Below are 144,179 nucleotides of genomic sequence, written 5' to 3'. Positions count from 1 at the left end.
ACACACAAACACATACTATACTTGTTGTATCTCTATTGTTTGGAAGTGAATTGCAAACTTTTTGCCACTTTTCCCTTAAACAGTTCACTATATAACATTTTCTAAGAACAAGAGTATTCTCTTAATTCATAATACAGTAATTAAGAAACTATAACAGTTTGATAATAGTGTTACATATCTCCAAACTCTATATTTGAGTTATCCACTCATCCCAGTAATGTCCTTTACAGCAGTTTACTCTCTTCTATGTACCACTCCTATTCCTGTTTAGCATCACACATTGAATTCATTTACCATATATCTAACATTTTTCAACCGGAAGAATTGTTGTCTTTCTTTTTCTTTCATTAACTGGATAAGCCAGTTAACTTTGATTTGCCTTGTGATTCTCTACACTACATTCAGGTTGTGATTTTTGTGGCAGAACCACCCCAGAAGTGATATTGTGTCCTTCTCAGCACATTGGGTCAGGAGATACATGATGCTGACTTGCTCTATCTTTGGAGATGTTAATTTCATAATTTCTTAAGGTGATATCTACCATGTTTCTCTACTGTGAAATTGGTAGTTGTCTATTTGTAATAAATTGTGGTGAGATACTTTGAAATGGTAATTAAATTAGGAAAATTTCATCCACCCATTTTAGTATTTATTGATAATTATTGTCTGGCTCTGTTATTACTCAGATGTTTTCTAAATGGTTGTTTTTACAATTGCCATTATTTTGTTTTAATTAGTTGTTATTTTAATTTATTTTTTAATTTTATTTTTTAAAAGATTGATTTACTTTATCCAAAAGGCACAGTTACAGAGAGAGAGATAGGGGGAGAGTAAGAGGAGTCTTCCAACTGCTGGTTCACTCTTCAAATGGCCACAAAAGCCAGAGCTGAGTGAGGCCATAACCAGAAGCCAGGAGCCTCATGTGGGTCTGTCACATGAGTGCAGGGGCCCAGGTACATGGCCATTCCACTGCATTCCTAGGCACATCATTAGGGAGTTTGATTAGAAGTGGAGCAGCCAAGATTCTCATCTGTACCCATATGGGATGCTGGCATTGCAGACAGCAGTTTCACCTGAAAACAGTGGTAGTCCTACTTTAATAAAAGTGTTCACTTCTCCCACACCTATTTATCCACTTTTATAACAAGAGGAGCTCATAGAATTTTATTTTACTTAACAAATTAAAATGTGCTACTATTTAGATACTCAACCCCTGTATTTGACCTGTGGTAGCCATTCAAGCTGCTTTCTGTATCCTTTTGAATTCTCTCCATTAATCTAATCATTTCCATTTTATTGGCATGATGAAATGTTCCAATGTCATTTCTAAATACTAGTCTCTTTCTTCAGTCTGGAAGAAACCATTGCACTATAAACCTGTTTCCTTGCAATGAATAATACCCAGAAAATAATATGTAAGTGAAAGGATTACAGCACTTATTTAGTTTAAATCATATTTTAATCTTAATCTTATAATTCCATCAATTCTAGCATATATAAACATGTAGTTTTAGGATGCTAATCCATACTGCAGTAAAAATCAACCATAGTAGAACTCATTATCTATTCACAGTTTTATCTGTCTTTAAACTGAGGTATCATAATAAAAATAATGTATACAAGTTTACTTGGATATGTTTTACCCCATTCAGTATGGTGGTTTTTCATTGAAGTTCATTTAAGTTTGTTCCTGTTTTATACTCTCTGACATTATCACTCGATTCCTGTTTGATTGCGTGTGTAATACAGCAAGACGTTTGTAAAAGTTAAATAGTACAAAAATGTCAATTATAACAGTTATCACTCTACTCCCACAGTTCTTGTTGGTGTGTGTTAGGGGAGAAGATGTGTACCCTAAAAATTCATAATTTGAAGAAGCTGAACCCTAGTACCTTAGAATATAAATTTATTTGGAAATTGGACCATTAAAGAAATAACTGATATACAGTGAGCCTTTTGGGATGAACTCTTATCCAAGGACTGATGTTCTTACAAAAGAAAGATATTTGGACAAAAGGAACAGGTATGTTCACACACAAAGGAAAGAACAGGTGAACATACAGCAAGAATGTGACCATCTTCAAATCAAAGAAGGAGGCATTGGAAGGAACCATACCTGTTGATACTTTCATCTTGGAATTCTAACTTCCAGTGCTATGAACAAACAGATTTATATTATGTAAGCCAGCCAGTGTGCACTTTTATGATTTGCCTATACAACAACAGTAAAGATGTTACTTCTTCCTGGGTCACAATATGTGCTTGCAACCAAGTACATCTAGTTGCAACAGAACAGTTCTAGTGGGCCAGGAAGTGAATGATCATCCCTTTTTGAAGATTCCACTCCATATGATGCTTGGGTTTTCAGAGGAAAGCTAGTCTCTTGGACACTGGACTGTAAATTACTTCTGGTAAGAGGATCCCAAAATGACTAAATGGTTTCATATGGTGAGTTTCATTGGGGTCCAAATAAGATGTGCTGATTCCAAATGTCAGTATCTCACTCGTTACCAATAATCCCCATAAATTTCACATGAAAAAACATAGAAGGTTGAGAATTCAACTGGCATCCTAATTCAGCAACCTGAATAATTGTGTGTGTGTGTTTAGCAATTTCAATCCAGTGACTACAGGAAATGGGAGACTCTTCTAGAATTTTCAAGAAAATGTTCTGTTTCTCAAACTGTGGCTTGAGCTGAGTTTAGAGTATGAAATTGTCAATGTTTGTTTTATATTTTAAAGATTTGTTTATTTATTTGAAAGAGTTAGAGAGAGGCAGAGGCAGAGAGAGAGAGAGAGAGAGAGAGAAGGTCTTCCCTCTCCTGGTTCACTCCCAAATGGTCACAATAGCAGGAGCAGAGCCAATCCAAAGACAGGAGCCAAGGGCTTCTTCCAGGTCTCCCATGCGGGTAAAGGGACTTGGTCCATCTTCTACAGATTTCCCAGCCTATAGCAGAGAGCTGGATTGGAAGTAGAGCAGCTGGGACTCGAACTGACACCCATGCGGGACGCTGGCACTACAGGCAGTGACTTTACTCGCGGTGCCATAGCCCCAGCCCCTGTCAATATTTTTTGTATGTCCTCAAGAGGCAAATGAATCCACCCATACAATAGTCCATATGAATGATCATTATGGCCATAATCAAACATAGCAACTATTTGGCTCCCAAGTCATGTGTTTTACTTGCCACTACATCATAACTTGTTTTACTTTTATGTCACTACAGGTCACAGACTTCTAATAACAATATCTCATTGTCACAGACTCTGCACTATAGTTAAATCCAAAGGATTAGTAAAAAGAATAGAAAAGGTCTTTGCAACAAAGAATTAACAGATGGCTAAAATGCAGGGCCAAACTAATCCCCATACTCCATCTATACAGGCCTATTTCCTTGGATGAATTCTGTCACAATCAGTAACTATTGAAGAGAGAGAAAACACTAGTAATTTGAACTGAGAAAGTATAATATAAAAATTATCTGTAATACAAATACAGTTACAAACAATTGGTAACTAATAAAGACAGGGCATTTAAATGTCATTAGTATAGCAGATATAAGGATGACTGAGGTAGAATACCCAAGAAAGAGTCTTCCCCAGGGTCAAGGTTCCTATTTGTTCATATCTGTTGGTTAGGGCATAGCTGTGACTCACTGGCAGAATTGTTATGATGAAGGCTCAGACTAACATGAGCCAAGTAAGGCATGTAGGGTACAAAACAGGAAGAGGCCCTCATTCTTATATGTCAACTCTACCACTTCTGTGAGAATGAATGCCTTAGATTTTACATCTAAGTCTGGCATTATCTTTATATTCTCTTTAAGTGAAAATTACATGGACTCTTTTTCACTGGAAACCTATATTTGTGCTTCTCACTTTATAAATGATTATGGCAAATCACTCATTCATTTTAATCAAAATACAGTGGCTAGTGCTGTGGGGCAGAAGGTTAAACTGCTCTCTGTGATGCCAGTATCCCAACTGAGCTCAGGCTGAGTCTTGGCTGTTCCACTTCCAATCCATTTCACTCCTATGGAAGGTGGCCCAAGTACTTGGGACCCTGCCATCCATGTGGGAAATTCAGATAGAGTTCCAGGCTCTTGATTTCACCCTGACCCAGTAGAGGCTTTGTGGTCATTCGGGGAGTGAAGCAACAAATTGAAGATCACTCTCCCTCTTCCTCCTTATTTTCAAGAAAATAAAATGAATCTTTAAAAAAGACAATTAAAATAAATACCTTAATGAGTTCATCCCTTTTCAAATTTCAGTGACTTGATCAGCTCTTGTCCTGATGGTTGATGTACAATGTAATACTTTATCCATTTTAGTATTTTTTGTTCTAGTACCATTGGTTGAACTCTGTAATTAACACACAATTATTCTTAGGTGTTTAAATTTTAACTGAAAAGTGATCCCTGTTAGGAATTTGGAAAACATTATGCTGAGTGTAATAAGCCAATCCCAAAGGGACAAATACCACTTGTTCTCCTTGATAGGTGACAACTAACTGAGCACCAAAAGGAAACCTGTTAAAGTGAAATGAACACTAGGAGAAATGGTGACTTGATCAGCCCTCACCCTGACTGTTGATGAGCAACTTGATATGTTATCCCTCTTAGTATTTTTTTTTGTTTGTTCTACTTAATACTTTTGGTTGAATACTGTAATCAATACACAATTCTTCTTAAGTGCTGAAACTTAACTGAAAAGTGATCACTGTTAAATGTAAGAGTGGGGATAAGAGAGGGAAGAGATGTGCAATTTGGGACATGCTCAAGCTGACTTACCTCAAACGGTAGAGTTAGAAACATACCAGGGGATTCCAATTCAATCCCATCAAGGTGGCATGTACCAATGCCATCTCACTAGTCCCAGTGATCAATTTCTGTTCACAATTGATCATAACAATAGGACTAAGAACCAAAGGGATCACAGAAACAAGACTAGTGTCTGCAAATACTAGCTGATAGAATAAAAAAAGGGAGAGAATGATCCAACATGGGAAGTGAGATACACAGCAGACCCATAGAATGGCAGATGTCCTAAACAACACTCTGGCCTCAGAATCAGCCCTTAAGGCATTTGGATCTGGCTGAAAAGCCCATGAGAGTATTTCAGGCATGGAAAGCCAAGACACTCTGGGGAAAAAAAAACCTAAATGAAAGATCTCTGTGAGTGAGATCCCAGTGGAAAGAATGGGTCATCAAAGAAGGAGGTACCTTTCTCTGAAGGGAGGAGAGAACTTCCACTTTGACCATGGCCTTGTCTAAATATGATCAGAGTCAGTGAACTCAGGGGCTTCCATAGCCTTGGCAGCTCATCACAAGAGCCTAGGGTGATTACTGAGGCAATAAACAAGAGTGTCAATCTGTTAAGTCAACAACAGGAGTCACTGTGCACTTACTCCTCATGTAGGATCTTTGTCCTTAGTGTGCTGTACATTGAGATTTAATGCTATAACTAGTACTCAAACAGTATTTTTCACTTTATGTTTCTGTGTGGGAACAAACTGTTGAAATCTTTACTTAATGTATGCTAAACTGATCTTCTGTATATAAAGAGAATTGAAAATAAATCTTGATGTGAATGGAAGGGGAGAGGGAGTGGGAAAGGAGAGGGTGGGAGGGACGTTATGGGGGGGGGAGCCATTGTAATCCATAAGCTGTACTTTGGAAGTTTATATTCATTAAATAAAAGTTTGAAAGAAAAAAAAATAAAAAAAAATAAAAAAATAAACTTGAAATATAAAAAAAAATTTCATTTTGTCTGAATTATTACTGTCACCTAGCTATATCATCACTAACCTAGTTTATGCCACACTAGAAGTAACCTGTTGATTTATTGGTAGGCTCTATCATTGTGACATAATCAAGTAACTCAAAATTCTTAGAGTTGCTATAGTGATTTTATTGTACACAGCTGCCTAAAACTAGGTATATGGGGATCTTTTTATATTCACATATTTATTGCACTTTATTCTTATGTTATTCAAAATTAATCATTGACTTGAAATTTTCTATTATTTAGATTGAAACACTGGTATCATCTTTTACATTATTCTAGTAATAGCCATAATATTTTCATTTAGTTCCTCACCATTACCATTTTCCTGTGTGTTAGTGCCAGTAATGTTAGGCATACTTTTCAAATATTTCCATGTATATTTGTGTCTTTTAATATTGATACCATATTATTCATCGTTACCTATGGTAATCAAACTATAATTTGAATCATGAAATTAACATCCCTTACTTATTTTCCATTTTGATTCTGGTTTTGTCACTATCATCTGTGTATATCATTAGTAATCTTTCTTTTCTTAATATCCTACCATGGGTAAACTGTGACCATCCTGGTTTGCATTTTGTTGTTGTTGTTGCGCAGTCATCAATCTCCTGTATATTCTGGTGGGATACCTTTTGTCTTGTATTTTTAACTGTTTTAAAATGCATATTGTATACATATATGCAAACAAGAGAATGTTTACCTTTAAACTTTGTGGACATATTTGTCATTATTGCAGACTCATCTTATTCAGAGTAACTTTGATGTACATATATTTCTCAAAATCATGTTGATGTCAAAATTTTCCATACATTAGATTGAAACTCTGATAATACTGTTTTAAAGTTTTTCTACAAATAGCTTGAACTTGTGTAGACTTAAGATACTGCAATATTTATGAATTGTATTGGAATAGATTATTTAGAATTATTTTTCAAACATATGCTCTGTATCTTCTTGGAACTCTATAATCAAAACAACTAAGTTACCAATTTCTTTTTTAATTTTTAATTTATTTTGTTTGAGGAATAAAATTTAATGCATTTAATATATACAGATTTGGGAATATGATGCTTCCCCCACACCACCCATACTCCTGCCTTTCTTCCTTTACCCTCTTCCTTTCCTGTTCTTATTTTTTAACGAAATAAATTTTCAGTTAATTCTTATACTCATAAGATTAACCCTACACCAAGTAGAGAGTTTACTGAATAGTATGAAGAAAAAAAAAAGAAGTAAAGAACAAAAACAAAAAAGAAAACCATTGTTCTCTAACAATCAAGGGCTAAGTTACCCATTTCTACCCTTAATAATCATAATATAATATATAGCATTATACTTAAACTAATTTTACTTTGTTTTATCTTGTCATTGATTATTGTCATATTTATATTTTCAATAATGTATACCAAATCTCCTATGAGGAATCTGGATGTATTGTGGTTTACTTTTTTTTTTTTTACATTCATCAAAATTTCATTTTTTTTTATTTCAAAGAACACTTTAAAAACAAAGACAAGTTGCAGGGAACAGGTTGCACTTTTATGTTCTTGCATTGCAACGCCTTCCTTCTTCATCCATGCTTCAGACAGCAGCCAGAAAGGTAGTATCACCTGAGGACATTTCACCTGCTACTTCTCCCCCCCAGGTGCTGTTTTGCATTGCTGCTGAGTAAGCTATCAGACCCTGATGGCATAGCTAACACACTGCCCAAGAACCTCCAGCTCTGGTGGCAGGGCCACATGAAGCAAAGTATCATGGAGGCTTCAAAGGGGGAGCGAGCAACCCAATGCAAAGGCGGTTGATGCAGGTGCTAACTCCATGAAGATGTTCAATGGAAAGTGGATCCCTAAGGTCAAAGAGAAGCATAGCAAGAATGTCATCAAGAGTAGCAGCTTTGCCAAGACCTCAAAAATGAGCTCAAAGAGAAGGAGTCTGTAGCACTGGTTATTGGTGCTCTTCATTTTCTTGTTTGTTGCTGTGCAACTCTCCAAACTATTCAAGTATCTTGATGGGCATGTGAAGTGACTACCCTTTTAGATGTTCCCATTCTCCAGTGAATTTTAACTTGAACTCATCCCTGATGTTTGATACCCTTGTTAAAACAATTCAGTAAGCCTCCTCCTGCAGTGCCAGAATCCAATATTGATGATGGTTCAAGTCCTGCTGCTCCTCTTCTGATCTAGCTCTCTTCTATGGCCTGGGAAAGCAGTCAAAGATGGACCAAGTGCTTGGGCCCCTGCATCTGCATGGGAGACCCAGAAGAAACTCCTGGATCCTGACTTCAGATTGGCCCAACTTCAGCTGTTACAACCATTTGGCGAGTGAATTGGAAGACCTTTCTTCCTCTCTCTATGCCTCTAACTCTGTAACTCTGCCTTTCAAATCAATTAATAAAATTTTAAAAATAATTTTTTAAGATTTGTTTATTGCTCTCTTCTCCCTTCTCTCTCTCTCACTCTTTCCTCTCCTTCTCTCTCTCTCTCTCTCTCTCTCTCTCTCTCAGCTCCTCTCATCCTCGCTGTCTCTCTCCTTCTCTCTCTCCTCTCTCCTGCTCCCCTCTATTCTCTCTATTACTTTCTTTGTCCTTCTTCGCCCCTTCCCTTTAGTCTCCTGGGTTTTCCCCAATAAACCCTTTACCTTACAAAAAAAAAAAAAAAGATTTGTTTATTTATTTGAAAGACAGAGTTACACAGAGAGAAAAGGAGAGGCAGAGAGTGGGGTCTGCAATTCTGCTGGTTCGCTCCCCAGCTGGCTGCAATGTCAATCCAAAGCCAGGATCCCTGAGCTTCTTCTGGGTCTCCCATGTGGGTGCAGGAGCCCAAGGATTTGGGCCATCTTCTACTGCTTTCCCAGGCCATAGCAGAGAGCTGCATCAGAAGTAAAACAGCCAGGATTTAAACTGGTGCCCAAATGGGATTCCAGTGCTGCAGGCAGAGGCTTAGCCCACTATGCGACAGCACCAGCCTCTAAAAAATAATTTTTAAGTTACAATAACTGACCCTACTTAGTAAAGAGTAGTTTTTTTTAACGTGGCTATTAAAGCAATATGCAGTATGGATAATTAGATTAAATCTATGCAGACAGGGACTAGATATCATTAACCCTGATGTATAAATGCAATTAGCCACAATGTAAAATTTGGGCTTTTCTGGATTTTTAAACAGCTATTCACTTTATTAATCTCTTTAATTAAAAGCACACTCCTGAAAAGGCATGTAACTATCTTGTAATAAGGGCTTTTTCAATGGTTCAACTACAAAGTTTGCCTAGTTTTGCCACAACTGCTAGTACCTAAGATTTTTTACCAGTTTCTAAATGCATAGTATAAAGGGAGATGCATACAGCCACAATGTTTAACTAGTGTTTCTATTACACTATCTTGAATTTTTGCATGAGTGAATATGCGAACATAATTCTCATAAAAACAACTTGGTTGAACATTTTGTAACTTGGTCACTGCAGTTTCACTAAAATCTATCACAGTGGAGCAAGGTCAGAGAAGTTTTGTTATATTACATTATTTTCAGCAGAATTATTTTAATGTCTCAAAATAATTTACTATGCTAGACAAAACTTTAAAGAAAAATAGCATCAAAAATGGCAGCCTAATCAGAATATACTGTTCAATCCAATGTGCTAAAGACAGCATGTTAATAGCATGTTTAATACCAAAACAATGTAAAATTTTACACTTAGTTTGGAGAAGGCTTTTCTATGGGACTGGCGCTGTGGCTCACTCGGTTAATTCTCTGCCTGTGGCACTGGCATCCCTTATAGGTGCCAGATTCTAGTCCAGATTGCTCCTCTTCCAGTCCAGCTCCCTGCTGTGGCCCAGGAGGGCAGTGGGGCCCTGCACCTGCATGGGAGACCAGGACGAAGCGCCTGGCTCCTGGCTTCAGATCAGCAGAGCTCCGGCCGTAACAGCCATTTGGGGGGTGAACCAATGGAAGTAAGGCCTTTCTCTCTGTCTCTCTCTCTCTCTCTCTCTCATGGTCTAACTTTGTCAAATAAAATAATAATAATAATAAAAGGAAATGGGTTTTCTAGATCTGTGATTGAAATACTCTTAGAACACCAGGTACATCAAACTAGGATGGCATCTGGAATTAAATTGATTTATCGATCAGGGTCAATCTTTACTCTTCCCCTTATTGTTTGATTTTATAGGTTATGATTGCTGAAATTTTATTTTTACTAATGTTAAGAGTGTGCCGGGAGGCCAATGCCATGGCTCACTTGGTTAATCCTCGCCTGTGGTGCCGGCATCGCATATGGGCACTGGGTTCCAGTCCCTGTAGCTCCTCATCCAGTCTAACTGTCTGCTGTGGCCCTGGAGGGCAGTGGAGGATGGCCCAAGTGCTTGGGCCCCTGCACCCCCATAGGAGAACAGGAAGAAGCATCTGGCTCCTGGCTTCGGACTGGTGCAGCACTGGCCATTGTGGCCACTTGGTGGTGAACCAATGGAAGGAAGACCTCTCTCTCTCTCTCTCTCTCTGTCTATAACTCTACCTGTCAAATCAATTAAAAGAGTGTGCCATAAGGCACATTGTTGAGATTTTTATTACTGTTGAAAATTGAATATATTGGCTACTTATGCACTTAACCATAATTTGGTTACAAAAGTGTGAGCAGTGTCTAAGTGTTAATGGATTGGATAAAAACTGCTTATGTTTGCTTTGTTAATTGCCTCAGGTTATCTTTTTAAATAAGCTATTTTAAGAGGAACAGAAGGAAAATTTCCTACCTAGTCTATACAAAGTGCAAAACTCATAACCTCAAATATGAAGGAAAGGAGAAGAGAAAACTGCAGTGGTTAAGGATATATAGGCATTAACTATCCTGGAGTCAGAAAGGAATCAGCTGATATTAGATCAGATTTTTAATTGAATTGTTATGTTACTTTCTCACCCAGTAAATCAATTCCTGTATTTGTTTCCTCTTTGAAACAAGTCATGGTTAACTAATTCTATTTTATTGTTCCATTTAAAATCAAAGTTATTTTGCTAAATTCATAGAAGGTGCTTTTTCTTTGAATCAAATCATTCCATTTCAAAATTTCTTTTGGTTTACTATAGATAATTAGCTTTGAGTTTTTTGTTTTCTTAATGTACATTGTCTTGATAACTATTACTGCTGAATTGCTGTAGCAAGAGCCAGGAAATATTTCAGATGAAAATTGTTTTCCCTTTGTCATCTCTGTGATTTACCAATTGAGTGCATTTTATATTCATGTGTGGGTAAATGAAAACTATGTCTATTTGATTTCACAATAAAGTTTCCTGAATATTTGATGCTTTTCTTCTAAAATAAAATGATAAAGAATTCTTAATTGAGTATATTCTTTATAGTTAATAGAAAAATTTTTAAAGACTGCCTAATGTTTTGTGTTAATTGAACTATAGTATACAAGGGAATAGATATGAAGTTTATTACAGGAAATTGAAAGAGAGGAAAATATATAAAAAACACAATGAACCAAACACTTCTCTACTTAGAATTTACCATCTTATTATTACTCATGTTTGATTCAAAGAGAAAGCACAGTTCTTTGATATCCCTTTCTCAGTTGCATTTTACATATCATCTAATGTTGAGCACAACATAATAAATATTTTTTAGGAAAAAACAGACAAGTCACACAGAGTAGAAATTTGTAATGCATACATTTTCATACAACTTATATACAGATGTTTATAACTCAACAATAAAACAAACCAATAAAAAAGAAAAATTATTTGAACACACTTCATAAAAGAACACATATAAATAAGAGCACAAGAGGGGCCAGCATTGTGACATAGCAGGTCATTACTTGCCAGTAATGGAGCATCTCATATGAGCACCAATTCATGACCTGGCTGCTCCACTTCCAATGCAGCTCCCTACTAATGGCTTGGGAAAAGCAGCTAAAATAAGTCCAAGTCCTTTCACTCTGCCACCTACATGGGAATCCCAGATAAGGTTCCTGGCTCCTGGCTCCTGGCTCCTAGTTTTGACCTAGACCAGCCCTGGGAACCTCCACTTTGCTTATGGCCCTGTCTAAATACTGATCATATTCTTAGAATTGTATGTTTTAACTATATGGCATCTGTTCTTTTTATATTAATAAAATAAATTATTAAAAATATATAATCCATTCTGTTGGGTGTGACTAGGTATCTCACTGAGGTTTTAATTTGCATTTCACGGATGACCAATTATGGTGAGCGTTTTTATGTGTTTTTATTTTTTTAAATGTTTGTTGTTATTTATTTGAAAGCAAGAATTACAGAGAGAGGTTTTCCATCTGCTGATTCAGTCCCCAGATGGCCACAATGACCAGGCTGGTCTAGGTCAAAACTAGGATCCAGGAACCAGGAGTGGAGGAGCCAGGAACCTTATCTGCGATTCCCATGTAGGTGGCAGAGTGACTTGATCAGCCCTTGCCCTGACTGTTGATGAACAACTTAATACGTTATCCCTCTTAGTATTTTTGTTTGTTTGTTCTACTTAATACTTTTGGTTGAATACTGTAATCAATACACAGTTATTCTCAAGTGTTGAAACAATATAAGAGTGGGAATAAGAGAGGGAAGAGATGTGCAATTTGGGACATGCTCAACCTGACTTGCCACAAACGGTAGAGTTAGAAACATACCAGGGGATTCCAATTCAATCCCATCAAGGTGGCATGTACCAATGCCATCTCACTAGTCCTGGTGATCAATTTCTGTTCACAATTGATCATAATGATAGAACTAAGAGCCAAAGGGAGCACATAAACAAGACTAGTGTCTGCAAATACTAGCTGATAGAATCAAAAAGGGAGAGAACGATCCAACATGAGAAGCAAGATACACAGCAGACCCATAGAATGACAGATGTCCTAAACAGCACTCTGGCCTCAGAATCAGCCCTTAAGGCATGTGGATCTGGCTGAAAAGCCCATGAGAGTATTACAGGCATGGAAAGCCAAGACACTCTGGCAAAAAAAAAAAAAAAAAAAAACACCTAAATGAAATATCTCCACGAGTGAGATCCCAGTGAAAAGAACAGGTCATCAAAGAAGGAGGTACCTTTCTCTGAAGGGAGGAGAGAACTTCCACTTTGACTACAACCCTGTCTAAATATGATTAGAGTTGGTGAACTCAAAAGACTTCCATAGCCTTGGCAACTCATGACAAGAGCCTAGGGTGATTACTGAGGCCATAAACAAGAGTGTCAATTTGTTAAGTCAACAACAGGAGTCACTGTGCACTTACACCTCATGTGGGATCTCTGTCCTTAATGTGCTGTACATTGTGATTTAATGCTATAACTAGTACTCAAACAGTATTTTTCACTTTGTGTTTCTATGTGGGTGCAAACTGTTGAAATCTTTACTTAATATAGGCTAAACTGATCTTCTGTATATAAAGAGAATTGAAAATGAATCTTGATGTGAATGGAAGGGGGGAGGGAGAGGGAAAGGGGAGGGTTGCGAGGGGGAGGGAAGTTATGGGGGGGAAGCCATTGTAATCCATAAGCTGTACTTTGGAAATTTATATTCATTAAATAAAAGTTAAAAAAAAGAATAAAAAAGATGATATCAATTAAAAAAATAAAGACTATCTATAACCTTTACATCTCTTTGTGATTCTATTTCTTCTTCTACTGAAATTTCCATTGATATACACAATCATCAAAATACAATGTGTGTTGAAAGTACATTTGTCTATTTTTCAATTATATTTGAATTTGTTACTACTACCTGAGTAAATTGTCAGTAAACTAATTTATGTCAGTTCTTGCACAGAAAACTTCAGACTACCTTAGTTTTCCTTATCAGTTTTAGGCCACCAATTCTCTAAATTCAGAAGGTGTCCAATCAAATATCATGGTCACAGTATCTGAGCACAGTCTATGGCCAATTTCATCTCTCTCATTAGGAGATTGCATTTTGGCCTTATGGACATTCATGTATACTGAAATACCATTTCAATTTTGAAATGTAAGAGTTTGGTCTTTGAAATCATTGAGCTCACTTTTTTTTTTTCAAAATATTCTAGTCTAGACCAATTCCAGCCCTGTGAACCTGTGGGCATGATAACATACACTTTCATTGTGAGAGCATCATCAGCTCCAATATTCTATGAGCTGTCCTGGAAACCTTCAGATTCACAGTGCCTCTGAGCCATCTTAGTCAATGGTAACAATTCTCCACATGTGTATGTATATAGATATATGATTCTGGTATTTATAGAGCTCTGGATTATTACTTGATTATTCTAGTTTTTCAGCTATTCAAATTATCTAACGTGGATCTAGATACTGGTACATGTACTGGCAATTATGTTGGTAAGTATCAGGATCTTGATGTGAACTTGGATCTCAGAATTATATTTAGTTGATAGTTCCTTTAATTTTAGAGGTTAGCAGAGAGGGGGACACAGAGAGACAGAGTGTGTGCTACAATGTGGTTGTTCACTCCACATTGCTTTAATGACAAGGAACTGGATTATTATGGAACTCTGAAATATCCTTTTCTGATGTTGAATAAATAATATATATACATATATTTATATGTGTATATATATATATAAAATTATTAACCAAACAAAAGTCAATCTTAGAACTACACCTGCTGTGATTTTGCTTGGCTCTATATGGCAAGATTATCAACATACACAAAATCTTGTTAATTTTCTTTTCCACTTTTATGTATAAAATTAATCAGAAGGGTTTTGGGCACATATTATCATTCTCCTTTTTGAGGTGATATACTTTTGCCTTTTTCCGGTGGGTTATATGAGTCTAAATAAACCTTTTATTTTTTATTGTTTTTTAAGCTTTATTTTATTTATAAGAAAGACAGAGTTACCGAGAGGTTAGAGACAGAGAGAGAGGTCTTCCATCCTCTGGCTCAATCCTCAAATGGTCACAATGACCAGAGCTGAGCCAGGAGCTACTTCCAGGTCTGCCACATGGGTGCAGGGGGCCCAAGGACTTGGGCCATCCTCTTCTGCTTTCCCAGACCATAGCAGAGAGCTAGATCAGAAATGGATTAGTTGGGACTTCAACCAGTGCCCATATGGGATGCTGGCACTGCAGGCTGGGGCTTTAACTCACTGTACCCTGTTGATATTTTTACAGTATAGCTGTAGATGCCAGTGTCTTTCATTTAAGAGATTTTTTTGGTAACTGGCATGATATTTTCTTTACTTATTGTTGATTTTTTCAGTTATTTCTGGTTTTGTGTACATCTAATACATACTGCTTCACCCAATTCTCTTGTGTTTGTCATGGTATTATTGCTCCTACATTGTTGCTTACTGTTGTTTCCAGTCATCAGAACATAGGTTATGTACTGACATGTGCATTCCTTTTTAATTTTTATCTGTTATATTAATATAAGAAAATAGATTTAATGTATTTCATAGATACAGTTCTAAGAAGACAACCATACTTCCAGCCTCCCTCCCTTAATCCCCTCTTTCTTTAATTCTTTTTTCTTTAACTTTTGCAATAACATACTCTCGATTTACTATATAATTACAAGTGTAATGTACCACTATCATAATTTTCAACAAATAAAAAGTAGAAAGATTACTGTTTCATTTCTATAATATGTATACATCAATGATGTGTATGTAGTATAAGCCAATCCGAGTACATGGAACTATAGATAATCATGGTTACCTTTTATTGTTGGTTTAATAAGTTCCACAAAAACTTAAGTTTAGAACAATCCATGATTTTAAAAATTTTCTGGGAATAAAATAATTTATTGGACTCTTATTCAACAAATATCTTTACATCTGCTGATCACACTATTATTTAACCTATATTATCAGGCAATTTATATATATATATATATATAACCTATATAATCAGTCCATTATGATTACCAAAACATAGTATATATTATCAAATATGCAATGTTTTAGTTATCATTGTTTTAATGCACTTGTGTGATCCATTTTTATCATTAATATCCTACTGTGAATTAGTCCTGCTATTATTAATCCCAGGCCTTACGTGGCTTTGCATTTGTGACATGGACTTGATGAAAATAATCTAAAGTGTCTTTGCAACTATTTCATGTCCCCAGATTCTTAGAGTCATCTTAACCCATTCAATATTTCTCAGTTCCCAAGGGATATATTATTTTAATTTGGCTGGAATTCTATAGGATTATAAGTTGACTGTCATTTTGAATTTTCAAAGTGTATCTGTAAATACAAATATCTTTCTTGATGATATTCCTGGTAATTTCCAAGATCTTTGCTTTATTTCCATTCACTTTTTCTCCTTATTTTGCACTTTAAATGTAATTGAATGAACTTTTTCAACAAATACGTGCTTATCACTGTATTATTATAAAATAACAGTTCTACCCTCAGTAATGACAGCGTAATTTATATACTAATAAGCAAAAAGTTTTTAATCTTTACTTTCTATTTGTATTGCCCAATTACATCATCAAATCATAACATTTACCAATGCTAGCATAGTGAACATGTGACCATGTTTGCTAGGTTTTTCATTTTTCTGTCAATTCACTCAAAATTCTGGAAGAAAATAAGCAATTTTTATCTTCAAAACTTCTCAGAGACATCTAAGGCCAAACTCTTTGACTGTTTCAAGGATGTTTTTCACACTTTATGGATTTTTTATGGGACTACATTCTTATTGATGTTGAAATTTTCAATAGCCTAGTTCTCGGTGCTCATGTTGTTCCTTTAAGATCACTCTGGAAGGGACAAGACCTGTTCTGGATTTTATTTCCTGCAAATTTTTATATGATTTGATCATATTTTATTGGAATTCATTGTTCCTTCCAAAATACTTTATTCACTCATGGTTATGACAATATCATTTTTATCATAACAATTACATACATTATTGTCTTTGAATTCAATGATATTACCCACATGTAATTTCATTTTCTTGGTGTATCTTGATCCAGCATCAAGAATCTGTAGATGTCTTCATTGACTTTTTCACTGTAACATTATTAGCCCTCTGAAAAATGTCTAAGTTGTCTTGGACTCCTTCATGTATATAGTGTCTCTGAATGTTCTAACATCAATGTATTTGCCATCAGATTCCCACTTCTTTTTAAGATTCATCTATTTATTTGAAAGTCAGAATAGAGAAATATTGTTTTTTTCCAGTGGGAGATAATGAACTCAATGAAAATTCTGTAGTTTGTCCTGGTATTGTTCACAAACACAGTTGCTCAAAGATGTCTAGTTCTGGAGTAGTGATTAATCCTATGAAACTCATATAATTTTTACACTCTATTTTAATCGTATGCTAAACTGACCATTTTGTTTGAAAGTATTCATGAACTGTATCTAGATATTTTAACTATGTTTAAGAATCTTCTGTTGAGTGCATGATCTTCTCTGGATTTAATTTCTTTCATTTTTCAATATTATGTTTAAATACTTTTTTAAAAGTTTTATACATATTAGATTTTCCTTTATAACTACTTATCACTACTATTGTTACCATTTCACTTACAATTTACAGTTTTCAAAATATTTTGTTATAACATTACCATTTTATTTTTGTCATTCAAAATAATACTATTGCCATGTCTTATCAATATTCTAATGTCTATCAATACTAGCATAGTGAAGCTCTGACCATCTTGGATGAACAATCCTTGTGATATCCAAACTCGATGATATTTATGTACATTCTCCTGACAATGTACATATTCATGATTATTTTTATTATTTTTTAAAACTTAGAGAGTGATACAAGGAGGTGGAGAAAGATACAGAGAGAGTGAGAGAAAAGTGAGAGACACAGATATTCCATCTAATGGTTTATCCCCAGATTGCTGCACCATCCAGGGCTGGACAAGACCCAACCCAGTTGCCATGAAATTAATTCAAGAAGCCTCCCATGTGGGTGGTGGCAAGCACTCAAGAACTTTAGGTAACATCTGCTCCCTCCCAGGAACATTAGAAATGACCTGTATCTAAAGCTGTGTAGCTAGGACTCAAATGGTCACTCTGATATGGGATGTAGTCATTGTAGATAGTGGCTTACCCCCACTGAATTGGGACACCTACACTGTATACAATTTCTCAGATCAATGCAACCCTCAACTTTTTCTCTTTTTAAAGATTTATTTATTTATTTGAAAGGCAGAGTTGAGAGAGAGAGAATCTTCCATCCACTGGTTTACTTTTCCTATGTCTGCAACTGTAGGAGCTGGACCAGTCCAAAGTCAGGAGCCATGAGCTTCTTTCAGGTCTGCCACATGGGTGCAGGGGCCTAAACACTTGGGCCATCCTTTCCTGCTTTCCCAGGCCATTAGCAGGGAGCTGTATTGGAAGTGGAGTAGTCAGGACTTGAACAAGTACCCATATGGAATGTTTGTGCTGCATGCATAAGCTTCACTTTCTATGCCATGCACCAGTCCCAACCCTCCTCCCTTTCAAATGATGTGTTCTTTACCTTATGTTGTGAAATCAGCAAGTACAGTTGTTGGTGCACATATTTTTTAAAATATTATCCTGCTAAGTGCACTGATGTTTACTTGATTTAACTACTTTAGCCTTTTTGTAATTATCTAATTATTATTCAATTGTAATGGAACATTGTTTAACAAATTGCTTTTATTGGCTCTTACTCTACCATTGCTCAGTACTACTTCCAGTAATTAGCATATAATTTGTAACAGCTGTATTTTTTTTTTTTTTTTTGCCAGGCAGAGTTAGACAGAGAGAGACAGAGAGAACGGTCTTCCTTTTTCTGTTGGTTCACCCCCCAAGTGGCCGCTAAGGCCAGCGCATTGCAGCCGGTGTGCTGCACCGATCCGAAGCCAGGAGCCAGGTGCTTCCTCCTGGTCTCCCATGCTGGTGCAGGGCCCAAGGACTTGGGCCATCCTCCACTGCACTCCTGGGCCACAGCAGAGAACAGCTGTGTTCATTTTGTTTTAATTTACTATTATCACCCATATGAATCATCAATACCATAGTGAAAGCAAATTACAACAATATGATATCATCAACAAAATGAAAATTTCTGTTTCCTTAACAATTTTATGTACCCAGTTTTTAAAATCTTGTCCAGTATAATCACTTTCACATTCTAGGTGGTATTTTTAAAATTTTTCTTTAGTTCTGAAAATCTAAAAATTATCCTAGTGCTTTGAACTCAGTAATGTAGTGCTGCTTAGAAGTATGTTTCCTCCAAGATTCATTGGATATCCTGCAAAATTTCACTTTATGTTTCATTCATTTCTGTTTTCCTTTGAATTTTGATGTGAATATAATTAAAATTTTTAGCAAATAGTCATTATAACTGTTGTCAGTTTCTCAATTCTTCCACCTATAAATTGAGTTTTTACTTACAATAAACAATATATATTAACAAATGCACCCCTTTTGTAATTTTGTTTATCTTTGAATTCATTTCCAACAGATGTGTACATCATCTATATTCTGTCAGCCACTCCTCCCACTGTGCACCTCAGGACATCTTGCTCACATTTTAATTGTGAGACCACTGACAGTCTCTCCTAGCCACTGAATTACACACATTTTTCAGAACCAGAACCAGCATAGTCTAATGGAACAATGTTCTCATTATAGGTTATGTATGTTTTGTCTATTCCTGAGTTCTATGTAACAGTACCTTCTGTTATTACATTTTAAAGAGTATCTGTAGGTGTTATTGTTTGGGCATAGCAAGTAAAGCTGCAAACTGCAGCACTGGCATCCCTTATGGGCACCAGTTCATGTCCCAAGTGGTCCACTCCTGATATAGCTTCCTACAATTGGCCCGGGAAAGCACAAGATGATGGTCCAGCTCTCTGGGCCCCTGCCACCCATGTGAGAGATCTGGAAGAAGTTCCTGGAATTGGCTGGAACCAGTGCTGGCCATTGTGTCCATCTAGGGGCTTAACAAGCAGATAGAAATTCTCTTTCTCTACTTCTCTGTAACTCTTTCAAAGTAAATAACTAAATATTGAAAAATAAAGAATATCTCTAGATATAATTGCCTTCCTTGACACTTTTCCCAATTATTGTCATGATCTTTATTTTAAATACATACAGGAGCCAGTGCTATGGAGCAATGGGTTAAAGCACCAGCCTGCAACACTGGCATCCCATATGGTACCCGGGTCAAGTCTCAGCTGCTCCACTTCTGATCCAGCTCTCTGCTATGACCTGGGAAAGCAGTAGAAGATGGCCCAGGTCTTTGGGCCCCTGCACCCATGTGGTAGACCTTTCCAGACCTCTCTCTGGTTCTACCTCTCTCTCTGTAACTCTTTCAAATAAATAAAATAAATCCTTAAAAATATGCTCTTCTTTTCTTTTTTGTCATTGTAATGAAGTATTTTTCACCAAGTCCCCCCACTTTTTTAAAAGATTTATATTTATTTGAAAGACAGAGTTACAGAGAGAGAGAGAGATAGAGTGCCAGAGAGAGAGGGGGGAGAGAGAGAGAGAGAGAGAGGGAGAAAGAGAGAGATGTCTTCCATTCTGCTGGTTCACTCCCCAAATGACTGCAATGGACAGAGCTGAGTTGATCTGAAGAAAGGAGCCAGGAGCCAGGAGCTTCTTCCAAGTCTCCCACGTGGGTGCAGGGTCCCAAGGACTTGGGTCATCTACTGCTGCTTTCCCAAGCCATAGCAAAGAGCTGGATCAGAAGAGGAGCAGCCAGGACATGAACCGGCACCCATATGGGATGCCAGCCCTTCAGGCTGGGGCTTTAACCCACTGCCTCATGGTGCCAGCCCCATCCCCCTTTTTTATATCTGCTTTTCATATCATTATTGCTCCTACCAAGAAATAAGATCTATTTATGGAAACGCAATATCATTTATAAGCACTGTCTGTCTTTTGTATATTTGTTCATCTCTGAATTTACTGCTACCACTTGGATATATAATCATTCATGATGTTTTGGATAAAGGGGTTGTCTTTCCCTGATTTATGTTCATTAAGCTTTTAGTTATCATTTTAATGTAATTATAATGAACTCATATTCACCAGATGCATGAGCATGTTATTGTCATTAGAAGATTGCTCATATAATATTACTCAGTACTAATTCTGGTAATCAAAATATAAATTATATTATCTGTATTGGAATTTACCTCTACCAACAGCATATATCATAATTAACCTAGGTAAGACAATCCTAGCACTGAGAAACTTAGTCCATCTTGCTTGTTTTTTTTTGTTGTGGGATGAACAAAACCAAAAATTTTGCTAAGGGTTCTTGGCCTGTTCTATATGTACCCACCCTCCTCCATGAAAAATGCCTTTTACCAATATAGTAAATCTATCTTTTGAGGTGATATAGATTTTAACTTTTCTGGTGGTCTAGAACACTGTAAATAAATCTATGATTATTGATATTTTAGAAAGTATAGATTTAGATGCTGATGCATTTCAGTTATGATTTTAATAGTAAATGTCATTAAATATCCTTGATTTTCTGAAATTTATTATTTTCTCAAATTTAAAGTAATTGTTAGCCCTTTTAGTTCACCAAGTTACCTCACATCTGCTTGCCACTATATTTTTGCTCTTCAACTTACTGCTTTGTGCTACTTCCAGTAATCAATGTATAACTTATATGGTAACATGTGTATACCATTATTTGGTTTAGATGTTCTTTTACTTGAGAATATCAATTTTATCCTCCAGTCAGCCTACCTACCAGAGAAGCTGAGATCATCCTGCTTGTAGGTTTCATTGTGACATCATGAAATCAATGAAAATTCCCTAAGCTTTATTGAAGTATTCACATACTCTTTTTCAGAACTGTCTCATGCCACTTTACTCATTCTCCATTCCCAGGTGATATTTGGTCAGTACTTTTGGTGTTCTAAGTGACTAAATAGTTAGTTTTGCATTGTGAATATTAGGTAAATAAATACCTAAAAATGTCTTCACATTAAAATTATCCTGGTTATTTGGATGACCTATGATTTATATCTTCATTTTTTAATTGTAATTTGTAAATGTTTTGGAATATTTGGAATAATAATGATGAAAAAATTATATGCCCTGGAAATCTATTGTGGCTCCTGTATTATAATGCTAAATACTATTAGCAGTCATGTAATATAATTTATATTATGAGGTGTACATGCCTTTTATTTCATTTGAACTGTGATTATCACCTTTATATATTGTTGATATCTTATACAGGCCAGTCCTAGTACTGTGAACATCACATTATCTTGGTTGGGTTGTTCACTGTCTCCTAGTAACTTCCCTATTTACCATTTCTTAGAACCAGCTTAATCCAACAAATTCCGTTCCCTCCTCTGGTAACATATTTTTGCCTTTTCTTGAGCTTCATGGTATTTTAAGTTTACACTTAATTATGAATTTCAAAAGTGTAGCTCCAGATATGGTATCTTTCTTTTTTCATTGTTCTTTTATAATTTTTTTTTAATTTTCAATTTTCATGTAACTGAATTGAACAATATTTTTTTCAAAAATCCATTACATATACTTGTCACTTTATTAATGTGCCTATCAAGCACTTGGGCCATCCTCCACTGCCCTCCTGGGCCACAGCAGAGAGCTGGACTGGAAGAGGAGCAACTGGGACTAGAACCTGGTATCCATATGGGATGCCGGCACCACAGGCAGAGGATTAACCAAGTGAGCCATGGCACCAGCCCTCCAACTCCATTTTTTGTACACTTTATTTTCCATATAAAGAGTCCATAGCAATTCTTAAGCAAATTATGGTAATCTTTAATATCAAAAAAGTACAGTTTGGATTATCGATATGAAAGAATCTGCTATCAGTATGAAGATAAGAGAAACATAAATGAATACTTTTATATAAAGAGATGTTAATTTTCCCATTAACTGTACAAATATATACTGAGACTATAAATATATTTTGAAATATATTGAGAATCCACACTATGTAAGATATTATACTGGGCTCTGAAGATAAAACAGACAAAATTGCTGTTCTTATTCAGGTTAGAATCTAGTGAAGAAGAAATGAAACTAAAATTACAACTCTAAATTTATGTAGATTTATTAAGATAACAGAGTTTAATATGATCACATCGGAGAATTCAATCTGCACTAGAACCAGGGGAGATTTTCGTGAAGGTAGGATAAGTAGACTGAAAAATAAAAGATAGGCACAAAGCAGTTAAAAAAAGGGAGAAGATTATCTTGGCCAATCTACAACACATGCTGAAGCTCAAATGCAGTTTGCTTGTGACCAAGATAAAGTAAGGGCTGTTTATCTTCCTACATGAAACAATAAAAAATATCTGCATTATGCACAATGTTCATAATAATGGGCCTCGAGAAATGAAGCCAATACCGGAAAGCCAGAAAAGAAATGAAGTAGGCCTCACACACTCCACAGCTCCTTCTAGAGAGAGATTCTAGACCAAATCACAGGAGAAGGAACTGGGGCAGTGTCTGCCCGACTCCCTGAGCAGATGTGATGAAGCCGAGCATCTGGGAACACAAAGGCAGTCCCATATCACAGGGCAGAATAGGGGGGAGGAAAAGGCAGGAATGAGGAAGAACCAGGACTTGTTGATTCCGGGAGCGCGAGCCTCACGGCCAGACCATGGCCCGCACGCCTTCTCACTGGGGCCTCGGAGCCCCCGGAGCCTCCTGTACCTCAGGCGGCCAGGACCCGCGGTCCTCAGTTTCTTCGTCGACCCCCACTGCGGCGGGAGAGGACACCACCGCCCAACACTGCATCAGAGAAGGAACCCGACATGCCCGCCCAAGAGAGGAGAGTGAAGAGGAGGAGGAGAAAGATGATGAAGAGGAGGATGAAGGGGAGGAGAAAGAGTCTCACGGTGGAAGGCAAGAGGGAAAAAAACAAAGTAGAGAGGTTGACAGTGCAAGTCTCTTCCTTACAAAGGGAGCCATTTACAGTTGCACAAGGACGGGGCAGGCACTTTGTGAAACTGAAAGGATGTATTTGTTTCTGAGTAAGAAAAAAGCAGATAAAATTAGAAATCTACAAAAACTGCTTTACAATAGACCAGACACAGTGTCCTCATTGAAGAAGAATGTGGGTCAGTTCAGAGGTTTTCCACTTGAAAATGAAAGTATTCAGTATAAAAAGAAGGAAGAAATGTTGAAAAAGTTTAGAAATGCCGTATTAAAGAGCATCTGCGTGGTTCTTGATTAGGAGAGGTCAGGTGTAAATAGTGAACGAGTGAAGAGGATCTTGAATTTCTTATTGCATCCAAAGCCTTCTGGCAAACCATTGCCAAATTCTAGAAAGACTTCTAGCAAAGGCAGGAAGAAGGTGCGCAACAGCTCTGGAACAACAAGGAAGGCGAAGCAAACCTAATATCCTGAAATTCTGTTAGATGAGTCTAGTAGTGATGATGAAAAGAAAAACAAGAGTCTTCAGAGGATGAAGGTAAAGAAAGTGAAGAGGAGCCATCAAAAAAGACTTCTAATAGAGAAAAACCTAAACAGAAAGCTACTGCAAAAGTAAAATGTCTGTAAAAAGTGCTAATGTTAAGAAAACAGACAGCAGCACCGCCAAGAAGAATCAAGACAGTTCAAGGAAGAAAGTGAATCTGAGGATAGTTCAGATGATGAACCTTTAATTAAAAAAATTGAAGAAACCACCTACAGAAGAAGAGTTAAAGGAAACAGTAAAGAAATTATTGGCCAAATCTAACTTGGAGGAAGTCACAATGAAGCAGATTTGTAAAGAGGTATAGGAAAATTATCCTGCTTATGAGTTAACTGAAAGAAAAGATTTCATTAAAACAACTGTTAAAGAATTAATTCTTGAGACTGAGATGACTTGTTTCCATAGATTCGAAGATCTGATTTATACCATTGTACTAGCAAAGAGAATGTATTTCCTTTTCTAAATCCTTGTTAAGCATTGTGGTAGGACAAACCTGCTGACCCTTTATTATCTTGAGTGTAATGTAAAATTGAGTTTGCCATTTTAAATTGCATTTCTATTCAGTTTTTAGTTAAAATTCTTGCATGGCAGCAATTATTTCTTTCTTTTATAGTTGTATTTTGTACAATTTTGATTTATATAAGGATATAGATCCTTGAGTTGTGGTTTCTAGTGCACTTCATATTAGCTTGCTTAAGACATTCTTTTAATCAGGTAGAACAAAAGCTATTATAACCGGCATTCATACACAGACTATTTCAGCATTTAGTACATGAACTATTTTGAATCCACATCTCTTCTGTCAGAGGGAAAGCTTCAGTGATGGTGTGTTCATCATGTAACAATACACATGCTACAGTTGTCCAGGACTAGATTGGAACTTCTCTCCTGCACGTGTCTATTTGCCAAGTTGTCAGCATCACAGAAGTGACAGATGTTATTTCTGTATTTTTAAAGACCAATTTGTTGTATATAAGGTTTTTAATTTCTTTTGTGAAGATCAATTTTTAAACTCACACAGGTAGGTTTCTTTCCACTTGTAAATGATAAAATGTCAGTGTTGAGGCAGATAGTGTGACAGCAGTGAAAGAATTCAGTGACAGGACACTAAAGGGACAAACTGTGCTCCTGCTTTGCCTTTAAAGTGTCATCAATTTGTAGTTTTAGTGTTAACTCTGCAAAAATGTTTGTTGATACATTTTATATTAAGGACAGACCAAAATCAATACATCAAAATTTCAAAAACTTTGGGAAGAGGGGTTATATACAAGCACATTTGGCTTATTAGTAAATGAAATAATTCTTATTAACTGCTTTGCCCATATAAAATGTTCATATTTACAGAAAACTTGACCACCCTCATAATGATGATAAAGGTACCAGGTAATGGTGCCAGAAATGTTAGGCGATAGTGGCTATCTCTGACAAAGTATTTCGCAGAAGTGATAATATGCTTATCTTTGCCATTAAAGAAATTCAGTGTATTTGTGTATTTGTGGCTGTGGGGTTTGAAATTTTGGCCAATCAGGATTCTAGGTGATCAGTATATGGACCACTCTTTTTTTTTGCTATGAATATAAAAATAAATAAGAATGTTCATATTTTGTGTCTTTTTTCTCACTGTAGATACCCACTTTTTCCTGTGTATTATCCCTCAAATGCCTTTACATCTACATGTTCTTTTATTTATTTTGACAGGCAGAGTTAGACAGTGAGAGAGAGAGACAGAGAGAAAGGTCTTCCTTCCATTGGTTCACCCCCCAAATGTCCGTTATGGCCGGTGCACTGCGCCAATCTGAAGCCAGGAGTCAGGTGCTTCCTCCTGGTCTCTCATGCGGGTGCAGGGCCCAAGGACCTGGGCCATCCTCCACTGCCTTCCTGGGCCACAGCAGAGAGCTGGACTGGAAGAGGAGCAACTGGGACAGAACCAGTGCCCCAACTGGGACTAGAACCTGGTGCCAGCACCGCAGGTGGAGGATTAGCCTAGTGAGCCACAACGCTGGCCTACATGTTCTTTTTTTTTTTTACTTTTATTTAGTAAATATAAATTTCCAAAGTACGGTTTATGGATTACAATGGCTTCCCCCGCCCCAACTTCCCTCCCACCTGCACCCCTCCCATCTCCCACTCCCTCTCCCATTCCATTCACATCAAGATTCATTTTCAATTATCTTTATATACAGATTGATTTAGTATATATTGAGTAAAGATTTCATCAGTTTGCACCCACACAGAACATAAAGTGTAAAATACTGTTTGCCTTAAGTGTGTGAAATTATTCATAGGCTAAGCATGGTTCTGATCCACATAACAAATCATAAAACAAGACTGGCAAAGATGAACCTGTTTATAAGGAACTTAACTGCATCAAAAAATCAGTCTGGAAACAGGTAAGTGGAAGCATAAAAATTGTTTTAAAAACTAACCTACAGTTATAAATATATAAATAACAGTGCCAGTGATTGTCACTATACTAGATGGAAATTAACATATATTACACATCATAAAAATATGTGCATCTTTGAGACAGTGCTAATCTAGGATAAAACTTTAAGTGAATAATATTAGCCCCTGGGGCAAGTGCCGTGGAACAGTAGGTTAATCCTCCACCTGAGGCTCCGGGATCCCATAAGGGCACCAGTTCTAGTCCCAGCTGCTGCTCTTCCAATCCAGCTCTCTGCTATGGCCTGGGAAAGCAGCAGAGGATGGACCAAGTGCTTGGGTCCCTGCACCCATGTGAAAGACTGGGAAAAAGCACCTGGCTCCTGGCTTCAGGTGGGTGCAGCTCCAGCCATTGTGGCCATTTGGGGAGTGAACCAACAGAAGGAAAACCTTTTTCTTTCTCTCTCTCTCACTGTCTATAACTCTACCTGTCAAATAAAAATAAACAAATAAATGAAAAATAATATATATATATATATATAAGCCCCAAAAGATGGAGAGGAAAAAATCTGAAAGGAAAAATAGCAATTTTTTTCTAAGTTTAATGAGAATTATAATCTTACACTAGAGGGAAGGGTGTAACAGGACAATGAGAAATTATTGTATTTTTATTATATATAATGTGCTAGGGTGTTACTTCCAATTGGACTATGATAAATTGAAATCTATGTTATCAGTGGTAAAGCAGCTACTAAGGTATCAAAACAAAGGATTTTAATTAATAATTCCTCCTAAAATAGAAATATAACCAAATCATAAAATAGTAACTGGGGCTGGCAGTGTGGCTCAGGCAGATAAAGCCCTAACCTGCAGCACTGGCATCACATATGGTCATTGGTTCGAGTCCTGTCTGCTCTAATTCTGATCCAGCTCCCTGCTAATGGCCTGGGAAAGCAGCAGAAGATGGCACAAGTGCTTGGGCTCCTGCCCCTGTGTGGGAGACCTGGAAGAAGTTCCTGGCTCCTGGTCTCAGATCAGCTGATTTCTGGCCATTGTGATCATTCAGGGAGTGAACCAGCAGATGGAAGACCTCTCTCTCTCTCCCTCTCTTTCCCCCTGCCCCATAACTACATCTTTCAAATGAATAAAAATAAATAAAATAGTAATCTAAAATAAAGCAGAATTGTGTAACAACATATGGAATTAAAAGAAAGCAATATTATGACAGATAAGTTGAATTATATAAATATTCATTTTAAAAGAAAGTAGTCTAAAATCTCAATAAAAAGTCAAATGATTAGACAGTACAGAGAAAATAAGATGAATTGTATACTCCCTAGCAGATATATACATTAAATGTAAAAACACAAATTCATTTAAAAATGGAAAATATTTGCCACATTAACATTTGACAAATGAAAACTGAGGAATATGAGCTTTAGCAAGGTGTATTTTATTACCAAAACTACCATGAGCAATAAAAATGCCATTTCATAATCACAAGAAGTTCAATTAATCAAGACAATGCAATAATCCTAAAATTTATGCATCTAATAAAGTTTCAAAATGCATGTTTTAAAATAAGGTAGAGTTTTGGGGCCGGCGCTGTGGCACAGCAGGTTAACACTCTGGCCTGAAGCGCCAGCATCCCTATGGGCACCGGTTTTAGTCCTAGCTGTTCCACTTCTGATTCAGCTCTCTGCTATGGCCTGGGAAAGCAGTGGAAGATGGCCCAAGTCCTTGGGCCCCTGCACCTGTGTGGGAGGCCCAGAAGTTCCTGGCTCCTGGCTCCTGGCTCCTGGCTCCTGGCTCCTGGCTCCTGGCTCCTGGCTTTGGATCAGCAAAGCTCAGGCCATTGCGGCCAATTGGGAAGTGAACCATTGGATGGAAGACCTGTCACTATCTCTGCTTCTCCTCTCCGTAACTCTGACTTTCAAATAAATAAATACACCTTTAAAAATTAGTTTTTAAATAGAAAAAAAATTTCAAGTATCATCTGATATCCCAGTACCTTTTATAAAGCAAATGGTAGAACAAGTAGGAAGAAAATCTGCAAAAGTATACAGGACTCTCAAGTATCCATAGGACATTTACCAAAATAGATGTTGTAGACCATAAAACAAATATTAATTACAGGTTAATATGAAAGTGATAGTATACAAATTATGTTCTATGACCACAAACCAACCAAATCCAAAAGAACTATCACATTGAAGTATCAGGAAAACACTGAAGTACTTAGCAACTCAGTAGAACACATTGCAGTAAAACTGAGTCCAAGAGGTAATAAAGAGAGACATTAGAAGGTATAAACGCTGAATGAAAATACAGCATAGGGGAATCTGTGTAATGTATCTTTAGAGACACTAAAGAAAAAAATAGCAGTAAATGTCTCTAAGGGGTTTTCAGAAGTTCTTTATAAAAACACACCTTGGGGACAGAGCTGTGGTGTAGCTGGTAAAGCTGCCGCCTGCAGTGCCGGCATGCCATATGGGTGTTGGTTCAAGTCCCTGCTGCTCCACTTCTGGTCTAGCTCACTGCTGTGGCCTGGGAAAGCAGTGGAAGATGGCCCAAGTCCTTGGGCCCCTGCCCACATGAAGGAGACCCGGAAGAAGCTCCCTGGGTCCTCAATTCTGATCTATGCAGCTCCAGCCATTGTGGCCAACTGGAGAGTGAACCATCGGATGGAAGACCTCTCTCTCTTCCTCTGCTCTTTCCATTTAACTCTTTCAAATAAAAAAAAATCTAAAAAAAAAACACCACACATTTAAAAGAGAATTGAATGTTCTCTGAAATTTTTGAAGCCCCCTCATATAAGGATTGTCTCAAATCAATTACCTTGATTTGTACCTAAGGAAACTAGAAAAAGAGCAAAGTAAACCCCAAACAACAGGTAGAACACAAAGATAAACGTCTGCTGTGGTCTGATCAGAGCACTAAATGTTGACAGGTGATCAAGAGGGAACCAGGTTATCACCGGGTGAGGCTGTGAGGTGGCCAGGTGCATTCAGAAACCTCACAACACAGATCCAGTGTGTGTTTTTTCATTTATCCCCTTGAAGATTCTGGGAATGTCCATCTAGACACCAGAAACCAGACCTCTGACTCACCCCAACTTGCCAGGGCCATGATCTGAGACCCCCACTTTCACATCCACTGTGAGTCCGTTTCTGTGGTTTGTAAACTACTAGGGCTATGATAGCTCCCCAGAGCAGTTCAGGTAAACTGCATCATCAAGGATAAATCCAATGATGCAGTCCCGGAAGTGGCGTCCCCAGCACGGAGAACAAGGTCAGCCCCATGGGGACTGCAGCCTGTCCCTGGGTGGCTCTGGTGCCTGTGGAGAGTACACCCCCTAGTGGTCGTGCACTACAGAGTATAAAACGGAGACAGGAAGTCGGGGGCGCCCTTGAGCCTCTGCGTCACTTGTCCTATGGCGGGAGAATGAACCACTTGTGATGCCCACATAGCGACTCCTTATGACATGTACAGTTCTGGCTTTGAGGCCTCTGCCCCACACATTTCTCGGGTCATCCTTTGGCTGTTAATAATTCACCTCAGACACAGGCAAGGATGCCCCACAGCACTGCACCATGCAGCACACAGTCTGTCAGTGAGCAGGGCATCACCATAAAGAATCAGCACCAGTGCCTCTCAGCCACACAATCCACGCAAACGTGCCTGTCTGTCCCCATGAATGCACATGAGCCAGTGCATACCCACTTTTATTGTGAAACGCGAAAAAAGTCAATAAAACTTGAAAAACATAGGAGAAAAAAATCAATGTAACAAACCCTGTGTGGAAACTAAAATCAACATCTATCCTATTCAGTTTGGTTGATCAGAATTAAACAAAAAGACATATTATTAACAGAAAAAATTACCAATAAATATATAAATCCTTTAAAAAAGATTTGAGAGGATACAAATGTTGTACATAGAGAAGATAATTCAGCAACGGTGTCAACACAGAAGCAAGCTGAAGCAATGGAACAGAACACATGCTGAAAATCTAGAGCTTTTAAGTGCAAAATATACTTGAACATATATGCTTATGCAGTGCAAATGTGTTTAAAAAATCACCCTGTAACATTCTAAACTTAGACATTTTCTTATAAAATTACTGAAAGTATAAAGCAAAGGAAGATATTATGGGTATCTAGAAAGCTAGGCACTGATGAGGAAAATGAATGGCAATGAGGGGTTTCAAATTATCTGAAACTATAGAAAGAAAAATGTGAAACCATAAAACTCCTCTTACACAGATGTGCCTAATAGGAATCTTCTTAAAACTTCCACTTGACATAGGCATTTACAAACTTTATTATTTTTTTTGTAACATAAAAGCCATGTCTCTCACCTGGTATCAAGGACACAATGTCCTTAAGGATTAGGATTAATTTAATTTTTTATTTATTGAAAGAGAGAGAGAGAGTAGAGACAGAGAGAGAAAGCTTTATCTCCCATCCACTAGTTGACTATCCCAATGACCACAATGGCCAGCACTGCCCCAGGTCAACACCAGGAATGTGGAACTCCACCCAGGTTCCCACATGGGTAGCAGAAGCCCAACCACGTGGACCACCTACTACCATCCCAGGCACATTGCTAGGGAGTTGTAATGGAAGCAGAGAATCTAGGACTCAAATTGGAACTTAGATATGCAATGCCTGCATTGCATGCATTGGCTTAACCCAGTACAACACAACACCAGCCCCAGATTATTTTGATTTTACATCTGGATCATTCAATGATCTTCCACCTATGAAATTCTACAATAGAAAAATATTTATCTTCCAGACTATTTGGATCAAAACCCTTATAGCATATTATTAGAGAATTGGGTGTCAGATTTTTTAAAATGTCAGTGCCCTGAAAGCCACTCTATAAATAATGGTATTTAGGTACAAGGCCATATTATGTTACTTTAGGTGTAATTTTTATTGAACTACTTTCAATTTAAAAGTTCCCTATCACTGAAGAAAGAACCCAGGCTAAAAAAAATTAGCTCTCTGGAAAAATCAGGTTTTTTTTTTTTTAATTTAAGGTATGCAAGTTTCATGTATTTCATATATACAGATTTTGGAACATATTTTAATTCAATACAGTGAGGCTGTCAGTCATTCATGAGGCTATTTCCATGGCTTAAAGCCCCAAACACAAACCACCTCTCTACCATTCACAATCTTTTCAATAACTGTTATCCATAGTTTTCATTTAAAAATAAAGGACAAAAGCAGTAGGATGCATAAATACTCCTTGAAAATATAAACAATTCATTAGGAAAAGTGGCTTATGATGCAAAACCTCTAAACATGATAGGATAATGAATTTGGATTCTGTGTAAACTTAATCATAGGATAATGGAAAGTCAGTAAAACAGGATGCTTCAAATATAAATAGTCACAAAATATTGTTTGTAAAGGTTAGATTTGTCTCTATGACATTGGTTTTAAGGATTATAATGATGATTATAATAGAGAATATAAAAACTGGTTTTTAAAACTTTAATAATTTCTGTATTAATACAATATATTTTTCTATTCAATAAAAAAGAAACATAGCAAAAAATATGGAGGTCCATAAAGAAATTATGCAAAGTCATTCCAGTTAAGAATACACAATATCAAACACCAGCATTGTGGCACTGTTGGTTAAGCTACCACCTGGGATGCTGGCCTCCTCTATGAGAGCTGGTTTGGGTGCCTAAAGCTTCACTCCTAATACAGTTTCCTGATAATGTTAATTATAATGCTTCCAGCCACAGAGGATGGTCCAAGTACATGGGCCCCTGCCACCCCAATGGGAGACTCAAATGGGGTTCCAGGCTCCCAGCTTCAGCCTGGTCCAGCTGCAGCCATTGAGGTCATTTGGGGCAATAAATCAGAAGTTGGAAGGGATCTCAATCTCTCTCTCTAACTCTGCTTTTCAAATAAAATACATTGGTAACAAAAAAGAAAAAGCGACATCAAAAAATGTGAAAATCATTTGTGGCCTTTCAAAAATATTTATTTGTAAGTCAGAGTTGCAGAGAGAGAGAGAGAGAGAGAGAGAGAGAGAGAGAGACTCTTCTATGCACTAGTTCACTCCCCAAATGGCTGCAACAGCTGAGTTTGGGCCAGGCTGAAGCCAGGAGCCAGGAGTTTCTTTCAGGTTGCCCAAGGGAGGTAGGGGCCCAAGGACCCAGACCATTCTCCTCTACTTTCCCAGGTGCATCACCAGGGTGCTGGATCAAACTCAAACTGGCACCCATGCGGGATGTAGGCACTGCAGATGGTGACTTAACCTGCTGCATCAAGCACTTCCCCATGTTTATTTTAGAGGCAGAGTTGCAGAGAGAGAAAGATAGACAGATCTTGCATTCTCTGGTTCACCCCCAAATGGCTGCAGTATCTGAGGTGGACAAGGCCAGCCAAAAGCCAGGAGCCAATGGTTTCATCGTGGTCTCCCACATAGGTGCAGGGTTTCAAGCACTTGTGTCATCCTCTAATGATTTCCTTGGTGCATTAGCATCAGCTGGATTGGATTTGGGGAGTGAACCACTGGATGGAATACTGTCTCTCTGTTTCTCTGTCTCTCCCTCTGTCTGTCTGGAACTTGGCCTCTCAAATAAATTAATTAATTAATCCCAATTCATGTGAACTATTTAAACCAACTGAAAGGACTGGATTCCTCCCAAACTCCTGTTAAGCAGTTAGCATGATCTTCATCAGAAAATCAGAAAAAGATACAAAGAGAATGAACTATAGACCAATATCTCTGATGAGCATAGATGCAGAAATCCTCAACAAATTACTATCTAATAGAATCCATCACCACATCAGAAAGATCACTCACCCAGACCAAGTGAGATTTTTCCATCATATGCAGGGATTGTTCAATATGTACAAATCAATAAATGTGATACATCATATCAGCTAATTGAAGAATGAAGGCTGTATGTATGATTATCTCAATAGATGCAGAGAAAGCATTTGATAAAACACAAAATTCTTTCATGATAAAATTTTAAGCAAATTGGGTATACAGGGAGCATTTCTCAACACAATCAAGATAATATATGACAAACCAACAGTCACCATGATATTTTTGGGTGAGAAGTCAGAAGCATTTTCACTGAGATTCAGAACTAGACTAGGATGTGCTGCTCCTCCGCACGCGGAGGAGCCGCACCGGACCGGGCGCTTGTTGTTCCCTTTTTTTACAAGTCCTTTCTATAGTAAAGTAAGAATAAGTAAACAGCAAACTCCCAAAGCAAGAATGAGTAGAGAGAAATGAGAAAGAACGAAGTAACGAACTTCCCCGCGAACTCTCCAACGCACTCTCCAACCAACCCACACCACCATGCCGTCTCTCTCCTCCTATATAGTCCTCTCCACCAATCCCAACTCGGCTGCCCACACGCCGAGCACGCCGCTCTCCTCCAATCAGGAGCAGCTCCTGCAGCTTGTCAAGTTGGTGAGAGGCAGCTGGGTAGAAGCTGTTTACTTCTCTCCCAGCGCCATATTGTGGGAGAGCAGATGCATAGAATAAATCTTAATTCCAGTAACAGTATAGTCCGAATTGCTCCCCACAGATCCCCCTTTCTTTTTATTTTTTGGCGTTGATACGCGCCTGTGTAAAGTTCAGTGTGATCTTCATGCTATTGACTCTTGTTTGTCGTGCTACTTCAGAGTTTGTTGAAAAATGTCCCGTATTCCAAAGATCCCAGGGATTGGTTATTCATTGTTTTCTTCCTCAAATGGAGTTTTCTTCTTCTAGATCTTCTGCTGGCAGGTTTATCAACCGAATTCTTCTCTCAGGGGTCCATATTGGTTGTGCCGCACCCTGTGGAAAAAAACAAACGGCGCCTCGTACTCTTCTGAGTAAGGGGAACGGGCCTTTCCATTGGTTGTCCTGTAAATCCTTCCACATTACCCACTGTATTGATTCCTTATCAACTGATTGAGTATGCATTTCTGCAGGTGTTTTACCGTTCTTTTTCTTGTTCAAAAAATTAATTGTATAAAGAGCTAGGGCCAAGACATCCTTGTTGGATGTGGCCATTTCCCCTATTCCCCCTTTTTGTTTAATTATTAAATTTTTTAAATATAAGTGAGCGCGTTCTACCACAGCTTGCCCTTGTGGATTGTATGGAATACCGGTAATATGGGAGATTCCAAATTCTTTCAAAAATGCAGCAAAACGCTTTGATGTATACGCTGGGCCGTTATCCGTTTTGATCACATGAGGAACTCCCCAGGCTGCAAAAGCCTGCAAGCAGTGTTGGATTACTTGTTGTACTCCTTCTTTATTCATGGCTGTGGCCATAATTACACCTGAGTATGTATCTACAGTGACATGAACACAGCTTTGTCGCCCAAAAGAGGGGATATGTGTAACGTCCATCTGCCAGATATGTCCTGGTTTAAGGCCACGGGGATTGGCTCCCGCAGGAATCTTTGGAACTATGGTAACAACGCACTTTTCACAGGATCTAATGATATCTTCTGCTTGCTTGCGGGGAATATTAAATTTAAAACTTAAAGTGTGGGTGTTAACATGCCATTTAGAGTGATATTCTTTAGCTTGTTCCAAAGCGGTGCATGCAAGCAAGAATCTTGAATAGTGATCTGCCATCATGTTTCCTCGAGTAAGTGGGCCAGGTAAATTAGAATGAGCTCTTATGTGGCCTATGTAAATAGCATGCTCTCTTTGATTTAATAACCCCTGAATTTCACTTAGATAAGAATAGACTGAGGAGGATTTAAGAATAAGGCACTGTGTAGCGAGCATCTGAACTGCATTCACCACATATGCACTATCAGACAAAATATTCATGGGTGCGCTCTCTCTGCGTAATACTGTTGCGATAATAGCTAATTCTGCATGTTGTGGAGAAGGGGATGCTGTTAAAACGAAATATCGTTGATTGTTAAATATAGCTGCTCCTGTTCCGCCTTTAGCTCCATCCGTAAATACGGTAACTGCCCCTTGAATTGGATCCCTTCGCACCTTCTGCACCCGTTTTATTGAAACCTGTGTGCAGAAGTTAACAAATGGATGGCGAGGGTAGTGATTGTCAATCTCTATTTGTAGAATGAGAACTATGTATGCCCATTGCCAGCATTCCCTTGTAAAGGCTTCTACTGCCTCTTGAGCAAAGGGAACTACACATCGCTTTGGAGTCTTCCCCGCCATTTCTGTCGCCTTTTTTATTGCTGTTAATATTAAATCGGCCACCGCAATGCCTTGGGTGTATAGTACACGCGGTGCATGTGAATGTGGGTATACAAACAACAAGGGTCCTCCTTGCCAAATGACTGCGAAGGGATACAGCTGTTCCATAAAAATTAATATTTCTAGGGCTTGTTGTGGATCACATCTTTCCATCTGCATTGCTTTAATTTGTTTTTCAATTTTCTGTAACGCCAAGCGGGCTTCTATTGTCAATCTACGAGGGGAATCAAGCTGGGCATCTCCTTCTAAAATATTGAATAATGGCATCATATCTTCGGTAGTTAATTTACAATAGGGCCTCAACCAATTTAAATTGCCACATAATTTTTGGAAGTCATTAAGGGTCTGTAACCCATCTATTGCAATTTCAAATTCTAATGGGGTTACCTTTTCAGAAGTTACTTTAAGTCCTAAGTACTGTACTACTTCCCCTTTTTGTATCTTCTCTGGCGCTACTTGTAACCCAACTTTTTCCAAATATAATAGCAGCAGCTTATATGCTTCCATTAGGTGACTTTTACTTTCAGCCGTTATTAACAAGTCATCCATGTAGTGTAAAATTTGTACTTTTGGGCACTGTTGTCGAACCGGCTCTACTGCCTGGTCAATATATAGCTGGCATATGGCAGGACTGTTAGTCATTCCTTGGGGAAGCACCTTCCATTCATATCTTTTGTCGGGACCTTGATGATTAATGGAAGGTACGGTGAAAGCAAACCTCTGAGTGTCTTGTTCATGTAGAGGTATGCTAAAAAAGCAGTCCTTTAGATCGAGTACTATTAGTGGCCAATGCTTTGGGATCATAGTAGGAACCGGGAGTCCGGGTTGCAATGCCCCCATGGGTTGCATCTGCTGATTAACAGCCCGTAAATCATGCAACAACCGGTATTTCCCTGATTTTTTCTTTATCACGAATATTGGCGTATTCCATGGGGAGGTTGATGGTTGCAAATGGCCTGCCTCTAATTGTTGTGATACTATATCATTTACCGCAGCCAACTTTTCCTGGGTAAGGGGCCACTGTGGTATCCACTTTGGCTTGTTGTCCAGCCATGACAATGGCAGCGGCTGCATCTCAGTGGCCCCCACGAAAAACCCGTGTCCTGTCTTTTAAAATCGCCTATGGGCTGGGCTAGGTCCCTTCTGCCTTCTCTGGAGCCTAATCCTCTCTCCTGATATCCCTTTTTATACATAATACGCCGTCCTGTAGAACTCTCCAATTGATCCTCATTTGTTAACGTCAGTCCCAATTGTTCTAAAATGTCTCTTCCCCATAATGTGATGGGGAGTGCACTAACATAAGGTTGCACATTTCCCTTGTTCCCTTCTTGATCCTGCCAATGAAGCACCTGAGCACTCCTTGATGGTGTCATGGCCGCACCTAGGCCTACTAAAGTATTATCTCCTGGCTGAAGGGGCCATGACTTCGGCCAATCATTTTCCGAAATTATACTTACATCCGCACCTGTGTCTAGCAGGCCCTGAATTGACTTTCCTCTAATGGTTAAGGTCCACAGAGGTCGATCTGCTAGAGATAGGGACAAGGCTGCAAATTTCTCCCCTTGGGGTCCATTAACATCCTGCGCTCCAATCATGATCAGTATTTGAGCCACAGGTTCTTCTGGTTTGATTTGAATAATACCCTTTGTAGATTGTATTAGCACTTTTAACTTATCACAAGGTAATTGAATGACTCCGGTGATGACCATTAGGCCTCTCAAAGCATTTGTTTCTTTTCCTACGATTATTCCAAGTCCGTTATGCTCCGCTGAAATTGTTTCTGCCCTCACCTCTATGGCTTGTGGCCCCATTTGAGGTGTCAGTACCGAATATTCGGTGGCTCGTAACTCTGCGCGGTAAATATTTGGTTTTGGGACCGTGGCACCCACCGATTGTTTTGGCCCCGGGGTGCAGGGGCCCACATTCCGTTTTTTTGCTGTTGACCATATACACCTGATCTTCTTATGGGGCCCGGCTCATTTGGCATCCTCTGGGGATTGCCTGCGCTGTTTATTTTAAAGTAACATTCACTGACCCAATGATTTCCTCTTCTACAGCGTGGGCAAAGGCCTGGTCTTCTCGAGTTCTCTATGCCCTGCCGATCTCGGGCTGGAAATCTGGCCCTACATTCTCTCATTAGATGCCCTTCTCGACCACATTTAAAGCATATACGTCCCCTCATGTTCTGTCTAAATTGTCGGGTTACTGCTACTGCAGCATGTGATCCAGAAACTACATCATCCATGACATCCCTACAGATTTTCAAAAAGGTAGGGATGTCCTTATGCTGCCATGGTCTAAGAGCTTCCCGACATGTTTTATTGGCCTGCTCATACGCCAATCTTTTGACTAAGGGCATTGCTTCTTCCACGGTTTCGAAAATGTTTCCTGCTGCTTCCATTAATCGGTTCACGAAATCAGCGTAAGGCTCAGTAGGGCCCTGTACTATCTTAGTTAGGCTGTGTCTTACTTCTCCTTTTCTGGGTATCACCTTCCAGGCTCTCCTTACTATTTCTCGCACCTGTAAGAGGACAGCTGTTGGTAATCGGGCCTGCTCATCGGGACTGGCAAATCGCCCTTCTCCATTTAACATTTCCTCATCCCATGCTTGATTCCCTGTTTGATAGTTCTGCTTTGAATATTCTCGCGCAAATTCTTTATAGGCAGCTAGCCACAAGAGGAAGTCACCCCCGCCTAACACCGCCTTTACTAAGTTTCTCCAATCCTCAGGTATTAGGCCTTGCTGCCCGATGTTATCAAGGATTGCCTGAGTGTAACTTGCATGGGGCCCATACAATTGTACTGATTGCTGCAACTCTTTAAGTAATTTATGGTCAAGAGGCGTCCATCCCCTGTTTCCCTGTGGATCCTGAATTACAGGAAACACCTGGCCTGGTTCCTGGTACTGCTCCCAAGCAGGTTTTCTATAAACAGCTCCCCTTTGCTTGTTTTCGGTTCTTGGCCTTTCTAGCTCCTCCTGCATACCTACTCCCTCCATCACTCCTTCTTCCTCCCACTCTTCTTCAATCTCATGGGGAAAAAAGGGGCTTTTCTTTACAGGAGGAAACTTTGGTAGTACCAATGGGCGATACCGGGGTGGTGATTCATCCTTTATGGTTGAATTTGCCAGCCTTGTATGGCCAGGCATCTCTCTTGGGGGCGAGGTTCCCTCCTCAGCTTCCTTCTCCCCCCCATAAGCTTCCTGGCTCTCTAAATCCTTCTTTGATTTTCTTCTCACTTGTTCGTTACAATAGTTGCTCGCCTGGCTGCCCTGCCATAATTCTTCCTGCATTTCACTCCCCTCATTAAGCAACAACTCGATCCCTTCCGTGGGGTTCTGAAGCACCTGATCAACGAGTTGCCACAGCTTCAGCACTTCTATCGGTTCCCCAGCCTCGCGCATTTTCCGTCCCACCTGCCTCCACTGCTGTGGAAACCAGGGGGACGTCTCTACGATTGCTCTTACGAATGCATGAATTTTCCTCCCCCCTCGTTTCCCTTGCTTAGAGGAAAAGCTGCGACGAGGTGGGGAGTAGGAAGAGAGAGAGAGAGAAACCATATTTAGCCCATAAATGATCTTTAGGGAGAAACAGAGGATGGTGCCCAGGAGGAGGAAGAGGTAGCCAGTGGGCAAAGAGTAGCCAAAGAACTCCATTGTCTGTACCGTCTGTGACATGTTGGAGCAGTGAGCGTAATGGAAGACTGAGTCTCCCAGACGTTCCCAGTTAATACCTCCTTCCTAGCTTCTAATTTTCTTCCCCCGCGGCTTTTTTCCTAGGTTCTGACTAGCTTTTCACCGGCACTCTTTCCGTCCGGCCTTCCCCTAGGCTCTTTGCTAGTCTCTCTCTCCAGTAATTTCCCACTTCTTCCCGGTCTTTCCCTCCTAGGTTTCCTATCCGAGTCACGGCACCACTTGCTGCTCCTCCGCACGCGGAGGAGCCGCACCGGACCGGGCGCTTGTTGTTCCCTTTTTTTACAAGTCCTTTCTATAGTAAAGTAAGAATAAGTAAACAGCAAACTCCCAAAGCAAGAATGAGTAGAGAGAAATGAGAAAGAACGAAGTAACGAACTTCCCCGCGAACTCTCCAACGCACTCTCCAACCAACCCACACCACCATGCCGTCTCTCTCCTCCTATATAGTCCTCTCCACCAATCCCAACTCGGCTGCCCACACGCCGAGCACGCCGCTCTCCTCCAATCAGGAGCAGCTCCTGCAGCTTGTCAAGTTGGTGAGAGGCAGCTGGGTAGAAGCTGTTTACTTCTCTCCCAGCGCCATATTGTGGGAGAGCAGATGCATAGAATAAATCTTAATTCCAGTAACAGTATAGTCCGAATTGCTCCCCACAGGATGTCCACTTTTACTACTACTATTCTGAAAGTTTTAGCCAGAGCAGTTAGACAAAAAGAAAGAAAAGGTATAAAATTGGGAAAGGAGGACATCAAAGTGTCTTTGTAGAGTATATGATCTGATACATGGGGAACCAAAAGACTCCACTAAGAGATTATAGGAATTCATAAGAGAAATTTGAAAAGTTACAAAATATAAAATCGACACAAATATCAAAAGTTTTTATATACACAGTGTCATATCTGAGAAAGAACTTTTAAGATAATTGCCATTCACAATAGCTACAAAGAATTAAATTTGTTGGGATAAATTTAACCAAGAATCCAATCAAAAATTTCTCCAGTGAATGTAACATTGAGGAAATAAATAGGAAAAGACACAAAATTGGAAAAATCTTTCATGTTCATGCATTGGAAGAAATAATTTATCAAAATCTTCATACCACCTAAAACAATTTACAGATTCAATGCAATCCCAATGAAAATACTGAAACATTTTTCTCAGATGTGGATGAAATTAATGGAAAATTCATATGAAAACATGAGACCAAAATAACGAAGCCAATCATAAGCATTAAAAGTAAACCTGGATGCGGGCCAGCACTGTGGCTCACTTGGTTAATCCTCCACCTGTGGTGCCAGCATCCCATATGGGTACCAGGTTCTAGACCCAGTTGCTCCTCTTCCAGTCCAGCTCTCTGCTGTGGCCCAGGAAGGCAGTGGAGGATGGCCCAAGTGCTTGGGCCCCTACACCTGCATGGGAGACCAGGATGAAGCACCTGGCTCCTGGCTTCAGATCAATGAAGCTCCAGCCATAGCAGCCATTTGAGGGGTGTACCAATGGAAGGAAGACCTTTCTCTCTGTCTCTCTCTCAATGTCTAACTCTGTCAAAAAAAAAAAAAAAAGGAAAGCTGGAGGCATCACAATACCAGTTAGTTAAATTTGGTAGTTAGCTAAATTACTGCTGTCTTTTCTGTAGGGAATTTTATCATTATTTATCATAGTCCTTAAAATGTCCCTACTCTGGTACCCAGAAATTTCTCTTGGGGCTAGTAATTCAACTTATACAAAGCAGTCTAAACTTAAAAATCTGACATATGCATAATGACTTATATGAAGAGTGTTTATTATAATTTTTCATCATAGAAAATTGTTACAACTTAAGTGGTCAAAAGGAGAGGTTAATATTTTCAGCCAATTAAAATCACAACCTTTATAAAGAATAGTTAACAACATGAAGGGAAAATTACACACTGTTGAGTAGGAAAAGTAGACTACAAAATAGCATGTCCATTTTGGTCATGGTTTTGTTTGTAAAAGTATACACGTATATGCATGTATCTGTGTGTAAATATTACATGACTGAATATAGAAGGAGAGTTGATCTCTTCCCATAGCCTATATTAAGCTTTCCAAATGTCCTGTGATGCACATATAATGCATACATGTAAACAGACACACTTTTAGAATGAAGTTAAGGAAGATTTTCAAACTATGTATATACTTTGAAGGCAGTTATACAGACAGTGAGGGAGGGAGCTCTTCCATCTGATGGTCCACTCTCCAAATGGCCACGATGGCCAGGACTGCGCCATGCTGAAGCCAGGAGCCAGAACTGTAATCACTCTAATATATTAGGATATTATAACATGAGAAAATAGGATTTCTTTCCGATCTCCTAGATAAGAATGATAATCAAAATGAAGGTATCTACAATGTCTCATTTTGTTTTAAATGTTTGTCTAATTGTATATTTAAATATTTATAAAATTGGTGGGGTTTTTTAAACAGATGCAATATCATTTGTATACACAATTCTAAAAGCATAATGATATATCCTTCTCTCTCTCACACTCTTCTTCCTTGTATTTTTCTTTAGTTTTTGAGATAACATTTTAAATACACGTTACAGCCAAAAAAAGTCTTAATACTTAACCAAAAAAAAGTTTAACAAGTAAAATGCAAAAAGACCCCAGTTTAGTGGGAATATAGTGAATGGCTATGAACAATGTTTAAAAATGAAGACATCAAATGAGAAACTAATGTGTCCTAATTCCTTTACAAAAAGTCTCATGGGAAATCTGTCATTATTTACCAAATATCAGTGCAAAAACATCTATTTATATGATCTCTAAAAATGGATTGTGTGTAATAAAGTAGAACTTTTCTCAAGTCTTCTTGACAGTCTCACATAGAAACTGCTTAATAAATTTAAACAGTTTCAACCTCCTTGTAAATTTTAGAAATCGTTAGGCAGTCTACACTGTTTCTAGTTAATAATTGCACATACTAGAACTACTGAGGTATTTCCTAGAAAGCTACTCAGAAAGGCCAGGTCCTGGAACTGAGACCCTGTTTCCCGCATGGGAAGAAAGGAGAACTGAGGACCCCATAGACGACAACTCGTCATGTGCATGAACCTCATACACACAGCACTGCTGCTCCCTAGTGACCACTCTGTCCACACTGCACAATTGGGGAGATGCAGGGATGCTGCCACTCAGCTCCCCACAGATGGCTCTGGGGCCCAGACTTCTCTGCTAACAGGGAAGGGGCAGGGTGCCTGGGTCCTGGGTGCCAGTCCAGACCCCACCCTGTAGACCACAGGGAACCCAGGGAAGTGCTGTGCTGACAGCAAGATGGGGCCCAAGGTTCCAGAGACGCCCTCTGGGAGCCAGCGTCCTGCCAGCAGGTACCACCAGCTTCCCCTTCCCCCACTCTGGACACCTGGCCCCACACACTCACCATTCCCGGGCGTCCAAGATGGGCTGTGTTGCAGCAGAAAAGGTCAGAGAACAGCAGATGCCGCACTAGCTCCAGAGTCTCCCAGTGGCAGAGGCTCCTCCTTGGACCTCTCTCCTCCAGGAATTTGGAACTCTGTGGTGTCACAATCCAGTGTGATTACGTGGCAGTGATGTCACCGTGCCTGACTGGACAGCTCACATAGCTGTCAGCACACAGGACCCAGAAGACACAACAAACCAGCATCGTTTACACAGGGACGGGAACTCCAGGCCGCTCCAGATGGTAGAGAGGTGAGGTCTGGGTTCAGGGGCCAAGGGCCTCCTTCAGGGCTGCACCCTTTCACCAGCAGGATCCTGCCACCTGCTGGGACCCTCCTGCCTCCCCACTGGTCTTCCTGGGAGAATCCCACCTGGAGGCTGCAGCCACCTGCTTAGGTGAGTTAGAGAGTATTGGCTGTTTATTGGCTTTGGTCTTTTCGTTTTCTTCATATTGCTGACTCATTTCTCTGTGGGGTTTTTAATATTGAGAATATTTACAGATATTACAAATTCAATCCTTTTTTTTCATCTCTCCTAGATATTTGTTTTCTAGTCTGCCTCTTGCCCTTTAATATTATTTTCTGTTTGTTTTAGCTGGTACTTAGTAATTAGTGGATTTTATGCATTAATCTTTCCAGTAATATTGTTAAATCTATGTATCAGTTGTATTTATTATTAGATTTTATGAATTATCTAGGTACTTAAGTGTCATTCTATATAATTCTTTGTGTGTGTGTGTGTGTGTGTGTGTGTGTGTATATATATATATACTGTTTCATTCCTTATAAATTAAACTTCACACATTTTTTGCCATTTTATTTCCCTGATTAGCCTTACAATAGAAAGTTGAAAAGAAACACTGGTGGCATCTAGGTGTAAGCTTACGTCCAGGGAAAAGCTTTCAATGGTTCTGTATTAGTTGTGTTGGTTTTTGTAGGTTTCTTTTAATCTTGATCAGACTGAAGAAGTTACTTTCTGCTTGTTTTCACTGATAGTAAGGTTTTTTTTCATTAGATGCTGAGTTTTATTAAGTGTTTTCAACATGAAATCTAAACAATCATGTGGTTGTCTTTTTGCATTTTTCACCTATTTGGATGGCTTTTTTGGGAATCTTGACAATTCTTGTATTTTTTATTATCTTTTGCATGTAATTGACCTATTATGTTTTCCTATATCATTTCATTTATTATAATACTTTGCGGTCCCTGTGAGTCGTGGGCTGGCTGTTGTGATTCGCTGGGACCAGGAGGCCAGGGCGTGGCCACAGCCTGGCTTCCCTGACCTCTTGCAGTCAGGGCAGGGCAGGCTCCCCAGGTGCGCACAGCCTCGCTGGGCAGTGGCCGTGACGGGGACGTGCCTTGTGATGGCTTCATCTGCCACCTGCAGGCATGCGCTCCAAGGCCAAGAAGCCTGTGGTGCTGCCCATGGTGGAGCAGATCCTGGAGGATGTGTGTGGGGCACCGGCCCAAGACCCTGTGTTCACCACACTGGCCCCGGAAGGTAGGGGGCTCAGGCCGGGTCAGGGCAGGGGGTGGACCCGAGGCCCCAGGAGAGGTGGCTGGGGCAGGACTTTGGGTCCTGTGCTCGGCCTGGGGCTGAGGAAGGAGTTGGCGCCATTAATGGAGGGGGAGCCTGCCACTGGACAGGGGCTGTGGTGGGGGTTGCAGGGGTCTCCTACCCAGCCCGGGGCAGAGCTGAGAAGTGGGGTGCGCGAGGACAGGGTTCCACATGCAGGATCGGGGTGGACTCTGGTCTCTGCGAGGTGTTCAGCTGTACTGAGCCCTGGGCCCAGACGGACCGAGAGCGCTGCCCTCGCCCTCCCCAGATGTGCCTGTGGGCCGAGGCCTGAGGACTCTATGGGAAGCTACTGTTCTTTTTCTTTCTTTTTTGAGAAAGACATTAGAGACAAAGAGAGAGAGATCCATCCATTGGTTCGCTCCCCAAATGGCTGCAGCAGCCAGAGCTAGGCTGACCAGGAGCCAGGAGCTCCATCTGGGTCTCCCACGCAGATGCAGGGGCCCAAGCACTTGGGGCATCCTCCACTGCTCTCCCAGGGCACAGCAAAGAGCTGGATCAGAAGTAGAGCAGCCAGGACTCGAACTGGCACCCCTATGGGGTGCCAGAGTTGCAGGCAGCAGCTTTACTGCTATGCCACAGCGCCAGACCCGGGAGCCTGCTTTTTAGAATTAAGTTATACTGGGGCCCTGCACCTATGTGGGACCTGGAGGGAGCACCTGGCTTTGGCCTGGCCCAGCTCTGGCTGTTGTAGCCATTTGGAGAGTGAACCACAGATTGTGGATCTCTCTCTCTCTCTCTCTCTCTCTCTCTCTCTCTCTTCCCCTCCTGTCAAATTAAACAACCCCAGCCATACTACCACATTCTGTGCTGGGCTCTGTGTGACCTGGAGCTTCTTGGCATCACTGCAGGCTGCTGCCATCAGCCAGAGGTTCTGTGGGACAGGGCACCTGGCTGCCTTTTGTCTGTCATGAGTCACCTGTAGAGAGCAGGCATCCAGCGGGGGTTCTAGGCCAGGTTCCCGACCATGGCCAGGGAGGAGCTGGCAGCTGTAGTGCCACAGGAGTGGACCGCTCTCTCATTTCAGCAAAATGTGTTCGCTGACCAGGTGGGGCCAGGCTGCCCACCTTCTTGCTGCTCCGGTCCTGGACTGCTTGGGAGGTCGTGGACCACGTGTGTGGGGGAAGTTGTGCACTATATGTGTGTTTGTGTGGGGTTATGGGCCATGTGTGTATGTGTGTGAATCGTGGACCACGTGTGTGGGGTCGTGGACTGGGGGGGGGGTCCTGGACCACGTGTGTGGGGTCCTGGACCAGGTATGTGTGGGGGAATAGTGGACCAAGTAGGGGGGTCATGGACCACGTGTTGGGGGGATTGTGGACCGTGTGTGTTGGCACACCGCTGTCCCATCGTTGCCTCTGAGGGTCACGGCCATGCTCCCCCACAACCCCCACACAGTCTCGCTCCGGGTGCATCTGCCTAGGAAGTGCCACAGCCCATTTGGCAAAAAAAAAAAAAAAAAAAAAAAAAATTAAATTCCGCCACCTCAGGCTGACCTGCGCCCCTTCTCCTGGGCCCAGGCACCAACTGGGCTGTGTGGGTGCCTAGGACAGGCTCCCCCCCGCAGCGGGCCCTGTCCATCTCTCAGGGCCACCCTTGGCCCTGGCCCTCCTTGGGGACAGTGCTCTGAGAGGGGCCGGGGCTGTGGCGTGGTGGGCGAAGCCGATGCCTGGGATCCGGGCCGCTCAGCATCTGATCCGGCTCCCTGCTGGCGGCCAGGGAGAACAGCAGCCCCGGTGTAGCCCTGCTATTTCCATCATTGCCGAGGAGAGCATTTCTAGAACAATGTGAGAGAGGAGCGCAGCGGGGACCTGGGAACCCAGAACTCCGTGTGGGCGGCAGGGACACCGCTATTGAGACTGGCATGCTCCAGCAGGCGTGTAAGGTGCTAGGTCAATTGTGGGCCCCCGAGAGTGACTGTGGGGCACCCAGGCCTCTGGACTGGGCTTGCACTGTGCAGAGGTGGGGTCTGCAGGCACCCATGTACCCAGGCTGGGCTCCCTCCTGCTGGGTGGCTCTGGTCTTGGGGCTCCCATGCGACTGACACTCCCTCATGCTGTCCCAGACTCCCCAGGAGACCCCAGGAGGAGTGAGAACCCCGAGGCCCAGCAAGAGCGGCTGTACCAGCAGAGCTGGGCCTATATGGCCACCAATGTGTGGCTGTAGCGGTCAGGCGAGGGGCTGAGCCAGCAGTGCCAGGGTCTGCAGCGAGCCGGTGCAGAGCTGGAGCTGGGCATCGGCCACATGACACGTGCAGTGCTGCCCGGCGCCTTGGTCACTGCGTCCTCCAGCTGACACCTGGGCCCTTCCCCACCCCTAGCACCGGCTGGACCCTGTGTGGGCACCCAGGACCACCTCCCCCCAGCGGACTCTGCCCTTCTCATGGGGCCACTGTGTGCTCCCTTGCCCAGCGCTGGCCTGGCGCACCATTCCCAGGCCGAGAGGGGCCTCCGCGGGCCTCATGCTGCACTCCTGGGCAGGAGCCACCCCTTCATTGCCACGGGAGAGGCTGATGCAGTGGACAGTGGAGTGGCCATGGGCCAGGCCCTGGACACCCTCCCTGGGACAGAGGCCCCACCGGCCCCCAGCTCCCTGCGTCCCTGGGGGCAAAGCCAAGCCCCAGGGCCACAGGAGTTTCTCTTCCACTGCCTGATCCTCAGAGACCCCAGCCACAGCTGCTCAGCCAGGGCAGAGACCCCCCCAGCCCACCGGGCACTGTCGGGCCTGACAGAGCCTGGGCCACAGCCAAGGATGGAGACAGACAGAGACACCCCAGTGGGACCGTCTTCCCATGCCAGCGGGGACTCCTGGCCTCCCTGCTCGTGGCCGGCATGGGAGGCCTGCCCCCGCCCCCCCCCCCATACAGCAGAGGAGGCAACTGGACAGCTCCATTTATTAAAGTTGTACGTGGTCCTTCCACTAGCCAGCGGCTTTACATGGGGTGCTAGTGAGCGGCGTGCTATGTACACGTGAGACGGATGCTGCAGGGTGTGGGGAACAGGCTGGTGGGTGGAGGGAAGGCCGCCAAGTGGCCGCCGATCCTCAGTTGTCCTGGGAATGGCCGGGGAGGGTACTGGTGTCCAGGGTCAGGGGCTGGGCAAGACCCGGTCCCCAGGACAGGGCCTGCAGCCCCGCCTCAGCTCCATTGTCCAAAGGTCACTCTGTGATCTCCCCATGATGGGCGGAGTGAGCTGTGCCTGCATCTCCCCCTCACTGCTCCAGGAGCAGCCCCGAGCCCCAGGCCTGGGGACACCCAGCAGTCCATGTGTGCGGAGGCCTCGGGCGCTGCCTCACCCCCACTGCTGGCCATCTCCTGGCCGGCTACCCCAGGATCCCCAGGCCCCCTGCTTGGCAGCCATGGTCTAGAAGGAAGCGCGTGGCACCTGGGGTGTGCCCTGGAGCTTGGGGGCCACCCCTGCTCCTCCTGCGCTGAGTCCTGTGGGGCACAGGTGGGGCCTGAAGGGGGCACCCAGTTGGGCTGCTGCCTGCAGCCGTCTGGCCAAGGCCCAAGGCTGTGGAGCACAGGACACAGCAGGTGGAGCGCCCTCCCTGGGGATGGGTTGCAGAGGTAGCCCTGCTGGGCAGCCACCCGCAGGTTCCCTTCCCCCAGCCTGATTCTGCAGGAAAGAGGTCGCTGGCTGTCTCTGCAGTGTGCTCTTCCGTGGAGGTGGGCAGGGCCGCGGGGCCCCTTCTCCTGCTGAGTTCAGGCTCCTGGGGTGTGATGAGGCTATGGCCCCTGGGCTGTGATGGCCCTGGAGTCCCGTGGTCCTGGTGCTGTCCACGTGGTTCGTGCAGAGGAAGCTGGGAGGGAGGCACAGAGCCAGGTGCCCCCGCCCCATGCCTGCCTTGCCCACCAGTGCTGTCCCAGGGCAGCAGGGTTAGCCCGACCACAGCATCCCCCGAGGAACCCCGTCCCTCTAACACACCTGCTGGCCTCCAGCCTCCCCCACAGGGTGGGTGGGTGTCCAGGGTAGCCTGGCGACCCCCTCCCCTCCCTGCTACCTTTCCCTCAGGCCCCCAGGGGCGCAGTCTGGGCTCCAGCCCACACCCCTGCTCCCCCAGCTGAGGTTGGGCATGGAAACCAACTGGCAAGCCCACATTAAGGAATTAGCAGGAGCAGTAATTACAAGCTGGCATCCTGCTCAGCAGCAACAGCCCCAGCTGGCCTCCTGAACCTGCTCCCTCCCCTCGGCTGGGTGAGCCTTGGGGTTCCAGTAGTGGCTCCCCTGGGGTTGCCTCTAGGGCGGGCACTTGCACCCCATTCCCTTCTGAGACCAGGCCTTGGCGAGGTGAGGCCGCGGTGAGCTGGTCTGCTAGGCGCATCTGCACAACATCCGCCAGGCTGGCCGCGGCCTACTCCAGGGAACCGGCGTGGGGAGGGCTCAGGGACTTCTCCATGGTGGAGTCCATGGTGGCCAAGGCAGCTGCCATGGGGCTGGGCGTGTAGTTGAAGGGCGGGACGCGCCTCGCGGCTCGGGGAGCGTGCTGGCTGGCAGGGAAGTCCCCCACGGCGATACCCAAGTCCTCGTGGGCGAAGGGCATGGAGGCAGCGCCCTTGGCCCGGACGGGTCCATCCAGGTCGCTGCCCAGGAGGGCGGCTGGGGCACCGGTTGGGGCGGGGATCTGCTCCCTGCTCTTCAGGCTCGGGGATGCGCTGGCGGTGGTCTTGGGCTGAGCCACCTTTTCTGTCTGCACCATGGAGTCGCTGGTCTTCCGTGGCGGGGGGCTGGCGGGGCCCTCCTCCAGCAAGGCGCCCCAGAGCAGCAGGGCCCAGGCGGGCAGGGTGCTGCGATGATGTGCGCGATGTCCTGGTCCCAGATGCGCCGCCACGTCGTGCCTGGCGCGACCACCCTGGGCAGTGGCCGCGCCTCGCCTTTACTCCCGCTTTGCTGGGGGAAGGGGAGTGCCTGGGGGGCTCCCGGGGCCCCGCCAATGGGCCTGCTGGCCACGCTGATGTGGGGCAGGGAGGAGTAGCGCTTGACCGCCTCTGGCCGCACGGGCAGGCGCGACGGGCTCTGGGAACTGGTGCGCAGGGGCACGCTTGGGCCGGGGCCGGGAGCGGACCCTGGTCGGGTTGGCTGCTGGCGGGGGACCGCCCTCAGCTCCTTGCAGTGCGAAGAGCAGAGGAAGACGGCGGGGAGCGCGGGCCGGCCTTGGCGGGGCGACACGCCCTGGGAGGTGGAGGCGGAGTCGGACAGCAGCTCCGTGCGTTGGCGATGCAGCAAGCCAGGCGACTCCTTGATGAAGGTCAGTTGGCGCCAGAAGCCCGAGCGGTCCGAGGACTCGCTGCCTCTGGAGCGGGCGGAGGTCACAACGCACCAGGCCCAGTCGGCCCCCACGCGCCCCCGTAGCCTCCTCGCGGCCGCTGGGGCTCGGCTCTGGGGCGGGCCTGGCCAGCGGCGGCGGCCCATGCCTGGCCGGCCTCTGAGTGAACGGGATCCGGACGGGCGACTTCTGGGTCTTGTGGTGCTTGACCAGCAGGGCCCGCGCCGGCGTCTTGGGCACTCCAGTGGCTATTGGGCCAGGAAGAGACCCTGCAGCTGGGGTGGCGGGGGTGGGGGGAGGGCGACTTCCTGGGCAGAGGCTGAGAGGCGGGCGAGGTCTGGGAGGAGCTTGAACAAGGGGTCTTGGCCAGATGAGCAGTGGGGGTGCCGCTCCTGGGGGGGAGTGGCTCAGCGCCGCCAGCTCCGAGATCTTGCCCTGCTGGTGCAGGCTCCGAGAGCGCTGCTGCCTGGGCGCCAGCGCCTTGCCTGCGGCTGCTGGCTGTGCCAGGCTGGGATGCTCTGCCGCCTTCCTTGGTGTGGCCCAGGGGCCAGGGGCAGGTTTGGGGCCGGCCCAGGGGCAGCTCCAGCCTGGCCCGGTTCCTGCCTGTGCCCCGGGCCTGCTCCGGGCTCCGGCCGGCGCCCCCGACCTTGAGCCAGTGTCCTGAGACATGGCTGTAGGGTCGCGAGGCCGGCGAGCTCCTGCCTGTGCATCCGGCCCCTGGGAGGCCCTTGCAGGGTCTCCTCGCTGAGGGACGCGGCGCTGGAGAAGTTCACTGGCGTGCCCTCAGCCGAGTTAGCGCACGAGTCGTCCTCCCGGGCCGGGGTGGGCACCAGCATGTAGACCGGGACGGGCAGCGCCCGGCGGTCGTGCACCAGCGCTGAGGCCACCTTGCTGAGCCCCGCGGGCACGGCTGCCCCCAGGCACTCTCGCAGCAGCTCCAGCTCCTAGTCTGCGGCTGTGCGTGTGCGGGAGCCCATGGGCGCCAGCCCCTCCAGGTGTCCGGCAGCGGCCTCTTCTCGCCAGTGCCGTGGTCAGGGCAGGCGGGCGGTGGCAGCAGACTCAGCTCCAAGTCCTGTTGCACGGAGTGCTCCTGCAGGGCGAGTGCGCTGAGGCTGGAGGCGTAGAAGTTCTCGTCCGGTTTCTCCACAGTGAAGCGGACGCTGCCGGTGTCCAGCTCCGAAGGCAGGCAGCAGCGCTCGCGGCAGTCGAGGATGTCCAGGAAGCGCTTCACGTAGCTCTCCCACTGCAGGCTGATCTGGCTGCTCTCGGGCTGGCCGGGCAGCGCGGCCTGCGCCGTCTTGCTGCGGCTGGGCGGCATGGTCTGCCCTGGGCTGTCGGAGAGCTCGCTGGGGCTCATGGTGCTGCTGCCCCGCCCGCTGCAGGGGTCGCTGTGGAAAGAGCTGGCGATGGACGGGCTCTCAAAGCTGCCCAGGGAGCTCACGGAGCTGCAGCGGCTCAGCACCAGGGGCATCACCTGCACACAGTTCTCAGATGAGATGGATGGCGTGGCGTCCTCCACGCCCAGGCCCCGGCCGCGGCCTCGCCAGGGGCGCCAGGATGGCCACAGGCAGGGAGGCGGCCCTGGCCCGCCCCACACCCCGTCCAGCTCCGCCTCTTCGGGGCCGGCCTCCTCAGGCCCTTGAGGGAGAAGTCGCTGTCCAAGTCTCTGGCCTCTCTGGGGCCCGGGCGTCGGGTGGAGGACAGCGAGCTGCAGCGGGGCAGTGAGAGGGGCCCCTCCTGCGCCACCAGCCTCTGCAGCGCCCTCTGGCCGCGGCTGGCCGGGCAGCCCCCAGCTTCTCGGGCACCTGGCTCAGGCCCTCCCCCAGCAGCCAGGCCTGATTCCGGGCCGCGGGGGGCACCTTGGGGCCGCCGGGGCCCCCCCACGCCTGCCCTGCCCGCGGCCTCCGGCAGCGGCACGTGCTGATAGGTGGGTGACAGCTTGATGGTGCGCACGCAGGCGTCGGCGCCGCCGGCGTCCCAGGTGGACCCCTCAGCCTGGCCGCCCCGCAGGTCGAGGTCCAGCCGAGCGGGCCATAGCTGCCCGTCCAGGAGCTCCTCGCGGTGCTCTGCCAGCTTGGCCAGCGGGCAGCAGCTAGCCATCGTTGAGGCTGTCGTTGGAGAGGCTGGCGTGGGCCGCCTTGAGCCGGAGCAGGGGGTGCGCCCGGCCCCCCGCCGCTGGCCGGCTGTCCTCGGGGTCGCGGCAGGGCGAGCAGGACTGCGCCCGGCCCTCCCTCGGTGCCTCCTGCCTGGGGTCCCCAGAGCTGAGGCTGAGGCTGTCGTCAGAGGAGGTGTGCAAGGCCGAGATGTCTTCCACCAGATGGTCGATCTGTGCCACAGCCAGCGCCAGCTTGGCCTTGGCCTCCACTGGCCGCCTCGCCGCCGGCCTCCTTCTCGGGCTCCAGGGCGCAGTGGGCTGCCGGGGTGCGGGCCAGCGCCTGGCCCTGAAGGAAGGGGCTGCCCAACAAGAGGGAGAGCATGGCCATGCTGGCGGGCTTGGCGGTGGCGGTGGCCAGGGACTGCGCGCCATCGTCGTCGAAGTAGCCTGAGTCAGAGGTGTAGTCCCGCGCCAGCCCGTCCACGTGCCACAGGGGCGGCAGCGGCTTCTTGGCAGTGGCCTCGGCCAAGGGCAGGGCCTGCTTCTCCAGGTGGCCAAGCGCCTGCACCAGGTGCCGGCGTCGAGCTCTGCCTCCAGCACCTGCTGCTTGTGCACGTAAAGGCTGGACACGCAGGTGAGGGAGGACACGGCTGTGGCGGCTGCCTGGTGCTTGGCTGGCCGGTGGGCCAGCAGGTTGCGCAGAGCAGCGGCGCTGCCCATGGTGATCATCTTGTGCCTGGAGTGCAGCAGGTTGCGTAGCATGCCCACGGTGCCCAGGTCTCACACGAGCTCCTGGTCCCGCGCGCTGCAGGCTGACAGGTTCCAGAGCGTGCCGCACGCATTGCTCACGATGGTCACGCTGTACGAGGTCAGGTGCTGCAGCAGCGTCTGCAGGCAGTTGTGGTCGCGGAGCACCTGCCTGGGTGGGGGAGGTGGGGGCTGGGACCCGTGTGGCCGGAACAGGCGGCCCCGCCCCGCCTCCGGGGATAGGGCAGCCAGAGCAGAAGGCCCCGCCTCACCCTCCAGGGGTTGGGTGGTGGTTGTGGGCATTTGGGGGCATTGACCAGCAGGTGGGAGGGGTGGTGGTGGTGGTGGTGGTGGTGGTGTGTCTCTGTGTTTCTCAAATAAATTTTAAATTAAAAAAATGTACTCTTCATAGTTTTAGCCATTTTTTCACTACCTGAAATATTAAGGTCATGTTATTCTAAATAAAATATGAAACACTAAAAGAAAAAGTCCAACCTTACCATCTTGTTGCCTTTTCCAGGAATCTTCTCTCTCTCCTGTTTCATAACACTGTATCTGATATCACCCATCCCCGGTAGGTGCATCTCACCCCACAGAGGGTGTCCCAGGGGAATGTTCTTGGCCCCAGGGAACTTTCTGTGGAACCACAGCCACCAGGGCAGACTCTCACACCTGGGAAGTCTTCCACCTAGCATTATTCTGGATTGGGAGCAGGCGTATGGAGTGGGGGGTGGCCTGAAAAATGTCATCCTGTATCCACAAAAACTTCAACCTATGCAAAGATGGGGCACTCTGTTTTCTGGCAAGTTACATACCCGGTCTGTCAGTTGTACTCCTTTGTTAAACTTGACTAACTTGCTTACCACCAAAATCTGTCTCATTTGTATTCTTTTCTTATGAGACACCAGGACCAGCCATCATCCCTGCCTGACCGGTAGCACTTTCAGTCATACAGGTAACATAATTTTTGGCAGAGATAACCAGAAGTAATCAAGAGCAGTTCCAAGTGCTTGAGGAATGCCCCATATCTAGTTTATTTCTATCATTCCCTTCACTTTGTCTTGCTCAGTGTGAGCCACAATCCCTTTTTACCACATCCGAGTGGATGCAGGTGGAGCAGTTAAATATCATTAGAGTGCTCTCTGCAAAGAGATTCCCCTGATAGCATATGCTGGGTATGGAACAGTGAGGCATTCACTAGGCACTCTGCAGCTTCAAGACAGCACCCAGGCCCCATTGGAACACTGCAAAGCATCCACCTGTGGGGGCCAGTGCTACGGTGTAGTGGATGATGCCACTGACTGTGGTGCCAGAATCACATATGGTAGCTGCTCTGAGTCCCAGCTACTCTACTTCCCATCCAGCTCCCTGCTAATGCTCCTGGGAAAGCAGAAAAGGATGGTACAAGTGCTTGGATCCCTGCACCCACACAGGAGACACAGAAGAAGCTCCTGGCTTCTGATCCAAAGTCAGGAGCTGAGAGTTTCTTCCAGGTCTCCCACATGGGTGCAGGCGCCCAAGAACTTTTAATTGCCATAATTGCACATATTTGTGGGGACAATGTGATGTTCTAATACATGAATACCATTTGCAATGATCAAATCTGAATATTTAGCACATCCATCCACTCAGAGATTTATTTCTCCATTGTGGTGAGTACAATAAAAATTATGTAAAGTTTTGCTTGATCATTTTGACTTGAATGTAAGTGCTTAACATAAGGTTAAGTTACAGTTATGCAAAACAAGGAGGATATTATTGCAACAATGGAAGAGATTACTGTAAGATGTTACAGCACTAAGTTCGTTTTCTGTTGCTGTAACTGGGTAATTTGTAAAGAGGTTTATTTTGGCTCCTGATTCTGGAATCCAGTAGGTGCTAGAGCATGGCATCAGCATCTGGCAGATAGGTAACCATGTGCATACAGGAGACAAAACATGTGGGGTTCCCAGGCTTCAGAGCAACTTGTCCTTGAAGTAACTAATCCAGTGTTGTAAGAGCAATAACTCACACACCTCTGAGAAGAAAGGCAGTCCTGCCAGGACAACATGAATGACCTAATGATCCCTGAAAGTCCTCACTTCCTGATACCACCTAAAAGACAATCAAATTTCAACATGTGTTACAGAGGAAACCGTATTCAAAATATAGCATAGAGCAGAGAAACTAACAAATTGTAAAAGAAAACTGATTTTGAAATGTAGGAACTTTCTGATTTGATGCTGGAGATGAATCAGACTCTACACAATGGATTAATGAATATAAATCATATTTAGGGCACAATAAGAGACGCTAGGGAAGAAAGTAAGGTAAAGGAAAAACATCCTAATGAGAACTTTTCCATTTTTGTCCTTTTCAAAAACATAAACACATATCTAGGAATAATTCCAATACTGTGAAAACCTGAAAGTCACATTTGAAGAATGCTTAATGAATGTGAAAGTGATTTATCGGGACCAGTGCTGTGGCACAGCGGGGTAATGCCCTGGCCTGAAGCGCCAGCATCCCATATAGGTGCTGGTTCTAGTCCCAGCTGCTCCACTTCGATCCAGCTCTCTGCTGTGGCCCAGGAAAGCAGTAAAAGATGGCCCAAGTCTTTGGGCCCCTGCACCCACGTGGGAGACCCAGAAGAAGCTCCTGGCTTCGGATCAGCACAACTCTGGCCATTGCAGCCAATTGGGAGTGAACCATTGGATGGAAGACCTCTCTCTCTCTGCTTCTCCTCTCTCTCTGTAGCTTTGACTTTCAAATAATAAATAAACTTTTAAAAAAAGTGGTTTATCACAAAAGACAAAGGATCTTTTAGATAGTAAAGTAGCTGTTAGATTGAAGTGCGATATTTTATTTTTCAAATTGGACGATGAGTAGATATTATAGGTAAAGACTTCTGAATCCAACTTAATAATCCAACATAAAATCCAAAATGTACCTTTATTTACAAATTCATGAACTTACTGATTTTAGAGCTATGTGGAGATAGGATCCGTAATGAAGTAGTATCTGCAGTGTGTGAGAGATTAGATTATAATGGCACTTTCACCTTTATAATTCTAGCATTATTTATTTGTTTATTTTTTAAAGATTTTATTTATTTGAGAGGTAGAGTTACAGACAGTGAGAAGAGACAGAAAGGTCTTCCTTCCTTTGCTTCACTCCCCAAATGGCCGCAATGGCTGCAGCTGTGCCGATCCAAAGCCAGGAGCCAGGAGATTCTTTCAGTGGGTGCAGGGACACAAGCACTTGGGCCATCTTCTACTGCTTTCCCAGGCCACAGCAGAGAGCTGGATTGGAAGAGGAGCAACCAGGACTAGAATTGGTTCCCATATGGGATGCCAGCACCGCAAGTGGAGGATTAACTACTGCACCAGGGCACCGATAATTCTAGCATTATTTAATTCTACTTACCACAAATACTTTTGGAGGAGTGATTAGGCCAAAGTAAAAAAAAAAGAAAAAAGAATAAAAAGGAAAAACAACCCCACTTCCCCCCCCCCCAACTCCCCAACACACGCACAACTTTAAACTGAGGGAAATTATAGGTATATCTTTAAATCTTTGTTTCCTCCTCTGCCAGTTATACAACTTTGCATTTATCTGCTATGAATTCCTTATAGGCTGATAGAAAGAACGTTAAAAAAATATAAAAAATCATGGAGCAAGTTCCCAGCACAGTTCCTGTTTTGTTTTGTTTTTTAGGCTTTGCTTCCCTAATTCACTAATTATAGACACAGAAGTACATTTTTCAGCAATATTGGAGTAGAAACCTCTGGACCATTACTTTGCTTGACTTTCCATCAACAAATTATTATTTTTTAATCTGAATCCCAATACATAATTACTATTATCTTAGAAGTTCAATTGTTGCATTTTGTTAGGAAGTTTCTGGAGATGTTAATTCAAAATTTCATGTCTCCTGGTAGAATTTGACTAACTTATTCAAATTTATCAAGGGAAGGAGCGTTTGAGACTTCTTGAACCTCAGCATCTCTCAGTTCCTTTCTAGCTAAACTACTCAGATCCAGATTGTTCTGAATTTTGGGTTTGTCTGATTCTTTTTGGTCATCTTAGTGGGCCAGAAATTTGAAGGAAACACATAACCCTAATACTTTCTGGAAGTTATTTCCTACTTATCCTTGGCCAGAATAAGCACCTTTTTTAATTTCTGAGAAGGAAATGAGAGGGACAATAGCCCTAGGACTCAGGAGGAGGAAGAGGTAAGAAAACAGATGCCCAGCTCTACTTTGATTTCCCTGATTCTAAGGAATTATTAATTTTGCTAGTGAAGTCAGACACTTCTTTTACATTTGGAAAAGCTATCTTTAAAAAATATAAAAAATAAACAAGGTAGGGGAGCAGCTTGCTGGTGTTTGACCCACAAGCTTATGTTTTCTGAGAATCATTTAAGTCAGTTGAAATCTAGAATACATTGTGCGCCCCATGACTGATTCTGTGAAGTCTTGGCCAACATCGTGCTCGGGTGGTGTTTTATTAGGAAAAGCTTCACTAAAATGGGGTGAAATGAAATAGGATGTCTTAAACACAATACTGAACTGTATTTGTTTTTTAATTATTTCATTTGACCCCGAATATTTTAGAATTACAAGAATCTTCAACAGTGTCCATAAGTCCATAGCAGTGTTTGTGATAGTATGCTTGAACCCTAAAACAAAAGACATTGTTTATTTAAATATCAACCTAGATAATCACCACAACTTAATCATGTAGCTTTCAAAGGCAAATATCATTTCTGGCTCCCTCTTCAGCTCCCCTTTCTCAGGGTAAGCACTGATGGCATTCAGTGAATGAATATGTGGTAAGATGTAAGAAGATCACATGTGTCCATCCTGAACAAGCATTCAGTCTTCCATATGTCTGATTATCTTTGATGGAAAAAATTCTCTAAATATTGCTTCTATGTGTCTCAGTTAGGTAGTGTTATTATACCTGTGAGCAAAAATAGGTCCTGAAGATCACAGAGCATGAGCCTACTGAAACAAAGTTCAAGGATTCTGCAAAATTAACTCTTTCCTGTTGGCCAGTAAACCTTCACTTGAGTTCTCTCTACCTCATCCTATTAAATGTTGACATCAATAGCGATGTCACATAGCTGTTGCATGATATATATATATATATACATATATATCAATCATTTAATAAGTATTTGACAGATATTAATAATTATATACATAATTATGGTTACTACTTTTACTGGTAATGTGTGGCACAACAATGCAAGCTCTGAGCACAAGAGTACCTGACTTCAAATCTGAAAACTGTCAATTACTAGCTGATTACTATTGAGAGTTCTACCCTGCTTTGTCTGAGACCATTTCTGTACTAAGCCTTCTCCCTCCTCTTTAATGTGCAGGTATTGTGATACTTACTCCACAAAACTTATATAAAGATAAAATAATGATTTCAGCACTGTGATGGATGTAACAATGTAATTGGCTCACCTATTACAGGAAATCTTGTCTTTATTGACCTATTTTTATTCCTAAGAAACAAGAAAGGATGAATTTTAGTATGTGTTTCTATGTAACTTTCAAATGAAATTACTTCAAAAAGTATCATGAGAACAAATAAACTGGTTGAGATTTTGATTCTTGTCTTCCTGCAGTAACAACATTTAATCATTCTGAAATCCTACTGACTTATCTAAAGAGAGAATGAGTTTTAGACCTATGATTTCTATAAATGCTGAATAAGTCCATTATTTTGGAAGAAAAATAAATAAAAATATTAATATATTTCAAAATAATGAAATAATTCAACAAACATATAGGGGGACACATTCACCATTATTTCCCATGATAAATATCTAAGTTCCCAAATTAGTAAGAAGCTGCATGCTCATGACTGAAGTATTTAAATTTGATGTATTTAAATCAATATGTAGATATAGTCATGCAAATTCAGAGTGCTAAGAAATTTGACATTTGACATTTGATTCTTTATATGAAATCAATAACTAAAAATACATGATAGTGGCTGGCATTATGACACAGTTGGTTATGTCAGTTTGCTGCTCTACTTCTCACTCAGCTCCCTGCTAATGCACCTGGGAAAAAAGTACAAAAAGGCTTGAATGTTTGGCCCCTGACACCTATGTTGGAAATCCAGATGGATTTCAAGTTTCATGGCTGCAGGCTGTCCCAGAGCTGTCCCTTGCAGCTATTTGAGTAGTGAAGCAGCAGATTGAAGATCTCTGTCTGTCCCTCTGTCTCTGTAACTCTGACTTTCAAGTAAATAAATAAATAAATAAAATAGTTTTAAAAGCATGTGAAATAAATCACATATTGTTGCTTATCCCTTATCTTAGAAAAATACTGTTCACAATTTTGTAATTGAGTTCATTCAGATGAAACCTTAGTAATTACCATCAAAGTTTCTATTATCCAGTCAAGGCTTCTCCCACTTTTCAGAATTGCATGGTATTATTAATTTATTATTTTATTGATTTATATGTTTATTTGTTCAAGAGAACATATTACTCTCAAGCTTTACCATGAACTTCGAGAGTGCTTAGCAATAAAGAATATAAAAGTTTCTGCTCTAAATGAGATTGCATTACACATTTGATTTTGCAAATCAGCTAATATTTTAAAAACTGATAAATAATTCATATTATGCATAAATACTTCTTATTAACATTTCTATGGTCCTGTTCCTAAGAGGAACCATAAATAATTAGAATTTGCAGACACTAAACACACAAACTATGTCATTAAAACAAAAATTATTTTAACACCCATTGTAAATTAAACCTGTTTTATTTAAAATGACCAAAAACTCACAGTTGTAGTCAAATTTACACACACGCAGAGTTTGTTTTTCATATCCAATGTAGTGCATCTCACTATAGTATGCTACTTCAAGATCAAAAATGCTTCTATCTTATAATTTCACCTAAGCAGAATACATTGATTTCATTTGTGAAGGCTAAAATGAGATTTTGGAAAGCATGAAAGTAATTTCTTAACAGTCTTGTAGGTTAGGCATGTGATATTTTGATGTTTCTACTGGAAGTCAAGATTGGCCAGTTGAGCTACTTAGTGCCATAGGGGCTATATAGTATGAATCGTGCGGATATTTAGAAAGTGTAAGTCTTATGGTCACCAAATAGTTTTTTGATTCTTTTAATGTCAAAAGATTCTCATAATGTAAAAAGACAAGTTGTATAATCAATTTTAAATATGAAGTCAAAAAATTATAGAGTCACTAACATACGTGTACATATGTTTCAAAATGTCTGTAGGCTATGAATATAAAAGTTGTTTCAAAAAATTTAAATTCATGCATTATGAGAAATCTTGTAAAATTCAGAAAAACATGAATTATGAAAAAATTACATGGAATTCAAAATTTTCAACAAAATCGATATCTTTTATTTTCATTTACCTATTATTTTTAAATTAGCCTCATATAATATATGATCTATAACCATATATAGTAGAAAGACCTTCATATATTTATTTATCTAGACATATACATGCATACTCTAACATTAGAACAGGATAATGATTGGAAATACTAAGCAGGCAGTAATCTGGAGGAATTTAAATGTTCTCAGGAAGTAATGAGTAAAGCTCTCAGAGTTTACAATAATTGGTAGGAACTTTCTTAATTAGATCCTCTGATCTTGCTTCTACAAGCGGCTTCTAGACTTTACCTAGTCCCCAAAATAATATTTTAAATATCTTTTTTTTTTGACAGACAGAGTGGACAGTGAGAGAGAGAGACAGAGAGAAAGGTCTTCCTTTGCCGTTGGTTCACCCTCCAATGGCCGCCGCAGCCTGCACGCTGCGGCCGGCGCACCGCGCTGATCCAATGGCAGGAGCCAGGAGCCAGGTGCTTTTCCTGGTCTCCCATGGGCTGCAGGGCCCAAGCACCTGGGCCATCCTCCACTGCACTCCCTGGCCACAACAGAGAGCTGGCCTGGAAGAGGGGCAACCGGGACAGAATCCGGCGCCCCGACCGGGACTAGAACCCGGTGTGCCGGCGCCGCTAGGAGGAGGATTAGCCTAGTGAGCCACGGCGCCAGCCCTTAAATATCTTGAATCTTCCTTTTTCCTGATCAAATTTAGCAATGTCTGAAATTATTGTTGGACCTCATACTCTCATCTTGAGAGTCTACATAGCCTTCCAAGCACGCTTTATGCATGTGAGTGAGAAGACACATAGCATTGTTTTAAACAGATTCTTTTTAATGATATATATTCATTTGAAAGTCAATGTTAGAGGGAGAGACAGATCTTCCATCCACTGCTTCACTCCCCATATGGGTGCAATAGTCAACTGGCTGAGCCAGACTAAAGCCAGGATCCAGGAACTCCATCCATGTCTCCCAGGGTATGCAAGGGCCAAGTAGGTAGGCCGTCTTTGGTTTCTCTCCCAGGTGTATTCGCAGGGAGCTGGATTGAAGTGGAGCAACTGTGCCGCAGAAAAGCACCCATACAGGATACCTGCACTGCAAGTGTTGGCTTAATCTGTTGTGCCACAGTGCCAGTCCCAGATACTGTAATAGTTCATCTTAGACAATATGTGTTACTCAAACTGTGTCAATTTTCTTATTGTTTTATATTGAAGTATTACATTGTAAATATAGATATACTTTAATATATATTAAATATATAGAGATTTCTCAAATCTCTATAATTTGTTTTTTTTTGAATCATCAATTATCCATCTGTCTCTTTCATCCTTCTTCTTCTCTCACTCTACATTATTATTACCAATGTTTAATTATATGGGAAACAAGTGAAATGCCAGCTACCAAAATTAAATTAATTCCTGAATTATTACCTTGAGTTGGGGTTTTCTTGTGGCAAATATTTATTTTGAAATTTTTGTTTTTTTAAATTTAAGAATAGACTTAGGAATCTCTACACATGATTATCTAAGTGTGTCAATTGTTTCCATTTTGCAGCTTTGGCAGCATCATTCTCTCATGTGTGCTTGTCTTTTTCCTAAACCATTTAGGAGAAGTGACAACTCTCTATCCTCTTATATCAAATAGTTCTATGTATAGTTTCTAAGAAAAATATGCCTTTTTAAAGTAATAGCCATATGATAATAATTAGGAAAGCCAAGAATCTTAATATACATGCAACATTATTATTTAATTCAAAGTAATCTCCTCTAAAACACAGCCATATGAATACATAAGGTTATAACTCTACCAAAGCACAAGGATATCCTTCTTGAGTATTTGTGGAAAACTATGTAGTTATAAATGATTGTGGATAACTTTTGACAATTCTTTATCTAAACATATAACTGCATATACACACCAATATATGTAAAATATTATCAGTATAAAAATTTGGAAAGCACAGAAAAATTAAAAAAGAAACTATATGATTTGAGATAAACATTTATGCCTTTACACACATATACCCAGTGTGGATATAATATATAATACACTTTGGATATTTTTATTTTTATTTTACATAAATTTTATTCATGTAGTGAATATTTGATGACAACAGTATTTTTATTTCATATTATATATTCAACAGGCAGAGAAATGGAAGGATGGATGACAGAAAGATTGACAGAACTCTCATTGGCTAGTTTGTTCCCCAAATGCTTGCAAATTCTGGGATTGACCTGGGGCATTTATACTTTTAAAAATGCATACATTTTATGTATTTATACATAAGCATTTTTATCTCTTTATGCTTCCTTAGGTTAATTATTTAAAATATAATTTGGGGCAGGCGCTGTGATGCAGTGGGTGAACGTCCTGGCCTCAAGCACCAGCATCCCATATGGGTGCTGGTTCAAGACCCAGGTGCTCCTCTTCCAGTCCAGCTTTCTGCTATGGCCCGGGAAAGCAGTAGAAGATGGCCCAAGTCCTTGGGTCCCTGCACCCTCATGGGAGACCCAGAAAAAGATCCTGGCTCCTGGCTTCAGAGCAGCACAGCTCCAGCTGTTGTAGCCAATTGGGGATTGAAACATCAGATGGAAGACCTCTCTCTCTCAGCTTTTCCTCTCTCTGTGTATCTCTGACTCTAAATAAATAAATACATCTTAAAAAAATAGAATTTTGGGTTCAAATGCATCAGTAGCTTTTAAAGGTTTACAATATATATTGTAAAATTGCATGGAAAAGTATTTCCCTTGACGTAGTCAGCATTGATGATCATTCTTTTTCCCCCTTTCAGCTGAAAGAGTATGCTGAAGAAAACTAAAAACTTTGTTTATTTACTCATAGAAAAATTAGAGCATTATTAAAATTCTTGGTGTGAAAAGCATTAGGACTTTACAATGTATCATATAAAGTTGACCTTAAGTAATCAATTGCTTCCTGTCTGATATTTGCATTATAATCCAGTTGATGCTACTTTTTATATTTCTAAAAATGCAAAAAGATTATCATTCAACTCACATACATATCACAGTTTTCAACATTTCTAGTATTTTATCATATGATATTATGATAATATATGATATTTTATCATTAATTTGAAAGGCAGAGTTACAGTGAGAGAGTTTCCATCCTCAGGTTCACTCTCAAAGGGGATGCAACAGCTAGGGCTAGTCAGGCTGAAGCCAGGAGCCAGGAGTTTCTTTCGGGTCTCAAATATTTGAGCCATCATCTTTGTCTTCCCAGGTGCAATCACAGGGAAGGGAGATGGCTCAGAAGCGGAGCAGCCAAGACTTGAACCTATGCCCATATGGGGTGCCTGTGCTGCAGGTGACAGTTTCATATACTGTGTCATAGTGCTGGCTCTCCTTAAATATCAAAATTTCAAAAAATAAATTGAGAATAACTTAAAGCCCTTCTATACCCCCCTTTAACATAAAATAATCACCTTCTTGCACATGGTATATATTAATACTAGGTGTATTTCATACTTCTTACTTCATATGGGGATGTACAATTCAAATATATAGGTAATTTGCATGTTTGGAACTTCAAGAAAATAGTTTGTTATACTGTAGATATAATGGCCAACTGGGATTATTGAAATATAATTTTAGCAAGTGTTATTCATCTTGAACTGGTCTACACTCAATAGTTTAATAAGGAAACAAATTGCTCTTCCTATTTGCTTAGGCGAAACGTGTCTCTAGTTTTTGTTATCATTATTGCTTATTAGGCTACTGTGTGTGTGTGCATGTGTGCACACATATTACTGATTTTTGTGGAAATATGTGTTTTTGCATGTGGCAAGTGGTTAGAAGAAAAAAATGACTAGACTTTGTTGAACATTGTGAGTTCTTTTTATTTTACCCACTTATCCTCCAAAGTTATTCCATCATAGTTACTATTTATTTTCCTCTTCCCTAGTTGGAGGTAAGCTGGGGCTTTTGTTGTATATATTTATTTTTGAACTGTCAGCTGTTCTTTTTTGTGCATTCATTATGTATGCTGTATTTTGCCTTTGTTTTTACTTTTACTGCAAAGTTTCACTTGTTAAAATTCTTAATTTATTTTGAAATATAATTCTTTATTAGTTCAATGTCTGGCAATGTTATCCAGCTGACATATTCATTTTTATATGGTATCATTTTTGAACCAAATTTTATGTTTTAGGGTTGTCATGTTTGTGAGTACTTTAATTTATTATTGATGGTTTCATTTTTTTTGCAAAAAATGTTTCTTCAGCATTAAAAATGTATTTACTGATACTTCTTTCCCCCTCTATTATGTAAAGTTTTCTATGTTAACACAGATATGTTTCTAGCCTACTTGACCTTTCCATTATTGATTCAAACATCACATATTTCTCTTATTACTAGAAATAGTTACATTGAACTTCATAAGAAGCTTTAGCAGCTGCTAGGATAATTTCATTCACTCATTCGTTTTGAAAATGATCTTGACAGTTCTTGATCCTTTTAATCTTTAAGGATGTTAGGGCATGCTTGAAAAATCAATAGAAAGCACTAGTATTACCTTTATTTGATAAGCATTGAATGTAAAGATAAATTTATAGACAATTGCGGTCTCCAGTGATTTTTCTTAAGTTTTGCATTTTTATCACTGTTTTGTTTTTATTGTCTTTATGTTGCAGTGGCATCTTTTTTTTAAAATGAAAACTCATAAAATTGCAATTTTCAATAGATTGTGTTAAACTCTATTACTGTCGAGTACCAGAATAGATTGTGTTACTACCTAGTTATTGCTCCTTCTGTATCCCACTGTGTTCTGAGTGACATTTGCTATATGTATATTAACAAGAATGAGACAGTTTTTCAGCCAGCCACATCACCCACTATTCTTTATGGAATGTTTGGGATCCTGCAGATTGTCTTTTGAGAACTTAACATTCAGAGCTTAGTATGATATGAGATCAGCATATTCGGTTTCCACTCATAAGACTTTACAAATAATCCCCTACCATGTGGGGTCCTGTCTCTACTACAGAGCTCTGAGATGATCTGGAAGCTGCAGTCAGTTGAGGGCAGCACTAAAGTATGGCAACAAAAACGTCTTTTAGTAGACTATGACAACATTTCATACAGCATATTTGAATATCATTTTAATTCTCTTGTTGTTTAAAGTGATGTTCTCAGGCAAACATACAAAGGTACGATTATTAACCAAGACTCCAGATTCAGGAAGAACTGGATCACAAGGGCTATGCTTAGTTTCAGAAATGCATATTTTCTCCTTCAGGAAATTGTGTGAGTTTTTATTATATCCTCCTAGTGTTCATTTAATGTATTTTGTATCTCCTCTCAGCATTGGATAACTTCCACATGACAAGCAAACCCTACACCTAGTGGCCTCACTAGATTTTCCCGAGTCCTCTTATAAGTCCTGATTTAAATGATTACAAAAAGGAACATTCTTAGTAATTGGACTACATGAAATTTTGTAGATAAGGGCATTCAGTCTTGTATTTTGGAGCACCACAGTCAAGTTATGTTAGATTTCAGAGTCCTGACTCTTAGTGGGAACATTATTCTGTTCTTAATTGTGACTGATGTCTACTTCAAAATATATGCATAAAGAATAATAAAGTAGATATTAAAAAATGCAACTGATTTTTCACAAAAACTAATTCTGACTATGATAATACTTCATATGTATATGAATACATATATACATAATATATGTAATATCTTGCATTATTAAAGCCAGTAAAACAATAAATTTGTTATGTTTTGCAAATTTGTAAATATCTATGCATAAAAAACAGTGAATTATAATTATAGCACTTCTATAACTAGGAAAGAATTAGGACATAATAGAATTAAGAATTTAAAAATATCCAAGTTGTAAATCCTGGATTTTTATTACAAATTTTGAAAATGGATGATATGGAATACATTATTAAATAAAAAACATGATTAAAGTAGATCAAATGGATTTAGAATACGTAAGTGCTTACAGTGTATCTTCCTGCTTGCTCAGACTTGAGTTTTACCAAAAAGAAAGAATTCATTATTTCATTTTGTATTTTTCATATAAGAGCATATGGTTTGTATTTGTACTTTGGTTTAGTAATAAATTTCTCTATTACGTTGCTCATACATCAGAGTTTTTACTGAGATTTGCATTTGCTTCAATCCAAAGTCAACAATTTCTTTATGTTTCATTTATCTCTTAAAACTCACAATCCCAATTTTTTCTTCCATTCTCCCCAAATTAATATGTGGAATTGCTTCTTTACCTTTTATTTCCATTAACGATGTGATTCAGAGATGAAAGACGAAGTTCAACTGCCCTTTTCTGTGAAGCTCTTTGTTAAGACATAAAACAGCATCAGCCCTTGCACAGCTTGTTTTCAGTGTTAAAGTGACCTTATGGTACTTTGTTTTCTGTTGCAGGAGACTCTTAAAAATACTTCTAAATTTTGTTAAAATGATTTTAGTTTTTTAAAACTTATTTATATAAATGGAACAAATTTCAAACATTTCCTATATACAGTTGCAAGAATATAATAATACTTCCCACCCTACCGTCCCTCTCTGGCCCCTACCCTCTCTTCTGCTTCCTTTCTATTTTTCTTTTAATTTTTATAATGGCATATTTTCAGTTTGCTTTGTAATCACAAGCTTAATCCTACACTAAATTAAGAACTCAATAAGTAGTTAGAAAAACCACTATTCAAATTTTGTTGATTATCTATCAAACTGAAAGGAAAAGCAAATATCAAAAAATCTTACCTTGTTCTTTCCCTTTGAAATCAACACCAATACTCTATTGATGTAGAATTATTCTCTCTTGGGAAGGTATGAAATAATTTTTGTGTCTTATCCATATGTGGTGCTAGTAATCTCTGGAGAGCAAGTACTATTAACAAGTTTCAGGAGTTCTCTAATTCTCAATTCTTGAATTTACTTACACTGAGTGGAGTGTAAATAAATACAAATAAATATAAATGAAAATGAAATATTCTCCTCTGTAATTGAAATTTATCACTTTCAAATCATTTTTTTAGAGTCATTATATTTTTCTGTATTGTAAACTATCTCAAATATCAATGCAAGTTATATTCATGGCAAAGATTTTCTGTTTGTTATTTGTTAAAGCTCTTAACAAAAACCAGATGTCAGTTGTCATTTTCACTTCACCAAGTTAACACCGAGGGGGAGTAGGACAGGGAATAAGAAAATGCTGTGAACATTTGGAACAAAACAGTATTTACTTCTCATATCATTCTCCAGCCCAAAGCAGTTACTAACCTGCAATCTGTCTCCATATATTTACTTTGCTGGACATTTCATATAGGTGTAATCATAAAATATGAGTTATTTTGTGTCTGAGTTATTTCCTTTGGCCTATTTGCAACGTTTATCTACAATACAGCATAAATAAGTACTTTAGTCATTAATACTAATAATATTTTGTTGTACTGATATATTGCATATTGTTTATTCATCAGTGTGTTCCATCTTTTGATATTATGAATACTGATATGTACATATATTCACATGACTTGATATGAACATTGATGTACAATATTTATAAGTTCTTATTATTTTAACTTTATATTTTTGTTTTCCTTTCTGTTGAATTGTAATGTACATACTGTTAGAGTTGTAAGTGCATAGGCCTATAAATTTTCACAGACTGAGTACACCTGCAGAATCACAACCTATATTGATAAACAGTTTGTTAAGATCACTCTAGAAGCCTCCTTTTACTCTCTGATAGTCATACTCCTCTACTCTGACTTCTTACAGCATAGTATAATTTTGTGTATTCCTGTTTTATATACATGGGATCATACAATATGAATATGCGCTCTTTGTCATAAGCGTCTTTAATTAGCTGGGAAATGAATGGATATTTTTGCATGTTGGAGTTTGTTCCATTTCACTATTGTTTAAGCTGAAGTTCTCAAAGTATTACATAGTGACTCCTCAGATTCTTTGCATCTTTCTGGAGTGTATACAAAGTCTAAACCTTTTCATAGTAACACTAAGATGCTATTTAACTTTTCACTGTCAGTCATTCCTGAGTGTTAGGGAGTTTTCCAGAGACTACATGATGGGAAGCTGCTTATATAACCCTGGGATTAAAATGTCTCAATTTTAATTGTTAAAATGTTAATTTGTTGTTGAAATGTCTCAATTCCAACATGTTAACTATTAATAGATATAAGTCACATAAATAAAAATTCCTTTGGTCCTATAATAATTTTTAAGACTGTAAAGTAGCAGTACTTACCATAATCTCAAAAAGCACAATTTTTTAAAAAAGGTTGGCATTTTGTTATTTATTTGCTTGTTTGTTTATTCATATTTACTTGAAGCATAGAGGCATACAAAGAAAATGAGTGAGACAGAGGCAGAGAGATATCCATTTGCTAGTTTACTTCCCAAATGACAGGGCAGAGCCAGACTGAAACCATGAGTTGGGAACTCAATCCTGGTCTCCCATGTCAGTGGCAGGGACCCAATTGCTTTAATTATCACCTGTGTCCCCCCAAAGTGAGCATCAACAAAAAGTTGGAATTATAAACTGAGCAAGACTCAAACCCAAGGACTCCAACAAAGGATGCAGACATCCCGAGTGCATCTTTTTTTTCCTTTTTTAAAATAATAATTATTTATTTATTTATTGGAAAGAGTTAGAGACAGACACACATACACACACAGGGTAGAAGAGAGAAAGAGGAGTGGGGGAGGGGAAAGGGAGGGAGGGAGGAAAGGAAGGAGAGAGAGAATCCTCTAATCTTCCATCTGCTTGTTCACTCCCCAAATGGCTACAATGACTAGGAGGTCTGGGCTAGGCTAAAGTCAGGAGCTGGGAGTTTCAGCTAGGTCTCACACATGGGAGCAGGGGCCCAACTATTTGAATCATCTTCAGCCATTTTTGCAGATGCATCAGCAGGGAATTGGATGGATATGGGAGAAGCTGGCAAGTGAAATGGCACCCAAATGGAATGCTGGCATTGCAGATGGCGGCTTAACCAGCTAGGCCACAAAGCCAGTGCCCCAAGCAGCATTTTATCCACTGCGACAAGCATCCACTCCAAAAGACACAATCCTGAACATCATAATCACAAATTTTGAAGTGTTTAAAGCTAAAAACCCCTAAGGGCTAAAATCTATAATGATGAAAATCCCATGTATAATAATACTGAAAAATAATGATCAAACTTGAGAGCTAAAATTACAGAAACTAAAATTTCTACCAGGAAAAAGGATTTTTAAAAGAGAACCAACGGCAAAAGGAAGACCTTTCTCTCTGTCTCTCTCTCTCACTGTCCACTCTGCCTGTCAAAAAAAAAAAGGAGTATAAAGTCATACTCTAAGGGATTAGTGTGTGGATTTTCCATTTTACACAGTGCTGTTGCCACCTATTCAGTTGCACTATGTCCACTTTAAGCATAGTATCATGCTGCCTTAAAAAAAAACTTTTAAAGAATCAAAATAATTTGATGAGCTTAATTACTTTCTGATCTAAATATACTTGCTGATGTAGAGGTTCCTTCAGTGTTACAAAACACATTAAGGCAGTGGTGCCATGGCACAGTAGGTTAATCCTTCTCCTGCAGCGCTGGCATTCCATATGGGTGCTGGTTCTAGTCCCAGCTACTCCTCTTCCAATCCAGCTCTCTGCTGTGGCCTGGGAATGCAGTAGAAGATGGCACAAGTGCTTGGGCCCCTGCACCTGCATGGGAGACGAGGAGGAAGAAGCAACTGCCTCCTGGCTTTGGATTGGCACAGTTCCGACTGCTGTAGCCATTTGGGGAGTGAACCAATGGAAGGAAGACCTTTCTCTCTGTCTCTCCCTCTCACTGTCTGTAACTCTAAGTCTCAAATAAATAAATAATTTTAAAAAAACATGCTAAATAGTGAATTATTCTTTGTTAGGGATTTCACTGCCAGAGAAAACAAAATTCTTACATTTACTACATAATCTCACAGAAAAACTAGTGCATATTTTACTTTAAAAAATGAATGGCACTTCCACAATTGTCTTCACTCTGTCTTATCAAATATATAAAATGCATGCCCTTTTTTGATCTAATAATTTTATTATCAATGTACTCAATTATGTTTTAATAATAGGAAAAGCAAAACACTTCATAAATACTTGTTTGGGGATTTGATGGACTTCAAAGAAGAACATAGATTTCAATTGGACCCCCAAACTGGACTGACAAATTTGAAATTAGGTACAATCAAAAATTCTAAAAGTGAATTTCAAGGTGTTGCTAGTAACGTTTATTTTTCCCATTCAATGGAATGCATAGCAGAAAATTCATGGATGCATGTGACATGGAAAAGGAAAACTGGTTTATAAATGAGTTATTCTCATGCATTGGCATTCCTTCCAGTTTGTGAAATTCCAGGAGTTATTAATCAATTAAGGCTGCATTGTTTGAAGTAGCCAGCAAAGTTATTTTCAGGTTTGAGGGTTTCATAAAGAGAAGAATAAGAAGACACGCAATGAGTGTTGTTGCCCTCCTGTCACCGGTATTCTTCCTGCCAAATCTGTGGTCAGTGTGTCAGTACATACAGAATGGATTTTGTGGGCCCAAATCAATTTAGAAATACAGAGTAGATGATGGACAAAATTTCACAATTTATGAAGAATGCTCTTGACTGTGTATATCAAATAGAATAATTTCCTAAAGGACCAGTTCTGTGGGGAGCAACTGGGAGCAACTTGGACTAGACTAAGTTACTGGAATTAAGACTTATTCTATGCATCTGCTCTCCAACAATATGGCACTGAGAAGGGAGGAAACAGCTTTTACACAGCTGCCTCCAGTTCAACCAATAAACAGCAGGACCTGCTCCTGATTGGAGGAGAGCAGCGTACTCGGCGTGTGGGTAGCAGAGTTGGGATTGGTGGAAGAGGACTATAAAGGAGGAGAGAGACAACATGCACCAGGAACATCTATCTGAAGGAACACCTGTGCAGCCCCCGAGAGAGCCGGCCGGCGGTGTGCCGCTCCCCCGCGGAAGTGGGGAAAGTGGCTAGGGGGAACCGCCCTTCCACGGAGGTGGAAGGGACGGTAGCCAACCCGGGAAGAACCAGCAGCAAACCCGGGGAGGGCCGAGCAGACAAAAGAACAGCGCAGGGTCCTGTGCCGTTCCTCCTTGAAGACGGGGAGTGACATAATGGTGCCGTGACTCGGATAAGAAGCCTAGGCAGGGTTCAGTGTCACTCCTCCATGAAGAGGGGGAGCGACATAATGGTGCCATGACTCGGATATGAAGCCTGGGCAGGGTTTAGTGTCGTTCCTCCATGAAGAGGGGGAGCGACATAATGGTGCCGTGACTCGGATATGAAGCCTAGGCAGGGTTTAGTGTCGTTCCTCCATGAAGAGGGGGAGCGACATAATGGTGCCGTGACTCGGATATGAAGCCTAGGCAGGGTTTAGTGTCGTTCCTCCATGAAGAGGGGGAGCGACATAATGGTGCCGTGACTCGGATATGAAGCCTAGGCAGGGTTCAGTGTCGCTCCTCCACGAAGAGGGGGAGCGACATAATGGTGCCGTGACTCGGATAAGAAGCCTAGGCAGGGTTCAGTGTCACTCCTCCACGAAGAGGGGGAGTGACATAATGGTGCCATGACTCGGATAAGAAGCCTAGGCAGGGTTCAGTGTCGCTCCTCCACGAAGAGGGGGAGTGACATAATGGTGCCGTGACTCGGATATGAAGCCTGGGCAGGGTTTAGTGTCGTTCCTCCATGAAGAGGGGGAGCGACAAGTTCCATATAAAATATGAGTCTTAATTGTTCTCCGAAGAAAGTCATGCCCTACTAGGATAAAAGCAACTGTTCATCACAATGCAAGACTTCAAATTACAGTTAATGTCCATGCGCATAAGCCTGCTCTTACAGATAACCCGGATGCAGTTACCAATACTCTATACAATAACTTTTTCATATGTCAACTTTTCTCTCTATGTTTTCATTCCATTTTTTCCTTTTTTCCCACTGTTTCAAATTTACAACACTTTTTTTCATGCTTCACTATGATGAGTATTTCAGCTTTGCATCACTTGCAATACTGGAGATATAAATATGGTAGACTTTTTAGAGAGTTCAGATTTGTTTAATGCATTTTTTTCAAATTTAGCTGATTCAGAGTACATTCTCATAATGTAGACTTTGTGTTTAAGGACAGTGTATGCACATAAAAACATTAAATCTTCCTCAATAAATGAAAAGAAATCCTTTTGTACATCTGTATTTGAGAAAGACAAATTTTCTTGATATTTCTATTCTTTGGGTGACTGCATACATAATCATATATTTCTTTCTTAATTTGTTTTTTTATTTGTAAAGGAAAGAGAGAAAGAGGGACAGAGATAGATGGAGGGAGGGGGGAAAGAGAAAGAGAATAAGAAAAGAGAGAGAAGGGAAGGAAAAGGCAAGGTGAGGTGAGGCAAGGGATTGGAAGGGAACAGAGATCTCCCATCCATTTGTTCATACTCCAAATGCCCTCGACTGCTGGGACAGGAGTATGCTAAATCCAGGAGCTGGGAACTCAATCTGGATCTCCAACATGGGTTGTAGAGACCCAACTACTTGAACCATCATCTGTTGCATCTAAAAATACACTTTAGCATGTGGCTTGAATCATGAATAGTGCCAGGAACTGAACCCAGGAACTCTGGTAAGGTATACAGGTATCCCAAGCTTTTTCTTTTTCTTTCATTCTTTTTTTTTTTTTTTTCTGACAGGCTGAGTGGACAGTGAGAGAGAGAGACAGAGAGAAAGGTCTTCCTTTGCCGTTGGTTCACCTTCCAATGGCCACCGCGGCCGGCGCGCTGCGGCCGGCGCACCGCGCTGATCCGATGGCAGGAGCCAGGAGCCAGGTGCTTTTCCTGGTCTCCCATGGGCTGCAGGGCCCAAGCACCTGGGCCATCCTCCACTGCACTCCCTGGCCACAGCAGAGAGCTGGCCTGGAAGAGGGGCAACCGGGACAGAATCTGGCGCCCGGACCAGGATTAGAACCCGGTGTGCCGGCGCCGGTAGGCGGAGGATTAGCCTAGTGAGCCGCGGCGCCGGCCGCCAAGCTTTTTCTTAATAGCTATGTCAAAATGCTCACCCCACCATTCTAAGTCCCTTAAGACTTAGATTGTCAATATTTCAGATTACCAAAGTAACTAAGTTGGGTACACAACATTTCCTACCAGTATGTCATGCTTTTATATATTTCATTTATAGACATATATATTATATATATATTTATATGTAAAGAGAGATGATTCATTAGTTTATAATTGTTATACCCATGTGACTATCATTTGTACACTTGAATGATTATGCATGAGAAAACATGCATAATTATTGCCTGTTTTATTGTGTAAAGTGGCTTATGAAGTGTTCTGCTGTGCTTTTATATGTTCCTTTTAATTAATATTTTAAAAATGAAAACCAATGTCTTTTAAAGAATTAGCTTCTTTTATTCAGAATTATAGTTCTCAGATTTCCATCTTTAGAGACATTCATAGCAACATTTGGGATTATTGTCTTTGGAATTGATGTCTTTTAGGATTACCACCCAAATCATATACAGTTACAGAAACCACAAGCTTGAAAACCATTGTTGCAGTTGTGTGACTGAAGGACAATTTATTTTTCCATTATGTTTTGTTGACAATTTGGGTTATTTCCAGTCTTTGGCTATTCCGTATACTGCTTTATGAGAATGTCTTTTGTAGGACATAAAGACATTTCTGTTGGGCATATATATCTAGGAAAGAGATTACTGGCATATAAAGTACATATTTAGTTTCTAGTAGCTGACAACAAGTTTTCTAGGGTATCTGTAAAACATTGTAGTTTATATTCCTGCAAACAGTTTATAGGCGTTGCAGTTGTTTAGCCTTCTTACCAACAGTAGGAATTGCTTGTCTTTCTTCTTTTAGATGTTCTCTTGGTTGTGTAGTGGAATTAGGTCCTGTTTTAAATTTGCATATCTGTGGCAAGTGAAATTGAGCGCAATCACATATTAATATTGATCAAGCAATATTTTTTAACTTGTTCACTTATTTTCCTCAAATTAGGCATAATTTACAAATAAAATCTATATAAAATATACAGTGTGAGGTTTTGATATATGTATACATTGTAAAAAGCTCACAATTACAGTCACCATCATATTCAATAACTGACAGTCACCCATTGTTTCTTTGTGTATGACTGGTAAAAATACTTAAAATCTATCATCTTGTCCAATTTCAGGTATATTCATGCTGTATTGTTAACTATAGTTTCCATGTTATGCATTAGATTTCCAGAATTTCTCCTTCTTTCTATTTTAAATTTGTACCATTTAACCAGTAAGATCTTGGCTTCTGTGAGTAGTTTTGTTTATACTTTTTCATATAATTGAAATAATAATTTCTGACTTATTTTGCTTAGCATAATATCCTTAAGGTTTATCTCTGTTGTTGCATATGGTACAATTTCCATATGTTGTTCATTTATTCATTTGTCCAGCCATGTAGGTTTGCTCCATATCTTGAATATTGTTAAACATGCAATAACAAATGAGAGTGCAGACACCTCTTCAACATAGTGATTTTATTTCCTTTAAATGCGCACTCAGAACTGGGATAGCTAGATCAGTTTACTTTCTCATTGGCTTTTCTCAAAACTTTGCCTTTCTCAACATCCTCTGAAACATTTATCTTTGTTCTTTTTCATAATAGCCATTCTAACCGGTGAGCAGTGATATTGCATGATATGATTGCTAATTTCTAAAGATGAGTGGTAGACTGTCTTTTCATTCAGCTATCAACCATTTTGATGTCTGCTTTGAAAAATATTTTTTATTTAGTTCCTTTTTCAATTTCATTTGGTTTATTTCATTTTAGCTATTTTTTTTAAATTACTTTTACTTATTTACTTATTTGTGAGGCACAGAGATGAACAAACACAATGTGCCCACAAAAACAGAGAGGCCAAAGCCTGAACCAAAGATCCAGAAACCCAATCAAAGTTAGTATCAGGAACCCGATTACTTGAACCATCGTTATTGCTCTCCAGGTTCTTCATTTTGAGAGAGCAGGAATTGGGAGCAAAAGCTAGGAATTCATCCTAGTTACTCAGATATGAAAACAGGAATTATAAGAAACAATTTAACTGCCAGGCCAAATGCCTGCCATGAATTTTTACTGTTGTTTGAGCCTCTTACATATTTTGGCTATTAACAGTTTCTCAGATGTATGATTTCCCACTATTTTCTCCCATTCCATAGATCTTTTTTGTTTACTTTGTTGATTATTTCCTTTGCTGTGCACAATGTATAGTCTGATGCAATTCTATCTACATGTTTTTGCTTTTGTTGCTTGTCATAGCCCAACATCATTGCCCAGAACAAGGTCAAGGAGCTTTTTCTTTGTTTTCTTTTCAGTGTTTTGATGGTTTCAGTGCTTCTTTTTAAGTCTCTCAACCATCTTGAGTTGATTTTTGTATATAATATGAAATATGTGCTTAATTTTATTCTTCCAAACATGGTTATGCAGTTTTCCCAGCATCATTTGTTGAAGAGACTATCCCATTCCCATTGTGTTTTCTCGGTATCTTTGTGAAATATCAATTAACAATAAACATGTAGATTTATTTCTGAGCTCTTTATTCTGTACCATTGGTGTACATGTATAATTTTATTCCGGTATCATACTATCTTGATGATTATGTCTTTTTAATAAATATATCTTAAAATTGGGAAGTGTGCTGCCTCTACCTTTATTTTTCTTACTCAAGATTACTTGGAGTATTCAGGTTCTATTTTATATAAATTTGGGGCTTTTTTCTATCTCTGTGAAAAATGCCACTTGAATTAGAAAGAAATTGAGTAATGCAGGAATGTTGAAAATTTAATTCTTCTAATCCATGAACACTATCTGTCTTCCTATTTGCTAATATCTATTTCATTAATGCTTATAATTTTCAGTACATAGGTCTTTAATCTCTTTTTTTATTCCTATATATTTATTCATTTGAGCACTGCTATGAGTGAAATGTTTTCTTAATTTCATATTATAGTATTTTGCTGTATATACTGATTTTTGCATGTTAATTGTACAATAAGATCATCTCTTGCACAAAGAGATGTAATTTTATTTCTTAAGAATTTTGTGTCTTTGATTTCTTTGTTGTGAAATTCTTGTAGCAGTTCTTTCAATACTATTTTTTATTTAAGTTCTGAGATTAAGCACCCTTACCTTGAGCCAGAACTTACAGGAAAAAGTTTCAGTTTCTCTTTATTGATATCCACCCTGCTTTTGCTCATCATATGTTACCTTTTTGTATTGAGGTACATTCCTTCTGTAAATAATTTGCTGAGGAAATTTTTTGAATCAAAATGATGTTGAATTTTGTCAAACCCTTCTTCTACATCTTTTGATAAGATTACATTATTTTTCCTTTATTATGTTAATGTAGTACATCACAATCCATAGCTTTCTGTATGTTCACGGATCTTTTGGATAAATCCAACTTAATCATGATGAATAATTCTGGTAATTTGATATTGAAATTGTGAATATTTTGGTGAGAATGTGTGCATCTATATTCATTAGGAATATTGTCCTATTTTCTTGACATGCTTTTATGTGGCTTGCATATCAAACTGATACTAGCCAAATTCAGGCTATCATAACAATAATCTCATGGGAACTAATTTCAAAGGGCACACCCCCAGGACCCAAGTACCTCCCATTAAAATCCATCATGTAAATGTTTAACCACCGCTGAATAGCGTCCTGATGCAGACCAAATATTTAACACAAGGACCTTTGAGGGATATTCAGCCTCCAAAACATAGAACCAAGTCACATCTCTCCTGGAGACTGGGGTGCTAACATGTCTGTATCAGTAGTGACTCTATGTCTGAAGCATGGTCATAGATGGTATAGTTCAGTAATCTGGGTTCAGAGTATAGGTACGTGTGGAACATTAGTGACTTTAGGGTCTAGTTTCAATGTGGTTCACTGTGGAGGTGGTTTACATACCTGAGGCACAGGTGCTCATGTGGCAGCAGCATTGAGGTCCATGACACAGACGCCTGCAGAGTGACCATGACTCTGAGACCCAGAGTAGGAAAGAAGCTGTAACAATGCTTGTGGCACTTTTACCCATGTTTATAGCTTCAGGGACATAGAGTAGAATACATGTGAGATTGGGAGAATGGCTACCCCAATCAAGGGTGGCACAAAAGGGGCTCCTTCTTGGTGTTGGGCATAGCAGCAGCTCCATCTCCTGAAAGATTTTGGCAGCAATGGCTATTCATTTTCAGTGAGCTCAGTGACAAAGCTTAACACCAGGGGTGATGGTGGCGGTCACCACATGGCTGATATTGGTATCTTTGTCCTTCTTTGTTTCTTGAAATCTCCAGATGTCTCAGATATGTTGATGTATCCATTGATCTTTTCTTTGTTACTTACACTTATTGTTGCTCCACCTTGATGCTACAGATTCTTAAATAAATATCTGGGCAAACTCAAGGCTGTTTTAATAATGAATGGCTTTCTTGCTTGCTTGCTGCCTTCTTTTTTTCTTTTTGGATGAGTGAAAAAGCTTGGGCATCTACTTTGTCATCCTTTTGATGTCACTGTTAATTGTAACTGATTTATGGACATTACTTGTCCCAGCTAGTTTGGGTGGCTATAACAAAATATCATAAACTAGGTGACTTAAATACTAAATATTTTTTTCTTACTTTTCTGGAAAGTGGGAACTACAAGACAAGGTGCCAGCAGATTTAGTATTTGGTAGGTCTTTGTTTTGGTTTGAAGATAGTATTCTCTCTGTATCCTTGCAGGGACATTTTTCCTGTATTCTGATAAGGATACAAGTCCTATTTAGTGCTCTATCCTCATGATATAATCAGTAAAGGCCTCATATCCTAATAAAATTATATTGCATGCTAATATTTTTCAATATACAAATTTTGAGGGCAGAACAATATTCGGTTCATAACATGACTAATTTTGAAAAGAAACAAGGAAATAAGGAATGGAGAAAGTGTGGAACGTGTGAAGAAGGAAAGAGGAAGGAAAGGGAAAGGATTCAAAAATTTCATTCAAAGAATTACAATTCAAGATCATAATATTCATTTAAAAATGAATGACTTCCACCAGGAAGGCTCCTGCCCCGTGCCCGAATTAGTGAGTGAGGGGGCACAATGCTTGGGGTGAGGGAAGGGGGGAACCCTGTGTGAAAGAAGGAAACCTGGGCCTGCCCCCGACCCGCCTGCCCACCTTTGCCTGCTCCTCCTGGCCTCTCACAGTGGGGAAGGGGCTGAGAGCTGAGACAGGGGAGAGGGGCCCAGGAGCATGCAGCGCCCCCCGCGGGGACTGGGGAGAGACAGAGAGTAGCTCCTGACCGAGATGTCTGTGACAGGACATGGGGGTGGGGGGGAGTGACGGCCCCCCCGGGTGGGGTGGAGGGAGTGTGACAGCCCCCCTGGGTGGGGTGTGGGGCGCGGTTACTGCAGAGCCTCCGCCTAGGGGCCTCTCGCCCTTGTGCCTGGCCGGCTGGAAGCCGTGCTCCACGCCCTTCACCTCAGGCTCTGTCTTACCCCAGTCGCTGATGCAGGCGGTGTAGGGTCGCCCTCCGGTGAGCAGCTTCAGCTTGGGCATCCAGCTCTGGCGCACGACCCGGCTTGCGTTGGAGTACACGCTGGCTCCGATGGCGTTCCTCTCGCTCTCCTTGAAGTTCCGGCAGTGGTCCTTGAGGCCGCGGCTGTCCAGTGGTTTGCTGGTGCCACAGCTGGGGGCCAGTGCGTTCCGGTCAAAGGAGGAGGCGAGGAGCGGCCGGCAAGACCTGGTGCCGGGTTCCTGAGCTGCGCCCTCGTGATGCACACCTTGGCGCCTGCCACCAGCTCCGGCTTCTCGGAGGGGCCGCCTTCGTCCTGGAGCTTGGGGTGACAACGGGTGCTGATCTGGTCGATGAGCTGGGCTGGGAGCGACACCAATCTTGTGGCACCTGGATCCGACTGCGGGTTCCGGGAGGGCCTCAACCTTCTTGGCTGTGGGGCCCACGTTCATCGAGCTGTGCACGGTGCACCTGTTGCAGATCTGCCGGCACTGCTCATCCAAGTCTTCCTCCCCGCGTCCTCCTCCTCGTGGTAGGAGCCGGGCTGTTGCTGGTGTAGGGGCTCCAGGTGCCCGGGCTCCTGCGCTCCGACGTGCTGGGCCAGCTTTCCACGCCCGCAGCTGCCGCCACTGCCCGGCTGGCTGGCTGCCCTGCCCCACCCCCCGCGGCCAAGGCCACCCCGGCGGGGGCCTGCTGCCAAGGCTGCCGGTTGGCCGCCAGGTTCAGCATGGAGAACTTGGCCATCTTGCAGCTACTGCCACTGCCGCCGCCGCCCCCGGCCACCTTGGGGCCACCGTCTCACAGCCGCTTGGCCCCGGGCGTGCACTGCAGAGTCCGACTCCTGCTGCTCCGTCCTGACCCGTGACACGAGGGGCAGTGGCGAGCTGCAGGCCGGCCAGCCGGAAGTCTGCATCACGGGGCTCTGTGGCTAGGAGGAGGGCGCCCCTAGGTGTGCAGGCCCTGCGAGTCGCCGCTCCGGGAGCTCACCTTCAGGAAGAACTCAGCGCCTTTCTCCAGGATCTCCTGGATCTGCAGGAAGCCCGCCGTGTCCGTGAGCAGGAACTGGTCCTCCACGTTCGTGCTCAGCGGCCCGTGTAGCAGAAGCTCAGGGTCTGCTGGAACGACCGCAGCTGCACGGCCGCCGGCAGCTCCACCAGGGCACTGCGGCTGCTGTTGCACAGGTCCCAGGAGTAAGAGCTGTTGGCGGCCAGCACGGCCCTTGACCACCACCGACACCTCACAGGGCAGCCCTGCAAGCGCTGTTGGCTGAGGCACTCCAAGATGCCATTGCTGAAGTTGGGGATCTCCATCTGCAGGCTCTGCGCCATGGCGGGGCTGCACGGTGGCCACGCTCCGGGGGCTCCTGGACAGGATCTGCAGCTGCGGTTGCGGCCCCCGTCAGGGGCCACGGCCTCCGCCTCTGCAGCCTCCGCGGCCTCCATGGCCTCCACCTAAGCAGCTGCGGCAGCCGTGGCGGCCACTCATTGTTGAATTTAATTGTTTTAAAAAATGATGTATAAATGACTAAATTATGTGCTAATACAGATCTAGAAAATATTTGAATTATTGGTCCAAATATGACACCAATATGATATGGTTCCAAATATGTATCTATAATACATTATAGAAAATTATACTGTATCTTATATGATAGTTTCCATCCTAATTCTGGGTAGCTTTTGGACAGAAATCAATGTCTTGATGGATCTAACTTAAGAAAGTCAAAAAACTACAATCCTGGCCAAGAGTGTAAGACTACGTCACACAGTCTAGCACTGAACATCTCCAACACTTGCTTAAGGAGAGATACTGGGCTTCTACTGATGATGAAATTAGTGGTTAAGACGAGATCATCATCACGGGAAGCTCAGCAAGTTAGAGAGAGAGGCCAGGGACGGATCCCAGCTGTGTGAACCCAGCGCTAAGAGATGGAGCTCTCAGAGCCAATCACACAGTTCAAAAGTCAGCCAGCCAACCAGTCACGCCATCTCACGGAGATTTCAGTAGAGAGAAAACAGAAAAGGCCAGGGCAGGATGAAAGGACTTTAAGCAGGACTCGGTCACAGGCAGATGGTGGAATATCTGAAGCTGAAGAAGCCAAAGGTCAGACAGCTGAACTGGATACTAAAGGGTTCATTTACACACTTCTAAAGTCCCGAAGTACAGCCTGATACTTTTTAAACCAGTGTATTAATTATGTCACTTTCATCTTATCAAATGCAAAGGAAAAATGGGACAGTAAATTTCTGAATCTGTTTCAAATATGTACAACACATATTAGTGAAAGACTTCTAGCAAAGAATTATTCCAATATTCCATTATTCCAATATTCAATATAGAAGAGTATATACTTTTATACCATTTTAAAAGTACGATTTTGGCCAGCGCCATGGCTAACTTGGCTAGTCCTCTGCCTGCGGGACCGGCACACCCCGGGTTCTAGTCTGATTAGGGTGCCAGGTACTAGTCCCGGTTGTTCCTCTTCCAGTCCAGCTCTCTGCTGTGGCCAGGGAGTACAGTGGGGGATGGCCCAAGTGCTTGGGCCCTGCACCTGCATGGGAGACCAGGAGGAAGCACCTGGCTCCTGGCTTCAGATTGGTGCAGCACGCCGGCTGTAGCAGCCATTTGGGGGGTGAACCAACAGAAGGAAGACCTTTCTCTCTCTCTCTCTCTCTCACTACCTCTGCCTGGCAAAAAATAAAAATAAAAAAAGTACGATTTTAAAAATACTATCCAAATAGAAGAAGGAATATCTAATTATAATTAATGGAAATATGAGAAGTGTAAATTAAGTATATCTGCATCAGACTGTAAAATGTGGCACCAGATATGGGTAAGCTACAATGTTAGGAGTGCAGGTGCTATGATTAACAGGATAAACACTGATGTTATCTATAATTACCTCATTTTTACTTAAAACACAGGTAATGAGGGAACTCAGAGTCTCTGAAATAAAGCAAGTTAGGACCTATGCTGAAAGCTGCTTACCTTCAAGCAGACAGCAAAGACTTCAACCACTAAGGAGTAGGGCAGGAAAGTGAGATCAGTGACAGTCCCACTACAGTGGCACCAGATAGACAGCAAGGCTCCTATAACCAGACCTACATGTGCAGACAGAGACAAACCTGCCCTAACACCAGGTGAAGAGCTGCACCCAGGTAGGAACAGACAACTCTTTCAGCCTGCATCACCTTCAACCTCCTAAGGGCTTGACACAACTACAAGATAATGCCAACTTACTCTCAAAATGCGCAGCCAAGAGATCTCCCCCATTCCTTGTTCCCTGACCACAGGCAAGCAAGGAACAAGGTCCAGCCACTAGGGAGTAGGGCAATAAAGTGAGCACAGAACTGCATCACAGATCTGGTAAAACCATTGCTTGGCAGGTACTAACAGTCCCAAGGTCAGTGCTTGTAGACAGAGGACCAGCCCTTGTCCCAAGTGGAGACCACAGCCCCAGTGAATTAGACTTATATCCAGGCCAGCATCACATGTGGTTGGTTGTAGTGGTCTCAGATGGCGAGTCCATGTCAACTGTTGGCAGATCATGACAAATTGGCACTTGACCACACCCAATTCTGCAGGCTTTTTTTGCAGGCTGAAGGGCTTAGGTTTGATCTAGTATTGTAGCATAGGTGGCCACAAAACTGCTCATTCCAATCCTCCCTCAACCCCCAACTCCAGGCAGTACAACACAGAGAGAGTAACTGGGGTTAAAATAAAAGGCAGATGGGTATTCAGGCATTGTATGGAAGCATGCGGCTGGCACTCCAGGAACACCTGAATCCTTACTGGACTTAGTGCTTCTGTGACAGCAAACACACCTGCCTACGTGAGCACCTGAGCAACCACGTCAGACCTCAGGGCAGCATTCCTGCACCTCAGGCACAGTGGACTGAGGGTGGCACCCTTGTGGCCCTGGGCCACCATATGAGCTGCTGCCAAGAACCATGCATTCCTTGAGGACTGAGGAGAGAACCCCATGTCCCAAATGCCACTGTCATCCATTGCTATGAAAGAAGACATTGGGAGACTGCACAGTGTCTACATGAAAATAAAGCCAAAATTCTTACCAGATACCCAAATACACATTTTAGGAAGTCTTTTACACGAAATCAACTGATTAAAAGTGAAAGAAGATGCCAGTAGTCTAAGCCTCCACCTGCAGTGCTGACACCCCAGATGGCTGTTGGTTTGTGTCCCAGCTGCTCCTCTTCCCATCCAGCTCTCTGTTATGGCCTGGAAAAGCAGGAGAAGATGGCCCAAGTACTTGGGCCCCTGCTCCTGCATGGGGAGACCTGGAAGAAGCCCCTGCTTCCTAGCTCTGGATCAGCCCATCTCTAGTCACTGTGGCCATTTGGGGGAGTGACCACTGGATGGAAGATCTTTCTGTCTCTTCCTCTTTCTCTGTAACTTTGCCTCAAATAAACAAATCAATCTTGTGAAAGAAACAGCTATTCTGCCAGATGACAAATATCCATGTAGGAACACTGAAGTATGAAAAAGCAAGGCAGTATGACACCTCCAAAGGAACAAAGTAATGTTTGAGTAACAAATTCCAAGGAAAAGAGACTTAAAAATACCCAATATTCAAAGTAATGATTACTAGGATGCTCAGAGTTACAAGAGAAAACACACTCTGAGATGAAAACAGCCAGAAAACAATTCAGGGCTTTAATGAGAAATTCAGCAAAGATACAGAGATCTTGAAAAAGAGTCAAACAGAAATCTTGAAAATGGAGAATTCAGTGTTGAATAAAAAGTACAGCCGAAAGTCTCAACAACAGACTAGACCAAGCAGAAGAAAAAATATTAGCTGAAATTCAAGATATCTTTTGGAAGAAACCAGACCCCCCCCCCAAAAAAAAAGGATATAAAATGGAGATAGCCTCTGAATTGTGCAGGCCAATGTTAAGAGAAATATGCAAATTCTGGGGATTCCTAAGGATGAATATAAAATAGTAAGTCCCTACATTAAAAAAAAAATGATCAGTGCCTGGTGTTGTGCCACACGGGGTTAAGCTGCCACTCATGACATGGATGTTCCATATCTGAGCACCTGTTTGAATCCTGCCTGTTCTGCTTATGATCCGGCTCCCTGCTAATGTGCCTATGAAAGCAGCAGGAGACAGCCCAAGTATTTAGGTCCCTGCAACTCATGTGGGAGACTCACATGGAGTCCCAGACACCAGGCTTCAGCCTGGCCAAGCCCAGGCAGTTGCATTCATTTGGGGAATGAACCAGCAGATTGAACATTTCTTTTTCTCTCTGTCCCTCTTTTTCTGTCATTCTGTCTTTCAAAAAAAAAAAAAGGAAGAGCAAGAAAAAAGAAGTTATAAAACATGCAACCTAACAATGTATATCAAGGACCTAGGAAAACAAGAATAAAGCAAACCAAATGTTAGTACAATGGAAGAACTGATAAAGATCTGGGGTTGGTATTGTGATCCAGTTGGCTAAGCTATAGCTTGGGAAGCCGGCACCACATATTGGACTGCAAGTTCCAGTCTTAGCTATTCCATTTTTTGTTAAAGATTTATTTATTTATTTGAGAGGTAGAGTTACAGAGATGGGGGAGATGGAGAGAAAGATCTTTCATCTGCTGGTTCACTCCCCAAATGGCCACAATGGCCAGTGCTAGGCTGTTCTGAAGCCAGGATCCAGGAGTTTCTTCTGGGTCTCCCACACACATGCATGGGCCCAAGCACTTAGGCCATCTTCCACTGCTTTCTCAGGCCATAGCAGAAAGCTGGATTGGAAGAAGAGCAGCCTGGATACAAATGAGCAACCATATGAGATGGCAGTGCCACAGGCAGAGGCTTAGCCTAGTATGCTACAGCACTAGCCCCAGTTATTCCACATTTAATCTAGCTCCACACTAATGCACCTTGGAAGAAGCAGATGATGACTCAAGTACTTGAGCCTCTGCCACTCATGTGTAAAACCAGGATGGAGTTCTTGGCTCCTAGCTTTGGCCTGACCCAGACCTGGATGTTTGTGGCTATTTGTGAAACCAGCAGGTGAAAGCTCTCTCTCCCTCCCTCCCCCTTCCTTCTGTCACTCTGCCTTTCAAATAAATCAATCAATTTTTAATTGTTTTTTTTTTATTTGTTTTATTTATTTGAACAGCAGAGTTATACAGAGAGGAGGAAGAGACAGAAAGAGATATCTTTCATCCGCTGGTTCACTTCCAAACTGAACATAAAGGACTAGGGTTGGGCCAGACCGAAGTCAGGAGTCAGGATCTTCTTCTGGGTCTTCCACATGGATTCTGGGGTCCAAGCACTTTGGACTTCTTCCATTGCTCTCCCAGGTGCATTAGCAGGGAACTAAATTGGAAGTGGGGCAGCCAGGACTTGAACTGGTGCCTATACAGGATGCTGGCATTGCAGGTAGTCATTTTACCAGCTATGCCACAACACCAGCTTCTCAAATAAACCAATCTTTAAAAAAAGATCAGAGCCAAAACAAATGAAAAGAAATTTTTCTTTCTTTTCTTTTTTTTTTGACATGCGGAGTTAGGCAGGGAGAGAGAGAGAGACAGAGAGAAAGGTCTTCCTTCCGTTGGTTCAACCACCCCCAATGGCCACCACAGCTGGCGCGCTGTGCCAATCTGAAGCTAGGAGCTAGGTGCTTCCTCCTGGTCTCCCATGTAGGTGCAGGGCCCAAGCACTTGGGCCATCCTCCACTGCCTTCCAGGGCCACAGAAGAAAGCTGGACTGGAAGAGGAGCAACTGAGACAGAACCAGTGCCCCAACCGGGACTAGAACCTGGTGTGCGGGTGCCACAGGAGGATTAGCCTAGAGAGCTGCGGTGCCGACCAAAAAGAAATCTCAAAAAATATATACAAAATTCAATGAAATGTAACTTGGATTGTGAAGACAAGTTCCATGTGGGAGACTGGGAAGAAGCTCCTGGCTTTGGACTGGCCTAGGGCCAACTGGGGAGTGAACCAGTAGATAGATCTCGTTTGCTCTCCCTCCCCCTGTAACACTTTCACAAAATAAATAATTAAAAATGTTTTAAAAATAAAGTTATACATGACAACAGCATTTGCTCTAAGATCTGGAATCAGACAAGGATGTTCACTCCTGACCATTCATATTCAATATAGTATGAAAAGTTTTAGCCAGTGCCATTATCCAATAGAACAAAATAAAAGACACATAAGAAAGGAAGAAGTCGGCTGGTGCTGCAGCTCAATAGGCTAATCCTCCACCTGCGGCACTGGCACCCCGGGTTCTAGACCCAGTCAGGGCGCTGGCTTCTGTCCCTGTTGCTCCTCTTCCAGTCCAGCAATCTGCTGTGGCCCGGGAAGGCAGTGGAGAATGGCCCAGGTGCTTGGGCCCTGCACCCACATGGGAGACCAGGAGGAAGCACCTGGCTCCTGGCTTTGGATTGGCACAGCACACCGGCTGCGGTGGCCATTGGGGGGGTGAACCAACGGAAGGAAGACCTTTCTCTCTCTCTCTCTCTCACACTGTCTAACTCTGCCTGTCAAAAAAAAAAAAAAAGAAAGAAAGAAAGGAAGAAGTTGAAGTATCCCCATTTGCAGATGATGTAACTCTTTATACAGAGTAATGTAGACTCCACCAAGAGACTATCAGTATCAGAACTGATAAATGAATTCAGTAAAGCTGCAGGAGACAAAATTGAGACCTAAAAATCAACAGTATTTTTATCATCAATAATGAGCTCATTAAGAAAGAAATTAAGAGCAATCCTATTTGCAATAGTTATAGAAAAATGAAATATCTTGAAATAAGCTTTAATTTTTAAAAATGTATTTGAGAGAGAGACACAGGCAGAGACAGGCAGCTCCCATTTGCTGGTTCAATCTCTAAATGCCCACAACAGAAAGGGTTAGGTCAGGCCTAAATGCCAAGAACTCAACCCAGGTCCCAGAAATGGAAGGCAAATTACTTGAGTCATTACCAATGCCTCTGCAGGTCTGGATTAGCAGGAAGCTGGATTAAGTAGTGAAATCGGGTATTGAACCCAGGCACTCCCAAATGGGACATGAGAGTCTTAACAGTTTAACTGTGAGGGCAAGATCTGCCCTCCCATCACCCAGAATAAATTTAACCAAGGACGTGAAAGGCATCTACAACAAAAATTGCAAAGCACTGATGAAAGATTGTGAAGAAGACAAAAGAAAATACAAAGTTCTTCTCTGTACGCAGATTAGAAAAATTAATACTAGTAGAAGTCCATGTTATCTGAAGCAATTCACAGCTTCAATGTAATTACCACCAAAATAATAAAGACAGTATTCACAGAACTAGAAAAAACAATCCTAAAACTCATGTAGAAGCACTTTAAAAGAACCCAAATAGATAAAGATATCTTGAACAACAAAGTTGGAGGCATTTTTGGAAACATAGCATAATAAAAGGAAAGTTTAAAAATGTGCACCTTCAGTTTATTCAATAGGTCACTGTTATACCATCTAATAAGATAACTAAAAACATGCAAGCAGCTGGTACTGCAGCTAGACAGATTAATGTAATAGTCTGTAGTCATACGTGCTGGCAAGGGCTCGCCTCTTTTGGCAAGGAGAAGGTCAGTTGCCCTTGGGAAGGGGGGGGAGGATGGAGAAACAACATTCCTTCCACCATGTGGCCATGTGTGCTCCATTCCCTAAGTTAAACATCCACTGCAGCACACACAGGAAACTCTCTCTTCCTTCACATCTGGCAGTGTTCTCTCACATGTAACTTGACAAAAAAATGTAACATTGGTCTGTAAAACCTGTAAGATGTATTTCATAAAACTAATAATATATTTTCACAACACATCATTGCAAATGAGTTGGAAGCCAAATAATTAAATTTAAACCAACCCACTTCCAAAGCAAGATGTGGCTTAAAACCATTCAGGCATTATATAACCCCATACAAGTGTCATAGGAGTTAAGTCTGTTTGTTTTCTACCTCTCTGAATCAATGAAGAAAACCACAAAGAAATACAAATCATAGTAAAACCTCGTAGGCCACAAAAATAAATCTGTGAGTATAAGACATATGAAGCTATAGTTAGGGTCCATGGATTTTAAATTTCATGATTTATTTGTTATAGTTCTTGATATCACCTCTAACCTTACACTAATAGTACCATGTTCCTTTTTTGCCAAGTCCATAAATTTGCTATATAAAGAAAATTTGAAATAATATATCAGAGATTTAGAGTTTTAATAAAAGCCCCAGGTTAAGCTAATTCTTAGCTGTCTTTCAGGTAATAAATCTATTTCCCTATAAGTCATACTGCTTGTCTTTTCTTGCTGGCATCTCTAGCCTAGTACACTATAAAAATTTCCTACAATATCAAATTGTTAATGATGATGACAACGATGATGATGATGATGGAACAAACTGTAACATAAAAGCAATTAATCATTATTTAGCATTTACCAAGTGCACATTATCCCATAAACCCCCTGTCAATTCTATTTTATTATCCCCACTTCAAAAGTGAGGAAATAGAGGCAAAGACTGCCCAAAGTCTTCAAAGTATTTTAAGCAACACATTATGTTTAGATATTATTTTCAAACAATGACAATCTATTCATCCTTAAAACAAGCAATCTAATGCTACATTATAAAAATAATGAAAAAAAAAAACACTGATTCCCATAAAAAAAAAACAAGACAGAATTCAAAAATTAGTAAAACTTCAACATATGCTGCAAAAGGGTGCATGTGTTGGAGGGTGAACACCAAGGCATAAAGCTTTCTGCTTGCATGGGGTTAGCACAAAAAAATACAAAATATGATGGCTTTGCATTTAGATTTTCAAGAGCCTTTATTTTACTTATTTTACCCCAGTATTTAAAAAAGTTGTGGGAGGGAAGCAGATCACACAATATAATACCCTTTTTACAGATGAGAAACTAAGGCAAATCTTTACCCTGGACATAAGCTCTAGTGTGTCAGTGGTAGGCCTAAGGCCTGAACTGTCTGATTATGAAGAAAGGTTAGGATTTCTGAGTCAGTTTAAATAGTTGTTACACAAAAGGACTTCCAAACATTGGAAATTTTATGTTTTTTCTAATACCTTGTTAGTAGTTAGTTTGAAAAAGCTATAACGGCAACCGAAAAATAATTTTCATTTTCTAAAGCAAATTTTACTAATAATTCTGTTGCTATTTTAACGTGACACTGCTACATTTTTCTAGGTTTTGACTGTTAACAATATTAAAAGAATATAAACCAGCACTGTGCTTCTATGAATTCTACATTTAACCCAATGTCAAATTCACAATTAAGCTCATTACATTATAAGAGCTACTGCCTACCTGGTAGAAAAATATTAATTTCACACTTTAAACACTATAATACTATTTAATAGCAGTGTTGGCCTGCCAACTATTGAAAGCCTGCTTTTACATAGTATACTGTATTATCCTAACTTTTTATCTTGCCTTTTTATTACAACAAATTAATATGCTAACATTATAACAATGACAAGCATTGATTAAAAATATTGAGTGAACAACAACAGTATTTATTGTGCAAAGTTACCTCAGGAATTTTTCAAAACATAGTCATAATTCAGTAATACTAAGATATTTTAATCTTCAAATATTCAAGGACAAAATAAACTAAAAGATAACATTATATCTTCACAATACAACATTTCTCTTTATATTATGTCTGTTATTTATTATAATTAAACTACAAATGAAACTGTAAGATAGAATTCACCAGTAAATTTATACACATATGAAGACATTTTTCTGCCCCTGAAATCCATGCTCTCCCTCCATTTTGACTTGGTGATTTTTATTATCATATTTACCCTTCCTAATACTACTGCCATCATATAGTTCACATATATCATATTAACATTCCTCAGTTACATGCTAAATCATTAATATTTATTCAACTACCTTTCACATTCATGTTTTTGCTTGTTGTGATCGGCCTTGACAGGTTCAGGGGAATCTCTCTATTATTTAACGTGGCAAATTCTAGCTTTATATTACCCTTTAGGACTAAAAGTAGGATTTGGACAACTACAGCTCTTATTTAAGCAGGACGGGCAGGGCACAGTGAAAACCCACAACAGTATGGGTGCTTCACCACTGTGAGGCTGCCCTTCCAGAATTCCACAGGCACATAAAGCTTTTGTAGTGTCTGTGACACTTGAGCGACTGACTAGTTACACTGATTCCGAGTGCTAGAAAATAAAGATGTCAAGTGTTTCACTTACCATCTCATTTCTGGAATTCATAAACAAATTGTAAAAATGTTCTCACTTGCCACATTCTGAAGTGCTTCCTGTATACAAGGCATCATTCTCCACATAAAGCCAGCCTGGGATCTGAGGAAATAAATGACACAGTCTCAGGAAGGATGATGGAATATAGATACAAATAAGAACACAAACTACCCAAATTCTCCATATTTACCATAGAAAAGTAGACAGTATAATATTCAAATGACTTTCAAGGTACACAATGCTTCTCACATATATTTTATAGAACTGTGAGACAAGCAGCAGAACTAATGTACCCTAAGCACAATGAACTCAAAGTATTTCTTCAAAAATATACATGGTCCTCTACAATGCTAAAATGTACTAATATTGAATCCACACTTTCTTTTCCTAAAAAAAGTCAAGATCTTATGCAACTTAGTTCAGTATAGAAATTCTCAAAGAATACTGAAAATACTTTATACTTTGTTGTTCCTGGGTTTTCTTGTTATAATAAACTTTTACTGTTTATTATATTATGTTATCATAAATGCATCATGTTATCATAAACATTTACTAAAGAAAAATTCAAATTGTGAAGTGAATGGTAACAAAAAATAAATAAAATACATATTTCTTTACTACCGAATCCTTTCAAATAATTACTGTTTCAGCCGTAACTGCCCTGTTTGCTGAAGAGCCCTAAAAGGGCATTAACAAACAGCACTTAATTAATCACATTTGCATTTTAACCTTTCTTAGGTACTCCGAAAGAAGTCTTTAGTACTGTAAAAGATATATGGGAAAAAGAAAAGACAAATTATAATAAAGGTTAATACTACATGTACATTTGGTCTACTCACTGTACTGTAGGCTAGGAGAGCAACAGATATCTGATGTAAGCTCATGTACAAGAATTTGGGATATTACAGTTTCTGTTACTCATTATTTCTGCAGATAATCATATATCACAGTAATATTTAAATATTATCACATTATAAAAGCACAAGTCATAATTTCTCACTATTCTAAGATTAGAATCCTCCAAGATATTGGATCTTATTTACTACCTACCTACAAGAATTCTTTTTTTTTTTTTTTTTTGACTGGCAGAGTGGACAGAGAGAGAGACAGAGAGAAAGGTCTTCCTTTTGCCATTGGTTCACCCTTCAATGGCCGCCGTGGCTGGGGTGCTGCAGCCAGCGCACCGCGCTGATCCGATGGCGGGAGCCAGGTGCCTCTCCTGGTCTCCCATGGGGTGCACGGCCCAAGTACTTGGGCCATGCTCCACTGCACTCCCTGGCCACAGCAGAGAGCTGGCCTGGAAGAGGGGCAACCGGGACAGAATCCGGCGACCCGACAGGGACTAGAACCTGGTGTGCCGGTGCCACAAGGCGGAGGATTAGCCTAGTGAGCCGCGGCGCCGGCCTACCTACAAGAAAGGCCCAGGCCTTGAGAGTGGGCCAGCAGGGGGAGCCCGGGCGAGCGGTACCCGCCCTGCCTCCGCCCACCCTGCCCGTCCTGGCCCCTCCCCGCCTCCCGCCCGCCCTGCACTCCTGGTCCCTCCCCGCCCGCTCACAGGAAGAGGTTCTCCAGGACTTAGTGGTAGTCCGGGCAGCTGCTGTCCTGGAGGAAGCTGGCGGCATAGACGATGATGGCGTTGAGGCCCTCGCTGTGGTAACCTGTGAGGGCGGCCGTCGCTGGGCTCTGAGCCACGCAGGGGCACGGAGGGTCTTCCGGGCCCAGCAGGGGGTCTGGCGTCCCGGATGACCACGGGTACCTGGGGGGGCTCACCTCCGTGTGTGACCACGGATACCCGGGAGGGGTCTGACCTCCGTGGGTGACCACGGATACCTGGGGGGGGGTCTGACCTCCATGGGTGACCACAGGTACCTGGGAGGGTCCGACCTCTGTGGGTGACCATGGGTACCCAGGAGTCTCACCTCCGTGGGTGAGCACTAGTACCCGGGGTGGCTTCAACTCCATGGGTGAGCACATGGTAACTGGGGGGGCCTCACCTCCATGGGGGACCACGGGTACCCGGGGGGGGGGTGTCTGACCTCCATGGGTGACCACATGGTAACTGAGGAGGCCTCACCTCCGTGGGTGAGCACGTGGTAATGGGGTGGCCTCAACTCCGTGGGTGATCATGGGCACCTGGGGGGGCCTCCCCTTCATGGGTGACCACGGGTACCCGGGGGGCCTCCCCTCCTGGGTGACCACCTTCATGTGCGGCCGGATCATGTGCAGGTCGATGCGCTGCTCCTGCTCCCCATGATGACCGTGTGCCACAGGTGCCCGTTGGCTGCACCGCTGTCCTCTGCCGCACCATCTCCAAACAGATCCACGCTGTCCCCAGGCATGTTCTTGGCGGTGGCAACCAGGATGTCATCTGGAAGCAGCACCCCTGGGGCTGGACGCATCGGCCTCTCACAGCCGCCTTCATTCTCCTGACCTGGCTGCCTGTCCCCTTACAGGACCTGGCTCAAGTGCCACCTCCTCCAGAAAGCCTTCCGTGATTGCACCTCCGGTACACTTGACTCCTAACACTTCCTGGGTCTCTTCCCCTTTAACTGAAGTGAACGGCCAGAGGCCCAGGGGGTCACGGTGGGCTGCTCCGTGTCCCCCACCCCGCAGCAGAGCCACATTGCTGACAGTAGCGCGGGAACTGGGGTCCACAGCTGTGCCATGGAAGACACAGTGCTGGGGGCAGAAGTCAGACCCAGCTGCCTTCCAGGTCACTCCCCAGGCCTGCAGTGCTGGGGCGGGAGCGCCACTGGGGTCTCCCCGTGCTGCCCGGTAGCGCCCAAGCCACCCCTGCAGCCAGAGTCCTGAGCAGAGCTGGGGCTGGAACCCGGGATCTGATGGACGGAGCGGGCGTCCTCCCGGCCTGCCCTGGGGTCCTGCACACAGCGTTCCCCTCTCGGGCTCCCCGCTGAGCTCCGACCTGAGCGCTGGGCGCCGCGTCTAGCGGGGACCTGGGGGCTCCTGTTTGGTGTGGGGATTGAGACCAGGGCATCCCGGGTCAGACTGTGTTCCGGGCCCAGCTCCCTGCACATGCGCACCTTGGGAGCAGCGGTGAGGGCTCAAGTGTGGGGGCCCCTGCAGTTCCAGCATCCCATATGGGCACAGATTTGAGTCCTGGCTGCTCCACTTTTGACCCAGCTCCCTGCTAACATGCCTAGGAAAGCAGCACAAGATGGCCCAAGTACCTGAGCTCCTGAAACCACGTGGGAGACTGGGAAGAAGATCCTGGCTCCTGGCTTTGGATCAGCCCAGCTCAGACCATGTGGCCCCTTGGGGAGTGAACCAGAAGGTGGAAACGCTCTCTGTCTCTCCCTCTCTCTCTGTCTCTTCCTCTTTCTGTAACTCTGCCTTACAAATAAATAAATACATCTTTAAAAAAAAGAAACAAACTGGGATGGAGGAGCTGGTAGGCTCTAAACACAAAGAAAAGGGAAGGGAAGGCCTAGTTCTATTGCTCACTCAGTTTATGATATGTTTGTATTCAAATATTCCACTATACCCAATAATAATATACAAGTGGCATATGGAAGACCTTTCTCTTTCTCTCCCTCTCACGGCCTGTGACTCTACCTCTCAACCAAATAAATAAAAATCTTTAAAAAAAAAAATGGATCAGGCACTCATGTTGAGGTTGCCACTGAAGGCACAAGCCTCCTGCACAGCTGGGTAGCAAATGTCTTTTCAAAGATGTTGTCCTGGATGGCAGAAAACTGGATCCAGGGTTTGTGGGTGTCCAGGTCAAAGCCGTGGAGAGCCCCTGCAGAGATCCAAGCTAGCAGCATGGGACCAGCTCCCCACTGGGTCCTTGCATGCCAGCTCCCACCCCCAGAAGCCTCCCAGGCTTCTACACAGGGTCCCCCTTCATGTTTCAGATGAGTTAGCAGATGTTGGCAGTGTGGGGTGCAAATGAGGCTCTTTGGCTAGAGCCCAGCAGTTCTCCTATCTGGGTTGCTCAGGTGCTCAGAAAGGCATGTGGTCACCACATGGACCTCATTCTCACCTGGGAATAAGAGGGCCCTCCCCCAGCCTGTGCTCCTCTCAGACCCCTCCCTTGCACAGCCCCATTTTCTGAGGAATAGCAGGCACAGGATATTTTCCCATCTGTGTCCTTCCCTCATGGTCACGTCCTTGATAGCACTCCGGTATGATTAGTACAATGACTCACTTTCTTGACATCCTTCCTCTTTCCACACTGAAAACTCTTCAAGAAAGAGACCACATCTTGTTCCTTTGGGATCCCTGACCCCTAAAAAGAGGTTCAACATACAGCAGGAGCTTGGCAAGTATCCACCAAGGAGCAGAGCTGAGGATGGGGTGCACTGATGTGGACACCTGTGGAGCTCCCCAGTGAGGGCAGCCAGCACCGAGCTCTTCCTGCAGCCCACCTGCTCAAAATGCTCACCAGGACACCCTGCAAGGAAGCCACACAGGGGTCTGCCTCTTGCAAAGCAAGGGGGAGGAGGGGAAGCAGCCCTCACTCCGGAGGCTCAAGACGGCCAGTTCTCCCACTGAGGCTTCTCTCTAGGCCCCAGTGACACTGGAGGGAAAGAATTCTCCACTTAGAGGATGATTGCTGCCCCATTACTGATGCTTTGTTGAATCGAGAGGATCCTGGCTCAGTGACTCCTGTCCTTCCTCCAGGAAGTCCACAATCACAGCAGCAGGGGCCCTCAGAATACCTGTGGTCCGGCAGACCTAGCAGTCCAAGTGCCAGGTCCCACCTCCCATGGTCTTCATAAGGAGCCCTCCACAGCTGTGCCCCGTCCTGCCAGTGTACCTGGAAGGCATGGGCCAGGTAGGGTGGATGTAGCCTATGGAGAAGGTGGCAAGTACCCAGGAGCTGCTGGACTTTACTGCAGATCCCATGGGTCATTGGGGTGCTAAGCAGTCACAGAAAAGTAGAATAGCCAGTGCTCTCTATCTTCAGCCTCATCAGGTTCTTGACACTCAGTAGGAGGGACTCCTGAGCAAGAGTGCTCAAGGATCCTGGGGACAGTCAGCTGTCAGATGAGAAGGCACAGATGGGCCAGGGTCCATGCGATAAGTGTGGTCAGAAGAGTGTTTTGCTGACAATGCCATTGCAGGGTCAGCACTAGAGTTGGGACTGGGAGGAGGAAGCCATAACCAAGGTGAAAGGCTTCTGGGAGTGGTCAGGAGGGGAATGAGTCAGTTGCATGTCCCCTGCCAGTACTTCTAGCCCTACAGGCCCTGGGCCCGCCCCTGGCGACAAAGCAAATGGAAGGAGGTCTAGCATGGGGGCATGGAAAGCAAGAAGGAAGCTGTGATTCAGAGGCACCAACCTGGCCTTCTGGGGACAAGAGGGAAGAAAAGAAAGGGAGGCACATGCTGGCTGACTTAGATAACATACCCCTCACCTACAATAACCCACATACCTCCTGGGAATCAACTCCTCTTCTTGCCTGTACATCTTATCCCCAGGATGTTTTCTAACAGGAAGTCTTCCACCTTGACCTAATACATTTTCTAGACTACCTGTACTGTTTATTTCTCTTTAATTTTCATATATTTGAGAGGCAGAGAAACAAAGATAAAGAAAGAGGCTGTGGCACATGGGTTAAAGTCCTGGCTTGAAGCGCCGGCATCCCATATGGCGCCAGTTCTAGTCCCCACTGCTCCTCTTCTGATCCAGCTCTCTGTTATGGCCTGGAAAAACAGTAGAAGATGGCCCAATTCCTTGGGCCCCTGCACTTACGTGGGAGACCCAGACGAAGCTCCTGCCTCCTGGCTTCAGATTGGCTCAGTTCTGGCCATTGCGGCCATCTGGAGAGTGAACCAGCAGATGGAAGACCTCTCTCTCTGTCTCTACCTCTCTCTGTAAATCTCTCTTTCAAATAAGTAAAATAAATATTTTTTTTAAAAAAAGTGGCAAAAAGGTCCTATGTACTTATTCACTCCCTAATAGACTACAACAGCCAAGGCTGGGCCAGGCTGAAGCCAGGAGCCCACAGCCCAGTATGGGTTCCTATGTAGGTGGTATCAGTATTTGAGCCATGACCTGCTACCTCCCAGGAAGCTGGAATCTGAACTGGAGGTGGGACTTGAACTCAGGCTCTCTGATAAGGGATGCTTGCATCACAGGCAGCATTGTTAACTGTTGCATCACAATCCTTCTCCCAATTTTACACAAAAATCCACCTCAGATTCCATTAAATTCACCTCAAGTACTATAGGATTAATCCATATTTGAATTATATGTAGGTCCTATATACTAGCCTATGTCTTATAAAGCTTTAAACTATTCTACTCTCTATCTCCACTGATTATAGAAGGTGGTGGAAATCACTTCTGTGATTTCTTTAGGTGAAGAAAAACCCATTGATCTTTTTGGCATATGGAAATTAATTTTTTAATTTTAATAAACAGAAGGTTATCTGTCCACCTTAAGAATCAAATACAAGAAACTACACCTGCAACAGTGACGAGCGCAATGCCTTGAAGGTTCATATAAAAAGGGGATTAGGGATGGATGATTGGTGCAGCAGTTAAGAGACCCACATCCTATATCAGTGTGCCTGGTCCAAGTCTCATTTCCATGCCAATCCAGGTGGCTGCTAATGCACACCCCGAGAAGGCAGCAGAAGGCAGCGTTACAGGGAAATGGTGGGACAAACTTTTGGGGGGAACATTTTCTACCCTCAATTTCCAGACTGCTTATTAACCCATGACTCCTCTCAAAATAGCTCAGAAATCTGGGTCCCTGCCACCCACATGCTAGACTCTGATTGAGTTTTAGCCCCCTGCCCAGCCCTGCTTGTTGTGATCATTTGAAGTGCGGGGGAGGTAGTGAATGGAATCTCTGTCTCTGTCATTCAAATAAAATATAAATAATTAGATACAACTTTTTTTTTTGACAGGCAGAGTTAGACAGAGAGAGAGCAAGGGAAAGGTCTTCCTTCCATTAGTTCACCCCCCAAATGGCTGCTATGGCCAGCGCGCTGCGCCGATCTGAAACCAGGAGCCAGGTACTTCCTCCTGGTCTCCCATGCAGGTGCAGGGCCCAAGCACTTGGGCCATCCTCCGCTGCCCTCCCAAGCCAAAGCAGAGAGCTGGACTGGAAGAGGAGCAACTGGGACAGAAACAGGTGCTCCAACTGGGACTAGAACCTGGGGGTGGCAGCCCCACGGGGGGAGGATTAGCCAAGTGAGCCATGGTGCTGGCCAATTAGATACAATTTTAAAACTAAATAAAATGACTGAATCTGTTATGCCTTTTTTTTGGCAGTGTTCAGTTACTGAGAAAGTTTAGTTGTAAACAAAATGCTTTGAGCGTTCTTAAAATTCCACCTGATGGCAGTTATATGGACTGGTTTAAGTCGAAACCAAAAACGACCTTTAAGAATTTTATTTCGGGGGGCCAGCATTGTGTCACAGAGGGTAAAGCTGCTGCTTGCAATGTCAGCATCCCCTATGGGTGTGGGTTAGTGTCCTGGCTGCTCCATTTCGATCTAGCTCCCTGCTAATGGCCTGGGAAAGCAGCAGAAAATGGCCCAGGTACTTGGGCCTCTGCTACCCATGTGGGAGGCCAGATGAAGCTCCTGGCTCCTGACTTCATTGAGGCCATGTGGGGAGAGAGCCAGTGGATGAAAGATTCTCTCTTCTCTCTCTCCCTCCATTCTTCCCTCTTCTCTCTCTCTCTTTCCCTCCTTCACTCCCTTCTTCCCTCTTCTCTTTCTCTCTCACTATAACTCTGACATTCAATTAAATAGACTTCATGGCTGCCTAGTAAGTTGTTGTTTCAATTTTAGCCACTCTACGCAAACACAACATCTTACACAGAAATAGCTAAAGTGTGTTTCATTGCATGTACACAAGCAGAATAGAGTAAATTTATGTGTGGGAATCTGAGGGCCAGATGAAGAGTGGATGCTTTAGAGAGGTCACTTCAGAAAGAAGGATAAGAGGGCAATGATTTCGCCTAATATTCCTCTTCCTCCCTTGCTGTCTTCCACCACAATCCGTGGCCCAACTCAGTGCTCAGGCACACCAGAAAGACCCTACTTTCCACTATCATCTGATGTATGATCAAGAGAATATGATAGCCTCATTTTCATAACACTCATGTGTCATTTTCTCTAATTGTTGTCTTCTCAGGAAGCAGAGACAGAGATAGGAAAGTAAATAGAGTTCCCAACTGCTGCTTTACTCTCCAAATGGTCAGAACTGACCCCTGCTGAAACTGTAAGCTTAAAACTCAATCCAGGTATCCCATGTAGGTGTCAGGAACTGAACTATTAATGCCATCACCATTGCTTCTTAGGTTCTTCACTAGCAAGATGCAAGAGTCAGAAATCAGCTGATAACTGAATTCTGGTACCGTGATATGGGACATGGGGGTCTCAGCCGGCATCTTAACCACTAGGTTAAATGCCCACTCCCTCGTGTTCTTATTTTTTTAAGGATTTATTTGTTTATTTGAAGGCAGAGAGAGAGAGAGGTCTTCCATCTACTAGTTCACTCCCCAAATAGCCACGACAGCCAGAGCTATGCTGATCTGAAGCCAGGAGCCTGGATCTTCTTTCAGGTCTCACATGTGGGTGCAAGGGCCCAAGGACTTGGGCCATCCTCCACTGCTTTCCCAAGCCATAGCAGAGAGCTGTATCAGAAGTGGAGCAGCTGAGACTCAAACTGGAACCCATATGGCATGCCAGCACTGCAGGTGGTGACTTCATCTGCAATGCCAAAGCACTGGCCCCCTGTGTTCTTATTTTTGATATGATGTTTGAAAAGGAAGTCCCACTATCAATAGCATATTTTCTGATGGTCACAGCTAATCAACTAGTATATATTTTCTTAGAATATGGAGAAGAAAAGATCATTTGAAATAATTCCTCTATCCAATATTATTTGATCTCTTAGTTTCACCTAGTTTCCTAGGTGAATGTTCACACCTTGATGAGCCCAAAGGTACAAGTTTGCTTCCTTCTTTCCACTTTGAGGAATCATTCTTAAGTGGAGGATCAGGTAGGAAGAAGAGGGGAATCCGGAGAGGAGAACTCATTGATCACTGCACACTTCATAGTTCTCAACTGGAGGGATGGACAAATATTCCAAAATATGTGTGACCAAACGAAGACTGTAGAACTTTGAAAACTGATTGCACACTCATTGTACCCAGATGTGATATGAATTACGCATGAATGCAGTATTACTCATTTTTTTTTTCAGAGAGAGACACACATTACCACAATGAGATGGATACCTAAGACAAGTTACTTGTGGGGGAATGATGTTTATTTTCCCTTATGGCTTTGCAGGTATATTTTGTAGGTAGCTAATTGCTTCCACAAGGCCCCAGCTCTAGACATCACAATCGGATTATGTTTCCACCCATTTACTATCATTAACATAAGACTTGAGGGACCAAACCTTTAAAGATGTGCCTTTGGGCCCACACCCTAACTAATATCCAAACCATAGTGAATGAGGTGGGCAGGTTCAGTTAAGTGCCTAGCAGCAAGTTTGAAGGAAAGGAAGCAAATGTGGTAATTTCTGAGGGTTAAAAAAAATTATCTCAGCAAAATATCTTTCCAAGTCAGTTCCTCTTTTGGCTAATCTTTCTGTGCACACTTTGCCCCATGGTTATCAGCAAGGCGATTTGCTGAAGAGCAAGTGGGCAAGCACACCTAGAGCTGGATTTGGACGAGGTCACTGCCACACAAAAGTGTCCATCCTGCCCCTATCTTTTTCCTGCAACTTTATCAGTTGAAAGGCTACTTGGAGGGGCAGCGCTGTGGCATAGCGGGAAAAGCCACCACCTGCAGTGCCAGCATCCCATATGGGTGCCGGTTCGAGTCCTGACTGCTGCACTTCTGATCCAGCTCTCTGCTGTGGCCTGGGAAAGCAGTACAAGATGCCCAAGCACTTAGGCCCCTGCATCCACATGTGAGACCTGGAAGAAGCTCCTGGCTCCTGGCTTTGGATTGGCGCAGCTCCGGCCATTGCAGTCAATTGGGAAGTGAACCAGTGGATGGAAGACCTCTCTATCTGCCTTTCCTTCTCTCTCTGTGTAACTCTGACCTTCATATAAATAAATAAATCTTAAAAAAAGAAAAGTTACTTGGAGTGGTATGAGTCTGAAGGGTGGGAAGGGAACAAGAGGTATGCCCATCCATGCCACTTGACATCTGATTCTCTTTCCAAAAATCACATGTAATGTAAGTGGAATTAAATAAGGAGTCTCTTTCATCTGGCTTCTTTCATTTGACATGTTTTTGAGGTTCATTCATGTAACCTATATCAGTAGTTAGTCAATATGTTTAAAAAAGAGAATTTTGTTGAGAAACAATTCACATAACATTCACCCACTTACAGCATATAATTCAATGATTTTCACATATTCTCAGATATGTTCACAATGAATTTTAGAACATTTCATCTCACAAAGAAACCCTGTGCCCTTTATTAATCCCTTATTCTTGAAAGTGCCCCTATTCAACTCCAATTCTTTCTTTCTTTCTCTTTCTTTCTTTCTTTCTTTCTTTCTTTCTTTCTTTCTTTCTTTCTTTCTTTCTTCTTTCTTTCTTTCTTTCTTCTTTCTTTCTTCTTTCTTTCTTTCTTTCTTTCTTTCTTTCTTTCACAAGTAGAGTGGACAGTGAGAGAGATAGACAGAGAGAAAGGTCTTCCTTTTCCATTAGTTCACCCCTCAATGGCCACTGCAGCCAGTGTGCTGTGGCTGGCGCACTGCGCTGATCCAAAGCCAGGAGCCAGGTACTTCCTTCTGGTCTCCCATGCAGGTGCAGGGCCCAAGCACTTGGGCCATCCTCCACTGCCCTCCCGGGCCACAGCAGAGAGCTGGACTGGAAGAGGAGCAACCAGGACAGAATCCGGCTCCCCAACCAAGACTAGAAGCCAGGGTGCCGGCGCCACAGGCAGAGGATTAGCCTATTGAGCTGCGGCGCCAGCCTCAACTCAAATTCTAATCTACGATATGTCTCTGTAGATTTTTTTATTTGCATGCTTTGAGCTCTTTAATTTTTTTAAATTTATTTTTTAAGTAATACAAATTTCATAAGTACAACTTCAGGAATATAGTTATTCTTCCACCTCCTCCTCCTCCATCTCTAGATTTTCCTATTCTGGACTCTCATATGAATTGAATACTATCATATGGACTTTTGTGACCATTTTAATCACTCGTGTGTGTCTGTAACTCTATGGCAGTGAGTACATTCACACTGTTGCAATTCCATCTTCACTACCATCTCCAGTATGTTTTCATCTGCTAAGCCGAAACTCTGTACCCATTAGGTGGCATTCTATTTTAGGGAAAGAGAAAACTGTATGAAAGGAATTTATGGAAATTGAATACCTGGGTACTGATTTTGATTAAATTATCCTTGCTGTGACTCCCTGGGAAAGTGTACTTACATCCCAGTGTGCTGTCATGGATGACTCCAACACCGTCTCTAATCTCCTTTACCTTCTCTCCTTCTCACTCGCTTTTGATGACATTGCTTCTCAATAAGCAGAATAAATAAGGGCACCCACCACCACACCTACCCATTAATAGGAGCAGTGGGTACTCTGCCTGCCCTTCCCCTATTAAATATGAACTGTCTGTCCTCTCGTGGCCCATTCCTTGACACGGATCTAGATCTTTTTTTCACTCAACTACTCAAGGACAGTGGACCTACCAGCCATTTACACATTTAACTGAAATTTTTGCCAATATCTTAAATCAGCAGCAGCAGCTTATACATCAGGCTACATTATCTGGTAAATCAAAAGCAAAACCTGAGCACCCTTTTCCCTTCAACGACTGCCCCAATTCTCTGTTCCTTTGTACAGAAAAAAATCACCAAAGAATTACCTGCAGTTTCTCTCTCCACTTTCTCTTCTCTCAGTCCCTCTGAACACACTCTAATAAGGCTTTTATCACATACTCTGCTGCACTGCTCTTTTCAAGGTCACTAATAACCTTCAAGAAGTTAAACTAAATGAACAAAATTAAATGGTAATTCTTTAGACCTTATTTCACCTACCATTCACAGTTATTTATTACTGTACACCATTTCCCCCACATTTAATAGCTTAAAAGCAAGAAACACGCCATCTTCTCTGGGTGAGAAATCCAGAAATGTTGACATACATAGTTCTGTACCTGGTTTCCACAAGCAGCTGCATCGAGCTGTTGGCTGGGCTGCAGTCATCTGAAGGTATGGCTGAGGCTGGCAGATTCACGTCCAGTACACTCACTCGCGTGCCTAGAAACGCAGTGCTGGTTGTTAGCAGTCGGCCTCAGTTGTGCACTATGTGGATTTCTCTGTGAGGGCTGTCTGAGCGCTCCCAAAGTTGCGATGCTGGCTTATTCTCCAGAACTTATTTAAAAGAGAGCAAAGGAGAAATTTAAATATCTTTTAGGATCTGGCCTCATAAGTCCCACTCCATAGTTTCTGGAATATCTTCTAGATTACGTAGGTGAGTCCTAGTCAGTGTGGGAAATGACTGCACTGGGGCTGGAGCACCAGGACATGAGTCATTGGGAGCCATCCCGGAAACTGACACAGTGGTGTGACTCCATTGATTGTTCCCTTCCTCTCCTTCCTCTGTCAGTCCTGTTTCTGTTTTTGTTCTTGTTCCTGTTTCAGTTCTTCTTCTTCTTCTATGTCCCAATATTATTTTTAAAAAGGTTTATTTTATTTATTAGCAAAGCAGGGTTTACAGCAGAGAGGGAGGGATGGAGGAAGATAAATAAATATATATGCATATATATGTGTATATATATATATGTATATATATATGGAGAGAGAGACAGACAGAGAGCGAGAGAGAGAATATGTCATCCACTAGTTCAGTCCTTAAATGGCCTCCACTTTGGGCTTGGCAAGGCCAAAGCCAGGAGCCTGGGACCCCATCCAGGTCTACCATGTGGGTGGTAGGGGCCCAATTACTTGGGTCATCCTCTGCTATTTTTCTAGATGTATTTGCAGGGAGCTGAATCAGAAATGGAGCAGCCAGGACTGGAACTGGGACTCATGGAATGCTGGCCTTGTGGGTGGTGGCTTAACATGCTGTGCCACAACATATTAATGATATATGGATATAATTGTAGTTTTTGACATTCAGTGAAAGGAAAGGCCATCACAAAAAAATCTTAAAAATATTAAGAAAATTAATTAGCCAGTAGGCACTCTCAAGAAATTGAAACAGAATCATCTTTACAGAGTTCATAGAACTTACAAAGGTGCTAAGAGAGCTTTATGAAATTCTTAGGGGTGAAAATTTAACTACAGACACTAAAATCCACTATATTCTGAAAAACAGTTTCCCGAAACACAAATATAACATAGAATTAAAAAACTATACAAACTAACAAACTGAGCCAATTTTTGAAGAAGTTGAAAATGACTTATGGAATATTCCAAACTTTCAAGGAAGGAAAAAACATTTGTTCCCCACACTTGTCCCAAGTGAAAATAAGTAGAATATTTTTAAATTTCTTTTGGGAAACCACTATTACACAGATGATGAAACTCGGAATATGATACAAATTAAAGTGAAATTAAAGAGCTTCTTGTTCAAAAAGATATGCAAATATTCTTTTTTTAAAGATTTCTTTTATTTATTTGAAAGACAGAGTTACAGAGAGAGGTAGAGACAGAGAGAGAGGTCTTCCATCCACTGGTTCACTCCTCAGATGGCCTCAATGGCTGGAGCTGTGCTGATCTGAAGCCAGGAGCCAGGCGCTTCTTCCAGGTCTCCCATGTGGGTGCAGGGGCCCAAGGATTTGGGCCATCTTCTACTGCTTTCCCAGGCCATAACAGAGAGCTGGATTGGAAGCAGAGCAGCTGGGACTAGAACCACTGGGACTAGAACTGGTGCCATATGAGATGCCAGCACTTCAGGCCAGGGCTTTAACCTGATGCGCCATAGTGCCGGCCCCAATATGCAAATATACTAACCAAATATTATATAAATTTGGGCCCCTTGCTGTGGAATAGTGGGTAAAGTCATTGCCTGCAGTGCCAGCATCTCATATGGGCACAGGTTCACATCCCGGCTGCTTCACTTCCAATCCAGCTCTCTGCTATGGTCTGGAAAAGCAGTGGAAGATGACCCTAATCCTTGGGCCCCTGCACCTCTGTGGGAGACCTGGAAGAGATCCAGGCTCCTGGCTTTGGATCAGCCCAGCTCCAGCTACTGCAGCCATTTGAGGAGTAAACCAACAGACGAAGACCTGTCTCTCTCTCTGCCTCTGCCTCTCTCTAACTCTGCCTATCAAATAAATAAATATTTTAAAATATTATATAAACCACATATGAAAAACTAATAGATCAATGACAAGCAAGATACACTAAAAAGTGTAAGAGTATTCAACATTCTCAAAAAACCATGTAAATCATCCAGGTAGGTGAAGAATACAAGGGATTATATGATCACTTAGATTAAATGTTTAAAAAGCATTTAATAAAATTCTGCATCCAGCCATAAAAGCCAAATGTTAGCAAAATATTTAAAAATAATGATTTGCTTAATCAGATCAAGATTATGTAAAATTAGCATGCAATAAATTACTTAAGGAGCACTGAGAGATCTTTCCTTGGACGCCCACCTCTCATAACATTGTACTGGACCTATAGTCAGGGAAACAAAGACATGTAAGATAAAAGAATCACATTTTTTGCAATACAATTGTTAATATATGTGGATGACATTACATACAAAGATAATTCAATCTAATCCCAAAACAAATGCAACTGATAATTAGCTATAGCAACACTTCTGGGCAGTAGATCCACATATAAAGCCAATTGGATTACTAAGTACCAGCAAGAAACAAAGTGGACAAAAGACAGACTAGGAAACACATATTTACAAGAGAAATGAATCAGAAAAGGATTCAATCATCTAATACCTTTACGCACTCTTCAAATCAATTTATAGAACGTAAATGACCATACAGAAGAATGACCCAGGAATGTGAAGAAAGACAAGGGCCCAGGAGTCACAGTCAGCAAATAGAGACTCGCCTGCAGCAGGTCATTGCAGGCTCCAGCTCACGGATCCCTGTGGGAACAGAGGTGCAGCGGCCTGGGCTGCAGGGGAAGACAGAAAGGGTGAGGAGGCGGCTTCAGACCAGAGCCCAAGCTTCTCCCCTCACAACCCCCACACTGCACACCCCAAGTCACCGCCCTCCTCTGATTGGCTACACCTTTGTGACGTCGAAGGCTCCCCCTCCAGCTTTGCAAACAATCCAATCAGGTGCGCCCGGCGTCACAGTGGTAGTCAGGCTCTGCCGCCCAGGGGGCCAGGGTGTTCAGCCTCTTCCTGTCTGTGAAAAGGAAGCCGGACAGCTCAGAAGCTTGGTGTCTGGAGAAGGGGAGGCGGAGTTGGCGGACCTGCTGGAACTGGATGCAGGGGGCCCTGCACTTCCCCGTGGTCGGCTCTGGAATCTGTGGCCATGGCCTTGGGCAAAGTACAGTGAGTGGCGAGCTTGATCATCTTCCCCTTTACCTCCAGGCCAGGGAGGCCAGAGCACAGCCTGCAGGGGGACGATGCTGAGGTGATGTTTCCAGGTCTCTTGCTGAGGTTTTTTTTTGCTAAGAATGCAATTTTTCTTCTCAATCAGCATGGTATGTTAAAGTGAATCTGTTGGGGCCAGTGTTGCGGTGCAGTAGGGTAAGCCACAGCTAGGGGGCCTGCATCGTGTATTGGACCGCCAGTTTGAGGCCCAGCTCCTCTGCTTGTGATCCAGTTACCTGCTATTGTCGACTTTTAGGATATCAATACAATTCATTTGAACTCATTGTTTTTTAAGTATTAAGCCGGCGCTGTGGCTCACTAGGCTAATCCTCCACCTGCGGCGCCGGTACCCTGGGTTGTAGTCCTGGTTGCTCCTCCTCCAGTCCAGCTCTCTGCTGTGGCCTGGGAGTGCAGTGGAGGATGGCCCAAGTGCTTGGGTCCCTGCACCTGCATAGGAGACCAGGAGGAAGCACCTGGCTCCTGGCTTCGGATCAGCGCAGCGCCAGCTGTAGTGGCCATTAGGGCAGTGAACCAATGGAAGGAAGACTTTTCTCTCTGTCTCGCTCTCTCTCACTAACTCTGCCTGTCGAAAGAAAGAAAGAAAGAAAGAAAGAAAGAAAGAAAGAAAGAAAGAAAGAAAGAAAGAAAGAAAGAAAGAAAAGAGAGAGAGAGAGAGAGAAAATGAGTTGGCAAGTGTAAATGTGTTGGCAAGTGTTTTGGTAGAGTTTGAAAAATATTGTTATTACTTCTTTAAATGTTTGATATAATTCACAAAGGATACCACCTGGTCAGGACTTCGTGGTAATGTTTTAAATTGCTGATTACATTTATTATTATTATTGTTTGATTTTTGACTGCTTTAGGCTACTAATATTTTTAGTTTCTTCTTGAGAGTGACAATTTGTATTTTTCTAGCAATGTATGTATTTCATATAAATTGTTGGATCTTTTGACATATTGATTCACAGTATTCCTTTATAATCTTTTAAATTTCTGTAAACTTATTGGCAATATACCCTTCTTCATTTCTTAGTTTATGAACCGTGTCTCTTCTGTTTTGGTCTTGGTCTAAGAAAAATCATCCCATCTTGTTGACCTCCGCAACAAACCAATTTTTGTTTCACTGCTTTTCTCTTTTGCTTGATGCCCCATACTTAAAGAGGTCTGGCAATGTAACTATTTCTGTGTGGACATCTATATCTTATAACTGACCGGGAAAAGCAAGGAAGGTACAGAAGAATAAAATTCAAGTCCCTGAAAGGCTGTAGTAGAGAAGAAGTGATCAGATTCTTCTACTCACCTAAAAGTGGAACTGCTATCTGGAGTAGACAAGGCACAGAGAAGCAAACATGTGCATGGTTTGTCCCTGTTCTGTAACACACACTGTAGACTGAGACAGATTTGGGCCCAGATGCTAAACTAGATGCTCTGCTACTTGCATGTATATGGTCATATTTTACACATAGTTCTTTTGATTTCCCTAAAAACAATGGTGAATTTTTTACATAAATAAGATAACAAACCATCATCATGTAGACATCCATGAAAGGATTGAAGTTGTGAGAACTAGGTGTTTGGTGCAGTGGTGATGGTACCATTTGGGATGCCTGTAGCCCATATTCAGATGTGTGGTTTCATGGTTTAACTTTGCTTCCAATTCCATCTTCCTGCTAATGTGCACCGTGGGAAGCAGCAGGTAGTGACTCAAGTAATCTGGTCCCTGTCACACCCATGGGAGACCTGGATTAGGTTCCCAGCTTCTAGCTCTGAATTGGGGCACCCACAGGTCTTTCAGGCATTTGTGGATGTGAAACCTGTGTCTGTCAGTTAGGTTATCTGTCTTGCTGTCTCTGTGCTAGTAAAATAAATGGATGAAATAAAGTTAATAGTGGTGGGTCCTGTGGCACAGCCAGATAATTCCCTTGCTTGAAGCACTGGCATCCCATATGGGTGCCGGATTGTGCCCCAGCTGCTCCAGCTCTCTGCTATGGCCTGGGAAAGCAGTAGAGGATGGCCCAAGTCCTTGGGCCCCTGCACTCACGTGTGAGACTTGGAAGAAGCTCCTGGCTCCTGGCTTCAGATCAGCTCAGCTCCAGCCATTGTGGCCAATTGGGGAATGAACCCTCAGATGGAAGACTTCTCTCTCTTTCTGCCTCCCCTCTCTCTGTGTAACTCTGCCTTTCAAATAAATGAATAAATCTTTTTTTAAAAAAGTTAATTACTTATCACTGCAAGGAATGCAGAGTTTGGAATTTGACTTTAGACTATTGACTACATTGTAAAACAAAAATCATTTGAGAAATATAACAGTACTCAATTTCTATAACATAATTTATAATATCCAAGAAAAAATTCAGAATCAACCCCCACCCAGGTAAAGAAAAAAATGTGATTATAATCAAAAGGAAAAAGAATCACTAGAAAGAAACTTAAGTTAACCCAGATTTTGAAAGTAAAATATAAGATGTTTATGCTATACTTATACTATATGTTTATAATATAAAGGATGATATATCAAAATTATTAGTAGAAAAAACAACTGGAAAAACAATGGAAATTCTAGAGCTGTATGATACAGCAATAAAATAAAAAATACATGTGGACTAAATCACAGGTTACAAAAGGCAAATAATAACCCATATTTTAGCTTTAAAAATGCCATGGGTTTTTGAAAATATTTATTTTATTTATTTGAAAGACAGTTACAGAGTGAGGTAGAGCCAGAGAGAGAGAGGGTGTCTTCCATCTGCTGGTTCACGCCCCAAATGACTGTATGATTATTAGACTGATTAATGATTAATAATAATATATAATAATATAGTATTATTATATTATTAGACTGATTTTTTTCAGAGAAAATAAATCCACAGAGGTGGGTGACCAACTGTAGGCGTGCACATTGGTGGAACACATGGCAGGAGGCCCCAGACACAAGCAACCAGCCTTTTTTATCTTAGGAGGGCTAGGGGTAGAGTGGGAGTAGGGGCAGTTGACAAGACTGCCCTTCCTCCAGGGGTTGGTTTTAGCTCCTTTGTCAAAGGTAAGTTGGTTATAGATGCGTGCATGGATTGATTTCTGGAGTTTCTATTCTGTTCCATTGGTCTACACATTTTATTTTATTTTTTTTGGCCAGTACTAGGATGCTTTGATTTTAACTGCCCTGTAATATGTCTTGAAAGTGGTATTGTGTTGCCTCCAGCTTTGTTCAACTCTGATGTCCATCAACTGAAGACTGGATAAAAAATATGATGGTACATATACACTATGGAATACTATTCAATGGTTAAAAAAATAAACTACTGTCTTTTTCAACAAAATGGTTGCAAGTAGAAACCATTATGCTTAGTGAAATAAGCATAATGTCCCTAAAAGACAGATACCATACATTTCCCCTGACCCGTGGTTACTAATAGAATACCTAAAATGTAATGCATACCGAGTGAAATTGACACTTTAAGATTTGAGGAACATCTACAGCCCTTGTCTCTACTATTGAGGAACAGTGTTTTTTTCTTCGTACTATTTGTTGAACTCTTTACCTAGTGTAGGATGAATCTTATGAGTATAAAATAAACTGAAAATGTATCTTTGTAAATAAATGAGTGGGAATGGCAGAGGGAAGAGGAAGAAGGATGGGAGTGGGCAGGATGGAGACTGGAATGGGAAACATCACTATGTTCCTAAATCTATCTATATGAAATACATGAAACTTGTATACCTTAAATAGCTTTTAATGATACCACTTTTAGGTAAATTTTAGACTTCCAATTTTATCAGATTATGGAGTTTTCAAAATTTAATACATGCATATTCATTCACTTTTTATTTTTCTTCTATGTCTAGATTTTTACAAATTTTTTATTTATTCTTGGCTTCTTTTCTTTTTTCTATCTTTTCCTGGCATAGGCGCAATGACATGTGAAGTCACAGTTTTAATATCTGTATTGCTGTTACATCATAGCATGGACCTTCTAGCTATCTGCAGGAAAAGTAGACAAAGATGAGAATATACTTACTTGTCATGGTTCCTATAATAAATTACAACTTATAGGGTGGTTTAAGTGATAGTACCTTATGACTCATGGCTCTGGAGGTTGGAAGTTCCACATGGAATGATAGCAGGATTTAAAAAAAGAAAACTACATGTTTCTCTAAAAAAAAACTGATGAAAAATGATTAATCACCTATGAGTATTATGATATTCGATGTTCACATTTACTAAAGATAAGCAATGAAGAATGAGAACTAAAAGTTAAATAAAAATTTATACCTCTAGTAATACAGACCAGTCAGCATGAGACATGTTTTCCTAAAGGTCATCCTGTCAGAATGTCATAGATGTGAGGTTGTTGGAAAATTCAGAGTGATGTCTTCTCACGAAACCTGTTACTTTTTTCCGTGTCCTGGTATTTGAAACTACCTGCGGGTAATGCCCCAAGATGCCCCAGTGGTCACAGTCCCTAGGAGTGTGGAGTGAATGGCAGCCACTGTGTCTGCTTGGAGAGCAGCAGGAGGAAGGCGGGCTTGCCCTGGGAGTAGCTGGTGCCCCGAGGTTGGGGGTCTCTGCTGTATACCCTCCATCTATATTCCTAATGCCTTGGGAAATGTTCTACACTTCACTCTAGTTCCCATTCCTTGGAGACGAATTATTAGATAATTAGAGGCTGACATGGAAGGGCTAAGACAGAAGGGATTCATGTACTCATGCCTTGTGAAGGGAGAAAGCCTTGTGAAGGGAGAAAAGCTTCAGGCCAAAGAAAACCACCCTAGCTAAGTCATGTGATGTGGCATCTGCATAGGAATATGTATTGGCACCAAGCCTTTAACCTTTGAGGCCCATGCTAACTGGAGATGGTATAACAGTTGAATTGGTCAGCAATAATAGGTGTTGGAGAATTGCACATTTAGTGTTAAATGTGATGTCAAACAAAAACACCCTGGGTTAGAACATTAAACTGATTTTGGATGATTGTTGGGTTGCTGTTCTGAATCAAGCCGATTGATCATTCCACACTGCTGAGAAGGAAAAGTAGAAATGTCAGCTTTCTGAGTTAGATTTTCTGGCTGCTTATGTATGTTTTTCTGATTCTCTAACTAGCATAAGCCTCCCATTTCCACATGGAGAGTGATTGCCAAGGCATGGAAGCCTGTGTCAGCTTCTGAATGTGGGTTCCTTTGTAAACTGTGAGCTAAGCTGGCTGCTTCCCAGAGCTGGTTCTTTTATGTGCTTTGTAGAAGCTTGCTGTTTTCTAATTACACTTTGCCCCCTTATTTAGGAATTATGTGCCATGGTCTGAGTGTTAGATGTTTACTGTCTTGCTTGGAACCTGCGTTACTCAGTTAAGGCTTGAAAAGAGAATTCTTGACAGCCATGGGATCTTTACCCAGGTGAATCAATGGGCCTTGGTGAGCTCAGGTGCGTTCCTGATCTTTTCTGCTTCTCCGCTCAGAGATGATGAAGTCCTGATTCTTTCAGATGTTCTTTGTGGCTTATTGTCAATTTCTCCCAAAGGAGAGGCTTGTTTGGTTTTGCCTTCATGAATTTTCCAAGAAGTTGATGTTACCTATTGATACGACACTGATTTTTTTTTGCCTCAGGCATTTACGCTTGTAGCATGGCGCTGTCTGAGGCTGTGGATTCACCCCATTCTCTCACTGCTGCTGCTGTTCATGGAACTTGGCTTGTTTCAAGATTATTTATGCATTCATTTATTTGTTTTAGAGGTTTATTGATTTGAAAGGCAGAGTGACAGAGAGAAGGAAAGAGAACTTCCATCAGCTGGTTCACTCCCCAAATGGCTGCAATGTCCTAGATTGGGCCAGATGAAAGCCAGCAGCTTCATTTAGGTCTTGACATGGGTGGCCAGGGCCCAAGGACCATCTTTTGCTGCTTTCCCAGGCACATTAGCAGGGAGCTGGATCAGAATAGGAGCAGCTGGGAATCAAACTGGCGCCCATATGGGATACCTGCACTGTAGCTGGCGGCTTAACCTGCTGCACCACAGCATCGGCCCCTCAAGTTTATTTTTGATGTTGGTGATAATTTTATTTTTTGGTTTTAATTCTGCAAGGGGTAATGCAAGATAATTTTTTTTATAAATTGGGAAAATTCCATTGTTTTATAGACGGAAGAATCTGAAATTTAGTGGGAAGTGTTAATACAGTAGACAAATCATATACTTTTTCATGTCTGTGTATTTATTTTACAGTATACCAAAACTTGGAGGAGTGACCTTATTTATTGACTTTTTTTTAATCTGGTATTAACTGGCATCTCTGTGTGATTACACATTTGCTAAATAATAATAACCACTTGTTTGTTATATAACTGTTTTTGTTTACACTGTTTAGCAATGGTGTACCTGTATTTTTCTTTGCAATTCTATGAGTTTTGGCCTTATTTAGTGTGATGTTCTATTATCTATAAGCATTATAATGTTTTTTCAGAGAACTGCCTGCTGTATCATTATGTAACTCTGCATATATTTCTGACCTAAATCCTGATTTGTCTGAAATAGGTATAAGTATTCCAGGTTTCTTTGGACTGGTGTTATAATGATCTATAATATATTTCTTTTTTTTTTTTTGACTGGCAGATTTGACAGTGAGAGACAGAGGGAAAGGTCTTCCTTCCATTGGTTCACCCCCCAAATGGCCGCTACTATCAGCAGGCTGCACCGATCCAAAGCCAGGAGCCAGGCACTTCCTCCTGGTCTCGCATCTGGGTGCAGGGGCCCAAGCACTTGGGCCACCCTCCACTGCCTTCCCGGGCCACAACAGAGAGCTGGACTGGAAGAGGAGCAACTGGGACTAGAACCCGGCGCCCATAAGGTATGCTGGTGCTGGAGGCAGAGGATTAGCCAAGTGAGCCATGGCACTGGCCCCCCTATATTTCTGTATATATTTAAATTTACATCTCTTTGCTTGTCTTTTAAAATACCTATATGTATATCTTACGTTGACAGATATGTCTTTACCGTATAAAATGAAGTTTGGAACTACTTATACACTGAGGAATAGATAAATTAAGCTAATTAATGGTATGCATTTTGTCACATACCTATTTTTAAAGATTTTATTTATTTATTTGAAAGACAAAGTTATAGAGGGAGGAGATGAGGCAGAAGAGGCAGAGATTTTTTCTTCTGTTGGTTTACTTTTCAGATGGCCACATGGCAGGACTGGGCTAGGCCAAAACCAGAAACCTGGAACTCCATCCTGGTCTCCCACATGGGTGGCAGGAGCCTAAGGATTTGGCCATCTTCCACTGTTTTCCCAGGTGAATTAGCAGGGGGCTAGATCAGAAGTGGAGCAACTGGGCCGTGAACCAGCACTCGTGGAATGCTGGTATAGCAGATGGTTTCTTAACCCACTGGGACACAATGCCAGCCCCCACATATTTATTTTTTATGGTAAAATGCTAAAATATAATCTCCTCATTAATGTAAATAGAATACATTGTTATTAATTTTTGTCACTATATTGTACATCAGACCTCTTAAAATTATTCTTCTTATACAGATAAAATTTTTATCCTTTGGCCAATGTGACTTTTTTTTAAAGTGTGTCTTTTTTTTTAAATAAAAGATTTGTTGGGGCCAGCACTGTGGCACCGTGGGTTAATGCCCTGGCCTGAAGCGCTGGCATCCCATATGGGTGCTGGTTCTAGTCCCCGCTGCTCCTCTTCCATTCCAGCTCTCTGCTATGGCCTGTCACAGCAGTAGAAGATGGCCCAAGTCCTTGGGCCCCTGCACCTGCTTAGAAGACCTGGAAGAAGCTCCTGGCTCCTGGCTTCAGATTGGCGCAGCTCTGGCCATTGCAGCCATCTGGGGAATGAACCAGCTAATGGAAGACCCCTCTCTCTCTGTCTCTACCTCTCTCTGTAACCCTGTCATTCAAATAAATAAAATAAATCTTAAAAAAAGATCTGTTTATTTAATAGGCAGAGTAACAGAGAGGTAGAGGCAGAGAGAGAGAGGGTGAAGGTCTTCCATCTGCTGGTTCACTCTCCAGATGGCTGCAATGGCTGGAGCTGTGACTATCCAAAGCCAGGAACCAGGAGCTTCTTCCAGGTCTCCCACATGGATACAGGGGCCCAAGGACTTGGATCATCTTCTACTGCTTTCCAAGGCCATAGCAGAGAGCTGAATTGGAAGAGGAGCAGCCAGCCGGGACTAGAACCAGTGGCCTTATGGGATGCTGATGCCTCAGGCGGAGGATTAACTTACTGCGCCATGGTGCCTGCCCCAAGGGTCTTTTTTTTTTAAGGTTTATTTTTATTTATTTGAAAGGCTGAGTTATTGAGAGAGGGACAGAGCTTCCATCTGCTGGTTCATTCCACAAAGGGCTGCAATGGCTAGAGCTGGGTCAATCCAAAGCCAGGAGCTTCTTTTGGGTCTCATGTGCGTGCAGACACCCAAGCAGTTGGGCCAACTTCTGCTTTCCCAGGCTCATTTAATGTGGAGCTGGATTAGAAGAGGAGCAGCTGGGATTCGAACCAGTGCCCATATGGGATACTGGCACTGTAGATGGTGGCCTAACCCGCTATGCCACAATGCCAGCCCCATCTTAACTTTTAATTTTCCTATGTTACTCTCTTTTTTTGTATAAACCTTTTGTTATTTGGGTAGCATGTCCCAAAACAGGTCAGTTAGTAAAAATAGGTTCAAGAGAATACAGCCTGATGCATAGGCCTCCTTCCCCAAAAATAACCCTGGTGGGTAGAAATCTCCCTATCCACTTGGGCTCCTCCAGTATTAAACAAAAAAAGTTTTGGTAGCTCAGTATTTATCATCTGTGCCTGGGGCACCATGTCCATGTTCCATATTCCTAAGGTGCAGCAGTGGTAGGTGGCCCCAGCTCTCCAACAGTCCCCCAACACACATCCCGGCAAACATTTCTGCTCCCCACTCTCCCCCAAGGATCTGGGACCAAAATAAAGCAGATGCCCTCTACTGAGGTGCTGGGCAGGGCTCACTGCCACATCACTGTGCTTTGAGAAGAAGGAAGGAAGCTATTTGGCACTTTAGAAATAGAGGAGTGTGCAGAACTGGAGATGCCCTAGAAGGTAACAAAACTGCCAAGGAGAGACCATTTGGTACTACTCCCCTGGGAGAAGGGAAGCGGGAAAAATTATATGAGTACAAGAGCAGGAGGAGTCCACTCCAGTGGCAGGTGCTGGAATTGAAATGGGCTAAACCCAATAGGACACTGACTCTGGGCCCATGTTCTCCTCTTACGCTTACCCCATAGCAGCATGGTTCTACCTCTAGCTTTCCTAGTGTCAGTCTGTCCCTATCCATAGTCCCTGACCAGTCAGTGTCCTCTGATCATCTCTCTAATGACTTAACTGTCTTGTTTCTTGGGCCAGCCTTTGCCACTGCCTGTGGGGAGCAACTCGGACTAGACTAAGTTACTGGAATTAAGACTTATTCTATGCATCTGCTCTCCAACAATATGGCGCTGGGAGAGGAGTAAACAGCTTCTACGCAGCTGTCTCTCGCCAACTTGAGTGATGACCTGCAGGAGCTGATTCTGCTCCTGATTGGAGGAGAGCAGCGTACTCGGCATGTGGGTAGCAGAGTTGGGATTGGTGGAAGAGGACTATAAAGGAGGAGAGAGACAACATGCACCAGGGACATCTATCTGAAGGAACACCTGAGCAGCCCCCGAGAGAGCCGGCCGGCGGTGTGCCGCTTCCCCGCGGAAGTGGGGAAAGTGGCAGGGGGAACCGCCCTTCCACGGAGGTGGAAGGGAGAGTAGCCAACCCAGGAAGAACCAGCAGCAAACCCGGGGAGGGCCGAGCAGACAAAAGAACAACGCAGGGTCCTGTGTCGTTCCTCTGCGAAGAGGGGGAGCGACAACTGCCTTCTCATTGGTCGAGATAATTCCAAAGCCTCCATCCCTACCTCTCAGAGAACTCTGTGGTCCTCAGTACCTCCCTTCCCCATTCCTTTTCCCCCCACATACTTGGGGGAGGGGAGGAAGGGAGGGCAGCGACACCTGCTAATCAACCTCCCCTGCCCCTCTCTTGATGTGTCCTAGATTTGAGTGAGGGGCAGGTCAGTGAGCAGAGCAAAGCCTGCTAGGAGCAGAATGACCTTGAGGACCCTCTGCTCAGAAGTGGCCAGCTCCTGAGGCAAGATTCCCAGTAAGGTGATATAGGGGAAGGTGCCCACTGCCATGCCCTCTAGCACAGACTGGGCCAGCTGGTGCAAGGTTCTGCCAACTCTGCCAGAGCTGCACCCAGCCCAGTGCCTAGAGGTGTCATGCTTGAGAAGAGGATCCCACAGCCAGCCATGACCTTTACTCGCAGGTGGCTCTGCAGCAGCCATAGAGACAGGCTAACAGCCAGGATACCCTTGTGGAGCAGCAAAGCCAGATAGAGCTCCATGGCCCGAGCCTGGTCCTGCTGCAGCCCCACTGCTAGCCCCTCAAACACTGAGTGCAGGGCCAGAGAGAAGACCAGTACACAGGCACGCAGGGCTGAGGGGCTGCCGGGGCTCCATGTGCCTGTGGGATGCCTGGACCATCTTGCCAATGCTGTGGCCCACCATGCACTGTTCCCAGCAGAGCCCTTGTTTCCTCCCGTGGTGGTAGCCCCAACTGCTCCTTGTAAGCCAGGGTGATCTGTTCCATCACGAGGACCAGGAAGAATGTCATGGCTAAGATGGACTCTTGTAGGAGAAACTGGAGTGTCATGTGCAAGGCTGCCCAGGGCCTCATCTATCACAGCTACGTAGTCAGGCAGCAGGTCCAGGAGACAGGTGGCCAAAAACACCCCACCCAAGCAGCTCACTAGGCTCAGGGCTTTCTGGAGGGAACCTGAGGCTTCATGGCTGGCTCCAGGCTGCCACAGCATGCAGAGGGGCACCAGGCTTCAGAGGAGGGTGAGCACCAGCAGCAGCACCAGGGCCTCCAGCCCCCCGGGCACTGGGGCTCCAAAGCCACAGCCTCTAAGCACCACACCAGGGGCTCTGGCTCTCCCCAGGGCCCCATGGCAGTTGTGGTTCCAGCAACTCTCCGACCTCACCAGGGTCTCACTACCGTTGCTCTTTTAATTGATATATTTAGATAATATGCATTTAATGTTATTTATATCATTAGATTAATATTTTCCATAATTATAATCATTTTCTGTTGTAGTTCTTGTTTTTCTAAAGTCTTATTTTTTGGTTAATGGGAAGACAGAGACAGAGAAAGATCTTCCGTCTGCTGGTTCACTCCCCAAATTTCTCAAATAGCCATGGCTAGGCCAGGAAAGTTAGGTGACAGGAACTCTGGGTTTCCAACCAGTGTGGAAGAACCCAAGTATTTGAGCCATCACCTGCTGTCTTTCAGGGTGTGCGTTAACAGGAACTTGAATCAGAAACTGTGTAACCAGACTCAGTCCAGTCATTTCAGTATGGGATATGATCATCACAGTGCGCATCTTAACTACTTATTTTAAACTAACATAACAAACCCCAACCCCAATTCTTGTTTTTTAAATCATTTCTGTCTTCTGCTTTTATCTTTAAAAAGATTTCTGTTTATTTTATTTGAAGAGTAAGAGAGACACACAGAGAGAGACGGATCTATGATCTGCAGGTTATTCCCCAAATGCCTGCAATAGTTTGGGCTGGTCCTGGCCAAGCCAGGATTTCAGTCTGGATCTCAGATTGAGTTGACAGGGATCAAAGTACTTGAGCCATCTCCTGCTTCCCACAGAGGGTGGGTTAGCAGGAAGCTGGAATTGGGAGTGGAGCCAGGACTCAAACACAAGCACTCCAATATGGGATGAGGGTATTTCAAGTACCCTGTTAATAACTATGCCATGCCTACCCCTCTCTTATTTTAATTGAGCTTCCTATAAGATGCCATTTTATCTCCTCCATTAAGGTATCATGGGTATGGGTTTCCTAAATTTTTGTTTTGATAATTTCCCTTGAGTATACAATACATATTTCTGCAGTCAAATGCTCTACCCCTGAGCTATACCCCCTGAGTATACAATACATATTTCTAACTGATTTAAAGTCACCTTCAAATAATAATGTATTATTTCTTGGGCAATAAAGGTAAAATGTTCTCGATTCCTTTGCCCTATCCTTTATATAGTTTATTTTTTTAAAAAAAGATTTATTTATTTATTTGAAAGAGAGAGAGAGAGAGAGAGACACACACACACACACACACACACATACACACAGAGAGATAGAGAGATCTTCCATCTGCTGATTGACTACCCAAATCACTGCAATGGCCAGAGCTGGGCAGATCCAAAGCCAGAAACCAGGAACTTCTACTGGGTCTCCCATGTGGGTTCTGGATCCCAAGCACATGGAACATCGTCTGCTACTTTCCCAGGTGCATTAGCAGGGAGCTGGATCAGAAATGGAGCAGCTGGGACTTGAACAGTGCCCATATGGGATGCTGGCTCTGCAGGCAACAGCCTAACCTACTACACCACAGGGCCAGCTCCTAGATAATTTCTTTTAGCTGTTAGAAGCTGTAATGACCCAGTAAAATGTTAATATTGTCATTTTGAATAAAAGTTTATTTATTAGATCTTATGGGAATAAAGCAAATATTTTATAGTACTGTCATTTAGTTCTTTTTTTTTTAATAAGATTTGTTTATTTATTTGAAAGAGTAACAGAGAGAGCTCTTCCACCTGCTGGTTTACATCCTAGATGGCTACAATGGCCAGAGCAGGGCCAGACCAAAGCCAGGATCCAGAAGCTTCATTTGGGTCTCCCATGTGGACGCAAGGGCCCAAGGGCTTGGGTCATCTTCTACTGCTTTCCTAGGTCATAGTAGAGAGCTGGATTGGAAATGGAGCAGCTGGGACTTGAACTGGGCCTGCTAAGCCACAGCACCAGTCTCTCATTTAGCTCTTTAAAAACATTACTTTATGTGACCAGACATCTAAAACTATATGTCTCTTTTTCTTGAATGAATTCCTTTTTTGGTTATTTATTTGAGAAACATAGGGACAGACAGAGACCTCCTTTCCACTGATTTACTCCCCAAATGCTCACAGCTTCCATGTCAAGGACAAGACAGAAGCTGGGAGCTTGAAACTCGATACAGGTTTTCCCTGTGGGTTTCATGAGCTGAGTCACTTGAGCCATCACTGCTGCTTCCCAGGGTCTACATTAAGAGGAAGCCGGAGTCATGAGCCATATCCATATCCAGGGATTGAACCCACATACTCCAGTGAAGGACACAGACTTCTGTACTGTTAGGCTACGTCCCACCCCCATTCTGTGTTTTAACTGTGAGACACAGATACAAAATTGAACACCCTGCCTGTAATTCGACAGCAGTATTAACAATGAATAAAATAGTATAAGGACCCTTCCATGTGGCTTCAAGGTTAGTTTTACATTAGTGGCATTTCATAATACCAGATTGCCTAGTTGTCACTCAGGTAAGGACTGATCAAAAAATTCAAGGGGAGATCTGGCAATCTGGCACAGCAGGTCAAGCCACCGTGACCTGCAATGCCAGTATCACACATGGGCACCATTTCGAGTCCTGGCTGCTCCATTTCTGGTTCAGATACCTGATAATGTGTCTGGGAAAGCAGCAGTTGATGCTCCAAATACTTGGGCCTCTGCACACCTGTGGGAGACCCAGATAAGGTTCTTTGCTTTAGTCTGGCCCAGCCCCTGCTCTTGCAAACATTTGGGGAATGAACCAGTTGATGGACTATCTCTTTCTCTCTGTCTCTCCCTCTCTCTCTTTACCTCTGCCTTTCAAATAAGTAAATAAATCTTTTTAAAGAAACCAGAAAAAGATTTTAAGGTGGGGGGACCTACATCGTGGCACAGCAATTTAAGCCACTGCTGAGACACTGGCATTCCATTTGAGTCCTGCCTGCTCCACTTCCAATCCACCTGCCTGCTAATGCATCTTGGAAAGTAGTAGAAGATGGCCCAGGTGCTTGAGTCCCTGCCAGCCACATGGAAGGACCAGATGAAAATCCAGGTTCCTGTTTTTGGTAGGGCCCTGCGCTGGCCACCTAGAGTTGTTGATAAGAAGACTGTGTATTTGATTAATCCCCAAAAGTGCTGGAGGACACAGGCTCCTGACTGTTTTTTATGTTATTATATCTAGGATTGTTTCCTAATTTCTTTTTTTTAATTTATTTATTTGAACACCAGAGTTACAGAGAAGCAGAGGCAGAGAGAGAGAGAGAGAGAGAGAGAGAGAGAGAGAGAGAGAAAGGTATCTTCCATCTGTTGGTTCACTCCCCAGATGGCTGCAATGGCTAGAGCTGCACCGATCTGGAGCCAGGAGCCTCCTCTGGGTCTCCCACATCGGTGCAGGGGCCCAAGGACTTGGACCATTTTTGACTGCTTTCCCAGGCCATAGCAGAGAGCTGGACAGGAAGTGGAGCAATCAGGTCTCGAACCAGTGCCTGTATGGGATGCCAGTACTGCAGGCAGTGGCTTTACCTGCTCCACCGCATCACTGCCCCCTCCTAATTTCTGTTTTAGATAGTTCATTGTTATTGTATTGAGATGCTTCTATTTTTTAAAATCTTATTTAAGCAGTTTTTAATTAACATATACTACTTGTACTGCTTGTATGCAGTGCAATTATTTTTTAAATTTATTTTATTTATTTGAAAGTCAGATGTAAACAGAAAGAGGGAGAGACAGAGAAATCTGCTATCCACTGGTTCACTCCCTGAACAGCCACAGTGGCCAGGTTGAAACCAGAAGCCGAGTGTTCCATCTTGGTTTCCCACATATGTAGCAGAGACCAAAGTATTTGGAAATCTGCTGCTGTTTTCCAAGACACATTAGCAGAGAGGTGGCTCAGAAGTGAATCAGCTGGGCTTCAAACTGGCACTCATAGGCAGTGGCCTGACCCATTGTGCCATAATGCCAGTGACAGTGCAGTATTTGAACAAATAATAATATAATAATATAATAATAATAATAATAATATAAGCTGATTAGGTCTTTCCATTTTCTTTTCTTTTGTGTTTTGAGCCTGCCAGCTCCTCTCCTCCAGTTCTTTAAATACCACAAAATATGGGGCTTTACCCACCATGCCACAGTGCCAGCCCCTCCATTCCTTTTTTTAAATGTCTGAATGATATTCTCTTGTCAGTTCTTTTTTAAAATTTTTTTGACAGGCAGAGTGGACAGCGAGAGAGAGAGACAGAGAGAAAGGTCTTCCCTTTGCCATTGGTTCACCCTCCAATGGCCACTGCGGCCGGTGTGCTGTGGCTGGTGCAATGCTCTGATCTGAAGCCAGGAGCCAGGTGCTTCTCCTGGTCTCCCATGCAGGTGCAGGACCCAAGCACTTGGGCCATCCTCCGTTGCACTCCCTTTCTGCACATAGCAGAGAGCTGGCCTGGAAGAGGGACAACCGGGACAGAATCCAGTGCCCTGACCGGGACTAGAACCCGGTGTGCCAGCGCCACAGGCGGAGGATTAGCCTATTGAGCCATGGCGCCGGCCCTCTTATCAGTTCTTTCACTAATAGACACCTAGATGGATTCCGTATCATGGTAGTGTGACTTGCATTACAGTGGGAGAAAGACTATGCTCTGATATGCTGATTTCATTTTCTTCTGAAATATTTAGTCAGGAGTAAGATAGCTGTGCCATATGGAGGTAATTTTATTTATTTTAGAGTGACCATTCTTTTCTCCATATTGCCTATGTTAATTTGCATTTCCACCCACAGTGTATAAAATTCATTTCCATATCCTCAGCATTTAAAAAAACTTTTGGGGGGTAAGATGATTTTTTAAAAAGATGTATTTATTTACATTAAAAGGCAGAGTTACAGAGATGCAGAGGTCTTTCATTCTTTAGTTTGCTCCACAGATGGCTGCAATGGCTGGAGCTGGGCTGATCCAAAGCCAGGAGCCAGGAGTCCCCTCCAGTCTACCATGCAGTTGCAGGGGCCCAAGGGTGTGGGTCATCCTCTACTGCTTTCCCAGGCCATAGCAGAGAGCTGGATAGGAAGTGGAGCAGCCAGGACTGGAACTGGCACCCCATGGGATGCCAGAACTGCAGGCAGAGGCTTTATTTTCCCCCAAGATTTACTTGCTGGGGCCAGTGTTGTGGCACTACCTGCAGCACTGGCATCCCATATGAGTGCCGGTTCGAGTCCCGGCTGCTCCACTTCTGATCCAGCTCTCTGCTATGGCCTGGGAAAGCAGTGGAAGATGGCCCAAGTCTTTGGGCCCCTGTGCACATGTGGGAGACCCAGAAGACTCTTTTGGCTTCAGATCAGCTCAGCTCTGGCCGTTATAGCCATTTGGGGAGTGAACCAGCAGAATGGAAGACCTCTGTCTCTGGCTTTACATCTCTCTGTAACTCTGTTTTTCAAATAAATAAAATAAATCTTTAAAAAATATTTATTTATTTGAAAGTCAGAGTTACTCAGAAAAGGAGAGGCAGAGAGAGAGAGAGAGATATCTTCCATCCACTGGTTCACTCTAATTGGCTGCACTGGCCAGAGCTGGGCCTATCCAAAGCTAGGAGCCAGGAGCTTCTTCCGGGTCTTCTACACAGTTGCAGGGGCCCAAGCATTTGGGCCATCTTCGACTGCTTTTGCAGACCATAGCAGAGAGTTAGATCAGAAGCGGAGCAGCCAGGACTCGAACCGGTGCCCATATGGGATTGTGGCACTGCAGGCAGTAGCTTTACCCGCTACACCACAGTGCCAGCCCTACGTGCTGGCTTTACTTGATACTCCACAGTGCTGGCCCTAATATTATGTTTTGACTTGTGTTTATTTAATGGCTAATGACATAGATCATTTTCTCACATGTTCTTACCATCTATATTTATTTTTCTGGGAAATATCTATGCAGATCCCTGCCCATTTCTTTTCCGCATGAAATTCTGGCCTCAAAGAGTTTGGGAAGACTCCCTGCATTTCAACTTTTTGGAATAGCTTGAGAGGGATCGTGCTATTTCATTTTTAAAACCTGGTGGAGCGCTGGCACCGCAGCTCACTAGGGTAATCCTCCACCTGTGGTGCTGGCACCCCGGGTTCTAGTCCCAGTTGCTCCTCTTCCAGTCCAGCTCTCTGCTGTGGCCTGGGAAGGCAGTGGACAATGGCCCAAATGCTTGGGCCCTGCACCCACATGGGAGACCAGGAAGAAGCACCTGGCTCCTGGCTTTGGATCAGTGTAGCTCCAGCCATTGTGGCCATTTGGGGGGGTGAACCAACGGAAGGAAGACCTTTCTCTCTGTCTCTCTCTGTCTAACTCTGCCTGTCCAAAAAAAAAAAAAAAAAAAAAAACCACACCTGGTAGAGATTGGTAGTAAAGCCATCTGGTGCTGACCTTTAATATGTTTGGAGACTTTGATTCCTGTTACTCATTATTGACCCATTCATGTGTTCTCTGCCTTTGTGGTTCAGTTTTGATAAGCTATATGTATCCAGAAATTAACCATTTCTTTTAGGTTTTCAGTTTGCTAGTGTAGTAGTTCTTTTCTTTTTAATTTATTTTATTTACTTGAAACATAGAGTTACAGAGAGAGGCAGAGACAGAGAGAGAGGTCTTCCATCCACTTGTTCACTCCCCAGATGGCTGTAAAGGCTGGAGTTGTGCTGATCTGAAGCCAGGAGCTTTTTCTGGGTCTCCCACATGGGTGCAGGAGCCCAAGGACTTGGGTCATCTGCTGCTGATCTCCCAGGCCATAGCAGAGAGCCATATCAGAAGAGGAGCAGCTGGGACTAGAACCAGTGTCCATATGGGATGCTGGGCTTCAGGCCAGGGCATTATCCCACTGCGCCACAGTGCTGGCCCAGTGTGGTAGTTTTTAATAGTCTCTAGTGATCTATTGTATTTGTGTGATAATATCTTCTTTTTCTCTTTTTTTCCCTTTGAATCTATTCCTTGTTTTCTTAGTGCAGCTAAAGAATTATTTTGCTTTCTAAAGAACCAACTGTTGATTTTATTGATTTTTAAAGTTGCTTAAGATTATTTCTTACTTCTGCTCTGATCTTTATTAACTTTTTTCTACTGCCATTTGTTCTGGATCATTCTTATTTTCTAGGTCCCTGTGACGAGTTGCTTATTTCTAGGTCCCTGTGACTAGGTTGCTTATTTGATAATTTTCAGTTTTTGATGTTTGGCACCTGAAGCCATACTTTTAGTTTCTTTTTTCTTTTGGCATTCCTTCAACATTTATTCATTTTTAAAAAGAGATAGTGGCTATTAATACCTCTGAGCACTTACTTTGAGACTTTTTATAAACAATTAACCATTTTTCCCACAACTAAATCCTATACATACTTTTTTACAACTTCCTTGTTTCTTTTAATATTTTTTTAAAAAATTTATTTAATGTATGTAAATTTCATGTATTTCCTATATGCAGATTTGGGAACATAGTGATACTTCCCATCCCACACTCCCTCCCACCAATGCTCTCACTCTTCTTCCTTCTCCCTCTCCCATGCACATTCTTAATTTTTACAGAGATCTACTTTCAGTTAATTTATATTGATAAGATTTACCTCAACTGTTGTTCCTCAACAGTTGAAACAAGGGCTGTAAACAATCATCAAACCTCAAAGTATCAATTTCACTACTATAGATTACCTTATAGGTACTCTATTAGTTACCACAGATCAGGGAAAACATATGGTATTTGTCTTTTTGGGACTGGCTTATATCACTAAGTATAATGGTTTCCAGATGTATCCATTTGGATGCAAATGACTCTTCTGTGTAGTGTTCCATAGTATATAGTACCATAATTTCTTTATCCAGCCTTCAGTTGATGGGCATCTGAGTTGATTTCATATCATAAATTGAGTTGCAATGAACATGGGGGTACAGAAAACCCTTTAATATGCTAATTTCATTTCCTTTGGGTAAATTTCCAGGAGCAGATGACTGGGTCTTAAGATTTCTGAGGTACCTCCAATACTGTCTTCCACAGTGGCTGTACAAGAAGAGTGGATTAGAGTACCTTTTCCCCCACATCCTCACCAGCATTTATTGTTTGTTGGTTTCTTATGACAGCCATGTTAACTAGGGTGTGGTGAAGCCTCATTTTGGTTTTGATTTGCATTTTTGTTGGCCATTTGAATTTCCTCTTTTGAAAAATGCCCTCAGGGCCATTACTGTGACACAGCAGATAAATCTACAGCCTGCAGTGTGTGCTTCCCATATGGGTGCCAGTTTGAGTCCCAGCTGTTCCACCTCCAATCCGTCTCTCTGCTGTGGCCTGGGAAGGCAGTAGAAGATGGCCCAAGTCCTTGGGCCCCTGCACCCACATGGGAGACCTGGAAGAAGCTCCTGGGTCCTGGCTTCAGATTGGCATAGCTCTGGCCATTGTGGCCAATTGGGGAGTGAACCAGTGATGGAAGACTCTCTCTCTCTCTCTCTCTCTCTCTCTCTCTTTCTCTCTCTGCCTCTCCTTCTCTCTCTGTGTAAATCTGACTTTCAAATAAATAAATAAATCTTAAAAAGAAAAAAGTCTTTTCCCATTTCTTAACTGGATTGTTTTGTTGTTGAGTTTGTGAGCTCCTTATAGATTCTGGCTATTAATCCTTTATTGGTTGGATAGATTGCAAATATTTTCTCCCATTCTGTTGATTGACTCTTCAGTTTGCTGAGTGTTCCTATTGCAGTGCAGAAGCATCTCAGCTTGATGCAATCCCATTTGTTAATTTTGGCTTTGATTGCCTGTGTTTCTGGTGTCTTTTCTAAAGAAGTCTTTGCCTGTGGCAATGTCGTGCAGAGTTCCCCAGTGTCCTCTAGTAATTTTATTGCATCAGGTCATAGATTTAGGTCTTTGGTTCATTTTGAGTAAATTTTTGTGTAAGGTATAAGGAAGGGGTATTGTTTCATATTTCTGCACAGGGAGAACCAATGAGTTCTTTGGCTTTATTTCTTGCAGGACTTATCTTCCTCTTCCCCATGCTTTAAAAATATTTATTTATGTAAATGTTTATGTATTTTTGTTTGTATATTATGTATATTTATGTATTTATTTGAAATGCAGAGTTTTCATATCATTATAATGCCAGGGCTTTCTTTTTCTTTTTGAAAGCTCTCTGATCACTGTTGAGGTCCTCCCCTGGGTGAATTATCTGGTGTATTATGAGATTTGACTTCTGGCACTGGCTTTTCCACACATATTATGCTCATAAGGTTTCTCTCCTGTGTGAATGCTCTGATGTCTTAGGATATGTGACTTCTGGCAAAAGACTTTTCCACATTTATTATATTCATAAGGTTTCTCTCCTATATGACTTCTCTGATGTGTTAAGAATTGATTTATTGCAAAAGACTTTCCCCTACTGATTGCACATATGATGTTTCTCTCCTGTGTGAATTCTCTGATGTATACTGAGCAATAACTTGCAGCAAAAGGCTTGTCCACACACATTGCATTTATAAGGTTTCTCCCCTGTGTGAACTCACTGATGAACAATGAGTTGTGACTTCTGGCTATAGGCTTTCCCACACTCACTACATTCAAATGGCTTCTCCCCTGTGTCGATTCTCTCATGTTTTACGAGGTCTGACTTGCACCAAAAGGCTTTCACACACATATTACATTCATAAGGTTTCTTTCCTGTATAAATTCTCTGATGCAAAGTTAAATATGACTTCTGGACAAAGGCTTTTCCACACTTATTACATTCATGAGGTTTCTTCCCTGTGTGAATTTTCTGATGTGTTATGAAGTGTGACTTCTAGCAAAAGGCTTTCCCACATTCACTACATTTGTAAGGTTTCTCCGCTGCATGAATTTTCTGATGTATACAGAGGAGTGACTGATTACTAAAAGCTTTTCCACACACATTACATTCCTAAGGTTTCTCCTCAGTATGGATCCTCTGATGTGATGTGAGGTGTGATTTCCAGCCAAAGGCTTTTTCACATTTATTGCACTTATAAGGTTTTGCTACCATGTTAACTCTGAAGTCTAGTGAGGTCCAACTCCTGGTAATTGGCCTGTCCACATTCATTGCGCCCAAAGGGCTTTTCTCATATGTGAGTTTTGTAATGGATAGTACAGCAATATTACAGCTGAAAGATTTTCGTTGGCTTTACACACATAAGGTTTCTTTCCTGTATACATTCTCTGGTTTATTGTAATGTCTGATTTGTGCCAGATAGTTTCTTCATACTCACTAGATTCATAGAGTTTCTCTGCTGTGTGGGTTTGTTGATGCTTACTGAGGTTGTATTTTTTTATGGAAAGTTTTATTTCCTCTCTGAGTTATCTTTCCGACAAAGACAACTGACTTTTCAGAGGTGTCTTCCATATGAACCCTCTCAAATGTAAAGACTACCTTCTTATGCTTTAAATCTTTTATTTGTCCACTGTGTTCTAATGCCTGCTGCACAGTCTGAATCTTGTGATATTGACTAGCAGGTTCACAGCACTGGAAAGAGTTCCCAGGTATGTTACTGTCACGAGATTTCTCTCCAGCTTGTATCTCATTAGGCCCATTAGGCAGATACACATCATGGAATGCACTGAATGCCTCAGGTTTTACTCCCTTTTTGATAATCAGTTTTGGAACATGTCTTGGACTTAAATTAGGTGTTTTTCTTAACTCTCTTGTGAACTGATATGTTATTTGTCATTACATCTGGAATCAAACTTATCAAACTTATGTCTGCATTGTCCTGGTTGGTCCCAATCAGGTCATCTCTTTTCTGGGCTACTACTGAAATGAAAAAAAAAAAAAAAAAAACACTTACCATGAATCACATCTAACTGTTTCTCCTGGAATGTTCATGTAAAAGAAATGAAGGACTTGTTATCTTTGTTGTCTCAGTGGCATATGATTTAACATAATCATAAAAGATATTTATTTGTGAGCTTTATATGGCTTTTCCCTTAACACGTTCATATAATAAACCATACCAACTCTGTGTGACTGAACAGTTTCACTCACCCAATGACAGCAGGCAGCTTTAGGTCTCCAGCATCACATCCCTGTATAGGATTCTTTGAGCATTGTCCAGGCCCTGCCACTCCTCCCAGGTGAAGTTCATAGCCAGGTCTTCAAATGACACCAATGCCTAAAACAGTACATCTCTCATCAACATATCAGTTCTGGGTCACAAAAGAAGACTGAGAATGCACTCTTCTATACGTGTCTTATATGCCTCTTACATAAGATGTAGCCTATTTTGTATATGATATAGAACAAGAAAGCAAAACCACAATGAAAATAATGACTCTACTAGTTTTATAATTCTAATATCACTATAATAGAAACTTTCTAATGTATCTGGAAAGACCTTCTGCTTAATAATTCTGGAAGGAGCTGACAATGTAATCTGTAGGCATAAGTGTGAACACATACTGAAATAACATGTTAGATGAACTAAGAGAAACATGTTCAGTGTACCTCAGGGTAATGAATTTTGCTTTAAAAATAGTTTTTATATTATCAGGTTACAGCTTAATAAACCACCAAAGATGATTATATCTGTAACAATGTGTTTATGACTATGATGCAACACAAGTCAGGCAGGACAAGCACAAGTAACAGAGGCCAGGTGAATGGCACTACAAACTGAACCACATCTGGGTTCCTCAAAGGTGCTCAGGAAGCTAATAAATGAGTGATTCTTTAGTTACATACTTATTATAATAACAAAAATAAAAATTTGTATGTGCTAGTTGGTTCTATAAAATTGCCCATATTTCTTCCAACAAACAAAACAGTTATTATTCAGATGAAAATGATCACCCACTACCTAAAACACAGGATGGAAATACTTGGGAAAAGGGGCAATTACTTGACCAGATTTACATTTAAAATCATATCCTGGCGTCCAGAGTGGGTAAAGGTCCCACCAGAAACGCCAGCATCCCATTTGGGCATTGGTTTGATTCTCAACTGCTCCACTTCCAATCCAGCTCTCTGTTAATGCACCTGGGAAAGCAGGAGAAGATGTTCCAAGTGCTTGGGCTCCTTCATTCATGTAAGAGAACAAGAAGCTCCTAGCTCAGCATGATCCAGAACTAGTTGCTGCAGAGTGGTGGGTTTTTTTTTGGGGGGGGGGGTGTAAGGTATCCATCTCTCTCTCTGCCTCTCTCCATCTGTAACTGTTTTTCAAATAAATAAATAAATCTTATAAAAAAATCATACTCTGGAAGGGAATGGTAAGAGCTAAACGGAGAATTACAGGAAAAATGAGGAACATTAGCACTAACCATATAACAGAGAGCAATAAGAAATAGCAAAAGGAACTAAATATAAAAAGGAAGAGAGAGGGCCTGACATTGTGGTGTGGCAGGCAAAACGTCTCTCTGATGCCAGCAACCCATATGGGTGCCAGTTCATGTCATGGCTATTTCAGTTCTGATTCAGCTTCCTACTAATGGTCTGAGAAAGGCAGAGAAAGGTGGCCCAAATGTTTGGGCTCCCGTCACCCACTTGGAAGACCTGGGTGAAGCCTCTGTCTCTGGACTTTGGACTTCAGCCTGATCCAGCACTTGCCATTGTATCCAACTGGGGAGTGAACCAATAGATGTAAGTGTCTCTCTCTTTCTCTCTCTCTCTCTCCATCTTTCAAATAAATAAATTAAAAAAAACAAGTAATCAAGAAAGCAGGAACAGAATTCAGTGTTAATTTCTTGTGTAAAAGGTGAAACATGGAGTTTAATTACATGTTATATGCACGAAGGGCTGGTAGACACTTGCATTGTAAATAGAAATTAGGAGAAAATACAAAGAATATGATAGAAAGAAATGACACTGAACTTAGACAAACTGTTTTGAAGTTTCTGTAGTCAAATACGTGGACACATTCAAATAGCAACCAACATATAACCTAGAGTTTGAAATCTAGACTGCAGATAAAAATTTGGAAAGCAGCAGAATTTCAATGATGCTTGACACCATCAGAATGAATGATTCCAATATAAGCTAACATAAAGAGCAGAAAAGCAAATAGTACTAGAATGACATAACAATCAATGAATTTGTCAAATTTCTTTGTGAGATACAGAAAAGCTTAATTATAAAGAGTCTACTAATGAGCATATATGATTTCAACATTTTTACTACCAAAGGAATTGTATGTTATTTTCACTCTAAACATCTCATCATATTTCTTGTTCCACAGAAAAAAACATTCTTTGATCATCGATATAGATTTGAAAAATATATTTTCTTTTTTTTAAGCTGTATTTATTTTACTTGAAAGTCAGAGTTGCACAGAGGGAGGGGAGGCAGAGAGAGAAAGAGGTCTTCCATCCACTGGTCCACTCCCCAATTGGCTGCAACAGCCAGAGCTGTGCCAATCCGGAGCCAGGAGCCTCTTCCTGGTCTCCCACATGGATGCAGGGGCCCAAAGACCTAGGCCATCCTCCACTGCTTTCCTAGGCCACAGCTGGAGAGCTGGATCAGAAATAGGGCAGCTGAGACTTGAACCAGTGCCCATGGGGGAGGCTGCCACTTTAGTCAGCAGCTTCACCCACTACGCCACAGTGTCAGCCCCTGAAAAATATATTTTCAAATATTCCATTTGTAAAACACACCCTCAGTAAAAGAGATTTCAGTGCATTTTCTTAATATGATATACTGTATATATCTTGGCCCCCCAAACAGTATCACAGTTCAAGAGGAAACACTGGGACACAAGGATGCTACATGAACACAATTATTCAGCACTGTGAGAGCTATTAGTCAAATCAAAGATAAATGCAAATGATTATGATCAAAATGCAACTTATACCTACAAAATACAAAGAATCTTCTGAAATGTTCTCCTATTAGGGTAAATCAAAAAATTAAAAGATCTGAATATAACATAAATGTCATCAGATGGAGCAGGGCATTCAACATAGCTATTAGGATGCCCAAGGCCCAGCTCTGAATCCTAACCAAAAGTTTTTACTGGCGCAGACCCTAAGAAGGTAGAAGTAATGGCTCAAGTGCTTGTTCACCTGCCGCCCATATGGTAGATCTAGATCCAGCTCATTTCTCAGCTCACTTTAGTAGATCTCTCTAGTGTAATAAATGGGGATGTGAATATGAAGACTTTCCTGAATATTTTTAGTCTTTTGAAGAAACACAGCACCTTAGATTCATCTTAGACATTCATGATACCCAAACTTTAGTGTCGACACAGCAAAAACCACATATTATAAAGAGGTATAATATGATTTGCAAGTAAAAGATGATGACTCAGGGCTAACATTGTGGCAGAGTGGGTTAACTCACCACCTATGATGCTGGCTGCTCCACTTTCAATCCTGCTCCTTGCTAATGCATTAGGGAAGGCAGCAGAGGATGATCCACAGTGTGGGGCCCTGCCACCCAAATAGGAGACCCAGATGGAGTTCTTAGCTCCTGGTTTTAGCCTGGTGCAGCCTTAGCTATTGAAGCCATTTGGGGAGTGATCCAATAGATAGAAGATCTCAATATCTCTGTCTCTCTCTCTCTCTTTCTCTGAAATTCTGCCTCTCAAACACATAAATAAATATTTGAAAAGAGATGGCTATTGTGAACCACAAAAGCATTTAAAATCTTACAAAAAATAAAGTCAAAAAAGAGCACACATTCCATATATAAAAGCAATAAGCAAAATCTGACATGTAGGCCTATTTATCAACTTCTTTATATAAATTATTATGTAAGATTTGATATGCACAGCAAAAAATAAGACTGGAGACTTAAACTAAGAGCAGACATAATGAAAAAACAAGATTAAATGTAGAAGACAGAGACAGATTTTATACTATCAACATCTGAAAAGTATCATGCTGATAACAAAGTATTTCACAAGATGAACTTTCACAGAAAAAAACATGAAATTCAACAAAACTTAGACACAGCCATTAGGAGGAATTGAAAGGCAACCAAAAAAAAGGCCACACTGGATTGAGGAAACCTGTAAAGGAGAAAGTCAATCATTCAGCACATTTTATTTAGAGGAAACTCTCCTGTTTACAAGATCAAGGAAGAAAAAACTACAGTTTTAATACTTGTGATGTTGTATTAGAACAGCGGGGAAGAAAGATAGACATTGTGGTATAACAGGCTAAGCTGCTGCTAGCAATGCTGGTATCAAATATCAGAGTAATAGTTTGAGTCATGATTGTTTGGCTTCCAAACCAGCTCCCTTCCAATGTGCCTGGGAAGGGGGCAGATGGAGTAAGTACTTAGGGCACAGCCACCTGTGTGGGAGACTCACATGAAGTTCTATCTTTCTGGCCTACCTATTTGAGAAACAGACCACTGGATGGAAGATCTTGCCTTCTGCACAGTGCATTTCAAATAAATACATAAATATACATAATATACAAACAAAAATACATAAACATTTATATAAATAAATATTTTTAAAGCATGGGGAAGAGGAAGATAAGTCCTGCAAGAAATAAAGCCAAAGAACTCATTGGTTCTCCCTGTGCAGAAATATGAAACAATACCCCTTCCTTATACCTTACACAAAAATTTACTCAAAATGAACCAAAGACCTAAATCTATGACCTGATGCAATAAAATTACTAGAGGACACTGGGGAACTCTGCACGACATTGCCACAGGCAAAGACTTCTTTAGAAAAGACACCAGAAACACAGGCAATCAAAGCCAAAATTAACAAATGGGATTGCATCAAGCTGAGATGCTTCTGCACTGCAATAGGAACACTCAGCAAACTGAAGAGTCAATCAACAGAATGGGAGAAAATATTTGCAATCTATCCAACCAATAAAGGATTAATAGCCAGAATCTATAAGGAGCTCACAAACTTAACAACAAAACAATCCAGTTAAGAAATGGGAAAAGACTTTTTTTCTTTTTAAGATTTATTTATTTATTTGAAAGTCAGATTTACACAGAGAGAGAAGGAGAGGCAGAGAGAGAAAGAGAGAGAGAGAGAGAGAGAGAGAGAGAGAGAGTCTTCCATCACTGGTTCACTCCCCAATTGGCCACAATGGCCAGAGCTATGCCAATCTGAAGCCAGGACCCAGGAGCTTCTTCCAGGTCTCCCATGTGGGTGCAGGGGCCCAAGGACTTGGGCCATCTTCTACTGCCTTCCCAGGCCACAGCAGAGAGACGGATTGGAGGTGGAACAGCTGGGACTCAAACTGGCACCCATATGGGAAGCACACACTGCAGGCTGTAGATTTATCTGCTGTGTCACAGTAATGGCCCTGAGGGCATTTTTCAAAAGAGGAAATTCAAATGGCCAACAAAAATGCAAATCAAAACCAAAATGAGGCTTCACCACACCCTAGTTAACATGGCTGTCATAAGAAACCAACAAACAATAAATGCTGGTGAGGATGTGGGGGAAAAGGTACTCTAATCCACTCTTCTTGTACAGCCACTGTGGAAGACAGTATTGGAGGTACCTCAGAAATCTTAAGACCCAGTCATCTGCTCCTGGAAATTTACCCAAAGGAAATGAAATTAGCATATTAAAGGGTTTTCTGTACCCCCATGTTCATTGCAACTCAATTTATGATATGAAATCAACTCAGATGCCCATCAACTGAAGGCTGGATAAAGAAATTATGGTACTATATACTATGGAACACTACACAGAAGAGTCATTTGCATCCAAATGGATACATCTGGAAACCATTATACTTAGTGATATAAGCCAGTCCCAAAAAGACAAATACCATATGTTTTCCCTGATCTGTGGTAACTAATAGAGTACCTATAAGGTAATCTATAGTAGTGAAATTGATACTTTGAGGTTTGATGATTGTTTACAGCCCTTGTTTCAACTGTTGAGGAACAACAGTTGAGGTAAATCTTATCAATATAAATTAACTGAAAGTAGATCTCTGTAAAAATTAAGAATGTGCATGGGAGAGGGAGAAGGAAGAAGAGTGAGAGCATTGGTGGGAGGGAGTGTGGGATGGGAAGTATCACTATGTTCCCAAATCTGCATATAGGAAATACATGAAATTTACATACATTAAATAAATTTTTTAAAAAAATATTAAAAGAAACAAGGAAGTTGTAAAAAAGTATGTATAGGATTTAGTTGTGGGAAAAATGGTTAATTGTTTATAAAAAGTCTCAAAGTAAGTGCTCAGAGGTATTAATAGCCACTATCTCTTTTTAAAAATGAATAAATGTTGAAGGAATGCCAAAAGAAAAAAGAAACTAAAAGTATGGCTTCAGGTGCCAAACATCAAAAACTGAAAATTATCAAATAAGCAACCTAGTCACAGGGACCTAGAAATAAGCAACTCGTCACAGGGACCTAGAAAATAAGAATGATCCAGAACAAATGGCAGTAGAAAAAAGTTAATAAAGATCAGAGCAGAAGTAAGAAATAATCTTAAGCAACTTTAAAAATCAATAAAATCAACAGTTGGTTCTTTAGAAAGCAAAATAATTCTTTAGCTGCACTAAGAAAACAAGGAATAGATTCAAAGGGAAAAAAAGAGAAAAAGAAGATATTATCACACAAATACAATAGATCACTAGAGACTATTAAAAACTACCACACTGGGCCAGCACTGTGGCGCAGTGGGATAATGCCCTGGCCTGAAGCCCAGCATCCCATATGGACACTGGTTCTAGTCCCAGCTGCTCCTCTTCTGATATGGCTCTCTGCTATGGCCTGGGAGATCAGCAGCAGATGACCCAAGTCCTTGGGCTCCTGCACCCATGTGGGAGACCCAGAAAAAGCTCCTGGCTTCAGATCAGCACAACTCCAGCCTTTACAGCCATCTGGGGAGTGAACAAGTGGATGGAAGACCTCTCTCTCTGTCTCTGCCTCTCTCTGTAACTCTATGTTTCAAGTAAATAAAATAAATTAAAAAGAAAAGAACTACTACACTAGCAAACTGAAAACCTAAAAGAAATGGTTAATTTCTGGATACATATAGCTTATCAAAACTGAACCACAAAGGCAGAGAACACATGAATGGGTCAATAATGAGTAACAGGAATCAAAGTCTCCAAACATATTAAAGGTCAGCACCAGATGGCTTTACTACCAATCTCTACCAGGTGTGGTTTTTTTTTTTTTTTTTTTTTTTGGACAGGCAGAGTTAGACAGAGAGAGACAGAGAGAAAGGTCTTCCTTCCGTTGGTTCACCCCCCCAAATGGCCACAATGGCTGGAGCTACACTGATCCAAAGCCAGGAGCCAGGTGCTTCTTCCTGGTCTCCCATGTGGGTGCAGGGCCCAAGCATTTGGGCCATTGTCCACTGCCTTCCCAGGCCACAGCAGAGAGCTGGACTGGAAGAGGAGCAACTGGGACTAGAACCCGGGGTGCCAGCACCACAGGTGGAGGATTACCCTAGTGAGCTGCGGTGCCAGCGCTCCACCAGGTTTTAAAAATGAAATAGCACGATCCCTCTCAAGCTATTCCAAAAAGTTGAAATGCAGGGAGTCTTCCCAAACTCTTTGAGGCCAGAATTTCATGCGGAAAAGAAATGGGCAGGGATCTGCATAGATATTTCCCAGAAAAATAAATATAGATGGTAAGAACATGTGAGAAAATGATCTATGTCATTAGCCATTAAATAAACACAAGTCAAAACATAATATTAGGGCCAGCACTGTGGAGTATCAAGTAAAGCCAGCACGTAGGGCTGGCACTGTGGTGTAGCGGGTAAAGCTACTGCCTGCAGTGCCACAATCCCATATGGGCACCGGTTCGAGTCCTGGCTGCTCCGCTTCTGATCTAACTCTCTGCTATGGTCTGCAAAAGCAGTCGAAGATGGCCCAAATGCTTGGGCCCCTGCAACTGTGTAGAAGACCCGGAAGAAGCTCCTGGCTCCTAGCTTTGGATAGGCCCAGCTCTGGCCAGTGCAGCCAATTAGAGTGAACCAGTGGATGGAAGATATCTCTCTCTCTCTCTCTGCCTCTCCTTTTCTGAGTAACTCTGACTTTCAAATAAATAAATATTTTTTAAAGATTTATTTTATTTATTTGAAAAACAGAGTTACAGAGAGATGTAAAGCCAGAGACAGAGGTCTTCCATTCTGCTGGTTCACTCCCCAAATGGCTATAACGGCCAGAGCTGAGCTGATCTGAAGCCAAAAGAGTCTTCTGGGTCTCCCACATGTGCACAGGGGCCCAAAGACTTGGGCCATCTTCCACTGCTTTCCCAGGCCATAGCAGAGAGCTGGATCAGAAGTGGAGCAGCCGGGACTCGAACCGGCACTCATATGGGATGCCAGTGCTGCAGGTAGTGCCACAACACTGGCCCCAGCAAGTAAATCTTGGGGGAAAATAAAGCCTCTGCCTGCAGTTCTGGCATCCCATGGGGTGCCAGTTCCAGTCCTGGCTGCTCCACTTCCTATCCAGCTCTCTGCTATGGCCTGGGAAAGCAGTAGAGGATGACCCACACCCTTGGGCCCCTGCAACTGCATGGTAGACTGGAGGGGACTCCTGGCTCCTGGCTTTGGATCAGCCCAGCTCCAGCCATTGCAGCCATCTGTGGAGCAAACTAAAGAATGAAAGACCTCTGCATCTCTGTAACTCTGCCTTTTAATGTAAATAAATACATCTTTTTAAAAAATCATCTTACCCCCCAAAAGTTTTTTTAAATGCTGAGGATATGGAAATGAATTTTATACACTGTGGGTGGAAATGCAAATTAACATAGGCAATATGGAGAAAAGAATGGTCACTCTAAAATAAATAAAATTACCTCCATATGGCACAGCTATCTTACTCCTGACTAAATATTTCAGAAGAAAATGAAATCAGCATATCAGAGCATAGTCTTTCTCCCACTGTAATGCAAGTCACACTACCATGATACGGAATCCATCTAGGTGTCTATTAGTGAAAGAACTGATAAGAGGGCCGGCGCCATGGCTCAATAGGCTAATCCTCCGCCTGTGGCGCTGGCACACCGGGTTCTAGTCCCGGTCAGGGCACTGGATTCTGTCCCGGTTGTCCCTCTTCCAGGCCAGCTCTCTGCTATGTGCAGAAAGGGAGTGCAACGGAGGATGGCCCAAGTGCTTGGGTCCTGCACCTGCATGGGAGACCAGGAGAAGCACCTGGCTCCTGGCTTCAGATCAGAGCATTGCACCAGCCACAGCACACCGGCCGCAGTGGCCATTGGAGGGTGAACCAATGGCAAAGGGAAGACCTTTCTCTCTGTCTCTCTCTCTCGCTGTCCACTCTGCCTGTCAAAAAAATTTTAAAAAAGAACTGACAAGAGAATATCATTCAGACATTTAAAAAAAGGAATGGAGGGGCTGGCACTGTGGCATGGTGGGTAAAGCCCCATATTTTGTGGTATTTAAAGAACTGGAGGAGAGGAGCTGGCAGGCTCAAAACACAAAAGAAAAGAAAATGGAAAGACCTAATCAGCTTATATTATTATTATTATTATTATATTATTATATTATTATTTGTTCAAATACTGCACTGTCACTGGCATTATGGCACAATGGGTCAGGCCACTGCCTATGAGTGCCAGTTTGAAGCCCAGCTTATTCACTTCTGAGCCACCTCTCTGCTAATGTGTCTTGGAAAACAGCAGCAGATTTCCAAATACTTTGGTCTCTGCTACATATGTGGGAAACCAAGATGGAACACTCGGCTTCTGGTTTCAACCTGGCCACTGTGGCTGTTCAGGGAGTGAACCAGTGGATAGCAGATTTCTCTGTCTCTCCCTCTTTCTGTTTACATCTGACTTTCAAATAAATAAAATAAATTTAAAAAATAATTGCACTGCATACAAGCAGTACAAGTAGTATATGTTAATTAAAAACTGCTTAAATAAGATTTTAAAAAATAGAAGCATCTCAATACAATAACAATGAACTATCTAAAACAGAAATTAGGAGGGGGCAGTGATGCGGTGGAGCAGGTAAAGCCACTGCCTGCAGTACTGGCATCCCATACAGGCACTGGTTCGAGACCTGATTGCTCCACTTCCTGTCCAGCTCTCTGCTATGGCCTGGGAAAGCAGTCAAAAATGGTCCAAGTCCTTGGGCCCCTGCACCGATGTGGGAGACCCAGAGGAGGCTCCTGGCTCCAGATCGGTGCAGCTCTAGCCATTGCAGCCATCTGGGGAGTGAACCAACAGATGGAAGATACCTTTCTCTCTCTCTCTCTCTCTCTCTCTCTCTCTCTCTGCCTCTGCTTCTCTGTAACTCTGGTGTTCAAATAAATAAATTAAAAAAAAGAAATTAGGAAACAATCCTAGATATAATAACATAAAAAACAGTCAGGAGCCTGTGTCCTCCAGCACTTTTGGGGATTAATCAAATACACAGTCTTCTTATCAACAACTCTAGGTGGCCAGCGCAGGGCCCTACCAAAAACAGGAACCTGGATTTTCATCTGGTCCTTCCATGTGGCTGGCAGGGACTCAAGCACCTGGGCCATCTTCTACTACTTTCCAAGATGCATTAGCAGGCAGGTGGATTGGAAGTGGAGCAGGCAGGACTCAAATGGAATGCCAGTGTCTCAGCAGTGGCTTAAATTGCTGTGCCACGATGTAGGTCCCCCCACCTTAAAATCTTTTTCTGGTTTCTTTAAAAAGATTTATTTACTTATTTGAAAGGCAGAGGTAAAGAGAGAGAGGGAGAGACAGAGAGAAAGAGATAGTCCATCAACTGGTTCATTCCCCAAATGTTTGCAAGAGCAGGGGCTGGGCCAGACTAAAGCAAAGAACCTTATCTGGGTCTCCCACAGGTGTGCAGAGGCCCAAGTATTTGGAGCATCAACTGCTGCTTTCCCAGACACATTATCAGGTATCTGAACCAGAAATGGAGCAGCCAGGACTCGAAATGGTGCCCATGTGTGATACTGGCATTGCAGGTCACGGTGGCTTGACCTGCTGTGCCAGATTGCCAGATCTCCCCTTGAATTTTTTGATCAGTCCTTACCTGAGTGACAACTAGGCAATCTGGTATTATGAAATGCCACTAATGTAAAACTAACCTTGAAGCCACATGGAAGGGTCCTTATACTATTTTATTCATTGTTAATACTGCTGTCGAATTACAGGCAGGGTGTTCAATTTTGTATCTGTGTCTCACAGTTAAAACACAGAATGGGGGTGGGACGTAGCCTAACAGTACAGAAGTCTGTGTCCTTCACTGGAGTATGTGGGTTCAATCCCTGGATATGGATATGGCTCATGACTCCGGCTTCCTCTTAATGTAGACCCTGGGAAGCAGCAGTGATGGCTCAAGTGACTCAGCTCATGAAACCCACAGGGAAAACCTGTATCGAGTTTCAAGCTCCCAGCTTCTGTCTTGTCCTTGACATGGAAGCTGTGAGCATTTGGGGAGTAAATCAGTGGAAAGGAGGTCTCTGTCTGTCCCTATGTTTCTCAAATAAATAACCAAAAAAGGAATTCATTCAAGAAAAAGAGACATATAGTTTTAGATGTCTGGTCACATAAAGTAATGTTTTTAAAGAGCTAAATGAGAGACTGGTGCTGTGGCTTAGCAGGCCCAGTTCAAGTCCCAGCTGCTCCATTTCCAATCCAGCTCTCTACTATGACCTAGGAAAGCAGTAGAAGATGACCCAAGCCCTTGGGCCCTTGCGTCCACATGGGAGACCCAAATGAAGCTTCTGGATCCTGGCTTTGGTCTGGCCCTGCTCTGGCCATTGTAGCCATCTAGGATGTAAACCAGCAGGTGGAAGAGCTCTCTCTGTTACTCTTTCAAATAAATAAACAAATCTTATTAAAAAAAAAAGAACTAAATGACAGTACTATAAAATATTTGCTTTATTCCCATAAGATCTAATAAATAAACTTTTATTCAAAATGACAATATTAACATTTTACTGGGTCATTACAGCTTCTAACAGCTAAAAGAAATTATCTAGGAGCTGGCCCTGTGGTGTAGTAGGTTAGGCTGTTGCCTGCAGAGCCAGCATCCCATATGGGCACTGTTCAAGTCCCAGCTGCTCCATTTCTGATCCAGCTCCCTGCTAATGCACCTGGGAAAGTAGCAGACGATGTTCCATGTGCTTGGGATCCAGAACCCACATGGGAGACCCAGTAGAAGTTCCTGGTTTCTGGCTTTGGATCTGCCCAGCTCTGGCCATTGCAGTGATTTGGGTAGTCAATCAGCAGATGGAAGATCTCTCTATCTCTCTGTGTGTATGTGTGTGTGTGTGTGTGTGTGTGTCTCTCTCTCTCTCTCTCTCTTTCAAATAAATAAATAAATCTTTTTTTAAAAAAATAAACTATATAAAGGATAGGGCAAAGGAATCGAGAACATTTTACCTTTATTGCCCAAGAAATAATACATTATTATTTGAAGGTGACTTTAAATCAGTTAGAAATATGTATTGTATACTCAGGGGGTATAGCTCAGGGGTAGAGCATTTGACTGCAGAAATATGTATTGTATACTCAAGGGAAATTATCAAAACAAAAATTTAGGAAACCCATACCCATGATACCTTAATGGAGGAGATAAAATGGCATCTTATAGGAAGCTCAATTGAAATAAGAGAGGGGTAGGCATGGCATAGTTATTAACAGGGTACTTGAAATACCCTCATCCCATATTGGAGTGCTTGTGTTTGAGTCCTGGCTCCACTCCCAATTCCAGCTTCCTGCTAACCCACCCTCTGTGGGAAGCAGGAGATGGCTCAAGTACTTTGATCCCTGTCAACTCAATCTGAGATCCAGACTGAAATCCTGGCTTGGCCAGGACCAGCCCAAACTATTGCAGGCATTTGGGGAATAACCTGCAGATCATAGATCCGTCTCTCTCTGTGTGTCTCTCTTACTCTTCAAATAAAATAAACAGAAATCTTTTTAAAGATAAAAGCAGAAGACAGAAATGATTTAAAAAACAAGAATTGGGGTTGGGGTTTGTTATGTTAGTTTAAAATAAGTAGTTAAGATGCGCACTGTGATGATCATATCCCATACTGAAATGACTGGACTGAGTCTGGTTACACAGTTTCTGATTCAAGTTCCTGTTAACGCACACCCTGAAAGACAGCAGGTGATGGCTCAAATACTTGGGTTCTTCCACACTGGTTGGAAACCCAGAGTTCCTGTCACCTAACTTTCCTGGCCTAGCCATGGCTATTTGAGAAATTTGGGGAGTGAACCAGCAGACGGAAGATCTTTCTCTGTCTCTGTCTTCCCATTAACCAAAAAATAAGACTTTAGAAAAACAAGAACTACAACAGAAAATGATTATAATTATGGAAAATATTAATCTAATGATATAAATAACATTAAATGCATATTATCTAAATATATCAATTAAAAGAGCAACGGTAGTGAGACCCTGGTGAGGTCGGAGAGTTGCTGGAACCACAACTGCCATGGGGCCCTGGGGAGAGCCAGAGCCCCTGGTGTGGTGCTTAGAGGCTGTGGCTTTGGAGCCCCAGTGCCCGGGGGGCTGGAGGCCCTGGTGCTGCTGCTGGTGCTCACCCTCCTCTGAAGCCTGGTGCCCCTCTGCATGCTGTGGCAGCCTGGAGCCAGCCATGAAGCCTCAGGTTCCCTCCAGAAAGCCCTGAGCCTAGTGAGCTGCTTGGGTGGGGTGTTTTTGGCCACCTGTCTCCTGGACCTGCTGCCTGACTACGTAGCTGTGATAGATGAGGCCCTGGGCAGCCTTGCACATGACACTCCAGTTTCTCCTACAAGAGTCCATCTTAGCCATGAAATTCTTCCTGGTCCTCGTGATGGAACAGATCACCCTGGCTTACAAGGAGCAGTTGGGGCTACCACCACGGGAGGAAACAAGGGCTCTGCTGGGAACAGTGCATGGTGGGCCACAGCATTGGCAAGATGGTCCAGGCATCCCACAGGCACATGGAGCCCCGGCAGCCCCTCAGCCCTGCGTGCCTGTGTACTGGTCTTCTCTCTGGCCCTGCACTCAGTGTTTGAGGGGCTAGCAGTGGGGCTGCAGCAGGACCAGGCTCGGGCCATGGAGCTCTATCTGGCTTTGCTGCTCCACAAGGGTATCCTGGCTGTTAGCCTGTCTCTATGGCTGCTGCAGAGCCACCTGCGAGTAAAGGTCATGGCTGGCTGTGGGATCCTCTTCTCAAGCATGACACCTCTAGGCACTGGGCTGGGTGCAGCTCTGGCAGAGTTGGCAGAACCTTGCACCAGCTGGCCCAGTCTGTGCTAGAGGGCATGGCAGTGGGCACCTTCCCCTATATCACCTTACTGGGAATCTTGCCTCAGGAGCTGGCCACTTCTGAGCAGAGGGTCCTCAAGGTCATTCTGCTCCTAGCAGGCTTTGCTCTGCTCACTGACCTGCCCCTCACTCAAATCTAGGACACATCAAGAGAGGGGCAGGGGAGGTTGATTAGCAGGTGTCGCTGCCCTCCCTTCCTCCCCTCCCCCAAGTATGTGGGGGGAAAAGGAATGGGGAAGGGAGGTACTGAGGACCACAGAGTTCTCTGAGAGGTAGGGATGGAGGCTTTGGAATTATCTCGACCAATGAGAAGGCAGTTGTCGCTCCCCCTCTTCGCAGAGGAACGACACAGGACCCTGCGTTGTTCTTTTGTCTGCTCGGCCCTCCCCGGGTTTGCTGCTGGTTCTTCCTGGGTTGGCTACTCTCCCTTCCACCTCCGTGGAAGGGCGGTTCCCCCTGCCACTTTCCCCACTTCCGCGGGGAAGCGGCACACCGCCGGCCGGCTCTCTCGGGGGCTGCTCAGGTGTTCCTTCAGATAGATGTCCCTGGTGCATGTTGTCTCTCTCCTCCTTTATAGTCCTCTTCCACCAATCCCAACTCTGCTACCCACATGCCGAGTACGCTGCTCTCCTCCAATCAGGAGCAGAATCAGCTCCTGCAGGTCATCACTCAAGTTGGCGAGAGACAGCTGCGTAGAAGCTGTTTACTCCTCTCCCAGCGCCATATTGTTGGAGAGCAGATGCATAGAATAAGTCTTAATTCCAGTAACTTAGTCTAGTCCGAGTTGCTCCCCACAGGCAGTGGCAAAGGCTGGCCCAAGAAACAAGACAGTTAAGTCATTAGAGAGATGATCAGAGGACACTGACTGGTCAGGGACTATGGATAGGGACAGACTGACACTAGGAAAGCTAGAGGTAGAACCATGCTGCTATGGGGTAAGCGTAAGAGGAGAACATGGGCCCAGAGTCAGTGTCCTATTGGGTTTAGCCCATTTCAATTCCAGCACCTGCCACTGGAGTGGACTCCTCCTGCTCTTGTACTCATATAATTTTTCCCGCTTCCCTTCTCCCAGGGGAGTAGTACCAAATGGTCTCTCCTTGGCAGTTTTGTTACCTTCTAGGGCATCTCCAGTTCTGCACACTCCTCTATTTCTAAAGTGCCAAATAGCTTCCTTCCTTCTTCTCAAAGCACAGTGATGTGGCAGTGAGCCCTGCCCAGCACCTCAGTAGAGGGAATCTGCTTTATTTTGGTCCCAGATCCTTGGGGGAGAGTGGGGAGCAGAAATGTTTGCCGGGATGTGTGTTGGGGGACTGTTGGAGAGCTGGGGCCACCTACCACTGCTGCACCTTAGGAATATGGAACATGGACATGGTGCCCCAGGCACAGATGATAAATACTGAGCTACCAAAACTTTTTTTGTTTAATACTGGAGGAGCCCAAGTGGATAGGGAGATTTCTACCCACCAGGGTTATTTTTGGGGAAGGAGGCCTATGCATCAGGCTGTATTCTCTTGAACCTATTTTTACTAACTGACCTGTTTTGGGACATGCTACCCAAATAACAAAAGGTTTATACAAAAAAAGAGAGTAACATAGGAAAATTAAAAGTTAAGATGGGGCTGGCATTGTGGCATAGCGGGTTAGGCCACCATCTACAGTGCCAGTATCCCATATGGGCACTGGTTCGAATCCCAGCTGCTCCTCTTCTAATCCAGCTCCACATTAAATGAGCCTGGGAAAGCAGAAGTTGGCCCAACTGCTTGGGTGTCTGCACGCACATGAGACCCAAAAGAAGCTCCTGGCTTTGGATTGACCCAGCTCTAGCCATTGCAGCCCTTTGTGGAATGAACCAGCAGATGGAAGCTCTGTCCCTCTCTCAATAACTCAGCCTTTCAAATAAATAAAAATAAACCTTAAAAAAAAAAGACCCTTGGGGCAGGCACCATGGCGCAGTAAGTTAATCCTCCGCCTGAGGCATCAGCATCCCATAAGGCCACTGGTTCTAGTCCCGGCTGGCTGCTCCTCTTCCAATTCAGCTCTCTGCTATGGCCTTGGAAAGCAGTAGAAGATGATCCAAGTCCTTGGGCCCCTGTATCCATGTGGGAGACCTGGAAGAAGCTCCTGGCTCCTGGCTTTGGATAGTCACAGCTCCAGCCATTGCAGCCATCTGGAGAGTGAACCAGCAGATGGAAGACCTTCACCCTCTCTCTCTCTGCCTCTACCTCTCTGTTACTCTGCCTATTAAATAAACAGATCTTTTTTTAAGATTTATTTTATTTATTTGAATGACAGGGTTACAGAGAGAGGTAGAGACAGAGAGAGAGGGGTCTTCCATTAGCTGGTTCATTCCCCAGATGGCTGCAATGGCCAGAGCTGCGCCAATCTGAAGCCAGGAGCCAGGAGCTTCTTCCAGGTCTTCTAAGCAGGTGCAGGGGCCCAAGGACTTGGGCCATCTTCTACTGCTGTGACAGGCCATAGCAGAGAGCTGGAATGGAAGAGGAGCAGCGGGGACTAGAACCAGCACCCATATGGGATGCCAGCGCTTCAGGCCAGGGCATTAACCCACTGTGCCACAGTGCTGGCCCCAACAAATCTTTTATTTAAAAAAAAAGACACACTTTAAAAAAAAGTCACATTGGCCAAAGGATAAAAATTTTATCTGTATAAGAAGAATAATTTTAAGAGGTCTGATGTACAATATAGTGACAAAAATTAATAACAATGTATTCTATTTACATTAATGAGGAGATTATATTTTAGCATTTTACCATAAAAAATAAATATGTGGGGGCTGGCATTGTGTCCCAGTGGGTTAAGAAACCATCTGCTATACCAGCATTCCACGAGTGCTGGTTCACGGCCCAGTTGCTCCACTTCTGATCTAGCCCCCTGCTAA

General features: G+C 42.7%; 2 protein-coding genes, 2 long non-coding RNA genes and 3 pseudogenes across 7 annotated transcripts in view; 2 read left to right on the top strand and 5 right to left on the bottom strand.

Moving 5' to 3' along the window:
• Positions 1–43,068, bottom strand: part of LOC138847834 (uncharacterized) — a 55,945-nt gene extending 12,877 nt beyond the window's left edge. For 2 of the 4 annotated variants that reach the window (XR_011385750.1, XR_011385753.1), the window contains exons 1-3: positions 42,855–43,068; positions 4,241–4,362; positions 1–2,154 (exon numbers count right to left, since the gene is read on the bottom strand). The exon at positions 1–2,154 is cut by the window's left edge. This is a non-coding gene — a long non-coding RNA (uncharacterized lncRNA). The remainder of the gene's footprint in view (positions 2,155–4,240; positions 4,363–42,854) is intronic. The other 2 variants (XR_011385751.1, XR_011385752.1) reach the window with 2 other exon arrangements.
• LOC138847829 (protein DEK pseudogene) lies at positions 19,083–26,155 on the top strand (annotated as a pseudogene).
• Positions 43,069–49,104: 6,036 nt separating the features above from the next.
• On the bottom strand, positions 49,105–49,878 carry LOC138847855 (adenomatous polyposis coli protein 2-like). The gene has a single exon (XM_070067655.1). The coding sequence runs from the start codon at positions 49,876–49,878 to the stop codon at positions 49,105–49,107; it is 774 nt and encodes a 257-aa protein (XP_069923756.1).
• A 102-nt stretch (positions 49,879–49,980) lies between these two features.
• On the bottom strand, positions 49,981–78,633 carry LOC103346018 (adenomatous polyposis coli protein 2). Its single transcript, XM_070067654.1, is given in 12 exon segments — positions 49,981–50,079; positions 50,172–50,448; positions 50,450–50,759; positions 50,762–51,367; positions 51,370–51,516; positions 51,519–51,601; positions 51,603–51,827; positions 51,829–52,098; positions 52,100–52,406; positions 52,409–54,668; positions 58,031–58,071; positions 78,539–78,633. Coding segments are annotated over 10 exon segments (2,793 nt in total). The 5' UTR covers positions 52,878–54,668; positions 58,031–58,071; positions 78,539–78,633.
• On the bottom strand, positions 61,247–107,727 carry LOC103346843 (nucleus accumbens-associated protein 1). Its single transcript, XR_011385740.1, has 7 exons — positions 104,768–107,727; positions 104,313–104,371; positions 101,899–102,115; positions 91,975–92,083; positions 91,331–91,531; positions 89,767–89,877; positions 61,247–87,926 (listed from the first exon to the last, which is right to left on the bottom strand). It is a non-coding gene; the product is annotated as a nucleus accumbens-associated protein 1 (long non-coding RNA).
• Positions 107,728–115,056: 7,329 nt separating this feature from the next.
• LOC127488564 (zinc transporter ZIP1 pseudogene) lies at positions 115,057–118,132 on the bottom strand (annotated as a pseudogene).
• A 6,954-nt stretch (positions 118,133–125,086) lies between these two features.
• On the top strand, positions 125,087–143,510 carry LOC127488563 (zinc transporter ZIP1 pseudogene; annotated as a pseudogene).
• The last annotated feature ends 669 nt before the right edge of the window (positions 143,511–144,179 follow it).

The sequence above is a fragment of the Oryctolagus cuniculus genome (genome assembly GCF_964237555.1).
Source record: "Oryctolagus cuniculus chromosome 17 unlocalized genomic scaffold, mOryCun1.1 SUPER_17_unloc_1, whole genome shotgun sequence".
Taxonomy (NCBI): Eukaryota; Metazoa; Chordata; class Mammalia; order Lagomorpha; family Leporidae; genus Oryctolagus; species Oryctolagus cuniculus.
This window is presented reverse-complemented; position numbering and strand designations above follow the sequence as displayed.

What these genes read in the sequence shown, in the direction of transcription:
- LOC138847855 (XM_070067655.1), bottom strand. Translation starts at nt 49,878, where the DNA reads ATGGGCCGCCGCCGCTGGCCAGGCCCGCCCCAGAGCCGAGCCCCAGCG.